The following is a 144,179-nucleotide window of genomic DNA, read 5'->3' on the forward strand; positions in this document are numbered from 1 at the left end:
ATCAATTCTAAAAGCAACAGGGAGCCCACGTAATAAAGCTGTAAGCAGCGTGAGCCAGACGCTCTCCTCTTTTTCAGGAACAGCAGTCTTAAATCACATGCAGGCCCGCTATGTGACGCTGGAGGAAGACCCAATGAAAAGATACTACAGTGGTCGATGAGCCACAGAAGCCTGGAGAAGCTTTTCTGCATCATACTGAGGGGGAAAATTGCTTAACACATCATAAAATGCATTTTTATTATATAAGGGTATAAACAACAGCAGCTTAGATTCCGGAGGAGTTGACCCCTGCTGGACGTTAGCACACGTTTAACGAACTTTGAAGAATTACAATCACATGAAATTAACATTTAAAGACATAAAAAGAATTTGCTGCTTAATCCTCTGAGGTCTGGTTCATCACGGGTGATAATCCCAATCTAACCCTTTTCAGAAAGGCTAAAACGAGTTTTTTTGAGAACATGTAAATAGTTTTTTTTTTTTGATGTGGATAATGTCTGTTTGTCCAAGACATGGAACAACATCCATCCATTTCCGTACATTTATCCGCATGGGGCTTTAACCTATCCCAGCTATCTTTTGGGCTAGAGCCACGGTACGCAGATAGACAACCATTCACTTCTACACCAAGTCTGGAATCACCAGTTCATTTAACATGCATGTCTTTAGACTGTGGGAGGAAGCCAGAGTACACGGAGGGCCAGAAAAACCCCAGCTGGTCAAAGGCTACAAACCCAGGACCTTACGGTGTGTTCACACCGAACGTGATAGACGCGACCAAAAAGCGCCACACGCCCCTAGCTGGTCACGTGCACATTTGCACCTCGATGCGAATTGGTCGGGCTTCAAAATATGCAATTTTCACGCACGTGAAGCGGAAATGTGGGAGGAAGTAGTGCCAGATGGTATGTTTGCAAGATGGCAGCTGTTGATCTAGCGTTTGAAGAGACAGTCTCCCTTCTCTATTTACTGTGGAGAGCAGAGCGGCGGCGTACTGTGCAGAGCAGCGCTACTTGCTTGCGTGACTGACGCGTTTTCACGACGCAAATCTGCTTCTGAATTTTCGCGGGACCCCCAGTCGCGCTTCATTGTGCTCCTCCATTGACTTTATATGTAAACCTAACACTCTAGTCCAGGGGTGGGCAATCTCAGTCCACGAGGGCCGGTGTCCGTGCAGGTTTTAGATCTCACCTTGGGTCAACACACCTGAATCACATGATTAGTTCGTTACCAGGCCTCTGGAGAACTTCAGGACATGTTGAGGAGCTAATTTAGCCATTTAAATCAGCTGTGTTGGTTCGAGGACACATCTAAAACCTGCAGGGACACCGGCCCTCGTGGACTGAGATTGCCCACCCCTGGACTAGTCGCATCTATCGCATTCGGTGTGAACGCACCGTTAGGATCATCTCCGAGCTGGTTGGATGGGTAGGTAGATATACTCTGACTTCTTAGAATTAGTTGGGAATACCACACAGTGGTAATTTTTACCAATATTCACCAAGAATTTTGTGCAAAAGGACGATAACACCTGAACATGTTACCTGGTTCATAGTTTAACAGTAATCAACAAGGAGTTAAATCATCCAGAGGCAGGAATCTTAGACTCCCAGACCTCTGCCTTCTCAGCCATGTCCTCCAGCTCTTCTCAGAGGGCACTGAGGTGTTCCCACCAAAGAGGGCGTCCTTCTAACTCAGAAGCACTGATTTCGCACCCAGACGCCCCTTGGAGCATGCTCATTTCTACTGCTCGTATCCATAATCATCATATTCAAATAATAAGAAGGATATGAGGGGGTAAGGCTTTAACGACGCAGCCGACACTTGTTAGTGGATCCATCCATTGTTGGTTTGCGTCTTTATTTGGGATTTGTTGACAGTCAGACAAATACAGAAAATCATCCGACTCATCCTGAGTGGATTAGAGGATTCGATGCCTGCTAGATCAAAGGTAAGAGGCAGCGCAGGTCCTCAGAAGTGCTGTTTTCATGTTTGCCTGGGAGGAAATAGCTCTTTTCTGTAGTGCAGCTCTGCACGGTCCCATGAGGAGTCCTGGAAGGATGCATGAAACGCTGGGAAAGCATTAAAGGAGTCTGATGCACTTTTATTTTCACAGAGCTCCTAGACAGCGAATGACAAAAACCAGATGTTTGTGGACAGCTGAGGTTCAGGTGAAACAATAGGGTGTGATGGAAGCATAAAGGTTTGTTTCCTGCACTGTTACAGAGGAAAATGGGGGGAAAACAAGGAGGAAGATGGGAGTTCAGGGACTGATCTACCTTATTCAATACGCACTGAGAGACGAACACATGTAAATTAGGTTAGGTTAGATTAAATTGGATTACATTTAACTGATCTGAAAGTTAAAATAACAAATGAGTGGCGCACAGGTTGAAACCCCTAATGCAGCCTTCAAGGACAAACAGACAAATACGAGCAGGAAACCTCTTCACGCTGCGGCGCTTCTCTGCAGGAGGGAAGTGTCTGTGTTTCCTCTGAATACCACCAGCGTGACAGGAGAGGATGCGTCTGTTATGACAACCCCAAACACACAGATAAAACCCAAAAACTTTAAAAACACAACCACACTGAACCCCCCTGCCCACAGAGGTCTGAGTAGCCGTGCTTTACGCGCTTGTCAGCATCTCAAAAATACGTAAAAAAACACTTCTTTGCTGAAAGATACAGCAAACTCCCATTAGCTCGCGGCCCCTGAGGCACACGAGGCTCACCGGCTTCCTTTCAGAGGATAAAAGATGAAGAACACGCAGGATCTGAGCTGAAATTGTGATGCAAACAGGCGAGAAATCTGGGTGCATGTCATGCTTTTCAAAGAGTAGAAAAAGAAAGTTTTGGGATCAGGCGGTCTGACCTCATTATGGAGTTATCGGTCCTCTCTATTACGTTTAGAGAAGTTTCATCATTCACGTAGTAATGATGCGAAGAGGAGCAGTGGATGTAGAGGTGAAGGTGGTGGTGACAGTCATAATCAGCTATTCTTTTTAGTGTAACAATGAGGAAAATGTTCTATCCTCCCATTTTTGAATCCTTCTCCTTGATTTCTTGGGTTTGTTTAATCTAAAAAACTGGAGAAAAACTGACACTGATGAAATGAGGGTCGTCTCAAAGTCACGGACCATTGGTTTGGAGCCAGGATCCGGATCCTGAATCAGATTATGATCTGAAGATTTTACCCTCCACAATTCCAAAATATTAATTTGATGAACTCTGAGCTGTTTGGTTATCATTGTTGTCTTGTGACCAAATGCACAGATAGTCTCCAAATTGCGCCTGGAGAAGGAAGCAACCTCTTGACTACTGCTCACAGTGTGTTTTTTGCCCTACTGCCCAAATTCAGAAGGTAATTTTTTGCATCTCCATCCTTTTTTCCCCTTCTTGGTTCATGAAAATCTGTCACAATGATGTAAAAATATGCATTACTGTGACATTTTTGCATCCAGTCCCATGATACTGTGAAAGCAACTGCAAATATGTCTCCCTCACGACTAGCGTATGCCAGAGGATCCTGTGTGACCATCGTCTTGTTCACTCGACCCTCCACTGTTACCATGACTGTCACATGACTGCAAACCCAGAGCTGTTTGTTGAAGAAGATTCTCAGCCTGTACGCCGTGTTTAGTGCTCAGATAGAAGACGCCGAGTACAATGTCTGAACTCGGACACCTTCCTTTCTGCTGCCATACAGAAACCAGGAAGTATTACAAAGCATTGGGAGGGTGAAGGCGGTGGCGATAGAGGGGCTGTCTCTCAAAGATATCCCACACCGGTTCCAACCCAGCGCTCGTGCCGTCCCGCTCTGCAGACGCCAGCCTTTCATCTCTTTTACTTCACCCCGAGACGTCAGCCCCGCTCTTCCTCCTTTCTCCTCCTCCTCTCCCGCTGTTCCCTTCTTTTTGACCAACACCCAAAGACCCAGACTCACCACCCACCCGCCTGTCTACACTTGTCGGACTCCTTCGGTGTGTTTTCAGGGGTCACTTTCTGAAGCTAGCCATAGTAATTTGAGACGACTGACTGTGTGAAGTTAGAGCTTCAGCCTCCTGAGTGCTTCGTGTTTGCACGTAAATTACCTTCAATCCTGAAGTAAAAATATGTTTTTGGAGATGGAGGCCTGGCTTGTGTCTGCTGTTTGGTGCTGAGTGGGTAGCAGTAGAAACACTCCTTCAGCCTTTAACGCGGTTATATCAGTCCTAAGGGGGTTAGAGCGGGAGGAGCTGATGGATTTGTCATTTTTATTTTAAGTCCTGTAGTTTGAGTAAAAACAGCCTGAACCCATCCCTCACCTCTTTTTAAAGAGCATAAGCACGTCTGAAGTGGCTTTTGTGGGTTTAAAGAGTTTCCAAAAACTGCGAGAGCGGCGTGAGCGAGCCGAGGCGAGGCGAGGCAGGCGGTTAAATAATGAGCCGAGTCGCTGCAGAGCTGCTGATCCAGGTGATAATTCTCTGCAGGTTAATTACAGTGAGCTCCCCTCTCACACTGTTTCCTCACTGCCATTAGATGTATTGTTATAAAAATCACCATTAGCGGCACTTTAAAGCTGCTGCAGCACAAATAAAAGGACAAATTGTGTGTCGAGGGTTAAATACGTCCAATTATGTGCAATTACCGGCATCATCTTTGACTGATTTCAACACTCGCACTTCTCTGTCTACATCTGCTGCCTCAAAGCTCAGAAATGGCTGTTCATCTCAATCTATACACACGTTTTCTTAAATAACTCACATTTGGCTGACAGCCCACACACACAAACACACACACACACGCACACACACAGGATGCCTGAAAGGCCTTTGAAAAGCTGTGAGATAACATCCGTCCGTCCTCCTGCTCCTCACCTTCGCCTTTGTCTCACTTTCTCTTTGTGTCTCTTTCACAGCGAAGTGGCTGTGCTGTGTTTAAAGCAAAGTTTAAAGCAGTATCGAGGCGGTGGGCGAACCCAAAGCACTACAACAGCTTCTCCACAGCCAGCACGCTCCATTTACCGTACACACACACACACACACACACACACACACACACACACTTTGAACTTGCCATCTCACATGGAATTGCATTGCTGTGTTTGCAGGCTTAAATAAAGGCTCAAACAGGTGATTCTGATTGGTTTGGAAGTTGTATAGATCAGATAGTCCAGAGGTCCAGTTCAGGAACTACAGTTAGCTGAGGTGAAAACTAGCAGACAGCTAGCAGCTTTTTTTTTTTCTTTTTTAATTTATTTTTGGGGCTTTTCAGCCTTTATTTTGATAGGACAATAGAGAGAAGACAGGAAACAGGGATAAAGATGCGCAGTAAATGGCCTCAGGGTGGATTCAGACTCAGCCCGCTGCATTAGCCTTACAGCTCTGACCTTTGACTGAAGAAACCTTATCAATTGGGTCAAAGTCATACAAAATATGAAAATCAGTAAAAACCTTATATTACGCACTATTTTTTATGGATTGTATTCAAATTTCACAACACTGTATTATAACCTTGTAGGACGTGCGTACCTGGTTTTGACCTTTGACCTTGACCTTCATCGTTAGGACCATACGTTAAAGCTGACTTTGATAAAAACCATACTGAGTAATATATCATATGAAAGAGCATGGAGACACATTTTTTTAAAACGAAGCCACTACGACGTCACTATGATGCCATAAAGTTTCACAAAATCACAAATTGCTTCAAATTGACAAATATTCAGTAACTAGTCATATTAACACTCTTTCATAAACCTGGCCCCACCCCATCATGCGATAAGGTGGGGCCAGGCTTCACAATGAACTCACCCGAAACTCCGGCCGACCGGGACCCACACCCAATCTCACACCCTGGCTCAGGCGACCAGAGGACCATCTGTGGGGGGACACTCCCACTAGGTCCATATCTGGGACTCCCCACCACCTGACCCCAGAACCGAAGAAGCCTCTCGGATGAGAGGTGAAACGTCTTCAAGTAACCCAAAGAAGTCCAGACGCTCTTCTCTGCAAGCTCCCTTGACTACGATGACCTGGATGACTGAGAACCTTCACAGACACTTTGGCATTAGTAGCTTCACCTTCTGCTTTATTTCAGCCTTTGTCTCCCGTACAGTTTGAGTTTGCTGTAAAACTTCTGTAACCTCACATTACGCTGCTGGTTTCCTTGGTAAAACTTCCAGAAATAGCTCAGCCTGTGGGCGATTTGTTCCACCTCGTTGACTGATGGTAACTGGGGCCTTTTTTCCTTTTTCGTTCCCTCCTCTTAACTTCTAAACTGTGATTAACACAAGCAATCCATCGCACATCTATAATTTGACCTGCAGGGCTCAGGATTACACATTAACCTTCCCTCGGTCGCCCCTGGCTGAGCTCGCTTCTGATTAACAAGTACAACTTTTTACTTCCAAGGCTTTCAAACCTGACCTGTGTTCAGATCAATGGTGCAGAGAAGATGGAAAATTATAGATGACCTGTGCTCCGAAACAGGTGAAAGAAAGTTCTAACAGAGAGAAACTCATCATGGAAGTACGAGTATAACACGCAGGCTATTAAAAATTCAACTTTACTCTTACAGGAGGACTAATTGTAGTCTTACGCCCACATTAAATCTGATTCACACCTCAGACCAGTGAATCTAAATGACCTTTAGCTCTTCAGAAAAGCCCCACTTTGCCTACAACCCCTCACTCACCCTCAACAATTGTATAAATTTAGCCTCATGCGGGCTTAAAAGTCTGACACATTAACTTTTACAAGGAGGAAAATTCCGTAGGGAAAGCTGAGCTGAACTTTAAATATGCAGAGATGCTCACATCACGCAAACATGTTCAGTTTGGCAGGAGAAAATGCTGGCATTTGCTAATTAGCGCTAAAGACACACCTGAAGCTAATTAAAGGAATAATTTCTCATATTTTCTGGACTAATCTGGATCTAATATGGATGGGATCAGCCAAATTATAATGCAGCATCTGGAAACCGTAAACATGCAGCAGAAGGTGAATAATAGCAGGGGCGGAGCTGCATCCAGCCGGGCCCTGGGCAGAAACTTCCTGTCGGGCCCCCCAGTAACCACCCCATTATACATGAAACCATAAATAGCCTTAGAGCAAAAAAAACCAAACAAAAAAACTACAACAAAATAGAACAGTTTATTTGTGTGAGAGGAAATTAAATATTTTGATGACCGAGTAGCCGAGTATTTTTCTTAAATTTAAAATCCAGATACTTTTACTTTTTCTCAAGTATTTGCTAGTTTTCCAAAATTCTTATGGATTGTTGAATAATATCAGTAACAGACCTGGCTGGATTTATTTCCTAGAGGGCTGTGCGGCAAAAATGTATTACCAAGTCCCAGATGATGCCAACCATAACAGCACTTAAAACTAAAATAATCAATCAGTGAGTTGTTTTGGAGAAAGGTATTTATTCTGATAATGAATAGTAGTTTGACTTGTTGTTTGTTAGGGAAAAATATGAAAAAAAAACATCACTGGTATCAGGTTTTTAAAGAGGAAAGTGTGCTAGTTGCCATTGCTTGGATGTTGCGCAGCAAAATGGGGCAATTTGTTGCATCAAAGCTTAACAACAAATTAATATAAAAATAACAAATGAAATTATAAAGGTCCAAAAAAACAGATTTCTGCATGACCACATCCAAAAGATGGAGGTGAAGATAAGGTCATCATAAGAGTACTATGTCACAGCTGCAAACAGAGCACGGTGGTTCACTATGGTAACCTGACTTCATGGTGTGATGATGGGAACTTTTCCAGATTTTTTTGATGTTTTGTGCACAGAACAATTGCTTACTGTGAAGAAAACCAGATGTTAACTGCTGACTGCTGCCCTGAAGGTTATTTGTGATGCCACCATCCAGCGTTTGCTGATGTTTTGGCAGAGGACAACCCTTTGTGGTTGGAAGCAGGGGAAACCTGAGGAGTTTGTCAACATTTCAGGAGAATGTGTGTTAATTCATCCAGCTTAGATCAGCCTTTAGATCAGTGGTTCCTCAACCTCTGTAAATCCAGCTGTGTGATTTCTGTGACAACCAAAAAGTTTTCTAAACCCTTAAAAACCTGCCAAACGGAGGTTGGTGCAGTTGCTGGGTGGTGGGATTTTTTACTAAGTAGGGAACGTGGGTCATGGTAGGAGGACCTCCCAGCCCAGGCGTGCCCCCCCACTCCCCGGTGTACAGATGTGGCTCCTGGCTCTCGTTAGCAGGTCTGGACCCACTTTGTTTCGCTCGGTTTGGGTCTCCTTGTGTTGCTGGTGGATGTATGTGGGGTGGAGATCATCTTGCAGTTGCTTGGAGTGATCCAGGCTAACAAAGGGCACCTTTGTCTTAGCGGACCCTTATCTGTCCACCAGCATCAACTCTCTCCTACTGCTCAGAGGCACTCAAGTAAACCCACACTTTACACTCCAAACACACACATTGAAACATGGGAAGCAGCATGGTGCACGAGCTCAGTGGTGCACATACGTGTATCATATAAATCCCTGCATGTTTGCAGATGTGTGGGCACACACTAGAACATTAGTTATTAGCAAAGATGTTTAAATGAGCTGCTGTGGAAGTACCAAAGCATATGGTCACGCCGAGCAAACAATAAATCCTGTGTGAGGTTCATCTGCCTGCACACATTTACATACACCCACACACTCTTACCTCTTCAGATCCATGCATATCATCCCCGAGCAATTAACATCTATACTGATGCCTCTGCATCTGCATTGTCTGCCGCCTTGTTTTTATTCCTTTGTTTGCTTTGCACCAACAGAAGTTCTTTATTTTCCTAACTTTATTTCTTATTGATAAGGCTGTGCAGTGAATCTGAATCTGCTCCTACCTTTGCAGGATGCAGTCAGTTCCTGTCCTCTCCGGGGAAAACCCGCACTGAAAACGAGGTGTTTTCTCGCTCTCTCACTGCGCCATAAACAAGCTTAAGGCTCATTATTTTCTTTTTCTCCAAGAACCTATAACACAGAAATCTTTGTAAAAGTTGTGTACTTATTGTTTTTTGCTCTCATTTTTGCAGCAAATCTTTTTTCGCTCTTGCTTTCAAAGATTTTCACGGTATTCCAGACCCTGTTTGGCAGCTGTTGGTTTGGTTATTGCCCGATCTTAAATATGCCAGACGTCCTCAGACTTCTCCTGAGTTGATGGAGAAACTCTGAGTGGAAACTATTTGCCGCCCCTGTCTGCCGTGTTTTGGTGCAAACAGATGGGAGGTCGATTCAGATGAGCTGCTGGTGTTCTGGTGGTAAATGTGTCTTAAATGAGGCACAGAGGATTCAGGTTAAACTGCAGGAACTGATGCAGCTTATACATAATGAATGCAATTAGTTACAGACGTATTAATTAATTGAATTTACTAGCAGTGACGTGTACAGGTGTGAATTCTTGGTGGCAGGTCTTTATTATTGACAGAAGGTGTCTGGGACGTATTCACTGGAGGTTTTAAGAACCTGCAAAACAAAAATATGAGATTTTTAGAAACGCTGGAGATTCTGGGGATTTGCAGAATTGATTTTTAGCTGAAAACAAACTAAAATTATGATTCAGTGGGGTATTGATTTGTCAGCGTTCTGCTTGACCTCCACGTAGCTGAGCAGAACTGTTCAGCCACACAATGATAATAAAACAGAAATCTTTATCTGTTTAAGTAAAAACCTTTGTTCTCACGCTGAGCTCGACTGCTGATGTTCCTCCTGCAGACACACCAACCGTTTTTGAAGCCAGCGCTAACGGTCTGTATCCTAATCGCTTCTCCTCGGCGTGAGTCACCGCGCGGATCCGTCCGACTATCTGAGCTCTGTCGTCTTTGACGCCGGCAGACAAAGAAATCTGTTTATCCGCGTCAAAATGTGAGCAGTCTGCAAAACCAATTAAACGCCCATTTGCTCAATTGCTCCCACAATGTGCGCCCTCACACATCGCATGCACAGACCGGACTATTTGCTGGAATTCTCCACGGCAGATGACGGCCATTTCCTCCCCACAGTCACACTGGGAGAGAATTTAATAATCTCTGCTTACAACGGGGAATCCCATCCCGTCTCATTTGCTCCCATTCACTCCCAGAGAGCCTGGACTCATTTATCCGCTGCCACTTTGACCAAAGTTTGAATGTAGCACCAATAAATGACCAACTGGTGGTTAAATGGATGTCAAAAGGAAATGATAATAACTAAAATTTACTAAATGATTATTAAATATTAACATTACTGCTTATTTATCCTCCTAAAAACCAGCCTGTTCATTTATGTCCTCTGTAATAGACATTTGTTTTTGGTTTATGTCTATTTAAGCTACCCTACTGAGTCCTGATGTACTAAATAGAGGACATCCTGGCCGTTCCATTGATATCTCATGTGTTTAGTCTTCAACCTAAACGTCTCTAAACGTCTGATTATTTAAAGAAAAGCTCAAACCTCAGGCACTCAGTCAGCCGTCTGCTTCTTTCTGCCTCAAGATATTACCCAGGATTCCTTTTGGCCCCGGCGCTGAGCCCCTGATATACGGTGTGTATTCGTACCTGGCTGCAGGGGGGCTCAGAGGGACAATAAAGAAGAGAATAATCCTTGTAATTAACTTTAAGCTCAGAGAAACTCCATCAGGTTTTTTTACACTCACATGTGCTAGCAGCGAGGCGTGGAGTCAGGGTCTGGTGCCAGTGTATGCAGTATGTTTGCCTTTAGTTTCTCGAGGTGTTTAATGGTCTAAATGCACTCAGTCTTTTGTAAGGAGCTGCATTTTTCTCTCCTTATTCAGAAAGAGATGAAGCTTATGTTAAAACAAACCCTGTCACAACAGTCTGTACATATCTGAACAAGTTTTAATAATCGTGGCGGGGGATTAGAGGAAAGCTCGTTTCTTCAGCCAGATTCTGTTGGAGGAAGTCATTTTCTTGGCCTTGTTATACACGCAGCAGAGTTTCCACTTGGCTCTTTACATGTACACAAGTCTAAAGACGGGAACCGGCTGGGAAGGCAGAGTGCGGTGACGAAAAAGCAAAAAGAAAGTTAAGTCTTTCTAGATCCAGACGAGCTGTTTGGCTACACGTGAAGGTTTGCTGCCTTTCAGCTATGATCTGTCAGTTATGACGTGATCAAGAAATATTTTGTGTGCCAGCACATTGCACAGTTTGCATCATTTGTTTTCTAAATGAATCACAGAAATGAGGTTTATACCCCCGCATTAGCCAGCAAAGATCACATTGTCGCGATCAGATACCCGGATCAGGGCGTCACTGAAGAGGCGGGGCTTCTGGGATATCTCTGTTCGCTTCAGCTGTCAAATCAGGACGAAGGTGGGAGTGTTCGCAGTGTGTGACTGTATGTAGGTGTTGCTGCTTGTTTGGATGCCGCACCTTTAATTCTTATTCTTCTTCTTTCAGCTGCGCCTTTCAGAGGCCTCCACAGAATATCTTCTACTTCCATCTCACCATCTTTCCTCTGCGTGTCCTCCTTCACTACATCCATGAACCTCCTCTGAGGTCTTCCTCTTTTCCTCCTCCTTCCACTATCTCCTCTATCCCTCAGGGTTTCAAAATTATTTTTTATTTTCTTTATTACAAGCTAACAAGAGGCAGCTCCAGTGTCCACAGCGCCGATGAAGATCTCGTGGACTCTAGAGCCAAACAGCTGAGCTCACATTCAAATAAAATGATAATTGATGAGGTCTGCATGTCATCACCATCATGTGGAAAGCGCTGAGAATCTGGACTCCCTCTGTCTCATCTCCCTCTGCTCTGAGCTCCTCTCTCTCTTTCTGCTTGGCTGTGCTTCTGAGAGTCGGGGGAGACAGACGGGGTCTTTGACTCGAGCTGCGATGCTATCGCCCCTTCAGCACAGGCCCGTCTTTGTCTGCTCCCCTCTGCTTTGGCTCGACAGGTTTCCCGTTGCTTGTGGAATTTCAGAAACACGGAATAATGAGAGGTGTAAATCAGGACAGAAAAAAATGTGAAATTCACCGGAGAAGTCAGAGGATGTGGAGATTTGCAAAGAGCCGAGCTTCCCTCGCCTCGTTACTCATGGAAAGTTATGGAGATGTCAAGGAAACATATCAGAGGCACAGCGGGGACCCTCACGTGGACTTTTGCGCCCTATTGTCACTTCAAACAAACTGTACCTCACAGGAGGTTTTCTATCAGATGTTTGAAGCCACTCAGGTTTAAATATTAGCATCTAACTGGCTAAACAAACTGAGCAGAAGCTCCAGAGAAATACCTCCACCCTGCAGCGATGGGAGATGATTCAGTCTCTCTGGACACACACATGAAAACATGAAGAATCATTACTGTTTAGTCATACAGAGAATACACTGCTGTCTTTCAAAAATGCTCATGTCTTCCTGAGTGGATACAGAAATGGTTCTCTAAGTGCTGCTGACACAGGCTGAGAGTTTAGACCCAGGAGCGAGCACGAGGCTTCAACAGTGCTCCTCTTTTAAACCACATGACATTAACTTGTCCACCATTTGAACAGCTCCATTCACACAGCTCTAGAGACCAATCACTGACTGCCTAATAACCAATGGTCAATGAGGAAAATGGTTAGGGAAAAAATTCCCTAACCAATTGGCAAAAGGTCGCAGCAGGTTGCCGACTGTCGTTGAGTGAACTTGGTCACAAAGCAGTATTGAGTGAAACCTCTTCCTGATTGCTTGCAGTTTTCCTAAAAGACAAACATGGCTCCCTTTTACAGAGACTGCTCACCTTCAAAGTACAAGTTGTACCTTTTTGAGGTTTCTTCCTGTTAAAAGGGAGTTTTTCCTTCCTACAGTCGCCAAGCGCTTGCTCTTCGGTGTCAGCTTAGTGTCTGGGTTTTTTCTGTATTGTTGTAGAGTCTCTGCCTTACAATTTCAAGGTGACTGTTGTGATTTGGTGCTATATAAATAAAACTGGACTGACTTCCCAATTGAAGTGAAACGTGTTGGTAGGCACAACTTAAACGTTGAAAGCAACTATTCTCTGTTAATTACCGCTCATTTGGTGGCAGATAGTTGGCTGTTTGCAGATAAGTCATCGTCTTCCACTGCAACAGTCGGATAGAAACCAAAGCAATCACAAGAAGGTTTGTGGTGCAGCGCCCTCTTTGCAAACTATTTCAGTGCTGCGAATCACACTGCATTTTCAACCTGCTGCAACCATTTGCAAATCTAGCGTCTAGCGACTGGAGGTCAGCATTGGGGTTCCAACCAGTGTGACTGAGGCTTTAGTGTGACCACACCTTTTAGAGCAGGGGTGCTCAATCCCAGTCCTCGAGAGCTACTGTCCTGCAGCTTTTAGATGCATCCTTGTTCCGACACAGCTGAATCAAATGAATGGCTTGTTATCAGGCCTTCTCCAAACTTGATGGCATGCTGAAGAGGTGATCAAACATTTGATTCAGCTGTGTTGGAGTAGGGATGCATCTAAAAGCTGCAGGACAGTAGCTCTCGAGGACTGGGATTGAGCACCCCTGTTTTAGAGATATACAGCATCATATCCTCATGCAGGGACATCTAATAGTTTTTTGATGCCTCGAACAGGATTCGAACCTGCGTCGTCACACTATTGTTGCTTGGAGTCAGCATTTATCCCCACTGCATCATCTTCAGCACTGAGAGTCATTTTGTTTGTGTTGGAGCAGGTGAGGAATCGCTGGTTCTCTTGAAACTTGTGATCCTGAGTCAGCTCCTGTTGACCTGCTGTGAGTCCAAACTCAGAAAGCAAAGCCGCAGTCGCAGGTCAAAGGTTCGACTCCCACTGCTGATTATGCAGTTTGGTTGGTTCAGTTCAGGGATTCTAGTTAACCGAGGTGAAGCCTAGCAGACAACTAGCAGCTATAGCCACCTGGGTCAATTCAATTCAGTTTTATTTATACAGCACCAAATCACAACAACAGTCACATCAAGGCGTTTTATATTGTAAGTTAGACGCTACAATAACACAACAGAGAAAACCTTAACAAGCACTTTGGCGACGGCGGCCTCTTTGACTCATCCACCTGTAAGTCAAAGAGGCCACGCCTCTAATAGTGTTAATTTTAAGCCTTAATACAATTTAAAGAGATGAATTACAAATAAATGATCCCCCTGTTCAGCCAGTATGAAGTTGGGGTGGGGAACTGCAGCTTTTGCTGTCACAGTCCAGCTCTTTGAGGTTGGTGCATGGTTAAAACAAACACAACCCTTCAGGCCTGTTTTCGCATTCGCTTACTCGTGACTATCTAATTGACTATGGCGTGTAAAATCAGCGGTGTGTCCCTTTAACAGCGGTGCTGCGAGTGAGCGCGACATAAATCAGTCGAGGGATTATTCTGCACGGTTCCCTTCACATCCTGCATGCATTAACATCAAGCAGAAGCTCTGGTCTATAAGTAGCTATTGTAATTTGAATTATGAGCCTCGAAACATTGAGACACCCCATGGCCCACCCGCCTCCTCTCTGATGCATATTATCTGTATGTATGAGTGTACACTCTCGGCTCATGCTGCACCTCCCAGAGAGACTCACTCATGTTTAAACTGAGCCGTACTCGGCTAATATCTGCGAAACCTGTCACCATGAGGAATGATCTTATTCGCATCTATTTAAAAAAAAAAAAAATATATAAAAAAAAACAGGAACACGTTTGTTTCTGGGATTTCTTCGTGTTCAGCGGCTTGTTATTCTCATGAGTGTGTGTATATGTTGAAATTAGCTCAGGAATGTTCTCATTGTGCAGATGTTAATCCTGGACTGCGTTACAGCCCGTGGGATGATCGATAGTGCCTTCGCTGGAACCAGATCTGAATGGGAATTAAAAAATCTGAGAGCTTTAAAGCCAAGATCAGCAAAAGGATCAGAGCAAGCTTTTAAACCGCCTTTTAAAACACGAGTTTCAGGCATAACCTGATGTAATATAAACTGTTTAACCTGCTTTCATCTCATTTCATGGCCTTGATTTATATATTCTGCTGCTCTGGCTTCAGTTCATCTCTTTAAGTGAAGACTCGTTGACTCAGCTGAGGGTAGGAGAAGAACAACAACAAATGTGAGAATTCAGGTGACGAATGTAAACACGAGATGTCGTGTGTTTAATCAGGAAAAGTTTGATCTTCGGCAGCAGAAACATGGCTGTCGAAGTATGTGTTCAGGTGTGTGTGTGTGTGTGTAGACTTCCCCACCTGCTGACGCACCGATCCATCCGTCGAGTGTCTGACAGTCGGCGGTCACAGCTGACTGAGCTCCTCCATTGATCCCCTCTCTGCTCCTGACCAGTCCTGGCACATCCTAATCTATCCTCCACACACACACACACACACGCACACACACACACACACACTCCTTCCAACTAAGGCCGCACACCGGGACGGGCAAATAATTGATGCGTGTGAGCCAACCTCTCGCCGTCTGTCTGGACTCTCTGACAGCCTCAGCACGATTACACGACCTCCTCACCTCTAATGACTTCGCTTTGAGTTCTCCCTCATGCAATTGGCTCAGACACCTGCCAATCATCCTGCAGAGGAGCCGCTCGTTCTGGCGTCAGCCTCGCCCTGAGAGGCCACCAGCAAGAGCAAAGGTCTGAAAGCACTGACTTTGCCTCTCACGGGCATCACTTGAAGGCAGCTCGGCTTGGTCCATGTCCACCATGATGCACCAAAAGATTTGTGTGTTTCTGTCTATTTCGACCTTCTGTGCCACTTTTTCAACTCAGGGCTCAGCAGTTAATGAAATTATAGGTCAAATATAAGCTTACCACACTATTAAAACAAGCTAATCAAAATGATAATCCTCCCTCTGATTGCTTTGGTTGCGAACATGTTGCTTCTGTCGTAGTTTCAAAGTGAAAGTTGTGTTGCACTTTGTAAAGTTTTACTACCACTCAGCTGGTACTTTGTGAGTGTTTGTAGACAAACATGAAAAACTACAGGCAACTGTGGCAATCTTCCGGCAATCAAAGCAATTTTAGCGGAGGAAATTCTTTGTAGCTGATTTCATCAAGCGAGATCCAGAAACCAACAGGTTTCCATAGCAACTGTTGGTTGTCTCACAACTAATATGATGGAGAAACTCCAAGAAATGTACTCATGACGCCACGTGGAACACTGAAATAAACCAAACTTTAGCCATGACAACATCTGAGATGATCCATCTACAGATTGAGGTTAGTCGATAAATGTTGCTGTGTGGTGTGGATTGCTCGCTGTGGAAAAGTCCTGATCCTGACCTGTGAGGTGGTGGACTGTAGCTACTCTGAGACATTTTAAAAACGTTACAATTTTAAAGATGTGCTGCACATGGACGGGGATAATAAAAAAGACTGAAGTGTTTTAGTGATTTCAAAGTCTCTGTGTTTGGGGAGTACAAAGCTATCATAAATGTTAGAAGTTACAGGATAAAGTCACCGTTTCTGACAGAATAAATCTTCAGACCTGTCTTCTCCGTCAATGAGAGGTTTGGTGGTTTCTGTGATATTTATTTTATGACAATCTGTTCAATCTTTAATCTAAAGGCATCTTAAGTTGAGCTGTACAACTTTATTTTTCTCTTTTCCATCCAAAGTGGAGGTGTGCCCAGATTTAAGAGCTAGAGCTTCCAAAGATGATTCAGATTCAGGCGCACGGGGTGACTTCTGGTAACCCGACCTCCCTCCATCATCACCCACTGGGTCTCAGTTTTCTGGCAGTGTTTCCCGCTCATTGGCCGGGATAAAACTCTGACAGTCTTCCTGGAAGTCAACTGAAACCCCACGTTAGCTGCCGTCTGGGCGCGGCTGTTTTGGAGGAGCTCTGGAGTTTGAACAAAGCCCAACATCTTTGGCGTAAACTCGCCCTAACTCTCCCGTCTGTCTCCTGACGACTCTCCGAGGAGCAGCTCCACTTTTCATCTGGCGGGTGACATCACAGATGAACTCCGGGTCCCATGGACTGCATCTTGAGTGAGCGAGAGAAGAAGAGTTGTTTATGCACTTAATAAACCAGAGTAATGTCTGCAGAGTAATGTCAGCAGAGTAATGTATGCGCGTTTTAGCCTGGATTATTCTCTCTTTAATGCAGCACAGTCAGGGCGAAGTGAATTTCCTTGCACAGGCTTTAAGACACATTAGGCATATTACAATAAAGGATTACGCTCACTGAGATTTATAGCCAACTACACACATATAAGAATATATAATTTCATGCCTGCATCTTTTATAACTCTTATTTAAGACAGTGCAGCCTTCAGCTATGTGGACTGAGCCTTGTGTAAACTAAGCTTAGAGGGGAAGGCATGAATGCCCTTCTTTGTCTTCTATTTTTCTTGTAATGTGTCCATTTGTTGTTACGCTTGTTGGCTCTCTCTATCCGGGCTGCATTAAAAATTCCCCAAAATAAAGTCACAGTTTCACTCAACAGAAACTGCTTATACGTAATTTGATTTATTGGAAATTTGTCACAGCTCAGCATCAACAGGGATGGGCCCCAGATTATCCAGTTGTTTTGTTTTATGGAAACTCATGAGTCATTCTTAAGTGTGTTTAAGCGGTTGCTCACTTCAGATGATACAATTCACGGGGTTGGTTGTTAGATTACACCCACTAGATGTGATGTAATGACTCGTCAAGAACGTCACTTCCTCTAATGTCCACTTGAGGCTATCTCCAAAAGTGAGTCACTCCCCACAGACTTCGTGGCACTGTAGCTCACCTGGTTGAGCAGACACTGACCACTTCCTGTGTGTTACACCCTTCAGTCCCAGCCAGAAGAATACTGTTTTGGTCTCTATAAATAATTGACCTTACTTGATCTAACTCACCTGTTTAAATTGTAATAAACCTCAAAGCCTGCATTATTAGGGGTGTGGCTTCTTTCACTGACAGGCAGATGGCTGTAGCTGCTAGCTTGCTGCTAGACTTCACCCCAGCTAATTGTGAGTCCCTGATCTGGACCTGTGGACCATGTTTGTCCTGTTGGATCACAAACACACAAGACAAGAAGTACAAAAAAGAACAAGATGCCGAAATCCACTCCAAACTATGTCCGGGACAGAAACATCTGGATGTTATATATTAGCAACGCAACATAAGCTCGAGTGATGTTAAAGCAGAGTGTATGCAGACCTCAGCTCAGCATCTTACCGTTTCTGCCTGTTTCTGCAGGAGACTCACTGTGGTGTTCATTTTGAAGTCTCTTTGTGTTCATCTATAAACACTAAAAGAAAAAAATACTGACAGCTGCCAGTGCTACTACCCCTCAGCCTCCTAGTAGATGCACCAGAGAGTTCTTTCTGCTCGTCTCCATATAAGGGTTGGTGGTTTGGGGTCATTATTAATTGTCAATCCCAGAGGGTTGTGTAAAGTGGCCTTCCATACATCCATTAATTATTCCATTTATATGTTTTGTGCCTTTATTCTTGCTTTAAATAGTTGCTGGAAATGTAGTGTCCTCTTTTTTTTATTATTGGCCTGCATGCTGGAAAACCATCTCCATAATGCTGAGATTTTCATCTAATATTCAGTTTTTAGGGTGACTTTGTACCATCTGTCCACATGAAAAATGGCCTGTGTGCTATCTTTGGAACATTTACAGCAATGTTTATTAATGTGGACGTTCCCTTTAAATAAACCAATAAATAAAATACAGAAAACCGTCCTCCATCTTCTCAGATCTACCTACTCCCCATTATTGCTTGTCCGCCGCGTGTCCTCTCATTATTCCACCATAATATCCGATCGTCTGTCACCCTGCTTGCGATTAGCGCCGCGTCCCAGCACCTCATCATCAGCCAATCATACGGATCAGTGCCGATGATCCTGCTGGAACGTGAGAAAAGAAAAGCAAGCTATTGTTTCTGGACTCGCTTCCTCCTTCCTCTGTCTCCACTGCAGAGGACAGACCTGTCAGTGAGGCTTTCCCTCTTTCAGCTAATTCATCCATTTATATGTATATATGCAAAACCTCCTCCACCTCACGATTAAAACAATGCAAATCAAACTGAGTTGCTCTGTTAACTTCTCAGTTTTCTGCTTTTCTTCACTAAAGCTATTAAGATAGATGCCGATCTGAATCTCTGTGCTGGTGTCACACGGTTGGAGATAACAACCGGTTTAAGGCAGATGAGGTGAACATCAGAGATCTGAAGATGAGGACTAAATGAGGAACGGGTGGCCTGAAAGACAAGGTCAGGGCGATCGTGGCTCAAGAGTTGGGAGTTCGCCTTGTAATCGGAAGGTTGTCGGTTCGAGTCCTGGCTTGGACAGTCTCGGTCGTTGTGTCCTTGGGCAAGACACTTCACCTGTTGCCTACTGGTAGTGGTCAGAGGGCCCGGTGGCGCCAGTGTCCGGCAGCCTCGCCTCTGTCAGTGCGCCCCAGGGTGGCTACAATGTAGCTTGCCATCACCAGTGTTTGAATGGGTAGATGACTGGATATGTAAAGTGCTTTGGGCTCCTTAGGGACTAGTAAAGCGCTATATAAATACAGGCCATTTTTACAAGGTGAGAGTGACCGCTAAAAGGATCCCGAACAACAGATCTCTGTTCTTTAATATGAGACTCAAAGAGGTCTGTTAAATTGTCATTCAGGTGCTTTTCGAATTGATACATAATTAATTAACCACCAAACAGCTATAACAGTAAATGAAAGCAGGTACACGATTCTGCACAAAGACGTAAACACAAAACACACCCAGCGCATCCGAATCAGTGAACTGTCGCTTTTCCCACCCGACGTCATATGCGGACACGGACACGCCGTCGGGGCTGAAAGCCGACAGCTCACTGATTTTGAAGCGTCGGCGGGCGCTTTGTGTTTACTTCCTTTTTGCGCTCGATTCTGAAGCTGCAGGTTGTATCTCTCTCCAAACAATATTGACTGAACCAGCAGACAAAGACGATCCAAACTATGCTTCACATTTCGCTTCACATAAACATCGTCACGAATTTCCTCTTACTTTTGCTGTTTTGCTTCCACCACGATAAAATCACACTTCATGTAGAGCTCTCTCTCTAAATCTATAATCAAAACCCACCCCTACTTATTACCCACCAGTCTACAGTGCCAGCCGCTATTTTTTGTTTTGTTTTGTTTTTTGTTTTTTTTACTTACTTCCGACAAGAAAGCCTCATTTCTGCTGTTCAATACTGAACAAATTTAAACTTTTTAAAATTATGCAAAATTGCAAAATGCTTAGCTGTGTCTCTAATCAAACCTCTGTAACTTTGCTCTGCTTCACTTCGTTTTTGATCTACTGCACAATATTTTTAAGGTCATCTGCTATAAAAACCCAGACCAGGAAAATCTCCGTCATGTTTTTCTGTGTTTTATCCTCAGTTACTTTGACACAAAGGGATCTGCTGTGATGCTTACACCTTTGATAAAGTCTCACAAGTGTCAGCTTTCTTCCAACTTAGGAAGGAGTTTAAACAACAATGAAAGTCAAACAATGTGAAGTGTTTGTTTGCTACATCTTCCACACTTTAAAATTCAGCTTCCTGAAAATGAAGAACATGATCATCCGACAGCATCACAGAGAGTTTCACAGGGAGTAAAAGCAATCTGCCACCCTCCACTGACGCTTTCAGAGGAAGCTGATGAGAAAAGGATTGGTAGTAGAAGAATGGAGGAGTGGGCAGGCGGGGGTCTCTATTGTCACCATCGCATTAGAGACCCAGGAAGAAGAAGATGTAGGAGAAGGGATGTGATTATGTGGGAAAAGGGTAACACGAGGTACTTTACAAAGAGATGGGGGAATGGGAGAAGGGGTGACTGGAGTAAGAAGGTCAATCTCCTTTTGGAAATGAGGCCGAGGGAAGCGGGGCAGCAAAAGCTAGAACGGCATCCGTTCCTTGTCCCCGCTGTGAGATGATCCCCTCCGAGGTGATGTAGATTAATTTAAGAATGGTGATTCAGTTACTTTACATTCAGCAGCCCGAGCGACGGCTCACAGAAAGTCTTAAACAACAACGTCACCCATGCACGGCCACCACGCTTCAGTCTTTTAGTACTGCAGAGGTTTTCCTACCGTTCGAGTTGGTGCTCTCAATTATTAATTTGTTAAAGTGTATTTTATTTTCCTCCATATTAGAGCAGCTTTGCATGATTCAAAGTTCAAAATAGTCTTCCATTTGCTCTTTTTAACTCTGTGTTAGGCTATTACGTAAGTCCTCGGCTATATTTTTAAGACATTATAGTGACTCTCTGCAATCTGTAGTGTTTCTATGTTAAAAAATGTTCTAATGTAAAAGTAATTAGGGTCTTCAGTCGGTTTTATCCAAAATGGAGAAACGAAAGACATTTATGTAGACAATCCTCTGTTGTTTCTCACAAAACAGTCGTTTTAAAAATGAAACAGACATGTATTTCCCCATTTTCCCCGTCCATCAGCCTTACAACACCCACAGATCGATTCATGTTACAAAAAAAAAAAACTGTAGGAGAAGCTGGCTGAGAAATTCATGGTTGGAAAAGACATTACACTTAAAAATATCTCAGAGAAATGGAGGCAAAGCTCTGCTGAATATTAATAAGAAGGTAGAAAATCAGTCTTTGGAAATTTTATCAGGTTACAAAAGTCGTTATGAAATGTTTATGTTGGTAAGGGATGACATTTAATTATTTGCTGCCTACTTTCTAACATTTTACATTTTCTTCTGTCATATTTGAGTATCTTCTGTTTCTAAAATGTCATTTAGAGGAAAGACTCTCTTTGTGCAGCAGAACAGGACAAAAACACGAGCATGACCTCGCCATTAAACCAGCAACCGCAGTGTGAGTGTGTTTCTGAGTGTTTGGGGACGCCAGCAGATCACGGTGAACTTCAAAACACTCCGCCACCTCCTCGGGGGTCTATTATGGCGAGAGCTCTAATGATGCTGGTGTGTAGGTAGCTGAGCGGTTCAAGGGAAGGGTTGTCCCGTGATGGCGGGATGACTGACAGCTCCCGGGCCGCCGAGGACAGCGGGAGGGACTGACGCCTGCACCGATGCACCCTGTGATCCGATGTCGGCGACTTTTGATTGACAGATGATGGTGACACAGCCTCAGCGCTGCTTGCTTTGAGGTCCAAGAATCAGTTGGGAGATCAAAAAAAGGTGTTTGTTATTGTCTGTTAAAGGCCAGTTTTACCAAAATTAGACACTTTATGTGGCGTAATTTGTTTGCTTTTTGTATTTCAGGCACTAAAATTGTTGCATAGAAAACGTAAACATGGGATTTTAAACATGCAGCACCATGGATGACTTATCTGGAATTTTATTCTAAGCCAGTGGTCTGAATGTCCTTACACTAAAAGAGAAAGAAAAGTTTTTCTCTCATTTTGTGGCAGTTTTACCAAGTAGAAACATCTGTGGATAAGAAATGAGGTGAATGAATGAGTTAATTTTTAATGCAATTATCTGACCAATAATATAGCTAATGTGCAGTTAATTGTACTGTCCAATAAGTCTCTGCTTGGAAATATTGATGGTTGCCTTGTAATACATTGAATTCTTTCCGCATTCAGTGACTGATTGCAGGTAGTTCCAGGAACCATTTCTGGCAGGCAACCTATCTCCAAACAGTTGCAGCCCAACTCAGATTCACTGCAATCACTCTCAGACTGAAAAATTAAGGTTTGAAAATAACTGCAAATCTATACGTTCAGAGATATTGTTAACACTGCAATCAATCTGACAAACTCTGCACTGATGAGCACATCTGCAGTGCGCCATTCTGCAACGGGAGCCTCGACTCAGCTGGTTGCCAACTTGTTGTATTCGACTCAGTTGAACCATTTTATAGTTAAATCTCTATCCTGTATCAACTATGTCGCTATCAAAGGAGGAACTTCTGATTTGTTTCACATCTCTCAGGTTCTGACTGTAAGCAGTAAATGTGAATTTCTGCGTAAGTAAGGATTTTCAATTTTTGCAGATTTTTCACAGTTAATTGTTGTTAATCACAAACAGATTGCATGCAATTGCTAACTTGACTCCATTCGATCATCGACTGACTCCATTTGTGGCGGGGGCGTGGTCTTTGGCCGGCTGAAGAGGAGGGGTGACGCAGTGAGCTCACAGGGCGGCACCATTGTATTCCCGTTTTCTCCTCTTCGTGATGCACCAAAGTTGCGTTGAAGATGGCAACTATGAGCAATCCCAGACCTGTTCCCCATCTTTGAAGCAACCATTTAAAAGACACCGACATTGTGAATTCACTACACATGATTGCAATAATTTAGGTAATGCTGTGACTGTAGCATAAGTTAGTGCACCACTGTCTCGTCCAAATACAGTCGTTTCAGGCTTCACAAAAACAACAAGACAACAATGAGTAGTCCAAACCAGTTTATATCCAGTCTTGGTTTAACTGCTGTGGCTCAGCCGGGATTGGATTCAGTTGGGTTTGGTTCGACTGTTCAAATCACCTTTGACAAGCTGCCACAGTCTTCTGTGGATTTTAAAGCTATTTCAGTATTTGACATCTATCTGACGTTAGTATCTGATGCCTCCCTGATGACGCTGCATGATGGATTACTATAATGTGAAGATCTGAGGTCTTGGTTTTGTGTTCGTGCGAGTTTATTTACACCAAGTGTGCGGTTACAGCACGTGTTTACACGAACCGCAACATCTTGATGTTTCCAGGCTTAAATAAGGGTTTTGAATGCATGATGGCACTTTCACTAAAAACAGGTTACTCTGATCCTGCTGTTTCAGGCTTTCAGACCTTATTGTCCAAACCCTAAAGTCCAGATTTGCATCTACTGGTTCTGAATTTACCTTTACCAACAAGCAATTTCTTTGTTTCATTCTGTTGATGACTTATGAAAAAGTGAATCTCAAAGCATTATACATCACAGGTTTGTAGGGGATACTCTAGACACATTCCTTAAGTCAAAGTTGAAAGGATTCTTGAACAGGTGTTCCAGGTTCTTGTGATCACCTGTTGATGATTTGGTGATGTCGATGAATCCATGGTTACCAAACAAAGAGTTTCAGTTTCTGTTTGAGCAGTCGGACAACAACAAACCGTGCAGGTATTACTCATGAACTTTTGGGTGTTCACGTTGTTGGTACAGCGACAGAAACACAGCCAACACCTACGGTTAATCGTCCTGACTGTACACACACACAGCTGATAAAAATGTGTGCCTGCTCCCTGCCAGCCGAGCCTCTCTCACCTGTTGCTCTGCTCAGGCATTGTAAGGACGTCCAGCTCCACCCCTCACCTTTGTGTGCATGAATGGAAGGTGTTAGTGTCTGCAGCTTCCATCGCAGAGAGGGGAACAAAAGCAGGAGCTTTAAAACCACTTAATCCCTTCACCGGGCCTCCTCTGGCTTTGACTCTTCCCAGCCTGCATTTTTTGGATTTTGTCAATTTAATAACACACCTTGGCCCCCAAATCCTCATCCCTGCTACATGCTTCTGCTTTTACTCATGACGACGTCACCGTAATACAGGACTTCATGGAGTGCTTCTTGCTGTAGTTTCACTCAGTGATTCACGTGATTATGATGAGAGCTTTCAGCTGGCTCGTTAAAGACTAAAATGACTTTCTAATGATGTCTCAACAGGTGTGATTAAGCAGTAAAACGTCATAACACCTCTGTAGTAAAGTCCAGGCTTTAATTGTGTTTTGTCACGTTTAATGTGTATTTCACTTTTCAGTTTCACATATTAAAGGTCAAATATTATTTCTACATCAGTTTTACCTCAGACTCTAAGAACACGTCAGTGAAAATACTCCAAATCTAACCTACAAATACAACAACATGTTCTCCTGACTGTTGGGCATTAACTTCTGTATTGTGTTTTAATAATCTCCAATAATTCTGATCTTATATACATAATTATCTGTTCCTGATATCAGACAAGAAAAGTAGCATGAAATTTTGACTTTAACAGCTGACAGTTTATGGAAAAATAACCCATATTATCTGTCAGATATTGAGTCTGGTGAGTTATAAAACATTCACCCCCTTTAGACTACTTTTAAAGGTGGAAAATTAGATACTGCAACCTTTTTCATATCAGGCTGTAAACATGTTTATTTCTGCTGTAAAGTTTAACAAACCACTGTAAAGTAAATAAAATGTTACTCTTTTTTTCTGCTTTTATAAAAGATCAAGCGTAGATCCCTGGCTCGGATTAAATTAACAAAGCCGGTCTTTCTGCAGGAGTAGGGATGGGTATCGTTTAGGTTTTATCCGATACCGGTGCCAAATCGGTACTTTTGAAACGGTGCCGGTGCTCAAACGGTGCTCAAACCGGTGCTTAAAGAATGGAGAACACAAACTTGGTCCAAAAACCTCTCATGTTCAGCTGGTTTTTTGTAAAAAAATAACAATGTTAGCCTTTTCTGCAGCTATGGGGCATATATGGCATCACTCTTGGCTGGAAGCAGTGCTTAATCAATGGAAAAAACACAAACTTTATCCAAAACCTCTCATGTTTAGCTGTTTTCCACTTTTTCTTTGGTCATTTTAGCCTTTTTGGCCAGGGTGAAGGGAGTATCTGCCATCAAACAAGAGGACAGCCGCATGTAGCTATGATGATGTTTGTTAGTTCACTTTACATGCATTAATGTAATAACGTGGTTAGCCTACTCAACGTAAATCACACACGAACAATATTAAGCTACTCACGCAGAGAAGAACAGCTGCTGCTGCATCATCATCCGTCATCATTTCTGCTACACTGGCAGGGCTAGGGGCCAGGACTCTCCTCTTCGGGGTTTTTGGGGGATATTGCTAACTCCGGGTCAGATAACAGGCAACCCACGCACAGTAGATGCGCTCGGTGTGAGGTCTCGCAGCAAGCTATCATACGGCGCATTTCTGGGCTTTTAAAAAAAACGCTATGCGTCGCCAGGTGTTTCATCGGATTTGAGGTGTTACCTCCTTTGACAGTATCACCTTAAAGCACTTGTTGCAGGCTGCTGAGTTTGCATATTTTGCTGTGAAGTACAGCCAGACTTTTGACCGCTTCGCCTTGGACATTTTAATCTGTAGCTCTGCTCTAAAAGAAAGCACGTACCTGGACCCGCCTACTATCCTCGGAAACGTAAAATTATTGGCTAGAAGTGCACAGCTCAGGAAAAAAAAAGCACCGAAATAAAGCACCGAAATGTGCGCTGCTTTTCGGTCTGGTTACTACCGTTTATGTCAGAACCGGTGCCATCATGGCACCGGACACCGGTACCCATCCCTATGCAGGAGTATTTTAACTTTTCAGAGGCTAGGCTAGGCTACAAATTCTTGCTTTTTCTATTGTAAATGCAACATCGTCTACAGTCTGAATCCCTTATAAATTTTGTCTTTTAGAGGTTAAAATCATGTGAGTTAAGACAGCATCACAGCAGGTTTGATATTCCAAATACAGCATGACAAAAAGCCAGTACATGGGGAAAAGAAAGTTGGACATTGTAACATCGGATCTGATTCACTGCTGGAGCCTCAAGTGGACATTAGAGGAACTGCAACTTTTGGACTGAGGCTGCTGATTGGTCTTCACCTTACCAGGAAGGATATAGTTCATTTCAAAGCTGCACTTAAATAAATAAATCTGTTAATCTAGGCTTATCTCGTGTGACCAACAGAGAACCGTTTACCCTGAGCTACACAGCAGAACAGTGGTTTAACTCGGCAGTGACCATTGTGTGTATGTTGAGGCAAAATGTCTACATGTGTTTGAAAAGCTCTTCTGCAAAGCTACAGCAGTGTGCAACAATGGATTGATTTTTGCGTAGGACCACAAACAGTCTGCTTCTTCGCATTCGGCGCTCGTTGACATGATGAATATCTCCCACGTGGGCTCACCCATGATTGGAATCCGTATTCCTGGATGAGTCACACGACAGGAATCAAGAGTTTCTGTGTGGATTATCTTCTTATTGTGCGACGGAGATGCACCCTGATGACTTACTTACTTGTTTACACACGACACAGCCGCATGCATGACTGAGCAATTATCTCACTCAGCTGCAGCCGAGTCCGGTTTGTATCTACCCACGAACGTTGCAAAGGAGAACGCTGAAAATCAAACGCATCTCGGATCATACAGGAGTTTCCCTCCGAGCGCAGCATTTTGAAGTTACTGTGTTTGGTATGCAAAGAGAGCGCTCGAAAAAGCAAGAAATGTACAGCAAGCCAACGCAAGCACAGGTCTGCGTTCTCAATGGCCTCCAGAGAGATTTCATCCCACTCAGGCTCAAACTTTCATTTCCCACCGAGCTCGTAATCAGCGCTGACACTGGAGCCTCCTGGGCTTTAAGACTGTGGCCCTCTGTTCTCAACAATGTTCAATTACAGACATGTGGAGGGAGGTTAGCGCCTAAAAATCTGACTACTCCCTGATGATAAACTCTTCAGACTCCTCAAAACGAAAAACCCATTAAACACCCGCAACGCCTCGTCGCCTCTCTGCAGCGCTCGGCGGTCCAAGCCATGAAGGCGAGGGAGATAAAAAGGAAAAGTTAAATAGGAAAAACATCAGAAAGCACCCCTCTTCCTCATCAAAGCACGAGATGCTAGGAGATGACAGACCGCCATGATTTGAGGCTCACAATTTGTTTTCTCTTTTTGTTTTCTCTTTTTTCTTCTCCTTCTTTTTCTCCCGATAAACAGGAGTTGAGCTCTGCGGCCGTCATGAAGGTATTTTCATTTTCAGCTGCCGCCTCATAAACAGAGGGCTGTGAAGACAATGTGGTTAGAAATGATGAATATGTAGCCTGTGGCTTTAATATCTTTAATGCTCGCCGCCGATGTGGCAGAGCATGGAGGGGTGTATTGGATAATGATGAAAAAGAAGAAAAAAGATGGCGAGTCCATCAGCTCAGAGCTTTGTGCTCCTCAGGGACTTTTCTTGTAGCCTGTAATGCTTCACCCCGAAATAACAAGGTGGCTTTTTACCGTTATCAGGCTTAATACAGGGTGAAGCCAAAATAACAGGAACACCTGGAATAAAGGTATTCAATAATTTTTCAGAAATTAAAAATTTCAAACTTTCAAATTAAGTGTGAATTATTCATTTTGTCTTAATAATCCTTCTTGTTGTTTTTAGTTAACCCCCTGCACCCCATAATGGCCGTGATGGGCCAAGATGCATGTACTACTGTTTGTGTACAAAAGTGTTTTTGTATATTTGTGGCATTTTTTATAACATTAACATTTAGCAGTAAATCATGACAAAAAGGGTGACAATTAAATATTTCTTGATATTTTATGTTAACTCAAACCTTGTGGTCACCATTATTATAGTGAGTGCAGGTCGTCAGATCAATGTTTACCTTTTGTTTTTCTTTTTTACCTATACTCAGTTGTTTAGATTGTTCAGATTTCCACTTTCTTCTGAGAATTCTCAGGAATCTGGACTCAGACAGCAACATGATATGATGAATTAATGATGATTTTTAATCCGAATCATCATTATGGTAAAGATTGAAATCTCAGTGCTAAAGAAATGTTGGATAAGTGTAAGTGTAAGAGTAATTACATTGGAATAACACCGATTTAACATACTTTGAGTTATTGTTTGCTATCTGGGAAACTAGTACGGGTCTAGAATGTTAAGCAGTTCCATTCAGGTTTACACGTGAGAATTCTACAAAATGAGGTGGATGTTAATCAAACTCAAGTCCCATAAGTCATTGCACAGAAATCATGAACTGGTCGTGACTTTTCATGCTTCCTTTCATCTGACTATCTACTTAACCCTTTAAGACCTACCATAGAACCAAGTTCGCCAGAGCTTATATTATATTTTTACATGCTGTGGAGCCATTTTTGGGAGCATTTCAAGTTGCTATACATCAATACAACCATTATAGCCCAAACTTTAATAATATGTCTGCATTAGGTGCATAGTAATTACATAAATTGCAAAAAAGTGCAATAAACTACAAAAAAATTGAAAATCGTTTTTGTTTTTTTAACATATATTTCTAGTTAGAGAAATTTAAGAGGCTTATCCCTCAAAACTGTAAATACAAAAAAGTTGCACAAACTAGTTTCCCACCACAGGAAATTTATTTTAAGTGTCTTCATAGTTTTATTTTTGAAATACACCAATTTTTATATACTGCAGGAAAAACGAAAATAAATATTATAGTGCAAATTTGCAAAATAACAGCATATGCATCAAAATAAACTATTTCCAGCAGTGCAATATGAGTCTTAAGCATCCCAGAAACGACACAGAAAGTCATAAAGTCAAACATAACTTTTTAAAACACATAACAAGTAAAACACAAGCTCATAAGGCCCCGATCGTAAAAAAACTACATTTCCGCAAAATGACGTCACTTCCGGTTTCGGGCAGGTCATGTGGTCATGTGATAGTTCGCGCTGATGGACGTAGGAAGTGTTACAAACAGCTGATGGATCGGCGAAGCGTGTTTCTGGAATATCATGTTTTTGTTGCTGCAAGTGATTTTTATGCAGTTTTTGCAAAGCTATATGTGGAAGGAAACTGTGACCTAGGACAAGCTGATGGCATAAGATGTAAGTACAACTCCTCCGGTTTCATATGCAAAAAAAATTATTGCGCTAGCTTACTTGGTTGCAGAGCTACCGGGATTTAAAAATAGTTACGCAAAACTGAGCGTGCCCGCTCCGATCGGCTGTAAAGGGTTAAATGTGTTCACGTATAAAGAAATTAATATCTTTCACTTTTAAATAGTGAAATCATGATATGTCTATGGCACTAGTCCATTGAACTCACTTTCAGACTTAAACTTTTGAAACTCCTTTATTAGTGACGATCAGAAAAATATTTTAGAAATCTATCACAAACTTGTCTAAAACCAAAACTTACTGAATTCATGTCCATCCATCCCATCCATCCATTTTCATCCGCTTTGTCCGGGGCCGGGTCGCGGGGGCAGCAGCCTAAGCAAAGAGGCCCAGACCTCCCTCTCCCCAGCCACCTCCTCCAGCTTATCCGGGGGAATACCAAGGCGTTCCCAGGCCAGCCGAGAGATATAATCTCTCCAGCGTGTCCTGGGTCTGCCCCGGGGCCTCCTCCCGGTGGGACATGCCTGGAACACCTCACCCAGGAGGCGCCCAGGGGGCATCCTTGTCAGATGCCCGAACCACCTCAGCTGGCTCCTTTCGATGTGGAGCAGCAGCTGCTCTACTCTGAGCCCCTCCCGGATGGCCGAACTTCTCACCCTATCTCTAAGGGAGAGGCCAGCCACCCTTCGGAGGAAGCTCATTTCTGCCGCTTGTATCCGCGATCTCGTTCTTTCAGTCACTACCCACAGCTCGTGGCCATAGGTGAGGGTAGGGACGTAGATCGACCAGTAAATTGAGAGCTTCGCTTTTACACTCAGCTCCCTCTTCACCACGACGGACCGGTGCAGCGTCCGCATTACTGCAGCTGCAGCCCCAATCCGTCTGTCGATCTCCGGCTCCCTTCTCCCATCACTCGCGAACAAGACCCCGAGATACTTGAACTCCTCCACTTGGGGCAGGAACTCATCCCCGACCCGGAGTGGGCACTCCACCCTTTTCCGGCTGAGAACCATGGCCCCTCCTTGAATCGCTACCTTATCGTGGTGGAGGGGTTTGTGTGTCACAGGGATCCCAGGGGCTATGTTGTCTGGGGGCTTTTGCCCCCTGGTAGGGTCTCCCATGGCAAATTGGCCCTGGGTGAGGGACCAGACAAAGAGCGATTCATAAGACCCTTATGAAAAGGACATCGAGGGAACAGTTTACCCTGCCCGGGATAGGGTTACCGGGGCCCCGCCCTGGAGCCAGGCCCGGGGAGGGTGCCCGAGGGCGAGCGTCTGGTGGCCGGGCCTTAGTCCATGGGGCCCGGCCGGGCACAGCCCGAAGAGGAGACATGGGCCCATCCTCCCGCAGGCCCACCACCCGCAGGAGGCGCCATAGGGGTCGGGTGCATTGTGTGCCGGGTGGCGGCCAGGAGCGGAGGCCCTGGCGGACTGACCCCCGGCTGCCAAGACTGCCAAGACTGAATTCATGTTTTGTACCCAAATTTAAGGCGGCACATTGGGCTCCTCTGAGAATTCAGAAATAATTCAAGCGTAACACCAACAACTAAAACATTTTTTTTTCTGTTTAGGAACAAAAGTAAGTGTAATTTGGCATCTTATTTAAATAATAATATGCTTTACTACATATTTCTGCTTTTTTGTAAAACAGTAAATTTGAAAATTAGCATTAAAAATATTGTTTTGATTAAAAAGCTTGGGAATACTGGTATATTGGTTAATTTTTTTAGGTAATTACTAACACTGTTAATTTAAGGAAGCTGTGACATAAACCTTGGGTGGAGTTGTAATAGTTGTTAAGCATTCTACTTCCAACTGAAACCACATTTTTTTAAAGTCCTCGGAAAATTTGTATCAAACAAATGACTTTTCCTGACTAGTGAACTTTCTACTATGAGACGAGGATGAACTTAAAACAGACCTCAGTGTTAGAAACTTGAACTGTGCTCTGGGTGGTGGTTCTGGTTCTGGTACAGCACTGGGCACGGTTGAACAGGCCGATACAGGAGTGACAGGATGTATTCATGACTTGCTGTGGAGCGTAACGTAGCAGAAACTTCCTGTGTAGTCACCATTTGCACTCTGGGGTTGTTTTGCACAGGTGTTATGTGTTGGAGGTCTATTGTGTGGTTTACATTACACAGTCGGATGTTTGTTATTTTGTTGGTTCCTGAAATCGTGGAAATTGTAATGGTCTTCTTATCCTAATCATCCAGTGGCTGATTACAGCCACATGAGCAGAGACCAGAGCAAAAGGTATGGCTTCAGGGCTGCATTTAGAACTTTATGCTTGATGCTTCCAACCCTGTAACAAGGTTTTAATCTGAAATTCTGTGCTTCATCATTTATCAGAAAGCAAACAGAGACTCTGTGACTTAGTGTTGATACAAGAGTAAAGCCAAGAATCTGACCGCCCTAATCTAGATTTGGCCATAAATGCTGGCCTGCTGGATGCCTGGCTGTCACAGCAGTAATCTTGCCTGTTGCTTGACACCCCTCCTTGCAAGCTTTGGCAGAACAGAGAGTTATGGTGGCGAGTTGACGGCTGATTTGGTGAGCGGTTTCTAGCCAGCTATAGTGGAAGTGATGCCTGGCTTTCTGCGGCTGTGTTCTGGCAGGTCCTTGTCCTGACTCACTGGCAGCGCGGCTGGTTATACGGGCTAGATGCCTGGATATCTTGGATGACAAAACAAGACTGACTCACCGGCTTAGCGACAATTTGGCCCTGTGCTGGTGCTGTTTCACAGAGTAACATCATCCCGCTGATAGAAAACAGGATTCCTTAATCACTGTGTCCACATTACATCAACAGTGGGCCAACCTACCCAGCCGACACACCCTCACCTTCATACAGACTGCGTTCGTCTGCTATGTTGTGCAGTATACTGTGAGTCTTAACAGTGCATTAACCTGCAACCAAAACCATTCCACCGTCATATCTCTTATGTTACAGAGCTGAAAGGAAATAAGATGGTGCATGAAATACAAGAGAAAGATATAGATCCTGTTTCAAGTCCATTGGTTGTCATATGTCTGAATAAATACAAGTTGCAGCTTGGTGAAACTCAGTATGGGGAAGCTGCCAGATTATGGGCGACTGATCTGGGGTTTGGGTTTGTTTAATGTCTTCCGGGGCATCTTTGTGCCTTAAGCTGAAAAGCTGGTTTCACTACAGCCTTGAACTTTTCAGATGGTGGTTTCGTGTGAGAATATAAATGTCATGTTCATTGGAATCAGATGTCTTCATGGTGGTCTTTAACTTCTCACAATTCACCAGGTCTTCATCAACTCATCTTGGATTAAGGGTAGGGTTGGGGTTTGTTTTCGCCACATGCTAAATGGGCAGGTTTTCAGAAAGTAGAAGTACTTTTCAGATTAAGCCTTTCACAGTGACCTTGGCATTTTTGCTAAAAACCTTTTCCATTTGGATTCACATTCGGACAGTGATCTTGAGAATCTACTACCTTCTTAGTACAGACTCCTCTGATGTCCAGTTGTGTCTATGTGAGAGTACAGCAGGTGATTATCTGGGACCTTCCTCCTGGACGTGGCATCACCAAAAGCAATGATAATCCCATTGTTGCAGACATCTCCTTGTTTGTCCATTGTTATATCCACTTGGTAAACAGAGAACCACTTGACCAGGTTTTATACTTTCCGTGTCTGTGTCTGCTTGGGTCCCAACGACATAAATTTCATCATCAAGGCTTTGCACAAATGTCCGTGTAGCTGCCTGTTTTTTGTGACCGCGCAGACTGTTCTACAGAGAATGTATATTACAATTGACTAGCTAGGGATGTGCCCAGGCAACAAATTTCAAACAAGTATAACAGCAATGATTACTCGGCCACCGGGTCCCCAGCTGTCAATGTTTGCAACAAGAGTATAATCCAAGATTTAGGCTTAAGGAGGCATTTCAGCCACATGCTAATGAAGTCTAGTTTCAGAAAATACAATATATTGCTTGACATATCAACTATACCAACATGAAATTTGTCTTTAACCTCCTAGGACCTGGCGTCCACATATGTGGACATCACATTTTGGGTTGTCTAGACCAAAATACAGCATTTTGCTCTACAAGGGCCTGATATCCACTCACGAGGACATTATACTGCCACTGTTCTATCGAAATTTAAAACAAATGTCCTCATATGTGGATCTCATTTTCTCAGAAACATAAATCAGGTAAAAAACAAAACAAAATCTGGTAATTCTCAAATGAAAACCCTGAAGTTTACACAACATGTCAAATCTTTGTGTTGCTTTGTTTTGTTTGTCAAACCATTAACTACACCTGCCAACTCTTTGAGCCAGTGAGGCAAACCAACAACCCACAGGTCTGACACAGAGACCAGCCACCATTCATGCTAGTAAAATCTTTGAAAAACATGCATCTTTCTGGAGATAAACCAAAGTCATGCAGTTCCAGTGTTGAAAAAAAGCCAGCAGGTCTCAATTTCACCATTTTATTCAGGCCATGTTAACAAATAAGCTCATGTTTTGGTGCAGTGGTCATGTTGAAACTTAGATTTGTTAGCTGTTTTCACACCGTTTCATATTCAGCATTGGAAGCATTCATGATGTTCACAGGTATTTCAGATGAGCCAGTCAGCCTTTTAGCTCCAGGTCTTTGGACTGTGGGAGGACAACTGATCACCTGGAGGAAACCCAGCTGGCAGGTTCCAACCCAGAAAGGCGACTAAGTACTGCACCACCCTTCTCTGTTTCATTTATAACAGATTAACCCTGCTCCATGTGTCGCAACAAAACAACCAAAACCCAACCTGGGCCCATTCACAGAGGAGACGTGTAAGAACTGCTTATACTCATATCACAAATGGCGCCAGGATGTAGTTACATAAATGAAACAGGATGCTGCTAGTCTGTCATGTGCTGATACATGGGTTTCTTTCCATTACTGACGTAGGACCATACAGCTGTACCCCCGTGAACATCACCTTTAGGTCAGGTAGTGGAATATAAATCCTACAACTGCAACATTAATTGTACTCTCGTTATAAAAACAAGATCAAGTCAACTTTGACCTTAATATTTCTTAGTTATAGCTTATAGCTGCTAACTTAAAATTTAAGCCCTTTACCCACTATTTTTAGTGACTGGCTCCAACTTTTCTGAAAAAAATTATTTGTCTTGAGCTACCCCTCGTTTCTTTGGATTTTGCTTCTAAAGAGCCAGACTTTCTTACAACTTTTTAAAGTAGTCTTAAGTAATGGTTCTCCAGGCTTTCTGAAGGTCTTTCTTTCAAAACTGACTACTTTTTCACTCATATTCAAGCCATATCTTGTATCTGATAAGTGTTAGAAGTACTTGCCCTAAAAAAAATAAGTTCCAAATTACACAAGAACTAACTGAAAATCAGTGACAACAGGTCTGATGGAGCGAGTCGTCATGTATGGAGCACGGTGGAGGCTCTGTCACGGTTTGGCACTGAGTTCCAGCCAGTGTTGAGGATCTTATAAAAACCGATGAAAAATTAAAAACTACTGTCATATTTTGATCCACCATGCAATACCAGCTTGCTAGAACAGAATAGCTTTCATATACTGTGTTTCCATGCACGTTTCAGTAAATCACCTCATGTATTTCCTATTTTTCTTGCAAAATATTAAAGGAATGAGGGGTGACTCAAGACTTTTGAACAGCACTGTAGATAATATTTTAATTTGACCTTGAGTAGCCTACACAATACTCCTAACTTCAAACCCATTCAGGACCGCTTTAATAAACTGGAACACACACTCTGAGTAAGACCTTATCTAAACACCCGGACATAAGTAATGCTCCTGTGGCAGAATGGGAGCATATCCCTGCAGGAATCCAACATCTTTTAAGCATTTATCTGCAGTCACTTCCCACCAATATTTGGCAGGAAGATATACTGTATAAATAAAAACGTAAACGACAGAACGAACAAAGAGCGATGAAGTTTGTCCTCTAGAGCAACTCCGCAGTGATAAACATCTAAAAGAAGCCAGTGAAACTGTAATAAAGTCGCCGCGTGAAACAGTCAAAAACAGACATTATTTATTCATGCAGTAAGAAACACAAAGCAGGCAGCAGCGCATCCATAGGAAAAACATTTTATTGAAAAACATTTTCAGTTTGTAACAGACTGGTGGAATGTGTGTCATTTATCCTCACGTTGAACTTGTTTTAAAGTTTTGAATGTTAAAACCATTTTTCACAGCCTGGCCATCTCATACTGCGAGGAAAAGGGGAGAACCATGACATGACTAAAGAAAACCAGGGGGGACGAACAAACAATGCAAATATAATACTGTGTTACTGACAAACCGGACTGAACTCAAATTATCAACAGAACAGAAGAAAAAGAAGAAAGAAACAAAAAGAAACTAATTCAATAAATATTTATGGTACACACTTATGGCACAAATATGCAGCAGTCAGTTTGGCAACTTTTCTCTCTTTTCTTATTTTTTTTAAACCAAATTACAATGGAAACAGTGCAAAAGGGGAGGGAGTGGGGAGGACACGGGCTTTCCATCGAGCGCTAGCTAAAATACATAGCAAAAAATTCAAATTTTATACAAAACATCTTACTTTAAGAGTTTATAAAAATGATTTTATTGGGTTCTGGTCAATATTTACATAAGCTATTTACCAAAAAAGTAGTATGCTCTGTTTTACTGAAGTGAATTCCATTTTTCTGTACTTTTCGCTTCCATTTACGTTCCTAAAAAGGTGAATAAGGCTATTGTAACAACCCAGGATCCATATACAATACAAACATTAATGTATTTACAGTTTCTTACCTACAGAAGTACGGTGCAAAATTACTGAGTCAAGTGACCAAGGGCTGACCATACGAGCAAGGCATTTTACAGTAGCCTGAGGTGCTTCTCTTAGCTTGCGTGCTGAGACTCTCACGGCGTCGCTACGATATTTCCAAGCAGGTCGGAGCACACCTGTCGACGCTGGGAAAGCGTTAGCAAAGCTAAGAAAAGGACGCCAGATTCAAAGAAACTAATAAGATTGTCATATTCTGCCGCAGACAGACAGCAACTAAACAGCCATTTCTCTTTTCTTAAATACCTGTTTGGGTGTGATACATATGCTTTTTAATTGTTTCATTTTTCACAGTTTACCTTTGTACTACGGCACACGGTCAGAACAGAAGAGGTTCAAATAATACTAGAAACGATGCAGGAACTCAAAGCTAACAGCAGGCTTGTGTTTTGTGGTGTTGGTTTGTTGTTACATCTTTCAGTGGTTAAGAACACTTTCCATAGGTGTTTTTTTTTTTTTTTTCCTCAGAATCGATTTAAAAAAATAAATAAGAATTGCATATTTGCAGATTTTGTAGCCTCTCAGAGGCACAAACCTCAGATCATACAAGGCTTGGCTTTTTCGGTGAAATTTGATCATGTACGAATGAGGATGATATATGCTCGGGGGCAGGCCTACGCCAAAGATATTCATGAATGTGAAGTCACTGAAATGCACACGCACACACTCGCACAATCACACGGAGAACATGAGGGGTGTGTATGAGGAGATTCGGGCGCACTGGGTGTTCATGGGAGTTATCCTTTGGGAGATGCTACACTGAGTGAGCGTGGGAGACACAGCTACTCTGCCCTTGTGTACACCAATGTGAGCTATTTAGGGTCAGGTTAACTCTCCTCCCCTGGTCCTCCTTCCCAGGACCGAGCCAGAAAGAATACGGGACTCAGATTAAAACCGTTTACTCTTGGTATTCCTTTAACTATCACCAAAAATATACGCATATAACGGCCGACAACCGTAAACTGAGCCGGAAAAATATGGGACTTAGCGGCTGATTCCTGTATTCTTTCCATTCTTTCCATCTTCGCAGTCAACTTGCTAATAATCTGTTAATTCGTAGCTGACTGAGTTGAAAAACTGTGGTGGTCTGTGGCTGACAACAGATTTTTTTTTATCAAGTGGGTAAAAATCTGAGACTTGGTAGCCAGTTCAAGGGCCAGTGGCCAGCTCCTGCTTTATTTTACTAAGTGGGGGAAAAAAATCCAGGATTTTTTTGGTAAAAATAAAATATGGGATCCGGTAGCCAACTCCTGGGAAAGAGACACCTCTATTCTGGAAAAAATACTATACTTTTAACCGGGTAAGAAAAAGAAAAATAACGGACTCAACAGCTAACTTGTGGAAAGAATACAGGACTTAGCGGCTGACTTGCGGGAAACAACACAGGACTCCCGTATTCTTTTCCGGACCTCAGCAGGATTCCGAGATATTAGATAATCAAAAACCTAGATTGCATATTGTGCACTTATACCATTAATATATTAACATTACTTCTTCTCCTTACCGCCTGACCACACCTGTGCTCTGTATGTGTTTATCATAAATAAATTCTGCTTTTTATTTTTTTGTAATTTTTCATCTTTTAATGTTATTTTTTTAAATGTACATCTATTTAATAAAAAAAGGAAATAAATCGAAAACTCACAATATGGAAATGCTAATGAAGGAACAGTAACGATGTAAGTAGATGTCCCTGTGCTTTTTTTTTTTTTTACATGTTTTTTTTTTTTTAAAGGAGAGCACCGTTCACACTGATTTGGGGCCATTTATTTTAAGGGGGCCCTTTTATTCATCACTGGACCCCTTGGGGTAAACGTTACAGTACCTAGAGCTGTTTCAGCCAGCTAACTTCTGCAAGATCTCGGGCCTCTTGGACTTTTAATTCCATCACTTCTCCGTGTCAAGGCCCAGATCAGAGGTGACTAAATCTGCCGGGATACAGCTGCTCTCCCATCTCCATCCGTCACTGCGAACCTCTCTGTGGACTGCGAAGAGTGGAGGGGCCAAAGAAATAAAAAATAGGGGGTTAAAAGTGCTGCACTATAATGTGAAAGTCCTCCACTCTTCCCAGAAGCCACCTGGGTTTATTTCTTTTTTGGACACTCTTGCCATTCCGAGTCACCTGAACTATACCAGGATATGAAAAACAGTAAACCGTAAAAGGAGTGTGGGCGGGGTCTATTTTTCTCTTAAAACCTTCAAGTAAGAGAAGTGACAAAATGTGGGAATGAGGCGATCCACACTAACACCCAAACAGTTCACATCGAGAGGTGAGACAGTGTGTCTGTGCCCGAGGGTGGATGTGTGTGCGTGATGGTGGGTGGCAGGATTAATGGGGTGATGTCCGTGAGTCACTCAGGAAAAAGTCCCAGAGAGGATTGATGGGTCCGAGAAGCTCCACAGAGTCTTTTTCCGGCCAGTGAGTGTCAAGGGGCGAGGAGGCCGCCGTTTGGTGAGTCCACGGTCAGACCATATCCTCTTTTAATTCTTCACCTCCTCATTTTATTCCATCTCTTCTCCTTCTCGCTTTCCAAGCAGAAGTCTCTCTTTACGCGAGGAGAAAATAATTCCTTATCTCATCCTCCTCAGAAAACCTTCACACCTGTCTGTCCATCTCCAAAAAGAAAAAAAACCTTCCCGATCCCACAAACACTCCCACAGGAATGCCGGCTGCCGCAGTGCACAACACAAGACAACACTAGGGAAAGAAGAGAACGTCTTCTCTGCTTCCCGGAGAGCAGCAGCAGTGGCGGCGGCAGCAACAGCAGCAGCAGCGGTGGGCTTCACTACAGGGCCGCCACGCGTTCCCGTCCATGCCAAATCAGAGCGACAAGGTGTCAGCAAAACTCCCAGAAAGAAAAATAAAGTAGTGACAAAACATCAGAGGAGAGGAGGAGTTGACAGAGTGAGAGAGAAAAAGAGTGTTCATTAGCAGGGTGTGCCGGCCGCGCCTGCCGAAGCCAAAAACCCGCTCTGCTTCGTGAATTGTTCCAGTTCCTGCTTCCGCCTCAGACTTTGTAGTAGATGTTAGCTGGACTCTGAGGCGGCATCTCCTGAACTATGTAGACCGGGTGTCCGTAGTCACCGCTGACCTTCTCGTAGTGCGGGCAGAAGACGCTGTCAGCAGTCCTGAGCGGGATGATGATGTCGCTGGGCTCCGAGCCGTTATTGTTCCCGCCGCCTCCGCTCCGCTTCGGAGTTGCCAGGGTGCTTAGAGACAGCGTCGCTGCGTGTTGTGGTGAGTGCTTGCGGTGCCGCCGCCGGTACTTTAGTAGCAGCAGGACCAGCACGACGATGATGATGATTAAGATGACGCTGCCAGAGGCAATGGCCACAAAGATGGCCACCTCGGAAGGCATGACGTTTGAGGACTTGCCGTCGCTCCCGTTGTTTTCGTTGCTTTCTCTGGATGCTGGACCTGAAAGAAGAGAGAGAGGAAGGAATGATTAAGATGATGTCAGATTATTTGTCGTGCACGCTTTTTTTTCTCAAAAACACAGAAGCGGTAAAACAGCATATTAAGATCATTTTCATTAGCCCTCCCAAAACCGTAACTATGACTACAAATTTTTTTAAACATATTATAGTCTGCCAGATCCCAGGAAAAGCAAAGAAATAGTCAAATAAAGCATTATTAGTAATACTTCTTATAACCTAATGACAAAAATCCAAAAGCTATTACAATGCATCCAACTCTAACATGACACATTTCTGATTGGCTGGCCCTTATAAACAGTAGGTTTCAACAGCAGGTGGGTGGGGCTTCCGTGCCTATGACATCATACAGATCCAAGAATAGAAAAAAAACTGCAGTCTCTAAACTGAGAGCTTTTTGGCCGTCAGTAATAAGAATTCCCATCACGCATATGAGGGAAAATAAGGAAAAGCAGAATAGCTCAATGTTAAAATTGAAGCTGATAAGGTGTTTCTCTTCACCATGCTGCTGCCATGAGCAGCTGAGAGTGAAGCCTATACACTGAAGGTGTTTCTGTAAAGGTCACATTCGATTGGTGGCCATTCAGATTCAGCAAGTGAAAGCAGCAACCTTGGAAGTAGGGCAAACGCAGCCCGATGGGACAAACAACGGTTGGGGAGACGCAGGCAAAAACGGCACTTAGACAAATAGCATTTAGAAAGAAAAAAACAACAACTTAATTTTCCAGACTAATTGCCCTCGAAGGAAGAAAATCATAAAGAAATATTTGAGGTTGTCATCATGGCACATCAGTTATGAAAGCCAAGCTGCTCTTACTCCTAGGGAATAGAACTCTAAGGTGAGCGTGCTCCCAAGAGATCCTGTTCTCGAGATGGGAGTTTGTTCGTGGGCAGGCCAGAATAATCGTGTCCCCTCGTCTGTGGCTACTTCCCATAGGGCCTCAAAGTGCTGTGGTAACAAGAGGGAGGTGGATATGGGATGGCAGGCAGCCCAAAGCAAGGACCCTTCGGTTGTTTTACAAGAGGATTATGCTGCCTCAGCCTGTAGCACCCTGACGCCCATATGCTCCGATAGGATGGAAGGATTTGATATTAAAAAAAGAAAATGAGAAACGAGAGCGAGATGCTGACGTCCACAGAGAGCAGAAGCTGAGCAAGGCCACGCCCTCACTGAACCACGACTGCTTATGTAGGTCAGCTTGTTTTTATTCTTAACTCCTTCCTGGTTTTTTTGTTACTTCACTGCAGGAATTGCCTGATTGCCCAGTCCTGATTTTTTAATGTATCATTTTTTTATTTTTTACATGGGGAGATTGTGCTGTAATAGAGATAAGAGCTGTAGAAACTTGCAAGAACCGAGTCAGAATGGGTCATTAAGACACGGCAAACAGCAATCAGATCATTTTCTCGAAAAATGTCTCTTAATGTCCCGGGTTGGTGCTGGAGCGGGGCCAGTCTGGAGATACTGTGCAAGTCCTTGAAGGGGCCGGAGATGCCTATCAGTTTTATGGGCAACATTCAATTACTAGCTGACCTTTCATTCCTTCACACAAACACACACTAACTCAGCACTATCTGCTCTGAGATGGGCGAACAATCATGCGCCCCAAATGCCAAATTGTTTCGATAAATCCTCCCCTCGATTACCTCCCTGTCTCTGTATTTAGAGTAATTCTTACTTGATTTCTCCAGCACGTCGTTGGGGTTGTAGGGCTCCTTGTTATCTGGGTGCTTGGGGGAGGAGGGTACTCTGGTAGGGTCTTTGGGTGAGACGGGGTCAGAAGGATCTGAAAAATGCAGATAAGAAGCACAAGGATTAAACCAGGGCTGTTATAATCCAAATCTCATGAGGAAACATGAATTTTAACTCAAATCCTAATATTTTTCTAAATCTAACAGGATAGTTTTTACTGTCTAAACGTATTAATACTTAAACCTAACCAAAAAATTTTTATTACCAGTATTAAACAGTATGTATATTTTTTACCGTACCGCGTGGTTTTTATTACCTAAATAGTGCCATTTATAATACTTTTCGTAATACTTTTAATGGAGAAATGCAAGATTCATTGCACTGGTCTCTGGTGTGAGAAGCAAGATGTTCCTTAAAAGTAAAAATGTAAAAGTGCATTCATATAAATTAGCAGATTTGAGACTGGAACACAAAAGACATCAAAAAGTTCAACTTTTGAAAGCTGAGATTATTTCACGAACATTCGTGAGACTGTGTTGGTTTAAACAAGGTGGTAAAACTAACAGAAGGAGTAATGCTAGGCTATAAAGAGTTTTTTATTTCTCATGGTGGTACAGCCAAATCTTTTCCACTGATTCCACATAAAGGCAAGCTGTTTTCCCTTCATGACTCTGATATGACTGTAATCAACCATAAAGAGCTGCTAATGGTTGAGTTTTAGCTTCCACAATGAACCCATATGGTTTTAAATGCTGATAAAGTGTCTGTCAGCGTACGTGTTTTCTGGTTTAAACGCCGAACACACACTAAATGACGGAGTCATTCGCCGAGCATCTGCTGTTATAATCTCCGGGCTGAACTCTGTGCCGGAACCGCTCTCTGTCGAACATCGCTTTCAATAAATGCAGTGATTTATGCGGAGCTCGCATCAACATTTATAAGAAAACCATTTTCACCGTCTGTTCTGTCTTTCCTTCGATTAATTCCTCCTGACCCTCAATAGAGAGGGTCGACCCCGGGAAATTACCTCTCTGGTGACAGACTGGTGAATAATTATTGGTCCAATATGTCTGAGGTGTTGCATGCAGAGGCTCACAGATCAGAAAACTGGAAAGCCTTCGACCAGAGCGTATAGGAGCAGATGCTACCAGTGCATGGAAGCATACGGGATTACGTGTGTCTGTTTGGTTGAATTAACTTCTGCTAGATTACATTTCCTGGCCCATCACAGCCCCAGGTGTCATGGAGACGATGCTTTAACACACGAGCCTGCAATCCAACTATGAAATACTCACTTTGTCCCACTTTCATGACAATCTTCATGGACTTGGTCTTGCACACGCCACCCTCCTGGTTGTCAATGCCCTCCATGGTGCCGTTAGATGTTGCTGCAGAAAGAGAAAAAGAGAAAGGTCTGAATTAGCCACCAGCGCCAGGGAAAAATCTGTAGCCACGAACGCCTTAAAGCTATCTCACAAAAACAGCCAAAGACAACAGCAGCAGCTCGGCGGCAAGACACGACTCACACCCCCGTTAATAAAAATCACAATTTGCCGTTCATCACCTCCTACAAACTGTATTAGCTCAAGTAAATGCGACAGTAATGTCTCTAACTGTGCTGACACGGAGGCAGTTAGAAGAGGACTGGGATGAGAGGGCCCATGCTGAAAATTCGGAGGCAGGAATATTGTAAGCCGTAAGCCCTTTATTAAAGACGAACACAGTTTTTAGATAGTGAAAGACATTGAATGCTTCAATGTATGATAAAATACTGAACTAAATTAAAAACAATTAAATGATTTGTTCACAAGTACAATTAAATATTTATATTTTAAAAAACAAAAACTGAAATTAGAAACCAAAGTCCCAGTCCCAGAAGTAAAGCTCGGCTTTTCCTACATATAAAAATATTTCGGCACCCACCAAATAGGTTCTGACCTTCTTCCAAAGGAACATCACCAGGACTGTGGGGTGGGTTTTAATTTACTCCAGGTTGAAATACAATGCTGTTTATTAAATACCAAGAAATAAGAAGAACAGGCTTCTATCTAGCTAACAGGCGTAACTATACGTGGACCGGTCGTCCGTGAGAGCAACACCTGGTGAGGGTGGGGATTCAGAACTCCCTTTTAACCATAAAAGGGAGTTCGGGTAACCTCCAGAAAAATTATATTAATTAAGGCATGAAGTAGTTTTTTAGTGCAACTCCAAGTGGCTACACCCCTAAGGCAAGCCTACCTACAGATTTGCTAAAAGGTATATTCTGGCCAAAAATGACTTCTGGCTCCCTCACAGTAAGACTGACCTTCAGAGCGAGTACCTCCTGATTTTTATATAGCTAATGGCAGTAAATATTTGGATGGCTCTCAAATGAAATGAATTACGAGATCTTAAAAAAATGTTTAGATACGAGGAAACAGGAACTCTGGAAAGGTGGACATGCACAAATATGGCCCACTGCTTCACCTCTCCGCTGCCTCTGGAGGACGCTGGCAGAGTTGCCGCTGAATCACAACAGAGAACAGGCAAACACAGAGAGGAGGATGAAGAGGAGGGGTTAGTGGAGCTTGTGGTCTATCAGGTCAGTAACACAGAGAGCTAACGAGCTGCCGGGGCTTAGTAGCTTGGCTTTCGGCCAGCGCTCAGTGGCCCGCATTCAGCGCCACTTACTCCCTGAAAAACATCATCACATCCCGATCGAAACAGGTCTGAAATTTTAACTGTGCCTCCTCCTCGTCCTTCCTCTCTTTTCTTTTCCTCCCTTGCCCAGGCACCAATCATTTTGATCCAAATCCACTGGATTCAATAAGACGGTGATGAGAGCGGACACAAAGAGCATGTTAACAAGGACTCCCTCCTCCTCCTCCTCTCTGGCTGACCTATGGCTTTCCAGGAGAGTCCAAAAAGCACATTACAGACAAAGCTCCTTATAGGCTCCTCGTGAGAGTGTGAGCGCTGATTTTATAAACCTGTTAGTTCAACACGCTTGAGTTTTAGTATCTTCAACCACCGTGAGGCATTAACTACTGTCACCTCCTCTTCTTCTTCTCCCCTTTTTGCCCCATATCACCATTTAACCCATCGGTAGCTGAAACACCTCTCTTTTTTAAAATAAACCCCTTTGTAATCTAATCCCTCTCAAACACGGCTGCACCAAATAAAAACACACTTCAATCTGGAGTCATTTTAAACTTTTAAATTCTTCTTCTTCCCCTTTAAATGTGAAAACACACACTCTCCGTGTGCCAAGGCTGCAGTCCAGGCGAGCCTGACTTGGATTTAAACAGAATGTGATTGTTGAATCGGCTCAGGCTGGCTGAATGACCAGGCCCTCCTCGGCCAGCCCGGCAATTGGCCACTTTTTCCCACTATCTGGCTAGCATTAACCAGCTAATCCATCCTGCTGGGGGTTTGCTTGGTGGAAAGAAGGAAGGGGGGGGTGAATGGGACAGACCCCTCAGAAAATGAATTTAGTCACCAACTACCACTAGAAAGAGGAGGTGCGTGACCTTCGGGAAGCACGGGGAGAGAGAAAAAGAGCGGAAAAGGTCAGATTTTCCTTCAGAATTGGCAAAAGAAAGGTCAGACTGTGACAGCTCGTAAAGTCACACACCTTCACAACAAATGGGAGTCGAAAAGAGTCCTCACTCAGTGAAATCAGCCTCAAGCAAATCCCCCATCCTCACCCTCCTAACTTCATTTTCTCCTGTTTATCAAATCAAGAGGGTGGAAAATCACCCCGTGTTTAACGAGACAGTCAATTGTGAGCTGAGCTGCAATCCAGATAAAGACTGTGAGAGCAGCTCTCAGCTGGTTTTAATTTCTTTTCTCCTAAACAGCGAACAGCAGGAACAAAAATAAGGAAACCTTGAGGGCTCCAGATTTCTCAGCTGACTCTATGATAAGCATGTGATGCTTTAGAGAGACCACGAAGAACAAACTACAGCAGAGGAGGGACAGAAGATAACTACCTGGATTCTGCTGGTTCAGAGCCGCTGTGGTTTGACTAATATGAACACATTAGCACAGGGAAGGATGGCGAAAGAGGGTAAAATAGTTCATGTTCACCTCTCCCCAGTGGGTTGAGACAAACGTGTGACATGGCAGGAAGAAGATGCTGAAAACAGACCTAACTTCAGAAAAGAGAACGTCTAAGATGATCCATCTACAACATGATCATAATCTCAGTCTGCCCGAGTGAGATTCTTCTCTGAAACGACACCGCGAGTTTCTAAAGATGTGCTGCACAATGAATGGCCTCATTTAAAAAAAAATTAAAATAAATAAATAAAAAAAGCTGTCTGAGAATGACTCCTGGAAAAACGATGAAGAGACCCTCAGATCCGGAAACACGGTCGATATGTCATCACTCAAAATGCAGACTGGGATAATGTGGCACTATGAGGTCTTGAAGATCATTCAAAACAAAAATGTTCCTCTAATTCCGGATTTACCACTCTTTTGACATTTCCGAGTCCCGATTTGAGCCTTTCCCCTGATCTGGTTTTACGTAACTCTCAGCAAAAAGATTAATTATTTGTATTTCAGCTTTGTAAAACTGTCCCGCTCATGCTGCCAGATTCCCTGAGTATAATTAATACACAATGCACTGCCGAAAGACAAAGCTGGGCCGCCCATAAATAGTAGAACAGAGACATGGCGGCAGACGGAGAGGAAAGTAAGGAAAAAAACGATGGATGGATGGATGGATAGAAGATGTGATTACCAGCCGTCGTGCAGGTCACGGGCTGGTTGGCGCCCGTCACAGCAGCGTGTCCTAATGGATCGTGACAGGAAGGGTCGGCAGTGACCCTCGGAAAGAGGTCGCGGCAGAGCCGGGTCATCGTGAATATCAACGCTCGCTCACAAATACGATTTTAAAAGCAGAGTGACACGAAAAAGAAAAGAATCCACATTTTGACGCATGCATTCAAATTCTTTCGATCAGACATTTAACGAGGAAAGTCTTTCTCACGAGAAAGAGGAGGAGAAGGGTGACGGTGGAGTTTTGGCTCCTCCTGCTCCTCCTGCCCTCTTTAGCTCATCTTTCCCTTACTCTGTCTGCTGCTATCCTCCCTTTCTCCCTCGTTAGCTCCCTTTCTGCCCCCTTTCCCTCCACATTCATCTCTCTCTCCCTTTCTTCTTCCTCTTCGGCTCATGTAATCATCTCGCTCGCAAGCTTCTCGGCTGCAGGCCACGCTGCCGCAAACAATCACATCAAACTCATCTGCTCCCAACTGCAGCAGCATTGTGTGCGGCTGCTTCAAAGAGGCACGCAGGCCGATACAGGACACACAGCTGCATCTTTAAACGTATCCGACCAGAAAGCCCCGAACGTAAAGAGCGGCGAGCAGGGAGGTCGAACGTGCCTGTCTAATTTCGGCCGAGCTTTGGCACAATACTCAACGCGAGGCAGCGCTAGCTAATCCAATTGGTTGAGACTCCAAATCTGTGGCATTGGTGCGGGGGCCTCGGCAATTGTGAGAAGAAATGGAGGATTAAACAGCGCTTAATTAATTACGTATCAAGCGCTGCTTTCCAAAACACTAATGAAATGCTCGGCGTGAACTTTCCCGAAGCTGTGTCACACTTCGATGGAAGTCTGTATATCAGTTGACAAACACACACACAGGAGCTTTCAGTTTAAACAAGCCAGACTGCAGGGCTACTTTAGGCCCAGCTATGGCACTTGTCAGGCATGACTCCAAGAAAACTGCAAGTATGGGCCACATTTGGCCCTAACATTCAGTCCATTTGGACCAATTCCAAGTCCAAAGTTGGTCCAGAGGTGGACTAAACGACCTATAGCGTTCCTAAAAGTAGAAGAAGGATGTTTGGAAGTATTATCCTAGATTCACCCCAAACGTGGACCTACACAGGCTAAATGTGGACCTGAATCGGTTTTATCAAGATTACCCAGATGCAGACCTACTCAGCCAAATCCGGGCAACCTTCAGTTCAAGCGGGGGTTAAGGTTTACAGGAAGTGTTTTGTGGGCCACACCACACCTGACATTTGATCCACGTAAGGTGGATCTGGGCCAAACATTAATTTGTATCTGGAATGGTGTTGATTAGGGTTAAGTGTCAACCCCACATGGTGGCTAATGTGCGCTAAAATGCTCCCAAAAGTCAAGGCTGACATGTGGGCCAAATGTGGAACCACACATATTGTGGACCTACATGGGCTAAATCATGCTACATATCAAATAACGAACACAGATGTCACACCACACCTGACATCTGGCTCATATGAGGCGGATCTGTGGCTCAGGTGCGGCTGCCAAACGTGCCCCGAGTCAGCGCCGTCATTTAAGGCCAAATGCGGGAAAAGCACTTAGCACTGTCTCAGGTGCTGGCTCGCTTTAGCGCTGCAAGGTAATGGCAACTGCACGCATCTTTTTTCTTTTCTTTTTTTGTTGTTGTTGATGTTTACTCGTGCAAAGCACCACCATGCAGCTGTTAAAGCTGCAGAAGTGGGACCAGAGCTAACAGAGGAGAAAAGTGAGGCAATTAAAAGTAAAACTCTCCCTCTCTCCCCTCTTCGGGCTATGTATTAGCATTTTGAGGGGAGCTGTGAAGGGAGGAGCGAGGATGAATCTGCAAGAACTGCAAAATTGGATTTTCCGACCATCTTTTTTAAGAATTGAACTTTCCCACCGCCCCTTTCTCTTCCAACTTGTCGACTCGGCAGGACGCTGAGTTTCTTTAGCGTGAAACTGAAGGATTTAGAGAGCGAGAAGGACGCACAGCGGACGCAACCTCGGGCTCCGCGCTGTGTAAACACCAGCTCATCAATAATTAACATCAGCTTTTGAGGTGGAGGGAGCCGAGGAGGAGACATTGCGTCAGTCAGAAGCCTTTGTAGTCCATGTGCACCTCCTCTAACACCAAAGTGAGCATACAGAAGCTAAAAGAAACATCTAACCTGCTATATTTACCTGAATACAAACCTCACCTGCAACACAGTTCAAGTACCTGTCAGGCATGCCCCACCATGCAAATAACCTGCAGCTATGACCTGTTAGAGCAGCTACTCTTACATGTTTGCTTGAAGTTAAGAGGAGGGTGTTGTACCTGCAAACCTGTTACCTACACGTTTGTTTTGCAGACATTCGGCCTCCTGGATAAAAAGCAGTATTTCCTGCTCTCCTTTCATCCCCTCTTCTCCCTGCTTTCTTCCCCTTCCTTCACTCAGAAATATGGCCTTCCCCTTCTGTGACAGCTCACAGATGGCAGTGGCAGAGACTCACAGATGGTCCCCCCACCCTCCACCCTCCGTCAGCACCACACAGATGGTTCAGTCCACCTCCCGTGTTTCAAACCAGGGGGCCCTCGCTAAGCCCCATACCAGCTTCCTCCCAGGATGGTGTTAATGCTGCACATCGCCAGCAGTCAGCAGCCACACCTGCACCCACAGGACTACAACCATCAAGATAATCAAAGATGATTTTACAGTCACGGGAAACAACACCCAACTTTAAATTTAAACGGATCCAATATGTTTATTTAATAGTTGGATTTTTCTTGGAACTTTGGATTTTCCCTAACTTCTCCTGGAAGCATTTCTGTTTCGATGGCCATCTTGGCAACACCTCAGGGCAGTTATTTTAAAACGATGAATGAATGAGGATAAAGCCACAGGTTTAACTCTATGGTAACCCAGACTTAAAAAGTTTGCTGACTTTGTATAAAAACGAACAACATCATCACTGACTGGATTCAAGCTTAAACATTAACATTTTGGCAACTAGCATGTTGTTGATTTTGAGCCAGAAGTGATTATCTAACAAGTAACATGGAAATAAAAAACTGCCACACCTTTAATGTTGCAAACTTTAAACCTTGATACAATTTCATGAACCTGTACTGTGCAACAACACGATTGGCTATTTGGGACCAATCAGCCACAGTCTTCTTCACCGTCTTTGCGCTGAATTTGAAGAATCTACAGAGATCAAACTAGACTCTGAAATTTAAGGTATATATCTGTTTAAGGTTAACTCCCCCTTTAATTTATGTAAGCTATAATCTACCCCTCTGTGGATACTTACAGATGATGTAGTAGTCCCTTCCCCTGAAGAACTCCAGTCCCCACAGGTTGGGGCTGAACTCCTGAAACTTCAGGGTAAACTTGACGTCCTGGTCGGGCTTGACGCAGTTGAGCAGCGGCGTGTCGGCCTTGGTGATGGTGCAGCTCTCCAGCTGCTCCCTGGGCACCATGTACACCTTGTAGTACTCCACACCCTCGCCAACCCCGCCGTCCACACGTGGGCACACAATGTCCAACTTATCCCCAATCTGGGGGTATAATACCACGCCTTGGCCTGGCACGAATCTGAAAGGAGAGAGGGATGTTAGTGAGGCACCGAAGAACTGATGAGAAGTCATTCATTGTGCACTGTGGATTGGAGTGTTTGCCATTGAGCCTCTCCATACTCACAAAAAAAAAAGAAAAGTCGGTTTAATAATTGATGTGGTAATTACTGATTGTGTCCATTAATTTTGGATGATGAAGGATAATGGAGGAATGGGAGCTGTGTGTGAGTGTGTGTGTGTGTGTGGTACAAAGTGACCCCAGTATCTGCAGATAAAAATCACTGAGCTTTTCTGGAAAGAGCGAATAATTAACTGGATAAATGAGGAGAAGGCGGCACGGTTGAGAAAATGGTGGAACATCGCTAGAATACAAAACAGGAAATTTAAAAAAAAAAAAAAAAACTGTAAAAGCTCATCTCGGAGTTTCAGCAAATCCACAACAATACTGTCACAGAGAGGCAGAGAGCCTGGAGGGTTGCAGCTGAATTTCCCTAAATTTCTTCCCAAAGTAAAATAATGTTGTCATTTAGTTTCCGAGTGATGAGAGCCCCTGCAGCATTCCAGTGACTACACACACACACACACACACACACAGACACACACTCAGAGGTGAAGCCTCGTATTTATCTGCTAAACAAATTTTCCCCCATGCTCGAACACAATTTGGAGCGCTAACCACGGACACCCTGGAGGCTTTTTACGGTGTGCTGCGAATACCGGTGCACGTAAACACACACGAAGGCAAAGCAAATAATGAAATGTACTCTGGGTTTACGACCAGGAAAATGGGTCTTTACCCCAAAGAAATGGAGCTGAACAGAGAGTCTTACTTGACATGACTCATTACATGTATTCTCTGCTTGTCATGTATATAATGTGTCTCTCTAATGTATTTTGTATAATTTGCCTAAGGGTGTAAGTGCAGCAAGTTTCCTTCTTAAATTATTTTATTTTTGACCATTAATATGCACAGTTCCTATCAAAAAAATAAACAAATGATACAAAAGCTACTTGATCATTTACTGCATCTTTCTTTTGCTTTTGTTGAAGATGGAATAAAATAATTTAAGGCACACATGGTATAAAATAGCAATAAAGAAAATGTGGAATGAATTATTGATATAGAAAAAGTTGCATGAACCAGCAAAACGGTAGAGTTGGGATGGTGATAATGGTATATAGCAATAAAGTAAAGGTAGGATAAAAAAAAATGATTGGGTTTGGATAAAGTACCAATACTGTAACGGACACGGTAATATTTTAATAATTCTTAACCCTAAACTATCAACAAATTATTAACAAAAAGATTTTAAAAACAATATTATTTGAGAAATTGCTTTGTTAACGTTCATTCTCATCATGTTTTTCCCCTCACAAACCTGCATCCCTTCATACATATTTACAGTAAACATAGCATCTCTGAGTGAACTCTGACCTCTGCCTGAAGGGTCGGCTCATTTCTGAAGCACTGAGATGGAAAACAGTCCTCTGAGCTCCAGGATTTCAGTTTTTTGTTTTTTTTTTCTTTAAAGCTGACTACAAAGACAGGCACCGCGGGGCAGCTGCAGAACCTTTACACAGGAGACCTGATTCATAATTAACATATTTTACACAGGAATACGTGTTTTAATGGCTCTGTTTCTTTTCTCATAAGTATACTGGTTCCTTTCTCTATTGCAAATATTATTACATTTTCTAATGCGCATAAATATGACTTTCAAAAAGGAGCATCATCAAAACGAATCGTTATAGTCGAGCTGTTTTTCCCATCCTCCACGACTTCTACGCTTTATTATACGCTTTAATCCTGCAACTTTGGTCTGTTAGCCATCACGTTTAAGTGGGAAAAAAAAAACAATGTTAAAAAACAAAAATGTACTTCCATACAACTTTCCATGATCTTTGCCACAGCAATGATCAGTTCTCGTAAAGTCCTGTAGTCACGAAAACATAATCGATTTTCCCTGTTTTTCATGCTAAAACAACATCCAGGACTAAAAACATGGTCTCAGGTGTGAGCCACGTCCTCTCTATCTCTGAATGTGGACTTCTTTGACCTTTTAAACAGGGAACATATTCATTTAATGTACACAAACACCAATCAGGAACATTTTAGACTAGAAAGAACAATAACTGCAGCAACATGAAAAACCCGTAATATCTGTGTCCAGAAACGTTATTCAGTAGTTTAGAGTTTATGACTATTTCACGAATTTCCATGAGACTGCTGGTAATAAAACATCTTCAGTATGGAGAATGACATCTTTTCTCTTAGGCTTAAAAAAATATAGAAATTTGCAAATCTGTCAAGGCTTGAAAGATATCTGCTGTTACTGTACAGTATGTCATATCATATACAGTGGCTGCTTCTCTTCTTCTGCCTGTCTCTATCGCTCTCTCTTTGTCTTTGAAACGTCCACATGCACACACACATACATTATTCCTCTGCATCATCTTCCCCGCTTCCAGTACAAGCACACACACATGCAGTGGATAACTAGGCCGAGCGAATATTTTCTATGCCCCCCTCCCCCCTCCAGAGACACACTCTGTGAAGATACAGTACGACCAGTGGTGGACAGACAGTGAAGAAGAGGAGAGGGAGAGAGGAAGGGTATGCAGCACCATCTGGCATCATCATCTCGTGTGTGGATGTGAGGGAGGATGTGGAGGGAGGGAAGGTCCTCTGAAGAGCCTCGGGGCTTCACTCGAACACAAATACTGTAGAGCTGTGCGCTTTAAAAACATGGACGTGTATATGTGTGTGTGACTGGAAGTGTTCATTCATGCGTGCAAGTGGGCATGTGTGTTTGTACAGGGGTAAAAGCAGGCAGGCATGCATGTGCTCATTTTAAACGTCTATAGGGCAGATTTACTAACAGGCCTGCACCCGTGGAAAACCGACTTTGGGATTTATTAAAGAGCTGCAGTGACGTTAGCAGCTGAAAGGCACGGACACGGTTGTTTTGTGTATGTATCTGAGAGCACAAAAGCTCCCCGTTAACAGGGCATTATTTAAGGCAGATAATGATGGCCAGAAGATCAAAATCAAGGCTTCAAAAACAACAATTAAACCTCCTTTATGCTAGATCAGACTAAACCCACCCTGATTCTAGCTACAAACCTGAAACACGACTTTAAATTCACATAAAATATTTTAAAAACGTGTGTTTTGCCACACACAGGCACACGCCTCCTGAACACACATACACAGATGAAGCGAGTTAATAATTTCCGATGTTTTTCCGATAGCAAATTTGATCAAAACCTCTGTAACAATATTATCAAGCAGGGTGTAGGAACTCCTGCTCTGCTGCCATCAGTGCTATCTCTACAGGAAGCTAGCTACTAGCAAGAAATCAAGCATGACTCAGATATTTAAGAGCCACATGAATACACTGCAACGGCAACATTAAGCAGTTATTAGACCTCGCCGGCTCCTCCTTTTATGCCTCAAACACCCACTTTAGTATGACTTCAGTCCCATAATTTAAACAAATAGCAACACCCAGGGCTACTGTACAGTTTTAAAAATCACAAGCAATCCTGTTTAAGACAACAAAATAAAAACAGAACCCAGCAATTGTCAAAAGAGCATATTACAGTCCATGTAACAGACATTATCTGATGCTTTTATTTGCCACAGTAAAGTGACAGTAAAGTGAATCTTTTTAGGAGATTTTGGACTGTAGATCTAAAATGACCTTTGACATCAGGAAGGTTTTATATTTTTAGTGTTTTACAAAAGCCTAGTTTGAATTTTGGAGGTGGCATTGCTGTTACATTGCTTTTATTTCCCTTAATCTGTAAAAAAAAAACAAAAAAAACTAGTTACATGCATGTACTCACAGAAAAACAACTATATCTCAAAATAAAATAATAATTAAGGGATAAAAAACTCAAATAATTAATCTTACTTTCTCTTAAACACACCATCAACAAATGCAATGCCTACAGTGAGTTAACGAGAAACTTGAGTCATTTTCAGTCCAGCGGGATCCTTGTCACCACTTTATGCGTTAGCCGGAGGTAAAAACACAATCATCCATCATATTTCAGATAAAGTGCTCATAAAGAGAGAGTTCAGCAAAAAAGAAAACCAGTAGCTGCTTAAAAGGGGCTGAAAAAGAAACACAAAAGGACAACAACACGGTGTTACCGGATACCTGGCCCCCCGGTGGGCAGGTAAGGCCGAATACAGAGAGGCTGATGACAATGCCAAATGGGGACACACAAAAACAAGCCTGCCCCTCCACCTCATGATTGTAAATGCATTTGACCCCCACCGTGCTATAAGGCCCCTCACCCCGTCTATAGTGCCCCCCCCCCCCCCCCCCCCCCCGGCCATCATAAATATTCCTGAACCAAAAGAGCCCCAAGTATTCTGGCACGCATTCTTCAGAATAAAAGAAAAGAACTTCCACAACATGTTTACCAGCTTATAGGGTGCTGATTTCCTCATTAAAAAGATGACCTTTGACCTTTAATGGACTGCTGTTGTTTCTGCAGTAAAAAGTCACATGATGCTAAACAAGTCTGTTTCTTTTTGACCACGGTGGTTAAACAGGACCTTTACTTCACATTATTTTAGTTTATGTCATTTGATCAACTGGAAATTTGTTATGTAAAGTGTGTTTTAATCTACTGCCTCCATTTTAGTCACTGACATGGAATAAAAACAGAAATGCCTTTTCTATGACGGGAGGGAGAAGCTAAGTACTGTTAACGCAGAGTGAAAGCCCTGAATTCAACATGTTACGTAAGTAAAAGCAGTTAACTATTATCCAGAATAACACATTAAAGTATTAAAAGATACATGAAGCTATGACTAGATTATTATCTCACATTAACCCATAAAAAACTGGATTTTATGGTTCATTAAAGGGTTGAAAACTCTGACATCAAAAGCACATTAAAATAATCAATTTACTGTAAAATCACTAATCCAAATGTTGTTTTCGCCCTTCAGTCTGTGTGCAAAAATCTTATTTTTCAAATATATCTAACTAGCATTTTGAGTTTGAAACTGTAATAAACTTGCCTCAAAACACCCCGCATTCAACATGTTACGGCAGTAAAAACATGTAGGTATAATCTCAAAAACATCAGTTAAAGTACTAAAAGACAGATGATGACATGACTGCATTTTTCCCACTTGCGTATTCATTTTAAAAACAGGATTTGAAACTGCAACTAATGACGACTTCGATTATGATTTATCGAATCAACGAATTTTAGTTACGATTCATTAAAATGTTTGAAACTGTGAAAAACACTGTGGTAAGAGCCCTTAACGTGCCAATTTTCTGTCAGATCACTAATCCCCTCCTTTGTTATATGCTATACTCAATGATCTTCACATGTTTGTGTGTGAAAATCGCTCAGAAAAACGTACTGTAGTAAAAATTCAGTATTTTCCTGTGTTGGTGATGTACTGGAGCACAACAAACTACAGCACTTCAGTCATGAAGCGGTGGAGAAAACATGTTAAAGTATCAGGCAACAGCCAAAATTAAAAGATGAAGTAAAAGAACCTGAAAATCCTTACACGTACCTGCTGAACCCACGAACAGGAACTGAACAATAACCGTGCCTTCTCAGGAATCACTCTAAACGCACTTTACACGAGTTTGACAAGAAAAACTGAAACTGATCAAAAGAAAAATGTCCCTGTGACTCAAATGACTAATTTTTCATATCGGATTCATAATAAAACAGGAGTTCCCAGTTTTGCACCACTGGAGCACATTTTGAATTTTACATAGATTTTATTGTTAACAAATGAGCTGATTAGATCCTCTATTAACCGACTTGTCTGTAAACAAGTGAATGCTGTTCATAGTGAAATTATTTAAGAGAACAACGTCTTCATGTTTTCTTTGTGGAAATCTGAATTTTCATTGTAAGCTGAAGCTGTCAGAGGAGTTACGTGAATTTAAAAGTGCAAAGAACAAAAGTAAAGGTGTGAAAAGAAAAGTTCTTAAAGGGCATGTAATGGAGTTCATAACACTACTAACTTGGCCCCGTCTCTGTCTGTTAATCTTACTGCGACTTCCTGGTAAAATGAAAATAAAAATCTAAAAATAAACATCCCAACACTGCCTGCGCCACTGAAACACAACATCTCAGCCTTTAACCCTCCAGAAAACTGTGGAAAATCTTCTATATTTACGTTTATTTGTTTGATTATTCAGCAAAAAGCAGCTAGATTTCTGTCAGTAATTTCAAAGTTTACAGAAAAGCTTTGTGTCACCCTCACACCAACAATTTAAACCTGTTAAAGTCAAATACTTGCTGTGTGTAAAAGGACCGAGGGTGTTAGGAAGCCGTTAAACGACAGTAAAAGTTTCCTACGGGGCAACAAAACCTGACCAGAGAAACCGGTTTAAATAAAATAATCAAAAATTCTAATCCATACAGCAATAATCATTACTATCACACATACAGCTTTACAAATTCATATTCAGAAGGTAAAAAAAGATCAAAGTCAAAGAGCCAACTTTTCTTTTGTTCCTGTTATAACTGGATACACAGTCAGATTGGAGTAAAGCGCAGGTAAAAACAAATAACACAAAACAATAAACCACAAACACGTAGGTGGACAAGGTGGGTTTTTAAAACAGCGGGAAGAAAAATAACACTTGCATATTTTATATTTAGTTCAACAAAATCACACTGAAGACATTGAAAGCTACAGCTGAAAAGGATTTCTTTCATTTATGTGTCAGAGTTTTTGCAGTTTCTATTGTTTGAGGCACTTAAATGTTAAAATTCATTAAATCTATGTAAATAAATATAAAATCAGAATGGAGTTAGTTTAAAAATATGCACATAAGGCATAAATTAATGATTTTCACTCCTCCCCGACACACTTAGTTTACTTTACACTTCTGTTGTGACAAACTGCCAACTTTTTTACTACTTCACATACTTATCTGTTAAAATACTTAACTATTAAAAGTTTTTCCCCAACAACTGTTAGTGAACAGGCAGAAAATCACAGGGAGAGGAGCTGGATGGAGACCCCGGGCCTCACGGGGCCTCTGTGACGGCGCAGAGAGGAGGCGAGGACAGACGGGGTTCATCTCTACAGCAGCAAAAAGGAGTTCAAGATTTTTAAAGGTTTAACTTTGCTGTGATGAAAGTGACATAAATCAGGCTCACAGGTAGGCGACACTTGAGTGAGTCTTCAAAGGCTTACATCTGTTTTCTCGTTTATCTTCTAAGTGTTTTTAGTGTTTGTGGAGGGCAGGGTAACAAAAGGAGCTCAATGGTAAAAGAAGAAAAACAAACAGAAAGAGGAGCATCCTGTTTGTCCCTCCACTCCCTCTATTTTCAGACTTTCTGGTGGATTTGTGTGACCAAATGGAGCCGCTGACCTCTTCCTGCGGCCCTTAAGTCATGAGCAAACGGCGAGGGGAGCTGGATGTTTAGCTGCAGCGAGGGTTAATCGCCCTCTGTCGGACGAGACGTAGTGGCCTCGTATCTTTCATCTGACCCTAGGCAGCTAAACATAACCATCGTAATCACCCAGAGAGATTTTCGTCTTCTTCTTCTCTCCCTGTTCTTTCATTATATAGAGGCAATCACGAACTGCTTCTCCAACTTTTCATCTGAATCATCTTTATGCCTGAGACTGAAATGCTAAATAAACATTGGGTTGGCGTTAAAACGCAGAGGAATCCAGCCAGTATGCTGACACTGACGCTGGAATAACATTGATTTATAGCTGCTGTAATTGTGATTGGTTGAGCATCTGTTTCTCTGACAAACAACGTTGAGGCAACACATAAACCTCCTCTGTAAATATGTCAGGCCAGTATTTATTTATTTTCTAATGTCTTAAAAACTGAATATTCATCAAACACATGCATTTTATTTTTACTTACACTGTATATGTAATCATTCGTGGTTTTATTAAACACCTCTAACACTTAACCAACTAACATAACTAATGACAAATAAAACATGAATTATTTTACACCACTGCCCTCAAGGAAGTAACACTAACTTTAGTCATCTCAATTAGCTTACCAGTCAGACAGTATCAGTTAGCCTGGACTGGTTAAGTTACCTAGGATCAGCTAGGTTTGGCTCACTCAGTTAAGTTTGCTACTATTTCAGTTATCTAGGATCTGTTAAGTTAGCCAAGATCACTTAATTAAAACTGGCTATCTTAGCTAACTGATTAAGTTAGCTAGGATAAGCTAGGTTTAGGATAATGAAAGTTAGCTAAAATTACTTAAGTTAGCTAAAATAGGTTAAGTTAGCTAGAAGAGGTTAAGTTGACTGGTATCAGCTGGCTTGGACCAGCTAAGTTAGCCAGGATCAGTTAACTAGGATCAGCAAGGTTTGCTAATCTTTGAATTATCATGGTTCAGTTTACCAAAAAGCAGTTGTGTTATTTAGGATCAGTTAAGGATAAAATAAGTTAGCAAAAATACTACTACTAACAATTTTTTAAAATTATTTTCTACTGTAGTATAGTTATATTTCAGTTGCTCTAACAAAACAGACACAAAAACACTAGAATCGGACTCCTCGTCACTCATTCAGGAGGTTTCTGCATCTCTGCGCCCCCTCCCTCCGTCCCTCCCTGCATCCCTCCACATTCACAAAAGGACCCTGAGAGGTGCCCCTGTCGCTGCCCGGTCACAAAGGGCCTTCGGGGGCTGCTGTGTAATCTCTTAATGAAGTGCAGAGGAGGAGAGGGAGCGCTTCTTTTACATAAAACCATGTAAAGCAGGCCTCGCTTTTGTTTCTCCCTCCCAACTACAAAATGGATTACCACACGAAGGAGGAGGAGGTGGTGAGGAGGAGGGGGTCATTCTCTTGTTTTTTGGGGGGGGGTTTTGGTGTTGTTTTTTGAGGGCAGTAAAGTAGTAAAGCTACAACAATGAGGCTTAATCCTTCAGATTTCCAACATCCATCCTCAGTTGAATAGTCAAAGAGGAGGAAGAGGAGGCAGGGGGAGCTCGACCTGTTGATGAAGACACTAAGGACTTTCAGGGTGTTATTTAACCCAAGCAAAAGACGGAGAGTTTAAAAACTACCAAAAAAAAGAAAGAAAAAGAAAAATCAGCCAATGAGATCATTGTGTGACCTCTGACCTCTCCACTCAGACACAGGAATACTTTTGCTTTCTCCCCCCCTCCTGTTTGTCTGCTTATCAGAAGGATTATTCTTAAAGGTCTGCATAAAAATCTGAAGAACTGAGTTTAACTTAGACGTGATGATCTTCCAGAGCTAATCTAGATCCAAATCAGGGAGTTTTTAGAAGGAAACGTTTGACATTTTCAGTCAAATGTCATAAAAACTGACTTTTTAAAAATAATAAGAAAAAATAAATAAATAAAACAAACTAATCCAGTTCCTGCAGGTGAGGGTGCTCCTACGTCTTTTTAAAATAACTACATAAATAAAACTGAACTGAAAGTATTTTTACTAAACACTGTCTCAGGTGTGCAAACTTCAAATACTTAAAGATTTAATTTAAAGATTAATCACAGCAATCTCTGAAATAACCCGAAGATAAATAAAAATAAATTAAATTATTTAAAGTGCGCACACACATAAAATAATATTTTTGATCAAGATTAGCCTCTAAAGGTCCAGACTGAACCAGCATCTAAACTGCGCCCTGCACCAACACTCGCCTTAATGAATTTTTAAAAAGCGCATTTTTTGCGCGTCTTTTCTGAAATTGCGCTGATTTTCTGCGTCACAAAGGAACACAGCGCCAGTCAGGTTAAAGGCGCACATTTCCATGACTTACACCTGTTCTAGTGCGACCACCAACCAGAAAACGTTCCCGCTCTGGAGCCTTTTAGCTGCAGGAGTTCGCCCGTGACCAAACGGCCACAAAGACGGGCGCCCCCCGCCGGGCTGCACGCAGGAGTACCACCTCCTCTCTCTCCTCTTTTATTTTTATTTTTTAATTTCCATTAGAAGAGTTTAACCGCCTCTCTGAATATTCACCAGAGCAGAGTTCAACCCCTCTGAGGCCTTTTCTGTCCGTCTGGCAGCAGCGAGGAGCGGCTGGAAGCGTTTGGGGAGCCGCCGGTTCACTCCAACTTCCAGAAAAACTTTTCACGTCCTAAACACATTTACCCCACAAACTAAAAATCCACCTCATTGCTCAGGGGGTTGAATTCACTGTTTTATATTTACCCCCCACACGCACTCTCCTACACACACACAACCCGCAGCAGAGCATCTGAGGCCCGGCGGAGCGTCCCGGCTGCCCCCGCGGAGACTCCCCGCTTCTCGGTAAAACGAAACATTAACATTTCAGCCACTGAAACAGCTCCTGTCCTCTCCCCTGTCACCACAAACACGCGTGGCAGCAGATTATTATCACAACAAAGCGTGAAAATTTAACTTCATCCGCAGAAATCTGCCCCAAACACGCCGCCGTGACGCACGGCCGAGCGGGCCCGAGCCGAACGCTGCGCGTAAAGACGCCCCGACGAGCCGCAAATCTGACACGGATCAGAGTTTAACCTCTGAGAAACTGCGCCGGAGGAGTGCGAGAGCACACAAGCGGGCTATTTTCTAACCAACCATTAACGTGAAGCTCGAAGGCGAGCTGACACGAAGGGTTAACTCCGAAAAAAACCCCAGCTTTTCTCGCTCGACACGAGACAGAAACCCAGTCAAATAGACCCTGAGAATACCAGCCCAGGATTAAAATCCGAGGCTCTTTGTTCCGCTCCTCTGCGCGCTCATGGGATGGATTTCAGTCTAGTTATTACTATTATAATTTTTATTTAATTATTATCATTATAATTATTATTATTATTACTACTACTACTGCGTCTGGGGGGGTTTCTGAGCGGCACTTACTTGGTGTTTGTTGTGTTCCAGTAGATGGACTCCAGGATGAGCGCCCGGCACAGGTCCACTTTCAAGGCAATAAACAAAACTCCAAAATAATATCTCCACATCGAGTCCCCCATGGTGAGCCTGTGCGCCTTCAAACCAGCCAAACGTCCACACTGGGAGGAGAATGGGAAAAATAAACAACAACAACAAAAAAAGGCTCCAGAGAGACAGAGAGGGCTGAGGAAAGTGTTTTCAGCTTATATCCCGATCCAGGGGGGATGCGCACGGACCACAAACCCCGATCAGAGCATCTCCAGATGCACCAAAAACCAAACGGCAGCAGTTCATTCGGCGCACAGTGCGTTTGTATTCTCCCCGCTCAGCGCGTAAAGGCTGGAATACATCCCATCAGAGAGCAAATCAATACCAATATAAATCCCTCTGCGTTATAGTCCAGCAAAATCCAGCAGCAGCACAGAAAAGGAGAGATGGCTGGTGGTGGTGGTTGGTGGTGGCTGTTGTTGGTGGTGGTGGTGGTGAGATATTCCCTCTTTCTTTCAGCTGGTGAGCAACAAACTGTGGGTGACAGCAGCAGAGAAATGAGGAGGGCGAAACAATGAGGTCGGGTGGTCAAAATGAAGAAAATGATCACATGTGAGAATGAAAGAAATAAAAGGAGCTGGGATGGAACTTCTCATACTATACACCCCTCCAAAAAACGCACACATTCACGGATATAAACACACACATACACACACACCAAAGTGTTTCTGCTGCTGCGGCGCAATCCTGCAGATCCGTCCTCCCGCAAAATAAACCAAAGCGCGCAGGGAGGATGAAGCCTCAGCGGCTGCTCCGAAACCTGGATGGAAAGTAACTGCAAGGGACGGCTACTGGGAATATTTGCTGAGCATAGGCCCCGCCCCCAGCGGCCGCTGATTGGTCCTCGTTTGGTTGGGGAAGTCAATTGGAGCCGGGCTGTCACTCAAAGAGGGCAACTGGTTCAGTTCAGAGGGGCGACTGTGCGCAGAAATGGGAGCCGAAAACCCACCGACTCACAGTCCAGCCGGAGTCCGTGCAAATTCACCCACATTTTAGCATCAGGTATAAACCGAAAAACGAGGGAGTGCGAGCGTAAAGCTCCTCATCTCACCTTTTTAAAGGTTTACGCAGCGCACCGGAGTCCATGTAAATAAAGTGCGTTTTTGCTCCGCAGCGCGTTCATTGCAAAAGAAACATCATGAAAACATTTGCTCCCATCAGGCTCGTACACGGGACTGTATGTGTGTTTGCTGCAGGAGCTCACACACGTACACACTCACACACACTCGAACTCAGCAGGTCGAGTTTTTCCGCAAGCCAAGAGCGCCCACTAGCGGAAAATCTGCATCAGAGACAGCCGAAGAAAAAGATTTAGGTTTATCTTACTTCTAAATTAAAGTTTAAAAAGGAAAAAAAAAGGATAAAATATATAGTTTTAATTAAGAAGGAGTGACTCGGGACAGAGTTTAATGGATTTAAAGGAGGAATTTAAACACTCTTAAAGGTTAAAAGGGAGTTTTTCTATGTGCAGTTTTTTTTGCCCTTTAATAAACGTTTTCCACTTTTCTAGAAACTCAGACTGATTAACATGAGTCATGACCTGCATGTTCACTCTTAGCTGTCATTAAACACGTTCACACCTTTAAAACGCTTTTTAAAGGCTCGGAATGACGTTTCAGGACTCGGTCCCTCCAATGGAGACATTTTAGAGACTGTTAACATGCCCACACTTTGTCTAATTCACTTTTTATATTTTATCTCATACCTGTATATTGACATGAAACACATTCGCACTTTTATGAAAAAAAAGGGTTTTACAGGATTAAAGTTTTTCCCCTTTAATAAATAAAAATTCCAGCCTTCTGACATTCTCACAGTTGGTTTAAATAATAAAAACGAGACTTTTTACCCGTTTATTCCCCTTTTATTGAGATTACAAACATTTAACCATTTTGAAACGTCTTTAGAGGCCCCAAACCAGTTTATTTCTCTGTTTCAGGACTTCCCCCTTTAATAAAAATATTTAATATGCTCAGACTTTGCATAATTACTTCTAAAAACATTATTTCCCGCCTGTGTGTTGCCCAGTAAATTAAATTTACACACATTCACACCTTTAAATAAACATTTTCAGGGGATAAAAATTAGTTCTGCTGTGTCCTAGGACTCCTTTCCTGTAATAAATAATATTTTCCAGCCGTCAAACATGCTCAGCCTTCGTTCAATTAACTCTACAAACATTATTATTACTGTTTTATCTGTTTATTGAAATGAAACAGTCACACCTGCTGACTTTTGGTAAACAGCTTCTAATTTAATGAGCACTCCGCTCTGTGAAGTTTTCACACTCTCTCACACTTCACGCTATCTGCGGTTTTAAAGTGGATTGCGGGTGTTTGTTTTGCGGATCTTCACCCGGGAGATAATTGAGGAGTCCCCCCGTCCTCCCCTCTCCTCTGCCGGCCCGGAATCAACACACAGAGCTGCATTCGAAGCTGGATGTTTATTGTCAGAGCTTCACTTTAATTGAATTTAGATGCCGGATGGGCACAGCTCTAAATATGCTTTACTGTATTATTGCTGCTGCACCTCTAGTCTGTGACAAACCTACAGGAAAAAAAAATATCCTTTTCTCACCTGAAAGTCCTCATGAGCAGCCTTTAATCCCCACTATTTGTTTTTATTGATGATTCTAATTGTTTCTGTTTGAATCAGGACAGAGGAAGCTTCTGCCAGTCTTAAAAGCTCTTCCTGAAGCCGTCGGGCCACGAAAGCGTCTGTGCGCAAAGATCAGCCAAAACAAGCGTAAAACACACGCACGCACTTACCAGTGACTGTCTGACACTTAGAAACAGGAGGTCAGTCTGCACAGGATTTAAACTCACCTCTGTTTTTTTCAGCAGTTAAAAGATGTAGGGAGTTGCGTGGAAACTTAATTTCATTCAAGTTTGTGGAAATAAAAGTGGTTTTAAGTTTCGTGTAAGTTCGGTTCAAGAGAAATTCAAGTTTAAAAACACCTTTTTTTTCTTGCACACCTTTACTTTCTTGCAGACAGGTGAGGAGGAAGAGGAAATAAGTTCATTCCAGGTAAAAGGAAACAGTGCGGGATGTGTCTCTTATCCAAAAACTATGAAAACACACTGTCGTTTAAAAACTCCCTCGTTTCACTGTGTTTTAAGGAACTCTACTAAGGCTCAGTTGTGTTTTTACACCCTAAACTTGCTCCAGCAGGTCCGGGCTCCGGTCAGCTGCAGCGGGACACGCAGCAGCGCTCAGCCCGCAGAGGAGCGCACCGCCGCGGGCTGTGGGTCCGCCGGGCACCCGGGTCGGGCGGTGGATGTTTTCGCAGCTTCTGTGACAGTCTCACCGACGTGTGGCTCCAGACTCAGAGGGACCGCCTGACTCCGGCAGGAAGTCACAGTATGAATAAATGAACCAATATTTTATTTAGCTCCGGTTCTGTGCACCGCTTGGAGAGCATTAACAAAAATAACAAAGTAAGTTGTAACCTGCACCTGCAGGCTTGGTTTCGGTTTGAATCATATGAGCTATTCTCACCGCTCTGTAAATATTATTACATTTAAACTGAAGGCTTAAATTAAGCTTTCATCCATTCATGTTTTAATAATTTTATTTAGTGCCTCTATAAAAGCCGTGGAGCCCTAATGGCGCTGCTTTGTTCTGCCTGCAGACACTTGGGTGAGGTCTGAAGGTGGTTTACATGTTTAAACACAGTAGTTATTTACCTCTGACATTTACACTCACAGCACCTTTTCTAGTTCCCGATTTACTTTGAGAAATGAACGCTTATTGTCAAAATATATGTAATGTGCATTGACCATGCTAAAATAATTCAAACTGCATAACATGTGTAAATAAACAGCAAGTCAATGTAACTGTCCATAACCTCAACATTTAAATTTTTTTTTTACTAATTTAAAACTAAACCTACATATTTAATTCTCAGACTGACTTGTGATTTGAGCTTTATTAGTTTGAAAGGAGGTAAACTGAAACAAATGAACTCCCAATTTAAAGTTTAAATGATAATTTAGCTAATCTAGGCCATCTTAAGCTACTGGTGCTAATTTCTTTAAAACATTTATTTTTATTCTTTTTGAAAAAAAAAAAAAGAAAAGCACAGAAGCAGCACTTTTAAAGTGCGGGAAAAAAATCAACAAGGCTATAGCTACAGCTATTACTAGCTAACCTAGCCAAGTTATTTAGAAAATAGCAACCAATGCGACATTTGTTTCCAAAGAGTATCCTCGGCCATATAAACCAAATTAAAATGAACATAAATATAACAGCCCATGTACTCATTAAAAAAAACAAAAAAAAAACCCCACAAACACAAGGACAGGCACAAAGGAAATAATAAATAAATTATTTATGTAAAATCAGGTAAAACTCCTAATAGAGGCAATTAAGGTCGGCTAGGTTACTGTTCACTAAGCTAATTTAGCAATATTTCGTTCTTTGTTTAGTACCATTTATGCGATATAGAACTGAATCACAAAATTGTTTCAGCAATAAAATGAATCTTTTTTTTAAAGAGGGAAAATGGTCATTTTAGCTAAGCTACAGTGAACGCTATCAAAAGCTAACTTATTTCACTTGAAAAAAAAAAAAAAATCAAACCACCATCTTTTTCTTAGTAATTAGCTTTAGTGCCCAAACCCAACCAGACATTCAAAACTAATTAAATAATATAAAAATAATTTACTAACAAACATTTTTTCCAGATTGTGTTAGCTAGCAAGACTAAGCTTAAACACGGAAAAAGTTTATTATATCCTGTGAAATCTCAGTGCTTCTTGTTAAAAATATTAAACATTCAAGTAGGTTCACCAGGATAAGCAGTTTGAATCTGCTCTGGGTTATTTGCCGTCTACTCCATTGCTTTCGGTCTCCCAGCTTTCCTGTGCCATAATAATTAAAGATAAATAAATAAAACCTATTTTAGTATTATATTAAAGCTTTAAACTGACATTCATCATAAAAAAAAAGTAGTTTTATTAATTTATTTTTAATTTTTTTTATTTGCATGTTATATTGTTCAGGTGTTTTTCTGGTTTTATGGTACTATGTGAAATCCAAACATTTCCAAATATATTAAACATTTCTAGAGTAAAATAAAGAAAAAATGTGGTCTTCTTGTATATACTGTCAAGTTTTGGGTTACATTTTTCCTTCAGCTGTTTTTTTTTTTTTTTTTTTTAAATTTATTTTAAGTAAAGCTTTGCTCTTTGGTTTTATGCTTATATTGCTGGTCCATCTCCATTCAGCAGAAAGCACTTTGGGTTTGCCCGTTTTAAAATGGACCGCAGCATTTTGGGTTGTTCCTCCGATTAGCAGAGCTCAGCCTGGTGACCCGAGTTTAGTAACTCGCCACATTAATATCACCATCCGTCACCGCTTCACTTACACCCTCAAACGCAGGTTGACAGTTTCGATTGGATTCATTAGAGTTGGGTTTGAGCTGCATTGAAATGCGGGTTTGCCGAGGTCATTTGTCATCCTCTGTAATCTAGCGAACGGTCGGCTTGCAGCGACCTCACTTGCCGTTACGAGCTGGAAACAAACCAGCAGCTGCAGAAAAATCTCAAATTGCAGCTGCCAACTAATTAGGCAATGTTGTTACAGGGATTTGGTTAACCTGACAGTGATGTATTGACTCGAGAGGAGAAAATGGACCGCTGAGAAAAAAATAAATAAATTTCCAAAGTGGTGCCAACGGCGCCATTAAAATTTGTCACTGATCGGGCTACCTGATTAAAGATGAAACTGTGAAGGGCTGAATTAAATAAGATAGAAGCTCAGGAAAGCATCACACGGGTCAGTGTAGGCATTCAATGGATTTATTGATCTGTTCAGTCCCTTGACAATTGGGGGGAAATTACATGACAAATTCAAAATGCCACAACATAACAAAAAGTCTTTATATACCCACCTGAGGTCAGCCACACGCACACACACTCACATTCACACACACTTAAAACACATCCACGCTCGCGCTGACCTCAATCCTCGTCTTACCTGAACTTGTGCGAATCAGTCCTCTACGAATCAACACTTACCTCGCCCGTTAATTTACTAGCACATGACTGAGGGACAGAACACAGACTGTGGCTTTTTGTCTCCTACACATTTTTATCTTTAACTCGGAGTGAGGAGGGAGATGCAGCACATGATATTACATCAGACAGGAAAATGCCATCTCTCCTCAGTTTCCTGCAGGAGGTTCCGGCAGTTCGATCATGGGCAGTCTGGGAGTCGAGCGGCGGGTTCACCTCATTTCTATTTCTTTTTTTTAAATTGTTCCTCTTAGGACAACATTTAAAAGCCAAAATGCATACGGCAGGCGGAGCTGAAGCAGAGCCACAGAAGAAGAGGAGCAGGATTTTTAAAATGGAGGGCGAGCTGGACGGGAAGTTTGCTGTGCTTTTTAAAGTCTGTGATTTGGTAACCACAGAGTCTGCAAACAGGAAACCCACAGGCCGACTCCCATGCTGCACATGAGCCGAGCCGAGCTAGACAGTCAGATGCCTATCAGGTCTGCCTTTCAGGCCGTAAGAAGAGCACGAGAGTTAAGACTTAACCGGGTGGCAGGGCGAGGGACACGTTAGAGCATCTACATCAAAAAAAGTTCAAGTTTTCTAAAAAAAAAAAAAAAAAAAAAAAAAAAAAAAAAACCAAAACAAACAAACAAAAACAACCCAGAAGCACAAGAGTCATCTGTGCAGCAGGGTGAGGATGAGGAGGAGGGGGCGATGGTCCTAGGGTGAAGAGCTGCCTCCTCTTCAAAGCTGGGAGGGAGCGAGTTAACACGCTGGTTGCGCCCCCCCTTCTTTCAGCACTTCCAAAACGAAGCGAGCGTTCCACAGAGGAGGAGGAGTGGGGCTGAATGATGAGGAGGAGGAGGAGAAAGGAGCTGGATGGGGGAGGGGGATGACCTGCGGACGAAGGGGGAGCAGTCTTATTCTGTGGCCTTCAGGGTGAAGGAGAGCTTGGGCCTGGACTTGCCCTTGCCGAGGATGATTTTCTGCTCCTCCTTCTGCTGCTTCTGCCGGTCCTGCTCCAGCTTCATGCGCTCCTCGTGGATCTTTCTCTGCTCTTCCACAATACGCAACTGATCCTCAGCCTGCGGGACAGACACAAAAAAAGGAATCAGGGGCGGGGTCACGTAAGGCCATGATTACACTTACCGCCAGGTCAAGTAAATCCAAGTAAATGAAGCTCCTTAAATGTGCCGTGTTTCCCAGAATATTGCTGCTGAAGGAACTACAACAGGTGTTTGTATTTTTTCCCCCCATACTAACAAATAGTAGTAGTAAGTAGCAGTAAAATTACTTCATTAAATTTAGGCAATAAAAGTTATTCTGTTAGATTTAGCTGATTATTTATTTATTCTGCTATAATATAATAATAAATTATTTATTTATTTTTCTATTACACTTAAACAATGAAATTAATTAATTAATTAATTCCGTATCAATTTTATTAAACAATAAACACGTACTCGTTAGATTGAGTTGTTAAAATCGATTCCATTCAATTTAAATAGTAAATACGACTGAGATTTAGACAACACGTGATTTTACTTTTAGATTATGTAATTAGATTTATTTCTCGTCACCATCATAGAAGCATTATTGTACTGTGTAACTTGTTCTACGGCTCCCTTGTAAAAGCAAAATAAAAAACAAAAACAAAAAACCACAATACACAATTTTGATTGGTCCTAATTTTTTTCTTCTTCTTAAACATTCATTTTGGTTTTTGAAGTATTACAGGAATGCTGGTTTTCTATAGTTTGACCCTGATTCAAATAAACAAAACTGCAGAATTTATTTTTTCCCTGTCCCACTTATTTGCAGATCCGTTTCCATGGCTGATAACCATCAACTCAAAGCCACTGCGTAGACACTGTTTCCTGCCAGTGGAGTGTTGCCATACCCAGTAATGTCACAGCAAAAAGCCTTAAGGTCTCAATCCGTCCTGATTTTTGGATTAAAGATGTAGTCACGACATTAAAAGCTGATGAATGTCAGTTTCTCAAATCAATCCAATTTTTCAATCCAACTTCAGTCTTTGAATTAACCACTAGACCTCTTTCTGACCCGGGGTCCCTTCATCAAAACCAAATAACGTTTAACCTATGTTCTTGCATGTAAATATGCAACGACTCAACAGTGCAAGGATTTCTAGAACATACACTTCTCTGGGGGGGTTTTGAACATTACTTTGATTTGAAATTTCACAATTTATTTTATCGATACCTGTTTATACAGCCCAGTATCGTGGCCAAAGAAAGCCATTTTCTTGTTAGCATAATTAGAACGTTAAACGTTTTTCCAAATTGCAGAATTTTGCATGTTGATGACAAATTGGAAATTTTTGTATTTTAACTCAAAGAGATCTCTCTCTGAATAAGAGAAGATTCATCACGATAATCAAACAGTTTTCAGTGTCTAGTGCGAGCTGAATATTTTATTCACAAACCCTAAATGAGTAATCTAAATAGTAAGCTAAATAGTTTTGCCTTATTTTTAAGTTGCGTTAACTTTTATGTGTTGATAATGTAAAATTATTGCTGATGGTGAGAACACACTGCTCAGTGGATGCTAACGACAGATAGTTGTGTGTCCATTTTGGCGTACCAGTTTGGCCTGAGCCTCTGCGATCTTGCGGTTATTCTCCTCCAGGATTTTTTCCAGCTCCTCCCGCTTCGATTTTTCTTCTTCCTAAACAAGCAACACGATGATATGTTAGCGCACGAACAGGCCACAAAAGGCACGCACGCACGCACGCGCTCACTCACACACTCACGACAAGTTTGTTCAGCCTCTCACACATTTTTAAAAATCCCTCTAATGCTGCCTAGAGAAAAATTAAAGACTAACACACACCTAGTGCTGCATGATTACACTCATCAATAGAAGACATATATAAAAAAGACAGACAATCAAAGCTGCTGCTGCTTTTTAACATGTTTATAAGCAAGAGAAAAATAAAGGAGGGAATAGTTTTGGCTCACCAATGCACGTATACCATTTTCCTGTGTACCTACACAACTGGTGAAAGCGTTAAACGGTTGAATATTTACTGTCTCGTCCGGACTGTGTGGCCCCTGCAGAGACAGGAGCGCTCCTGGTGTGGGTAGGTAGATATGGGGGTTTCTGCCATACGGCGCCATTCCTCTTTATTACTGATCAGTTTACGGCTTAGCCTGCAGCCGCGGTGAAGGAGTGCAGTACAAAGATGTTTGTCTGTGTTTGTGTGCAGGTGTGTGTTTGTGCAAGTATGTAAGTGTGTGTGTGTGTGTGTGAGAGAGAGAGAGTGTGTGTGTGTTCGAAGTGGACCCGCCCACGGTACACTTACAGTACAGGACGCGGGTCACGGCTGAGCTGAAAGGTTGCAGGTCAATGCTAGTTAGGAAGGTGGTGTTTCCAAAAAATTAACAAAAAAAACAGCACAAACACATTTCCAAACTGAGCCTACAGGAGAAGCAAGTTGTCAGCACAAAAATAAATCAACACATTTTGTTCCAAAAGCTCCACAAAAATCATCAACAGGTGACACAGGTGAGAGGGGATTAACCTGTCAGGACAGGAAACAGGAAATGAAGCGTCCCTGTAATGTTCCCCTTCCCCAAAGAGTTAAAGAGCAGGTGAGGTGGATTAAAACAGACGTGATGAACATTTCTACACATCGCTGACCTTTCTTCCTAGTCCTGAGGGTAAACAAAGAGTTGGGGGGTACATTTCTTAGCCTATTAGTCCCGAGTCAATGGCCGCTGCGCTTTAGCTGGACCGCTCATTCACAATACTGTGATGTAAACAAACGCCATTTTTCTTAATAGTGCCCAGGGAGGGGAGCCAGGGTTGTTTGTTCTTAGTTTAAAAAGGAACCTTTAGGGCGACTAAGCATCTGAAAAGAAATCAGTTTGAATAAAGTTAAAGGCAAGACCCCAGAAGACCTTACTTAGCAGATGTCCTAGCATCTTTCCTGTGCAAACTCTCACTTTTTGCTGGAAAACAAATTAAATTACAATGTTTTTGTCCATCTGACCTTCATCAGGTATACAGGCTATTACCAACTGAAGACTAACGACATTAATCTGCTTATTACCTTCCAAAATTCAACAAATTCACAGCACAAATCAGGTTTTAAAGCAAAACATTTTGATAGTTAAAACATGAGCAGGAATACCAAATGAACCAAACAATGTCACACAAGTACCAAACTAAAACAACCAAAACAATTGGTATGTGTATATAGTAACAACCATGTAGTGGTTCAGATACCTGAAATGATTAGTTTAGCCTAAATCAAGATAAGCTCCAACTAATAAGCTGAAACTATCTAAACTCATCTTATGCTAAGTTAAGAATTAAAGCCAATTTAACTAATCTGAACTTAAGTTCAAGTAGTTTCACACAAATTATTATCAAGTATAATGAGTAAAAGTAAGTTACTGTGCAGTAAGTTGCAATAAGTTCAGCTCAGCTGTGTTCTAGAAGTTAAGCTTTGGATAAGTTAACTTGAGGTAAGTTCAGATAAGTTAAGACAAGTTAAGTTCAGGTAATTTAAAATAAGTCTGTATGTATTAAAATAATACACTTAATCCCAAGAGTTGGAAAAATCCAGCTTTATCAGCTAAATGAAGTTAAACACAGCCTAGCCTAATAGCCTAAAGTGCAATACAATGACAAACATCTCAACAAGGTAAAATTTGGAATAAAAATACTCACACTTAAATTAACAAAAACATCTGTAGAGCTAAAGATTACATAATATAAATAAATAAAAACTGCACTGTGAAATACTGAATTCAAAAGACTAATTACCTGTATTCAAACAAATTAGCTATTCATTATTCAATTAGAAACCTGTGGGCTTTTTTTAAAATGAATAACTAAATCAGTTCAGATCCCTGGCTGATTAAGTGAATAATCCAGAAGTCTCTCTTCCACTTATTAAAAAGTCATGGTCTATACCTTGACTATGCACAGAAACAAGTTAAATAACACGTTTCACACCACTGAAGATTTCCCTGATAATAATTGAACGTAAGATTCGCAGATAGAACGTCTGTAAATCTTACGTTCACTTATTCTGATAAAAGTCGGAAGAAAAAAAACTTTCAGTTTAATAAATATTCCAGCAGTGAGACAGGACTTATATAAGTTTTGTTTTCGCCTTGAATATTTTATATCACGGTTTCGATTGTTAGATTCAGAAAAATTTGTTTTGGGGCCCGGGAAAGAAAAAAAAAAAATCCACCCTAATAATGGCAGTTACAATGTCAGACTTGTAATAATTGCAAAGTATATTTTTTATGTTTTTAAAAAGCCTTAAAAAACAAAAGAAACCCTAAAATAACCACTGACAGGCAGCAATCTAGTTGGTAAAGTTTAATCTTTAAATTTAAAAGAAAAAAAAAATATATATATATATATACCTTAAATACAAAACTAAGAAATTTGAGTAAACCAGAAAAGAAATGAATATTGTTTTGAAACCCGCCATGGCAAAACTCTCACCAGCAAGTTAGAAATGCACTGCTATCCTCTAATCTCTTTTAAATTATAATTTTTTTTAAACAGAAATAAAATGTCAACTTTTAACCTTTTAACTGTAGCACGTTACATCCTACCAAACTCAGGGTAGACACAAGATAAACACATAAACAATATAATTTTTCAAATACACGAATGTGTAAAAACATATCACCTTACCCATGATTTCAGGAATAAGTGAAATTTTTTGGATAAACAGCTGGAGAGTTGAGGTAACATGGTAGTTTGTTTCGATTTAAAACCCATTGGATGGTTTTTCACTATGAGAGGTCCACTCACTGACTAATGAAAAGAGAAACTAAGCTAACAGCCTGAAAGACTCCCACACTGAGCTGAAATGCAACTACTGCAAAAAAAAAAAAAGAAAAAAAAAAGTGAATGACAGGAATTTCGTTATTATTCTCGTCACTGCTGTTATTATTACTTCAGTAATTTACACCAATGAAGAACATTCATTATACCCTTGGATATATTGATTTGCTTTAGTATCTGAAGCCAAGGTACTCCCTTTTCCTTTTATTCTGAAAGCTGCCACTTTCCTTGAGCACAGCTGCATCCAACTGTGTGAAACTTGTGCCATGGCTGGGTTACACTTTAAATAGTTAAAATAAAAGACCAAAGACCCAGTCAGAGTGGGAAACTGAGAGGTGAAGGGAGCTGAAGGGGTTTGGGTACGGGGTGGTGTAGGGGTAAGGGAGGGGCTGCGTTCCAAACGACCGAGCGTTACCTCTCTGGCCTTCTGTGCCGCCAGCTCGGCTTGCCGCTGCCGCTCCAGCTCTTCCAGCAGCTGCCGCTCCATGATGCGCTTCGCCTCCTCGACGCGTCGCAGCACTTCCCGCTCAATCTCGTCTTTCCGCTTCTCGAGCTCCTCCTCCACACGTTTGGCCACGAGCTCCTCAACTCGCCGCGCCGTCTCCTCCTCGATCAGCTTCTCCTCAATCTCCTGCTGCCGGCTAAAGGAAAGAACAAAAGGTTAGCATGTCGCTAATTCGTGTTTCGGTTTTAAAACGGAGAACTATTTAATTGCTAATCAAATAAACCACACCGAACCGCTTTGAAATATCTCAAAATAAAAGCTTAGTCTGTATTTACCCAAAGCTAACCAACCAGTTTTTAATTCATCATACCTGAGAGTGGTTTTTACGAGCCATACCAAACCCAATATTACAACACAGCTGATCAGGTAAAAAAAAAAATTAACAGAAAGGCTATTGTTCAAATGGATATTTAAGAATTTACTAAACTGCTTTAAACAGCTCTTAAATATACATAATTCAACAATGAGGACATTTTTAATTTCAAATGTGAGATTGGGTGCAATTTAGACTGTTTTTCTGAGTGCTTTGTGGAATTTAGATGGAGGTCACCTGCCCTCCTGTTTATCTTTTCTTTAAACTGTTCTTTTTGTGTGAACAGGAACTTATTAGTAGCGATGTAAACACACACTCTCCACCCTCTCAGGGATCTGGTTTCACTCTGTCAGGCTGTGGAAACCAGAAACTGGACCCAGCCCTGCCCAGCATCCTTTATATTTACATTTGTATGCCCGGTTAATGGGCCCTGTGGCTGTTAGGCAGCAGGAGAAAGGAGACGGGACAGACAGACAGGAAGCCAGGTGTGGGCTGTGTGTTATATTACCTGGAGGCTCTCACACACACAGACACGCACCTGAAAAGCTGCAGTCAACATGGATGTATTTACGGTCACAGCTGTTTCATTAAAATCTGAAATAGGATTATTTCAGTAACGAGGATTGAGTTAACACAGTTACTCAATTTTTTTTTTAAGCTGTGTGTTTAAGTCAGTTTGTGATGTTTAGCTGTTGCAGCAGGTTTTGTGGTTGTTCAATGCGTCCTGATTCTCTCTGCATCCTGTTTAAACCAAATAAGTTTTAAATATCAATAGAATTTGACTTTAAAATAGGCCTTCCTGTTAAAGCCAAGTATCCACTTTTCACTCACATTTGTGTTTCTTAAATTCTACAAGTTGTATTACTTACTTTTGTGGGAGTACTGCATTAATCGAGCAGACTAATGACATGAAGAATAGCTGTTTTTTTCACTAATGAAAACTTTGATTTTTCCTCTCAGTGGACCATTGTGTTCACATGTGGACTACAGGGTGAGACATTTACTGAGTTTGGTTTCAGTTGATGTTTTTTAGCTTTTTATTTCGCTTCGACTGCAACTGTGAACTACTGATTATAGCAGTATTTGTACTGAGTGTTTGACCAAAGAAAAGATGGCCAGCTGCTTCAATGGAGATGTAGCAGCTGAGTTTGAAGAACAGCAGGAATCAGCACCTGCATACCTGCTAACACCATGAGCCAAACTGTAAATCGAAGGTTTCTGGTTTGAGTCCCTGTGCAGATGCCTGTATATAATCCCTCACAAAAAAATAAAAATAAAAATCAGCACAACAGAAACCCGCCTTAACTAATAATAAACAATCCAGATGGTTTTAACTGCAGGCATCAACATCTGTGCATTTATTCTCTATAAGAGAAACACATTCTCTCCAAATGCTCAGAGCTACAGCTGTCCAGCTGTTTGTGTCTACAAAAACACTCATTACTAGTACAGCCACAGCTGAAGTGAGATAAAATAATCAATGAGTAAAGTTAATATTCAATAAATCAAGAGGTTTTCACTGAATGTCTCACTCTCCAGTTTATATGTTAATACAATTATCTCTCCAGAGGAGAAATCAAAGTGCTTATTGGAGGAAAAACACTCATTCAACATAGAAATCATGCAAGAGCATCATCAAGAACAATTCAACCCCAAAATACACCTGTGAGGGGAAAGTTAAAAGCCCCACTGCTGGAACTTTATTATTGTATGAACAGTACTTTTAAATTTGCCTTTAAACTTTTTTCTGAGCATCTTTGCTTTAAAATAAAATAAAGCGACTCATCTATACAAGTAGGGCTGCTCAATTAATCGAATTTTAATCTCGATTACGCTCTGGGCTTTCAACGATCATTAAAAATGATTGAGCCGATTATTAGCCTCTCCCTCGTGCTTTACTCTCGTGCTGCTCTGTGTGGCAAATCGAGCGCACCTCTCTGCATTTCAAACCCGTCACAACAATTAAGAGGGCCCGAGGGAAGCTCGGAAAGCTAAGCAGAAGTTATTTGGAGAGGAGAGTGACTGCCGTTGGTTGAAAAGAGAGATAAAAAAAAACCAAAAAACTTCAGTGGTGTTGAAACATTATGGGTTCGCGGAGTCAGACTGGATCAAGTAGACATAGTGTGTAAACTTTGCTACGGTGTCGTAGCTCCACCACAGAGCAACACTGCAAAGTTCACTAAACATAGATGTTTACATTTTTCATTTATTTCTTATATTGCAAACATTTGCACCTACATATCAGTATTTGCACACTATTTTATATTATTTTTTAAAGTCATTTTTCAATACATTGTTATTGTTAACCCTTTAAATCCCTGTAGAACCAGAACCGCGTAAGCTAGCGCAATAATTTGTTTTGCATATGAAACCGGAGGAGATGTACTTACATCTTATGCCATCAGCTTGTCCTAGGTCACAGTTTCCTTCCACATGAAGCTTTGCAAAAATTGCATAAAAAGCGCTTGCAGGAACAAAAACATAATATTCCAGAAACATGCTTTGCCGATCCGATCAGCTGTTCGTAACACTTCCCACATTGAAAAAGACGTCAACGCGAACTATCGCATGTCCGCCATTTCCTGTCCGAAACCGGAGGTGACGTCATTTTCGCGGAAAATGTAGTTTTTTTTACTTGTAGGCCTTAAAAGCCTATACTGGTGTTTTTATAAGTCATGATTGACTCTATCCGGTTGTTCAGTCTGACGTCACTAGCCGTGTCTGGGTCTAAACTCCGCTGCAGGTCCATATATCAAACGATCACTATGGCATTACTGAGACTTGAAAAACTGTCTAAAGTCTTTCATATTTAATAAAATGATCAGCGTTCTGCTCTACCAGGTGTAACAATTGAGTTTAACATCCAGGCATCCATGAAAATGGAATTTATGAAATTTAACGGAGTTAGAAGTTAGCAGGAAGTTAGCTCGCTAGCTTCTATCTAAATACAATATAGCATGTCCTGACTGCGGGGTTTTGGAAACAAATTAAAACGTACAGCTCTGTTATCACTTCCAGCATAAATGAAGACAGAAAACCAAACAGCAGTGACGTTTGTAGGGTTACTGAAGTTGGGCTAGCTGGTATATAACGATGTGCTACGTGACCGCTAGCGACACAGCTATGTTAGCATAATATAAACAAGCTAACTTTTTTTCCACTCGATAAAAGTTATCGTGAGTGTTCTCGGTGGTCAGGAACAAATGTAATCGCATGCCAGGATGCTGTAAAAGGACCAAACTTCAGCCAGGAGAACAACTGAGATAATCCATCCACAATACGAGGTTAGTCATTCATATACTGCTGCATGGGCTGGGCTGTAGTTACATCCTAAGGTTTTAAAAACTGAGCTTAAATAAATGATTAGCGGTAATAAAAGCTGAGGGAGGTCAACAGTGATCACTGACTGTTTTAGGAGCTTTTTGAGATTCCATCCATCCATCCATTCGCTTCCGATTATCCTTTTCAGGGTCGCGGGGGGCGCTGGAGCCCATCACAGCTGTCATAGGGCGAGAGGCGGGGTACGCTCTGGACAGGTCGCCAGTCTGTCACAGAGCCAACACACAGGGACAGACAACCATTCGCACTCACATTCATTCACACCTAGTGGCAATTTGGATTATCCAATTAACCTATCCCCACAAGCTGCATGTCTTTAGACGGTGGGAGGAAGCCGGAGTACCCGGAGGGAACCCACGCAAACACGGGGAGAACATCCAAACTCCACACAGAAAGACCCCGGCCTGATGGTGGAATTGAACTCAGGACCCTCTTGCTGTGCGGCAACGGTGCTAACCACCGTGCCACTTTTTGAGATTAAATAGAAGAAAATACAAAACATTAACATTGGGGCAGGGATAGCTCAGTAGGTAAAGTGGTCGCCCCATGATCGGAAGGTCAGCGGTTCGAATCCACTTAACGGCTACCCTGAGGTACCCCTGAGCAAGGTACCGTCCCTACACACTGCTCCCCGGGCGCCTGCTTAGTGGGCTGCCCACTGCTTCACTGAGTGAATGGGTCAAATGCAGAGAAAAACAAGTAATTTCCCCATGGGGATCAATAAAGTATCCATTATTATTATTATTAAACATGTTAACAATACAAAAGCCATATTAAACGCAGACTACTTTCGGCCCGGAAGTAGGATTCGTCACGTCATCACTTAACAATCGGATACTTTTCTGAATAGTTTCTGGGATGCTTAGAACTTGAATTGCACTGCTGGAAATAGTTTATTTTGATGCACCTGCTGTTTTCTTTGCAAATTTGCATCATAGGATTGTTTTTTGGTTTTCCTGCAGTATATAAAAATTGCTGTATCTCCAAAATAAAACTGTGAAGAAACTCAAAATAAATTCCCTGTTGGTGTAAACTATTTTTTGCAACTTTTTTGTATTTAAAGTTTTGAGGGATAAGCCTCTTAAATTTCTCCAAGTAGAAATATATGTAAAAAAAAACAAAAACGATTTTCAATTTTTTTTTGTAGTTTATTACACTTTTTTGCAATTAATGTAGTTACTATGGACTTAATGCATACATATTATTAAAATATGGGCTATAACAGTTGTATTGATGTATAGCAACTTGAAATGCTCCCAAAAATGGCACTACAGCATGTAAAAATATAATATAAGCTCTGGCGAACTTGGTTCTATGGTAGGTCTTAAAGGGTTAAATAAATATCGTCAAATAATCGAGATCTCAATTTCAGTGAAAATAATGGTGATTATCATTTTTGCCATAATCGAGCAGCCCTATATACAAGTTAGAGCAGATTGTGGGGATTTTGTTTTATTTACACGAGGCTGTGATGCTCCTCGCTCTTCTGGATTTACATCAACTCCACTGCTGTTTGTCCTTTCAGTGTCCTTGTTTTTTATTTATTTATTTGCATTTGTATGTATGCATGCATTCATTAGTGAGCACTCCAGGTGTTGTCAGTACACCCTCAGCTCTGGTTTAATATTGGGCTCAATGTTATTAGATCACTAACTGTGCCAGATTTATCCTCATTCTAAATGCAGGATTTTCAAGAATCTATGCACTGAAATTGATGCCCTGATGTCTGTGGAGAACCTGGAGCTAAACCCACACAGATCGCTTTCTCTTCACTCAGCATGGAAACATTAGGCATGTCGGTAACTGAGCATCAGCATCTCCTGAAGCATCAACATCACTACTGATCTGACCTTCAGTGCAGGTCAGAGAGTCAAATCTCTGCCTGCTGCAGGAAGTTTATGACTGCAGGATTAACTGACAGACCTGCACACCAATAGCCACTCATTTGACATATTTAAACGTTAAAAGAGAATCCAACATGCATTACTTCGTTAGTTCAACTTTACCAGCACGATTCCGGGTTTTTTTTTAGGGTTTTTTTTTCCAAAGTGAAAACTGCAGGTCAGTGAGAACAACCTCACAATTCTATCATGATGCTTAAAATACGAGTTTATAGTTATGTTTATCTGAATTAATGACGGTAGAACTAGAGGTGTGATCCACCTGAACAGGTAAAGCTTTCCTCTGACAGGCGCTGCGGCCTTTGCAGCCTGTTAGCGTTAGCCAACTAGCTCAGAGAGCTAACGATCGCCATGCAAATGACCGCAGCTAGCCTAGCATTTAGCTTAGCTTGTAGCCGAACACGGGCTGGGGTTCAGTATCGTTATGTAACAGTTTACGTGCCGGTTTCTGTATTAAATATACCCACATCTTCCTCTGTCGCTCCATCTCCGCCTTCCTCTCCTCCTCCTCCTTCCTTTGCTTCTCATCAAGCGCGTTCCTCTTGCTCAGTGTCCGGCCGAAGATGTCGATGCGCTCCGGCGGTGAGGCTGCTCTCTCTCTGCGGGACGACGCTGTGTTGGACCGGGATCGGGACCGGGATTCTCTGCGCCGGTTCCTCTTCGACTCTCGGGACTTGGAGCGTTTCTTGGAGCGCTCCCTGTCTCGAGATCGCGACCGGCTCCGTTTCTTACTGTGCTTGCTGCTTTTGGAGTGCTTGGACCGGGACGAGCTGCGGCTCCGAGAGCGGCCCATGGTGCCCTGCGGACTGCTGGATTCTACGGCTGATATGTGTACCGAATCAGGCCCTCCACTCCGCCCGCTCCTCTTTAAGCTTCTTATTCACACGAACAGCTGATGTTGCGCTGCTCCAGCGGGTTAATTTTGGAGAAATAACCCTTCAAACTAGCTGTTGTTTTGCCCTACTAACTCGCTTTAAGGAAAGATGGCGGTTTGATGAGTTTTCCCAGCAGGCACCGCGGGCTTCGGGATTTTCCGTCGCTCTTCGGCATTTCCCGCTCAAAGCAAACTAATAGACTGAAAAGACCAGAAACCAGCCAAAACATTTCAACAAATTTAAGTCCTTTATGAATGGGAATATATGATTTGTATATAATTTATACATTTTAAAAAAGTGTAAAATGCATTTTATATAAAATATATAACTGGGATACATAAACTTATCTTTCCACAAGTGAAGTAATCACATATTGAAGGCTTAAGAAAAGTTCTGGCATTCCATTTTGAACTTTGGATTTTAGAAGACTCAATAAAAAGTTTTCTAAACTAACGCATGATTTTATTTTTTTCTCTTAATGAAAACATGTATACTTGTATTTGTTTGTTATTCACTAATGACATTTGACATGTGGTCAATTCTGGGAGTCTAGAACCAAGTGGGTGACGTTAAGGCAGTTAAATCTATATTTGTATTTAGCCTGTGGTTTTAACATCACACCAACGATAAAGATGACATTTCAACACACAGCTGTATTTGTATTTTTAAAAAACAGCCTGAGTACCATCTGGTATGTCTCCAGTTGTTCTGGTTGTATTGTCAGATGCATACACATTTTTATGTCGCTTATCAGTCGCTTTCTTCCTGCCCCTGTTTCAGCTCCAGTGATCTCTTGATTAGGGCAGGTGTATCGATAGGTTGCTAGACACCAAGTTAGCTTTAGTTTGCTCCTCCTAACAAATAAGTTGTGAAAAGTAAAAAGTGGTGTAATTTCTGACATGTTACTGGACATTGACTGGATTGCATCCATATTACTCTGTGAAGGAATTTGTTATTTCTGTTGATTGAATCCAGTCTGAATCAACATGCTGCTTGGTTTCTTCAGCCTGACAGAGAGGTAATCCAAAATACTGAGACTATAATGAATAGATAAAAATCTATGGCTCTCTTCCACAGCATGTCTCTTGTTTTGCCTACCTCCCCTCAAACCCAACCGTTCACAGCAGATGGCCGCTCCTCCCTGATCCTGGTTCTGCTGCAGGTTTCTTCCTGTTAACAGGGAGTTTTTCCTTCCCACTGTCGCTCATGTGCTTGCTAATAGGGGTCATCTGATTGTTTTGGTCTCTCTGTATTTTAGGGGGTTTACCTTACAATATTGAGTGCCCTGAGCTGACTGTTGTTGTGATTTGGCTCTATGTAAATACAACTGAACTGAAGCAATGGAACCAGACCATCTTCTGCATCATTTACTGGACATGCAGCCGAACTCTTTCTCACTTAGCTCAAAACATATTTTCAAATTTTCATCACCTCATACACAATACTTAGATTCATTTGAAACTCATTGTCATGTCATATTTGCCTCTAATTTTCTGAGTTCTTCACTTTTTTGTAATTTCTGTTTACTTGAGCTCCTTTAGCTTTTTGAACTATTTAGTTCTGTGATATTATGTTTATTTTAATAAGCTAGGTTGTTATTTCCAAGTGTTGATTTTCAGTCATTTTAAATTTTTGAGATAAACTAGTTTTCATTCTTTTTTATAATTAACTGAATTATAAAGGCCTTTAAAGACCCAGTCCAGCTGAACTCCCAACCCAGGCACTGTGAGGTTTTTTCCATAAATGTTACCACCTCACTGTCATTCAGGGCCTTTAATCTCTATTAGGTTAGTAAATTTAAATGTCATTCAATACCTTTTGTGAAGCTACTGTTATAATATGGGGTTGACACAAAATCCCAAACCACATCATATGTGACCAACTTGGCAGGTGATCTCATTTTTGACAAAAATTAAGTTTAAACAGTAAAAGTTATAAAGAGTTGACTGGACGTGTTGCTCTGCTGCAGGAGCTCGACAGCGATTTGAAGTTTTGTCCCTGTTTGACCTATCTCTAACGTCGCCGTGTCCATTTTTAAAAGCTGTTTTCATGCACTATCAGAGCTGAAAATGACGCTTTTATCCAAGCTTGTAAATATAGAGACACGAACATCAGATAACAGACAGAACGAGGGAGGAAAAAGGAATACCCAACTTGACAATGACACAATCCTGCACGCAACGTTTGCCATCACGCTCTGGCAAAATGAGGCCATTGTGATAACTCTCCCCGGAGTGCTGCGCTCAAAATAAACTGCCATTACTATATTTAAAAACACATAACTCACCAGCCCAGCTTCAAAAAGGTCACACCGCTCAAGCTCAAAATGAAAGTGTTCTTACTTCAGAGGGTTTTCTCTGTTTTTGTTTTTTCTAATTACCTGCAGCGGCATCTAATTTTAGTAGAAAGAAATAATTTGTTCACAGGGAGTCACACTGCGTGCTGCCTCGATTGCACATCAAAAGCACTTTTACTTGTTGTGAACTGAGTTGTCAGATGACTCACTTATATACCCACACAGATGGAAAAGGGCCTTTGTGTTGAGCTGCTGTGCATTCATCCGTGAGCCTGTGGTGTCACATTGAGTATGAGCACTTCCTCAGAAATACAAATTTCCTCTGAATTAAAGCAAAGTCAGAAATGAGGTGATTTTACTGCCACAAATTGAGGGCAAGTCGCAGTTGATCCGTCCAGGAACAGCATCTCCTCCCTCCCTCTCTGCTCCTCGTGCCTCTGCTTGAAGCCAAATAATCGATTTTCTTTAACTTTTATTTTAATGATCCGCGGCGTTCTGTCCCACAGATGAGAGGAATTGGCATTAAAGCACCAGAGATGTCTTGTTTTTCACTTGGAAAAGGCAGAAGTGCTTAAAGCCCCCTTTTGATGAATAATAGAAAATGCTTCATGGAGGTGGAGAGGAAAGGAGTTCCAGTGTGACTCCGGTCGGGGGGAGAGGAGGAGTCAGATTGGAGAAGCAGAGGATGTGTAAATGAAAGACTTTGCCTCAGTTTGTCTGCTTTGCTTCTGGGTGGTTTGAGGTGAAAGTAGAAGAAGAAGCAATAGAGTTGGTTTAATGTTTCTCTAATCCTCTTTTGAAAGAGTTCAGAGGTAATCTCAGGAGAAGCAGTTTGGATAAGTCACAGATAATAACGTCAGTCAAGGCTTAAAGGTGTATGTGATACAGGAATGTCACCAACTCCTTTGAAGAGCAAAATATCCACTGAAGTGGGCAACTAAAATCTCAACAATGGGCTTCAGTGTCCATCACACCACGATGGGAATAAAATGATACGTAAAAAAATGGGTTTCACACCTGAAAGCACCATTGACTCACCTGCTTTCTTGTCCTGTGGCGTCCCTCAGGGCTCTATTCTTAATCCTCTTTTTTTGTGCCTGCTTCCATTATAATATGTATTTAGATAGATCCATCTTCATTTATATAGATGATGTCCAGTTTTAATAACCCAAACTCAAACTACCAGCAACAGACAACAATACAGCAGGAAATAACATGACAGGCCAGTTAATCTTGTTAGATTTTGGACTACTGATCAGACAAAACTAAGGATGTGAAGATGTCACCGGTTACTTCATACTGAGAAAAGTCTTTGATAAATTAAAAGCTGATAATTGAATGTTATTCAAAGATTATGTGAGAATTAAACTGGGTGGTTTGTAATAGGTAAATGGTACCATGTACAAGCTGTGTTGTTATCATCACCATCATCATCATCATCATTATTATATAAGGTCAACTGTCATCACTTTGAATTTTAACCAGTGATGCTCTTTCCACATTTATAGAGGTTAGAAAGCAGCTGTGATGAATCACATGACATCTGCTTGTACTGTATACTTTCAATGTAGTTGGATGAATCCACAGAGAACAACAGCACAGGTAAGCTGATCACAGCCCGTCCACAAAGAAAACAACTGAAATTATCTGACTTATTTCTAAGTTTATTCATTTCCCCCACGCTGTACTGCAAATCCCACGTTAACCCCTGATTACAACCCTTCCTGTTTACATGCATGAGTGGAAACAGTGCTTTCAAAGATGGCGCATGCTGTTGCTTCAGGGGGGAAACCTCTGCTGATCCCATTGATATTCATGTGTTGAGATGAACCTCAGCAACACTGATGCTCAAAGCTGAGTATAGAAAAAAAATTATATTGTGACTCTTGGAGTGGATATAAAACTGTTTTGGTTTCAGTTTTAGCAGAGTTTAAACGTGTTTTTTAGCCCAGAAAGTTTAATGTGGATGTCTCCTGAATTCATAGGGCTGTGAGTCATGACATCTTCATATATGTTGGCAAAGTTACTTTAAAAAATATGAGCTCATTTAGACCGTGTCTCTGAAATGGTGGGATGATTCCTCTAATTTGGCGGATTTAACATGAAATGTCCTTCAAATAATTTCCAGTGTGAGCCGTTCTGTGTCAGACCTGTTTAATGTACAGATTGAAGAGTTTCTTTAAAATAAATTCAGCATTGATCCGGGAAATCAGAAAACCTCCCCGGCCTGCTCGGCTCAAGTTAATCAAAAAGTCCGTCCTTTCACATCAAAGTTCACCCTCTGCTTTCACAGCTCCCCTCTCCTGCCCTGTGGTGGCTCTTCAGGGGCAGAAACACTTAACAAACACAGGATCTCTTTTAAAAAGCCCCGCCACATTGTCACATTGTCATGTTGATGGCCCAGGGGTCCCAGCATAAAGAGCTATTGAGGATGAGGAGGAGGAGGAGGGGAGCCTGAAAGGCCTGAATGAGAGCAGCTCTTTCTCCTCGGGCTGGGTATGGGAGAGGTGAGGAGCAGAAGGAGACAAAAGGGGAGGATGGTGGAGGTGGAGGTTGTAGGAAAGGGAAGGAACTGAGGAGGGAGGACTGAGCAGTGATACCAGGAAACAATCGTTACTCACTCATTAGAGCCGTTTTCTTTTGGGTTAAATGTTGGCGGTGTTGTATTGTAAGTCCTCTCTGGTCCACCTGATTCCCACTGACTGGATTTTTCTTTTTATACGCCCACCTTTGACTGGCTTTAGGCAACAAACACGCTACAAAAATTTACCTTCAGCTTAATTTCCTGCCATTCTAACACAGTCTCACAGCAGTGAGTAAAACCATCATTTCCCAGACTTACTTTTAGATTTTTCATTCTCAGACTGTGAAAATGTCCACGTTAGGAGGCGTGACTCACACCAGATTAAACTATAACGAGAAGCCTGAAAGAGGAAGACAGCAAATAAACAACAGCACCGACGTGATGATCACTTAATAAAGAACAGCAGGAAGTTTTTTTCTATCTGAACCGTGCAGTTTGTGATTTGCTTCACAGTTTTAGTCATTACTTTTTCATTTTCTCTTGGAAAAAAAATGTTTTTTTTAGGATTTAAGTTGGATGGAACGATCAGATTATTAATAGTTTTTCATGTTATTTGTGCAAAAATACGATATCCGAGAAAACACCTGCTTTTGTAACAACAAAATACAACAGTGGAAAATGTCATGTGGGCAGGATGTGGCCTAAATATCACAGCACACCGGACATTTAACTCATATAAGGTGAACACTGTCAATCCAGGTCAAATGTGACCAAAATTAATCTGCAAAATCTACACCAAACATTCAAGCAATCCACAATGAAGTACATTAAAGGTGAACCAATGCAAGCCAAAGCAGACTCTTTCTGGCTGAGTATTGATCCCTCTTTGTGTCATCTCACTGTGGCGGATAGGTGCTAAAACGTGGAAGCCGTTGATCTTAATAAGGTGAACCTACATGTGCCAGGCTGATTGTGGGTCTACACAGACCAGATGCACTAAATGGACCAAAAACAAGCTAAATAAAGTGAGTCCACTGAGCTAAAACAGGATTTCCAGAGAGCAGCCACATTAGACCAGATCGGGGCTACTTTGGCACTTATGGCTCAGTTACAATACTAACAGATGTTGTGTGGGCCAGGTGTAAAGGGAACCCTGTAAGCCAAGGCCCAATGGAGACCAAGAAAATATCAGATGTGGGCTATTTTGGGGCCAAAGGTGAAAATTAGAAATCTTCTCTTATGATATTCATGAAACTACCAACTTATAAGAGCTTCAGGTTTCCAGTATTACAGATTTGTTTGGTTAAACTTAACCTTTTAGGCCTATTTTTTCTATAATTTTTGCCTATTTAAACAAGCTTGAAACAGCTTTTACTGATAATCCACCCATCCATACATCCAAAAGTTTCATACAAAGAGAATCAGGCCCAACTCTGACCCTAGATGGGTCTCCGGTGACCTGCTGGACGGTGTAGAGGTGAAGACTCTGCAGATAAATGTTGCAAAAAGTACTTTATAACGTCCAAGTCGCCCTGAAAGCCTCCATATAGCCACTGACCAGATGTCCGTGGTCTGACTGACCATTTCTCACAAACGTTCGGCTCCATTCAGACTCAGAAGCCCTGAAAAGAGCTCTCCATTCCCTTCGACTGCCATATGCCCGATGTCCTCCCTCTGACGGTTTGCTTGTCTCCTTCCTCTGAGGAGATATAATTAAGTGTTAGAGGAGCTTCAGAGATGACCCCTCCTGTCACCGCCGCGTATAGATGGCAGCGGCGGCTGTACTGGCGGTGGACAGCGCCTGGGATCATCTTTCTTAAGGAGGGACAGGTGACTGTGACTCTGAGGTCAGGGGTCGGGTTCTTCATCTGAGACGAGTGTCTGCTTCACTTCCTGAAGGTTGGGGGCAATTATCAGGTGAAATTAAAAACTGCGAGCGAATGCAGAGAGGTAGGGCCGTGTTTGCTCAACTGACGAGGGCGAGAAGATTGACAGGAACATGAGCTGCAGCGTGCGAGGGAAAAAGGACTGGACTTAAAAGACTTCCCAGGCCTCCCGAGTATGTGTTTGGTGTCCGAGGGGATGAGATTTACTCCTGCGCCTCTTTCATCTCCCTCCTCTCTTTCAGAAAGCACGGCTGCAGAGTGTGTGCTCGCAGCATGGGAAGAAAGTGCGCTCCTGAGAAACTACAAACAGGAAGAGACACACATCCATCACAGCCAAACGCACACTCACGCTCGCCGCTGTAACAATGGCCGCTTCCTGCAGGCTCGGGTCACAGTTACGTTGCGAGTCGCCGGTTTTTGAGCGCTCGAGAAGGAGCCAAGGTCTTACTCAACACCCAATCGTCACTCAGAGGACTTTTTCCTGAGAACTGCTTTCATATTTCTGCACCCGTTTCCTCCTCGTCATCTTTCAGGAGCGGCTGTAGCTCGCCGCTTTGCTGCTTCTCAATGCAAAACGTCTCGGTTCAATCAGATCTCAGATCTCTATCTGCTCGCAGAGCCGGAACAGCTTAAAACTCTCAAAAGTGGATTTTCTGGCTGCTGTTCAGGAATCACCTCATCGGGACTGACTCACAGGAGCCCGTTTTGATTAGTCTGATGCCTTTAATGCAGCCTTCTTGGCGTCTTTGTCGAGTTTGCTTTGAGTGAAAAGGCGCTGCTCTGTCACCCTCACAAAGCTCACAATGGCTCAGATGAATAGATGAGTTTAACCCCTCGTTCCATACGCTCCATACAGGTCATCCCCTCTGACAACAGCTCCCTCGACCTTCTCAGAACAGTAACTTTATTTATGCAAAATTTTACCTTCACGCTATCATTTTTGAGCCCGCAGAGCTTCTTGAGCACACCAGAGAGAAACGTTAGAGCTAAACTGTAACCTTTTGAGCAATTCTACTGCACTTATCTGACAAATACCCTAGGTTGCTGTGCAGTACAGCTCATGCATGGCTTCTTGTTCTGCAGAGAGCATCAGATTTTATAGGAAGCTTCACAAAAACAGCGACATGCCTGATCATCTACTTTAGTGCTCCCCAAAAGGCGACTGAAGAAATGTTCAGTTCGCTCTTGTTGGCTCTGCAGCTGCTGTGACGGGCTGATGACTCTACATGAAAACATGGACCCCGAGCTGCGGCCCACGATGCTGTGAAACACGCCGCAGAGGCAGCGAGTCATTGTCAGCTGAAAAGCCAGCTGTTGATCTCAGCTAATGAGCAGTTTCCTCCTTTCCGGTGTGGAGATGATGATGGCCACACATCAGATGACCTCCACAGGAAAGCAGAGGAGCTGTCAGGTCGATCATCAAACAGCTGCGTTTGCTGCGTATTTATTTATTTATTCATTCATTCGTTTATTTGAACATCAGCATGTTCTGCTGTTGAATTTTGAGTTTACTTCTTATTAAATATTGAAGTGGCTCAGTGATGGTTTGTGAAGGGAGGATTTAATCCTTCAGTCCTTTGTGTTGTTTCTGCAAAGGTCACACTGACAGCAGCAATAAATAATAAACCTAATTTCAATTAATTATAGTTTTTAAATTATTATTTTAGCTTTTCGTCAAGTACAAACTGTTTGATTTGTTTGTTTTTTCATTTAAAAAAAATATGCATTTATCGATGAACCTGTCCTTTTAACATATTTCAGGGTAATCCACCACAGGTTACACAAACATGTCATTTTAGAATTAATTTTTTTTTTCATATTTCTTATTTGATTGAATTTATTTTATTTTAATATATTTTATGTTTTTATTATGTGTAGCACATTTTGTAGTATTTTACTTGATTGACTGATATACAACATTTTATTTCCTTCAACTTTTAATTTGTTAAAATACATTTTTACTATTTTATGTATATTTTCACTTTTATTGAGTTTTATTTAAATTCTAAATTAATGAGCTCCTTACTCCATACAGCTTTTTAAACGATGTATTTAGATTCTGAATTGCTTTAGTTCACTTGCTTTTTACGTACTTGTTTACATGTACGTAAAGTCATTCGGTATCTTATCTGTGAGAGAAAGCAGGAGGTCAACAAGCTCAAAACTGATAACACAAAACATAGTCAGAGTTTGAAAACTATCAATCTGAGTGCAGAGATGACAGCAGGGATACTTTAAATCTGACTTTCTAAGAACAGTCTGGATCAGGAAATCACAGATCGAAGGACTGAATGCTGCCACACGGGGATTTCTTTTTTTATTAACACAAATTCAGAGTCGTCGTCTGAAACAGCAACAATCCATCTTAGATAAGATGAGATAACTTTATTTATTTCAGTTATCTTCTTAAGTATAATGGCTTTAGGTATATATTATTCTATTTAATCAGCCATCTGTGATTTCCTGATCCAGACTGTTCTTAGAAAGTCAGATTTAAAGTATCCCTGCTGTCATCTCTGCACTCAGATTGATAGTTTTCAAACTCTGACTATGTTTTGTGTTATCAGTTTTGAGCTTGTTGACCTCCTGCTTTCTCTCTTTGTCGCCTCTTCCTGGGATTTAACAGGACTTCTCTCTGCTTGTTTAGATTTACGGCCTCCTCGTTCGGGGGTTAAATGTGGTTATAAAGAGCCTGCAGCTCCCCTCCTCCCCTCCTGCCTTCGAGTTGGGTGACTGATGTCCTGATTAAACAGCGAGGGTGATTGATCCATCATATCCATCATTCGCCTGCCTCTGGCTCAGTATGGAGTCGTCCTTTTGCTCCTTTGTGCAGAATTCAAACCTTTGTACCGCACACGTGTGCGCTCCCCGGCGAGGGGGTGACACACCTAATTCAATCATCATCATCAGCTCAAATCTGATTCCTTCTGCATGTGTGTTTTAAATGTTGGGGGCAGCATATGTTCACTGTGTGTGTGTGTGTGTGTGTGTGTGTGTGTGTGTGTGTGTGTGTGTGTGTGTGTGTGATGTGTTCAGGTGTCAAAAGCAGGCTAAGATGTCACAGCCTCTCCCTCTTCCTGTGTTTCCCCCCTCATCCATCTCACTGACAGTGGCAGAAACAGTAGCCTCCCCGAGCTCTCCTGCCGGGCCCTCTGCGAGCAGCAGGAGGCCCCGCCTGCATGTATGGACGCCTTGTCTGGAGGAGAAAGCCTCTTCACAGCCGGGTTAACTTGTTGAGGACGCCCCACCATCTCCGGGTCGACCTCAGTGTGGATCTGAGTCCCAAACCCATTTGTCTGGTGGATAGTTTAACACCTATCTGCGGCCCCTTCACATTTTCCAGAGGTGTAAGAGATACTCAGACAAATGATCCGACAAATCCAAGCGGAGCGCTGCCAAAGGAGCAATTTCACCTCCACTTGTTTTATTTTTTAAAAAGTTTGGATTTGGCATAAACCAAAACAGTGTCTTTTAAACGAACAGGAGGAAAAACTAGCTGCTGGTAGACATGGCAGGGATCTGTGGACCTGCTGGAGCCAACTGAGGCTAATTAAACCAACCTCGGCCTGTTTTACATGTCCACCTGTAATGCACACTGGCAGAGGCTGTGGCCTCTGATGTCCTCCATTGTTCCAGTTTCAGAGACCTAACAGTCTGCATTAGGAGGCTGGAGGGGTGGCAGCTGCCTGTAATCACATTACTTTTGCAGTAATTTAACGAGTAACAAATTACTTTCTCCTGGGAGTCAAAACCTGATGTAATGCATTCAAAAAGTAGAAAGTGCAAAAATTCTGTGTAAGGTTGTTGAGACGGAGACTCACATCCTGTCGGGACTTAATTCATTTTATTTTTTGTGATGTAATTTTATTTATTTTTATTTTAGTCACTGGTTTTCAGAATCACAGTTAATAACTCTGTGTGTTAGTTTACTTTATATCTTTGTTTTGTTGTTTTTATTGAATTAATACATTATAGAGCCACAAAGTTTTTATGTTTTCAGCTTTTTTAGTAAGTACACTGAGTTTACATGCAATGACATTTGCTACATGAATAAAATTAGCATTAACATCGACACTGATTCATCCTTCGACCCCTGTGCGTTACAGCAATAATCAGACTCATCCGTTGTGTTTTGTTTTTAATCCATGATCTTTTGGCTCTAAACCAAACCAGTGAGTACAAACTTGAATCTGGACACAAAGCTGCTTCTTCTGGGTTCAAACCCGGCAGATTGTAGCTACGCAGAACCTTTAGGTGATGTCGTCATCTCTCCGTGTCTGGATTGTTGCAGTCAGTGGATAAAATCACACTTCATCATCAGCTGCTTCAGGTCACTTCACCACTGCGGAAGTTTGTGTTTGGGGAAAAGACACATCACCTTGATAACAAGACAGCCATGTTTAGGGGTATATTTTTACATCTTGCAGATGATGAACCTTAATGAGACTTATTGACTGAGATTTGAAAGCAGACTTTGGTATTAACTGCTGCCAATAGAAGATGATTAATCTTCTCATGTTAGTCATGCCTGTCTCTCATCGATTGATTGATTGTTCTTCTGGTTTTTAAAGCGATCGCTTTGGGTTTCCATCCATGAATTTTTAATTTTCTCTTTTGTGTGCTGGTGTATTTGTAAGTTATTGGGAGATATTCCATGGAATAAGGTTTTATTTTTATATACGCTCCGATATTTGGAGCGAAATTCTTCAAAAAGGTTGAAACAGTCGACATGACCTCTAATAAAACAGAGACATCAGCCTTAAATGCCAGTTTGTAGGAGGAAAGAACAAATAAAAAGACCTGAGAGCAGATTTCTCTGTTTGTTTTAACCTGTCTAAAGTGCCAGATGGGTGGAGATAGTGGAAAAACAATACAATACAAGTGCCCTGCATTGAGACAATCACAGGAAAACAATTGAAAATCACTGACCACACACACACACACACACATTTTTCTACCCCCACTTACATGGGAATCTCAGCAGGTCACAAAAACAGTAAGGACTAATTTGATAAAAGGTTTGGGACCCTGCTGTGTGGAGAGGGAAAGTGGGTAATGAGTTCCAGGCTCAGGAGGACAGGGACAAACGGAGAAAAAGGGATGAGTTAAAAGTTCATCCTGATTTACCTTCAACGTCACCGACGCCATAGAGACAAACCAGGAAGTCTAACCTGAATTAAATCTGACTAAGGCTCGTGGGGGAAGGATATTTTAAACTACAGGGAATTAAGTTGTTTAAACTAAGCAATAAAATCATGGGAAGGACAAAAACATGGCTAAATAGTCCAACAGACACTAGAACACAATAAAAAGCAAATCCGGGAAACAATCAGAGCACGGCACAGTCCGGTCCAAATGGTAGCTTCCGAAAGCTTCCACAGCCAGCGAGCAGTCCCGTCACCGCTCCATGGTGGCTCTAATCAAACCCAGCCGGAGCGTCCGGGTCACTTTTCCCACCGTCAGCGGTGTCCAGCACGCTGCGAACAACAATGGCAGCGTTTTCCTTCATTCTTTTTTTGTCTCTCCTCTAATGTTTTTATGCACACCTGTGAAAGAGCTGATCACACCTGCACCTCTAAATAATTATGCATTCTAAAAACAGCTAAAGGCAAGTAAAATAAAGCAAAAGAAATCGAGTAAAAAGTTTAAAGCCGTAAATAAACGTGCAGATAGGCGTCTTCATGTACCTGTAAGCATAAAGCTGCACATCAGAGATGCAGCAGGAAGCCTTTGCTCGCACAGATCTGTAATTATCATATCAGTGACAGGTAGAAAAAAGCATTTTCATTTTCTGAGATCAGCAGGCTGATAGCAGCAGAACCAGAGGGCTGCAGACTTTAGGACATGAAAGACAATCTATTCACTTATCCACACAATGGGGCTGCACGCCCCCCGCCCTGATTCATATTCAATATGGAGCTCGCTGCTCCTGCATGAGAAGGCCTCTGCTGTCAGACTCTCTGCTGAAACACTCGCTCCCTCTCCAGGGCGCAACTAAACTCGGGCGGCCCCCTCACCTCCGAAGACAAACCTCTGAGCCCTGCAGGCTTACCTGCTCCTGTGGAAAAGGGCAGGAAAGTGAAGCTCTGTAAAAGCCGTGCTCTGGAGAGCTGTTAGCCAAAGACGCTGATGTTCAGGACAGTAAATTAATTCAGGTGTTTGCCAAGCTTCAAAGATGTGCATGTGCACTCTCGTATAAAAGCCTTGAGGGACAGGTGCGTTGGAAAACTCACTCCCAGGGCCAATGAAAACGCTCCCAATGTTTAACTTGATGTTTTTCCCCCAGAGTTTGAAAAGTTCTCCTTCAGCAGATATCAGCTGAACTTAAACATCCTGAATAGCAGATCTATTCTGTTCATTTTCTAGCTCTGTGTTTTATTTTTGGACTCTACTTCAGCAGCTTTGCATGATTCACAGTTCAAAATAATCCTTCTTTAGTTTAGTTCTCAGTCTTCAGTTCAACCTCTATCTGAAACAAGGAAGTTTATCAGCCTTCTTCCACCTTTAAACCAACTTTCTCGTGATTAGCTACTTCTCACAAAGAGAAGGTATAGGCATAATCCTTCTCTATGACATCACACAGATCAAAGAGTAGAAAAAACTTTGTGAAACTAAGTGTTCAGAGCAGTCTGAAGCCCAAGCTTTGAGCTTATACAAATACTGACCACATTATTGGAAACAGCTTTAGTAATGTTTAATGTGAACATCCACCTTTAGAACAAGAGTTATGCCACCCTCAGCAGGATACTTGAGGGTGTGTTTGCCTGTGCTTGAAGACTTGAAGTCATTTAGGTGCACCTCTCAGGATGCCCTGTAGGGGGAGCATGGATATATCTGGCCTGTTGTGGGAAGTTCCAGTTGCACAAAAAGTGGGTATCATGTTTGCTAGTTTACTCTTTGCTTTTCATGGATGTTCCAGTCTTGTTGGCTTCATTCATTCAGCACCTCCAAATCTGAAGCTGTGGGTTTCATCCAGAACAGGGAGGAGTTTCTGCATCAGTGAAGGAGTTTAAGTTTGAGAGTGAAACAGGAGATTATGTTAAAGATGATCTGTGTTCCCACCCTCACCTGTGTCCTCGAGCTTTGGGTGGTGACCAAAACGAAGGAGGTCACAGATTTCCTGAAAAAGATAAAATAAAAGATGTCTGGGCCCAGCCTTAGAGAGGAGAGCTGCTACTCCTCCACAATGAAAGGAACTAGGTGGGATGCTTCAGTATCCAACCAGGTGCTTCAGGAATGTCCAGTCTGGAAAGGTGATGTCTCAGGTGGTTTGGGAATATCTAAGTGTCTCATCAGAGGAGTTGGAGGAGGTGAGGGAGGACACTCTTTCCTACATGGCTGCCTCTTGATCAGATAAGTGGTAGAGGATGGATGGATGCATGGATAACATCTGTTTCTGCTCTGTTACAAAAAGGCTCTGATAAAGTCTGTAACACTGACAGTCTGAGGAGGTTTTTGAGGCGTGTGAGTCAGTGAAAGCTCAATCCTGACACACTTCCTGCAGAAAGGAGTTTGAGTCCCCAGAGATCTGAAGGCAGTGACTAATCAATTCTTGTGCATTTCACAGCCCTTTTCTCTTTCACTCCCACTTGGCACTCATCATTTCTTTCCCTCGCCTCCCTCAGACGTCCCCTGACTCATTTAGTATCCTCTTGGTGTTGGAATTTGATTAGTCAGCATTCCCCGAAGACCTCACAGCCACGTCGGGTCGCTCCTTTGGGCCTTTTCTTTCTGCTGTGACTGACGGCTGTATGGAGCGGGATGAGCGCCGTGACTCCGGCTTTTTAAGCTGCTGATTGGGGCGTGCCCAGTGGCCTCATGACACCTGATGAAATGTGGGCGAGGCAGAGGTTTTTAGCACTGTCATGCCAAATAAATGATGCCAAGTAGTCCATTTAAAAGCACAACAGCAAATACAAGAGGTTATTTTTGGGGGGGAGGTCACAGTGGCTCATCTGAGGACAGCATGGTCTAATGATTTTGACCTGCAGTGTTAAACTGTATATACCTTTATACACATATGTAGAGGATTAAATACCATTGAATGCAGCAGAAGTGACCCATACGCCATGCACAGATAGAGGTGCACAAGCTCACTGACAGCCCTTCAATTATCCTTCCTCTGCACCGGCATAATGTTGAAAAATACCAGCGTTCCCTGCAGCAAATATGGCCATTTATCACTTTAAAACTTAATCAAATATACACTAACTACATGCCCTTGATCAAAAATGCACATTTGGCTCCTTTCGTTGAACACTCTTGGCAAACACAAACTGTAAGTTATCTAATTAGCTGGCTGAGAGTCTCCAGGCGCTCTGGATGCCAGGCAGTGCTACTGTAAATACACTTTCACCATCTGGACTGTGTGACTGTCGTCTCTCTGTTTCCTCCGTGACCCGAGGTAGCCTCCTGATAGGTGGGAACAGCATGCCAGGCATTGGACAGCTGTCTCTGTCTTTCATTTCCCTGCAGTGCCATCCTTTACAATCAGGAAGTCCTCACAAAGTTCTACAACACAGAACAAAACTTCAGCTGCTGGGTTTGTGCGTTCAGACCTGTTATGCCTTTTTAAACTCGGCTTGTCAGTATCCGTGTTGCATGGCAGGGTATGCGACCTATCGCTGACCCTTCGGCCACTTTCCTGTCCCAGGTTAGCTGCTCGGCCTCTGGGGAATGCGTGCCACCCACAGCCTCCAGGAGACAGAACATATCTGCCCCGACCTGGGGTAAATCAAGAGTTAACAAGCTCTCTCTCATTAACACTTTAAAGGTGCTGCCTGGTAATAAAACCTGTTCACGACGCCCCTGCAGGCTTCTTCTCGAACCCTGTACTCCCTGTATTTTCTGCAGTGCGTTCACATTTACTGCTATTATAACATTAGTCTAAAATGAACCTCGAAAACACCAGATGACAGGAAAATCAGTCAGTGAGGAGGAGGAGTTGTAAGACCTCTGCTTTCATTTGAGCTTAAGAGACAAAAGCAGCCATCACAGCTTGTGTTAAAAAAAAAAAAACCTGCACGCGGAAAAACCACGCTAAAAGGTATTACCACGCAGCACAAGTTTATCACAAAAACCACTGACCCAGCTGATGAAAGTTTGGTGAGAAAATGGACTTGACTTGTTTAGCACATAAATATAATAAATGAACTCCTCTTTAATAATTTGAAATGATGTCTATGAACAGGTATGAGATATACAGATAAATTAAGACACAGAAACTACAAACAATAGAGGACACAATATATTTGGTTAACTGTTTGTATATTAATCACTTTGATCCAAATGATAGCCTTCATGATGCTATAAAAATGTTATGCTAGACATTTGTTTTACAGGGGGGCTACCTGTTAGCAGATGGAGGAAAATATGGATGTTATAACTTATGTTTCAAGTGTTGGCTAAATTAGCAAAAGGCTAATTGTAACTAAAGTCATATTTACACTGATGTTAGTTAGCAGAAAGCTGGTTTAACCTACACTGACTAAAATTTAAGCTAAAGTTAATCAAGTATAACCTGAATAATGAAAACAAAGGGGCGGTTCAGTTAGCTATGGTCTATTAATCCACTATTAGCATGCTAGTAACACTGCATTAGATATGATAAAACAACATTTTTAGCTAGATAAGAACCTTTTCTCTTTTACGATTTCCTGATAAGCTAACTTAAATGTTGTGTAACAACTTTGAGTGACCTAACTAAACATATAACTCAAGCTATTACTTAACCGGTTGTAGTTACCACCACTAAAATTTACCTTAAATATGCTAAAGCTTATTACCATCAGTCATATCTAATTACCAAATTTTAATTTACTGTGAAAAATATTAGACTAGCTTTTATGGCTAACATACAAGTTGATCTGAAAACAGCATTACATTAGTCCCAGTAAACTATAAGATTATGAGCAAAGTTAAAACTTATTTGAGCTGATATGTCATGAATGAATGGTGCTGATTTTTTTTTTATTATTATATCTGCAGCTCATTTAGAGCCCTGGCAAAGAAAAGCGTATTTAAAAAGATGACTAAGCACAATAACTGATGTCATGTTCACACAGGCCAGTACTGCGAAATGCTAAAACATTTTAGCAAAGCCTAATTAGCAATGCAGTGGAGATGTCACACATCTTCCACATCATTTTATTAGCATTATACATCATGAGGAACATGCACTGTCGTCACACCCCACAGCTCTGAAGCCCCTGCAGTTGGATAGAGCCATCTGGCCACGGGATCATACATATTCAGAGAGGACAACCTGACATAACGCCCACAGCCTTACCACCCCTCACTGAACCATAACGTGTCACCTGATATATCTAGATCACCTTTAACTAATCCACTGGCGAATCAGGTGTGTCTGCAGAGCTTCAGTGTTTATGATGTTTCTTTTTCAGGTAGCTAACTGTGTTCAGTAGTGATTTCTGACCACCAAGGGTGGTCACTGGAGGGGTGACCACCATCTCTGTAGGGGTCATACTACCATCTGCTACTGTCATACTTACAGTGGATGGAAGTCTCTCAGCTGAGTTTCACTCTTCCTCATGACGAAGAGAAGCTAAATATACCATGTTCTGCCACAACAGGAGGCGGCAGTGATTTAGGCTGTGAGGTGTTATAGATCCAGCACCCCAGTGAACATGAATAATCCCTCAACCAGCTGGCACTGCCCACCATGCCTGTTTCCTTCATGACCAGCCTTTTAGCTGTACACACAGGAAAATAAAGGCCCCAATAGGAACCTTTTACACATGGATGCTGTGGAAGAACTCTTTTCTTCCACAGCCTGTTCAGGAAAGTCCTGTATGAACCAAACTAGTTCAATAAAGACTCCTGTAAAAACAGTCTGTTCTCACTCTCGACGGTTAACATACCGACGATTTGTCATGTCCCGAGGTGTTCCATGGGAACACGAAAGGTGACCTTCCACGTTCCTATGCTACACACCAGATTGTGGATGAAATCGAATAGACGCTCCTGCAGTAACACACGTTCCAGCCGTATATTCCAGCCCTAACCATAGCCTTATCCCTACTCTTAACCACCACGTTAATCGGGTTAGATAGTGTTTTCCAAAACAATTTCAGTAAAATAAACGTACATGTGTAGATTCATTCCAAACTCGTAATATAGGGACGTGTTGGGTGGCCGAAAGCGTTATTTTATATTTGTCACCTAGCGTAAAATGTTACGCTTTCGGAATGAGAACGTGTTGGTAAAAATGTTTCTTTAGGACTTTTAGAATAAATAGTTCTATATCTATCAAATAAGGTCATCAGGGGTATCTTGAGGTTCTATCCAGAACCAAATGTGGTTCTTTTAACTGTTTCAATAACAAAACCATTTTTCCCACATAAAACCTTGTTTGCACAGCTCTTTTAAAGAACCAATTTAAAGAACTGTTTCCTTAAAGAAGCTCCTAAGGTAGCCTAAACTATTTTTTTTTAGAATAAACTATTGTTCAAGTATTTCAAATAACATTAAAATCACTAAAAAGGCATATTTAAAGAACAAATATCTAGACAGGTTCTATGTGAAACTGACTGGTTCTGTAAAAAAATATTTAAATAGGTTCTTTAGGAATTTTTCCTTCAAATGTTTTTACAGAAAACCTTTAGACCAATGCCATAAAAGAAAGAAACACAATGTTTACAGCCCGAGTTTGCAAACCAATGGCAAGTTCTTTGTCCATCATTTATATACAGTGTATGCATCACCTTCCACTCGTACTAATGTGACCATAATAGACTAAGAAAAACACAGAAAGTCCAAAAAATAACGTGACTGTTATTAATTTATTATTATTTATTATTATGCACAACTTCAGAGTTGTACATTTGAACAGACAGCATCTCTGTTTCCCCACAAATCTCCACCTAATAATCAATAACAACACAAACAAACTGTGTTTACTGCTATGATGGATTGTCATCTTTAGGAAAGGCAGTGACAGGCGAACAGCTGTATTTATCCTGCAGAGATTTAATGAAGGAATCCCCACATTTGAAGCAGCGTTGTCCACAGAGCTGCCTCTACATTAAGTCTCTTTATTGATTTCCTCTGTGGAATTTTTTTCCTGCAAGATCATCAACACTGTGACTTTGGGCTGCTCTAAGGGATGGAGGGGAAGTGAGAAAAGAGACGAAGAAAAAGGGGACGAGGAAGCAGAAACTGAAGGTAAAAGATTAAGAGACAAAGGAGAAATGGCGAGGAAGAGTCACGGGATGACAGATGATGCAAGCGGGAGGGATTTGTGGGTAATGAGGGCGAGGAGCAGAGGAGGAGCTGATCGATAGACAGAGGGATCAATCTGTTGCCCAGAGAGGAAGACCGATCAGGATAAAGGGCGCGTTCATCATCAGTACAGGTACAAACACACGCGTGAGTTCAGAGGCTTGTTTTAACACAACCCTCAAGCTTCATCAGCAGCTGCAGGTTTCCTCCTGTAAACTCCTGTTTTCACGACCTGGCCGTGACCTCACAAACAATTAACCTGCCAAATATACGAGATAAACCCCTAATCACAACAGGCCTGCTTGTGTGACCTGACTGAACACACACACACACACAGAGTGATATGGTGTCGCGTCGCTGTGCTCTGTCACAACACTGGATGCTCCTGAGATAACAGGGCAGCTCCTCCTTCTCCTCAGCAGCTGTTCTTCACCCAGCTGGGTGGTCACTCACGCAGGCTCGTGGACTTTTAATCTTTTGAGTCGATGTTTGTTTTTAAAATTAGACGATGAATCTTTTATTTTCTGCAGTTCCTGTAAGGTCCACTAGAGGCTCCAGCAGTGAGTCAGTCCCCATAGACTCCAATGTTAAACTAGCCATCCCTGCCTTAACAGCTGCGTGGGGGAGAACGTTTGAATAACTCACCTTTTTGAATTGTGTTAAAGCTTACAGTTTGCATTATTAGGGGCGTGGCCTCTTTGAGTGACTACAGGAAGAAGCTTGTTTACTGAAAAATTCCCAATCATTATTTATTTGAGTTTCATATCATAAAAGTGTGATTTTAATTTGTCTTCGTGGGTCTTATTTTTATTCTTGAAATTTGCTTTAGCTGTTTTTCACTTTTTTTCTATATTTTTCCTGTAAATATGAGGCTTTTTTGTCTATAAATTGTATTCGGCTTTCTTTCTTGTAAATTTTTAAATTAAAAACACATTTAAAATGGACTCTAAGGATATTTCACTAAGGAGTCCACTCTTTCTGCCAGCTTTCCTCTCTAAAGCATTTTTATTTCACTGTAGGTTAAAATGAGCCTCTGCAAATTCCTGACAGTGATTCCAGAGGACGACGCCTCTGGCTGTGCTTGGCAGCTTCTCCGTATTCATGTTTATTACCGTCTGACATCATTTCCTCCCAGTGGTCCCAGCCGACGGCTAATTATAGCAGCAGTATCCGATCTCACCTTTGATTATGAACACTTAAAAAAGCTCTGCAGCCTCTGCAGCTTTTTTTTTTGTTTGTCTAGAGTTCATTATTTGAATTTCAACAACTTTATCCAGATGTTGCTACTGCGCTGTGAAATGAAGCCGTTAAAAAATATTTTCTGCTGATTCTTTCTTTTAAATATCGGATGTGAAACATAAAGCATTGACACTGAGAGTATTTAAAGATGTTGTTTGAAGAGTAAAAGCCTGTTTAAGGACCAGTTTTAAATGCTTGACATTAGTGGTGCAATGGATCAAAAACCCAGTAGCTTTTGTAATAGCTTTAGCCCGGTCGGACTGGGCAGCAAAGGGCTGCTTAAATACCGCAAACTCCTCTGCTCCTCATTTGGACCGCTAGCGCTGGCCATAACTATCACTTGACAGACCCACCACGCGCACCACACACATAATTTTTTTTCTTCTTTTTCGAATCTTCGGATCACGTGCATGCCGAAGCGAGGAGTGGGATCGGTTCGGATTACGGCTCAACCGTGATCCATTGCACCACTACTTGATATTGTATAAAAATAAATATATTCTGCAGCAGATTTAGCTGATACCTCTAGTTGCATTTTACTAACACTTCTTTAATATTTTTTAATTTTCTCAAGTCATTAACATAAAGAAACTCCGGGTAAATTGAATGTGATGTCTTAATATAGTAGCAGATGTTTTGGGGGTTCTTTTGTGCAATTTTTCCTAAAATATATAATAAAAACTATCAAGTAAAGATCAAACATGTCGAAATTTTATAATACAAATAATTCATGAATCATCTTGTTGCACTGAAGTTAACTTATTTTAAAGGTGGTGGCTCAGGGGGGCCCCAACAACAACTCTTTGCCCCTGGGGCCTCTCAGAAATTGAATCCTGCCCTGTCTGGAAGAGCAGTTAATCAGCACATTACTGTAAACTCAGTAGGGAGGCACAGTGACTCACATTGAGCTGTGCTGAGCACCTGAAACTTTCTCAAGGTGTAAAGGTGGGGAAAAGTCTGAGCCCTGCTGACACTGGAGGTCACGATGCTGCTGAACAGTTGGCACATTTTTTCGCCTTTATCTTCATGTTGTCACTCCAGCTCCGCAGGGTTCCTCACCTTTGGAAGGAGTCCATCATTATACCTCTGCCAAGAAAACCAAACTCCAAAGGCACTTAAAGACTACAGGCCTGTGTGAGTCAGTTGTTAGGGATGGGAACTTTGGGTGTGGACCCACTGTTACAACAGAAGTGTGCAAAGATTTTAGTATGACTAGTTTGTGTTGGGTTCTTCCCATTTACATGAGCCTCTCAACTTTCACAACACTGCTGGTGACTTACTGACTTATCTGCACTGAGGTAACCAGTGTTACCTACACACTCACCTTCACGCTTTAAACCCAGACAAAAACTGCAGTTCCTCTAATGTCCACTTGAGGAGTGTAGGAAAATAAAAGCGCTTACTGGAACTTTCTTCAAAAGGATTTCATGCAAATTTTAGTTCCACAAAGAAATGTTCTCCTTCAAATAACCTTAAGGAAACACCTCAAATAGGTTCTTTGAGACACCGTAAATAGTGTGAAACTCACACCGAGCACTTTCACTTTGGAACACTGGACGCTGATACTTTGAAATGAAATGCCGGCTTTTGTGTGGCCTCTCATTTAAGAATGGCAGCATGTACTGACGTCTTCATAAAAGCACGCACGTGCAGCCTCCTGCATGCATCTTTCCCAGCCATTGTTGTGTTTATGGCTGTATTCAGATGCTCCTGCGGTGGGAATCTCACAGTCAAGAAAACAAAAGACACAGAAAGAAAGTCGCCGCTGTCATCCTTCGAGCTCTGTGGTCACCCTCTGGTCAACGTGTTATTTTCATTACTGGACGGTGGCCAGCTGGCCGCCAACAGACAATAACACGCACAGACAGTGGACACACGAGGAGAGACAAGTTGGAGCTCCGTCTCCAAAACAATAGACATAAATATAGCAGCCTCTGGGAAAAAGAATACAAACGCTGTGTCCATCCCTGCATCAAGGAGCGACGCCCAGTCCTGCGTTTCCTGTTCCCCAGCCCCCCATGCAGAGAGGTGAATGCTGGGAGAGCCTTCCTCCTCCAGCACCAGCCCCTCCAAACCTGAGAAAACTACTTCAGATTCACAGGCCACACTCTCTTTACTTAGATCACTTCAACTTATTGTTTTGTTGCAAAGATATTCCCAGGCACAGAGAGCCAGTGGACGACCCTAATTAGTGTTTCCTTAGTTATTTTTTTGGGTCCACAACCAATAAGAAGTCCTTCCAACCTCCAAAGAGGCTCCACATCTTCCTGCAATAGCTGCACTGTGAGTCAGTACAACAGTGATTACTGTGGCTGAACTTCGTTACTTCAAAACTGTTGTTTATGACTTCAAAGACTTTGTTAGGGTGCCAAGTTAAAGGCTGTGATTGGGGATGAAAGTTTTCCTGTGATGTCAAAGTTACCACCTTTGTGGAAAACTGAAATTTTAATGTATCAGGTTCAATTTTACTAAATGACACGTTAAATGGTGTTCTTTACCATATTCAAGATGCCCAAATTAGCATCTTTGTTTTTTTTGGGATATGCTAAAAAACAACCAACTATGTGCGTTTAAAATGCTTCCTGCACCCCCTGAAAAAACTCAAAATACAAAACAAAACCCCAATTTCTTGAGGTCTGTTCGGACCCATTCATGAGGAGGTGATGAGTCGCTCTGTGATGTAGTGGTTAACACATTCACGGATCCTCAGTTGGTGTTCCAAGTTTAGGTAAATGGGAACGTTGCATGAGTAATGGCGTCTGGCGTTAAATCAGTCTGCTGCGGTGACCTCTGAACAGCTGAAAAGGCCATTTAGAACATATTTGATTAAAAAAGGATGGATAATTTCATTAAAAAAGAAAAAATCTAAATGAGCAGGTAGCAAAAACAATGACAGATGTTTAATCAGTTATCTAAGCGTTGGGTAAAACCAACCAGCTTAAAAAAAAATAAACAGCTAACATAACAAATAGCTAAAACTAGGCTAGCTAAGGGATTTAGTCACATCTTCACGATAAAAGTGAACTAGCTAAAATTTTACCCTAAACATTTAATAATTCAGTTTTAATTCGGATACTTGTGTTAAACACTTTTACCAACTTGTGTAGTATGTGATATTTGATAGCTTATTTTTCGCTCAGATAAAATGTGATGTGTTGCTCACACATCATGTGAAAAATAAAGTTTTGAGTCAGGTGACTAAAGACTAAAACACCACATGATTCAGGAGCAGGTAGAACCTCTTTTAGCAGTAATGACTTGCAGTAGTGGTTTTCTGTATGAGTCACTCACATAACAGTGGAGGAATTTTTTCCCACATTTCTTTAAAATGTTCCTTAAGTTTTTTGAAGGTTGCAAGAACTTGTCTATGCAAAGCTCCCTAAAGGTCCCCCTGCAGCATTTCAGTCATGGGGAGCACTGGAATCTACCCATGAGAAACTCAGAGGATGATGGGAAAGCTGGTTAACTCATCTTCTGGTGGCGGGGTAACATCAGCTGTGCTTCATGAAGGATAAACTTGCTGTTTTACATCAGAATAGTCACAATGTTACACACCAAGTCCCATTAACCTGAAATGTTCCACCCGGCACTGTGTCATGCACTAAAACCTTCCAAGATCCATCTTTTTGAGCACTCAGCAAGTGGGCGAGAGGGTCTGGTTTGCCCGGGACGGGTCGCATCCAATTAAAACATCATCAGTGAACCAGTTAACCACCATTTGGACTGAGAGAGCCGTAATGGCTTGCAGTAGTGGTTTTCTGTATTAGTCTCTCACATAACAGTGGAGAAATTTTGTCCCGCACTTCTTTAAAACGTTCCTTAAGTTCTTTGAAGTTTGAAGGAATTTGTCTGTGCAAAGTTCCCTAAAGGTCCCCCTGCAGCGTTTCAGTAATGTGGATCTCTGGAATTTGAACGGGCCGTTTCAACACGTTGATTATTTTCTGTTTCAGTCATTCTGTTGTAGATTTGCTGCTGTGCTTGGCATCACACAACATCACACTGGAACGTCCACTCCGGGGAAGATTGTAGCACTGTGATAATACATATGAATGCTCCAGACTGGCAAACTGTCAGAACTTCTGCTTTTATAGATAATCAGTGAGTGTATTTGACTGATTGACCTGAAAACTACTTACCATTAATCCTCTGCAAGCAGAAACAGCCGACTTTCTTCCAGTGAAGAACTTTTTTTCACACGACTCAATTTGTTATATGTTCATTGCATTTATTTTTAGCTACTGCAGTAAAATAATCTCTGAGCTTTGGGACACATAAAGACCATCTTATGTTGGGTAATGGATTTGGTCATGCGGCTAGCTAAATTAAAACTGGTAAAGCAATCGATGTCGTTGCACCTGGCAGTGAGTACAAGCATGGAAAAATGTGATTTGAGACATAAAGCATTTGACTTGAATAAAAAATATTATGACAACACTGAATTTTATGTAACTATTGGTGCTGGTTTGCAGTTTCAAATCCAATCAGATGAGCACATAATAATAAGCATGTGTGAATAAAAAAGGCTGCGAAATACGACCAGGGAAACATTGGGAACGGTCGATTCCAAAGATTTTATTACCGGTATGTAAACAGAGACTTAAAGTGTCAGCTTTCTGGAAAAGTTCGTTTTGGTTTGAATCCCTGCGAAGTCGAGCTCGGGACTGAACCCTAGCGCTGATGTTTTTCTCATTGTGCAGCACTCAGAGGCTATTTTGCTGTTTTTCCAGAAGCTGTTTGATCGCCAGCGTGGTGAGGTCAGGAGCTGGCGAAGCTGTTTTAATTCCCATGGTTAGATCATTGGATCACAGCAGTGACTCTGTGGGCCGCTGCTTTCCCCAAACACACTCACACACAATGCAATAACACACCCCGAGCTGTGTGCACATCACTGCAAGGGGAAACACAGTCAACACGGCCTCTGGAAATCAGAAGAAACTGAAAGTCCGGCAGCAGGAGGAGGAGGGGGTGGGTGACGGCGGATCTCCAGAGGCCGTTTGCTGTGGCCTTTGCATCTCTGGGTCACAGGTTCAAGGCCCAGGTGAGGCTAAAAGAAGCAAAAAGCCACAAGACGGACACATCCGACATCCAGAGTACCATCAGCAGACGGCTCAGATTTGTTTGGAAGTCGTTCTGTTTATGGTACAAACTGAGGCACATCCCCAAACAACAATCTTGGCTTCCTGTCACATTGTTGTGTCTCATTTTAAACCGCTCGGCCAAACTCATCTGACTGCAGAGGCATGTTCTGAGCTTTGACACATCGACAAATGGCTTTAATACATCGATATGTGCCTCATCTGAACTGCATTATCCCTTTATTCACTATGAAACAGGATTACCACCAGATCTAGCACTTGTTTACATCCTTTCACACACACTTTTGCATATTGTTATTTATCTTTAAATTAGGATCACATAAAAACAGCACCTTTCAGCAGGTAACAAAAGTATGAAGCTACTTTAATCACTCATCGATCGCTCACGTAGTAGAGGTGGGCAGATCAATACTTTTTTCCTCCATCTCCAAGTTTAGTATGAAGATCACTATTTTTTTTATTTATTTAATGAAACAGTATAACTCAAACTATGAGAAACATCTGAACCTTTTTTTGTTTGACTGTCACGCATTTTATTTCCAGTCTATTAAACATTTAAACAATAGAAGTTGACCCAAAGTGTTTACGAGACAGGCACATCAAAACACACTGATCTCCCCTATACAAGCTGCCTTTATAGGTTAAAAGTAGGGGTGGGTTTCGATAATGGATTTTCCGATTAAAATCGAATTTAGCTTGAATAAAGCGATATCAATTCATTAAATCCTGAATTGATTTTTAAATATAAATGTATTTTGCCAGAAACGCAAGAATCTCACGTTAAACCTCTTAAAACTATTTCAACAACCACCAAACAGCTAAAACAGTAAATGAGAGCAGGTAAACTTCCACACAAAGACATAAACACAAAGCACAGACCCGCCGAGGTATCAGAATCAGTGAGTTGTTGGCTTTCTCACCAGACGGCACGGACACGATCACGCCGTTGGGACTGAAAGCAGAACCTCACAGATTCTGAAGCCGCAGGTTTTGTCTCTCTCCAACCAAAATTGACTGAACCAGCAGCAAAAGAAGATCAAAACTACGGTTTGATGAACTTCATCATGAATTCCCTCTTAGCTGTGCTGTTTTGCTGCAACCACAATAAAATCACACTTCCTGCACAGCTCTCTCTTTCTCTCAGTGTACTTCAATAACAGTTTCCCATCTCAAATCTCTGTTTTCTGCATTATTCGCTTGCTTATTGCTACCATTGTTTACAGCGCTGTCAGATGCTATTTTTTTAAATGACTTAGCCTAATTTCTGCTGCTCAATATCGAAGAAATATCAACCTTTTAAAATTATGCATAATTGCAAAACGCTGTGTCTCTAATCAAACCTCTGCAACTTTGCTCTGCTTCACTGCAGCAGCATCAGGTAATGTTTATATGTTGTTTCATGGTTTTCTTCTGTTTTTGTTCTACTGCAGAATATTTTTAAGGTTACTTTGACACAAAGGCATCTGTTGTGATGCTTACACCTCTGATGAAGTCTCACAAGTGTCATTACTGATAAATGATCAGAATTACAATATTTCTGACTGTCTGTGTCAAAATTGAATTGAATCAATTCGAATCGTGGATCGAATCAAATCGATTCTAGAAATCAATGACGATGCCCCGCCCTAGTTAAAAGTATCGGTAATACCTAAATTTGCAGTATTGCACAGCCTATCGTGGAGTCTCTGCATAGCATCAGGCTCTATGATGACTTCTCCACATTAGTTTCTAACATCTTTGGTAAATGAGGGATTTCAGTTTGCTGCTTTGATCAGCTGAGTGTAAAAATACAGATGTGAACCTTTTAAAATTAAACCTGCAGCAGGGTGAAGTCTGCATGATGTGAATGGCTCTGACTACTTCCTGAATCTGTGTATTTACACAGTGTGTGCTCTGCTGATTTGCTGTTTTTAGTGACGGATAAAGCTGCTGCTGATATTGGTGCAGCGCTTCCTGCATGTGTTTCATAATTAATGTGATTTAATGTGAAGGCAGTGTCTCAGTGGTGGCCTTCACCGGGTAAACAGCTCCAGGATATGATGACAACACTTTCTCTCAAAAATCAATTCAGAGGCTTTTTTTTTTTTTAATTTGTCAGGAAAACTGAAAAATCTCTGGGATAAAAATGTTTTTTTTATCTCCTCTCAGAGGTCACAAAACAACTTTTTTAGTTTTTGTTATTCTAGTCACCAAAGCAGAAAAAACAACTGAGATTTAAAGCCAACCTCAAAGTGTTTCAGTACCTTTATGATTTTCCGCTATCAACCAATCAACTCATAAAAAAAATCGGTTTCCAGCTCTATTTTGGATCTTGTTTACTTATTGTCCGATCATGTTTACGTGGATGGGAACCTGAGGAGACTCCTCTCTCTGCTCGAATCTCTCGGTCGCTCTCCGTCTCTGTCAGAGGAAGATCATTGTGGTCCAAAATAGTCCTTTTGTTGCCCGTGGAGGAAGTGATGTGGTGGTGGAAGTGGAGGGGGGAGTGCTGAGAAAGGAGTGAGGTCATGAGAAGGAGAAGTGACCTTGGAGGCCATCGCACACTCAGGTTCCCACAAACACACAGAAACACACAATCCAGGTCACATCAGAGAGAGAATAAAACTTTTTTATTCTTCGAATAAAACAGGAAATTCGGCGAAGGAAACTTTAGATTCAAGACTTTTAATGCAGACGGTTCAAACAGCGACATTAGTAAATAAAGAATGATTCTTTGCTTTTGTAAAACATCATCTGACTGGTTGCATTGTGTCTAATGTAGGCACCCACAATCTTAAACACTATTATTTACTATGTATATATCGTTGTGTATTCAGCGTGTTTTGAGCTACAGTGCACTGATTGCAAGATTTCCTTCCTTCATACCGACTCTTGGAGTCATTTGTGTTATATTTAGCGCTAATGATTATGCCTTGAAATGTGGAATACAATCCTTTGCCATCAGACTCTGGTCTTTGGCATCAGTGAGTAAAAGCTCATCTCAGATTGGATATCAAGTTCACGATTTCAGTGAGTTCAGCGTGCCACGTTACTCTGAAAGTCGAATAATCACAAAACTTCCCCCAGAAGTGCTGCCGGATCCCCTCAGGTGTGAGCTGAGGGTGTATCTGTCTCCTGCACGGACGGCCCTGTCACCGCTCCCTCTCATTGACGCCGCCTCCCTCGTCACATCACCGGCTTTGTAGAGCCGCCACCTGCTGTGATGTCACCATCTGCGGCTCATTTACCTGTCAGGACGCTCCCTCACAGAGATAAACGGATACCAGCGCATTAATTACAGACGGGGAGCGGCTTGACTTAAAATGACTTTACTGCTTCTTATCGGTGGAACAACAAAAGAACTGGAAAGATGACAACCTCAATCTCACACACACACAGGCACACACACACACACACCTTGTAATTAGTGACATAGAGGTGATGATGAGGGGAGGAAGGATTCACATGGAGATGGTCTGACAGCTTCATCAGTTCCACCACAGTGAGGACAGATGGCTCGACAACCACCACACACACACACACACACACACACGCTGGGCTTGGCGAGGCTGACAGCACACACACACCCCTTTCGGAGGAAACTGTTTATTCTGCCCATGAGAAGCTCAGAGGATGATGGGAAAGCTGGTTAACTCATCTTCTGGTGGCGGTGTAACGTCAGCTGCGCTTCATGAAGGATAAACTTGCTGTTTTACATCAGATTAGTTACAATGTTACACACCAAGTCCCATTAACCTGACATGTTCCACCCGGCACTGTGTCATGCACTAAAAGCTTCCATGATCCATCTTTTTGACCTCTCATCGAGTGGGCGAGAGACTCTGGTTTGCCTTATTTTTATTGGAAATGAAAAAATACACCTGAAACATGCTGTAACATTTGATTTTTTACTGTGTTAACTCCTTATTGCGTAAAGTAAAAATATCAGCCTGGTACCTAAATGGAGGTAAAAAAGAGCTGTCATTGGCCACCTGCTGATATGAGCCTTGAAAGTTTCCCAGAATGCACTTTTTTAGGTTTTCTCCAGCACATTATCAGTAAACATTGAGTCTACTAAATCTTGCCTCTGCTCAAAATCATAGACATTAAACTGCTGGAGTAAACTAAGATATATTCCTGATACTGATGCTCAGAGCTGGTTGGAGGAAGAAAAAGAAAAGTCATGTGGAACAAAAGCCAGATTGTGTCTACATGGTTATAAATATCTTTGCGATCGTGGTTGAACTGTTTCCAACGGTCCTTATCGCAGTGAGAATTTAATCTCACCAGAAACGTGATCTTGGCCCGCAGAGGAGAGCGCGCCGGTAATCGCTGCTTCTCCTGAGCATGCAGAGCGACGTGGGCCGGGCGGCCCTTTCCCTGACTCTGCCGTGTGGACATCAGAAAATAAATCACCATCAAAGGCCGCTCGGCACAATCAGCCCCAGATGGTCTGTGAGCCTCTCAGCTGTTTGAGAAATGTTGAAGTAATTAACAATTAGCAGTTCAAAGAGAGGCCGATGGGCCGAAGCAGACCAACCAGAACGAGTGTGCTCGGAGAGGGTGACGGGGTGAGCTGGTGTGTGTTTTCACACCCTCTGAATGATGAGCGTCGGTCCACATGCCGCTCTGCGGATTTTATTAGGACAACGAAGAAAAAGACACATTAGTGTAACAAACATTAGGGCATGTTAAACTTAACTTCATGTGCCTGTTACACTGAGGCACTTTAAAGCCACCTCACATCTGCTGTGTTTGTTTTTTTACTTTTTAATGAGCCATTTTTAATCCTTTATTGTTTTTCACTGAGTTTATTCAGCTGTTATTATATAGAGACGTTACGTTCAGCTGCAATATGTGCATTTTATTGCTTTTTATTGACATTTTTAGTATTCTTTACTTTGTTTTAATAAAGGGGCTGGTGCTTGTGTTCTAGTTATAGAGGGCTCATGCTTCTCAGCACCCCCTTTCCCGGGAAGGTCATTGTAAAGTTGCAGGAGAGTCCCTCTATTCGTCAAACCTCAGGTCCTACAGGACTGATGGAAACAAGAAAAAAACTAAATAAAAATGATGAACTATTGACAACCTCTCATCAACAAAAAAAAAACGAGATGATGTTCCAAAGAGAGGAGCTCCAATCAGAACTAATTAAGTTGTGTAGAAAGGCTGGACAAGTTTGGAAATTATCCAATCAGAAGTAATTAAATGGTACGAGGAAGCGGTACAAGTAGCTCCTCTCCTCCCTCGAGGAAGACAAGAGTAGACATGTGGACACATTTAATGTCAAGAAAAATAAGACGCTTTGTAAACAGATACAGATTTTACCGCTACCTGGCAGTGAAAGAGGCCACACCCCTAATAATCCAGACCCCACCCTTCGTTACTGCACAGTTGTTGTGAAGGAAGGAAGTTAGTCGTAGAGACCAGAAGAGGCTGTAACCATGTTTATTTCTTGGACATTTTAACATCGGGGCCTGACTCACTGCTGGAGCCTCTGGTAGGCTGCAGGTTTTGGTGCTTTGGTTCATTGTTTTAGCTCCATAGGTTGGTGTTTGGTTTAATTTTATTCATGCTTGCAGAGGTTAAGCTTCATCCCTCCCTGTGCATACCTAAAGCTCCTAAATGAGATGATCTGCACGCCACAGCGACCCTTACAATTCCCCTCCTGTTCTTGCAGACGTTCACATCAACAATTGGAGACATTTGACTTTTAATTTGATATCTTAGAAACTCCTATTGTTTCTGCTTTAATCCCATTTCCTCCTTTTAACTTATTACTGGCAATTTCCCTTTCCTCCTCCCCTCCTCCCGATGCTGATGACTTAATTGTTTTCTCGCTGCCCAACACGAACTGCCCCTGGGAACCCGCCACGTCCTCCGTTACATCCTGAGGCCACGGGATCCGGTGACACAGCGTGTGCGAGTGTGTGAAAGTCGGCCAGTAAATGTGTGTTTTCATGTGCGGCGGTACAAATGTGTGTACGCGCCTTTCCCAACATGAGCGGCAGGCGTGTTTAAGCCCACTCTGCAGCGAGACGTGTGGGAAGCCAGATGAGAGGGCTTCCTCGCCGTTTTCCCAACACCAGTGATTACCAGTCGCGGAAATGCTAATGGCTGTTTTGATAGCCACGGGCCGAGGCTTAAGCATTTGTTTTACTACGTAAATCCATGTCTGGCCCACACTGCCCCCACGCCTGTTGATTTTAAATTATGAGGATATTGCTGCTGATCATGTTCACTCTTCAAATTTCACAGTTGCAGCTCACTTCCAGTTCAATCCAGGCAGTGAGCCAGAATCCCATCCTCAATATTTAAGTATGCCAGAAAGATGTTTCTACAAAAAAACCACAAAAAACTGCTGTATCCAGTCTATGCCATTGAAGTCAAGATATTTCACCACAAAGTTTGGGCTGTGGCCTTTTATCTTTATGGGAATATTTGACCCCTTTACCAAAGAATCTGTTTGTGCTCTAGAAATAACCTCAAACATAAAAAACTATTGTGTGGCTAGAGATTCCAGTGTGACCCTTAACTGTGAGTTTGTCCTTGAATCTGAGAACCTGGCATATACGGAGATAGAGTGGCACATTGTGCCTTCAGATAAACAGCAGGGCGACGAGATAATTATCTGGTATACTGGAGGTGTGATATATAACAATCTCTATGAGCCATTAAAGAACAGGGTCCACTTTGAATCTTGTCTGATGCAAAAGCACTGAGTCTGTTGACTCAGTGCTTTTGTTTTGCTTAGAGTGTCTTATGTTTCAGTTTAATTCTTGTTAGGATTTGCTAGTTCTTAGGTTTTGGTTTCTGTGTCTCTGTGCCTGCCCCGGTCCCATGTCTCCTGTCTAAGTCCTGTCCTATGTTCTCTCTGTACTGTGTCAGAATCGGGTCTCTGAGTCTGTGTCTGTAAATTCAGTCGGTGTGCTTCCCGTTTTACCTTGAAGGTCCATGTCTTATGTCAATCTATCCTGTTGCTTCCCTTGTCTCGTCCAGCCCAATTATTCCCAGCTGTGTTTCCCTTCTGCCTCCCATTTCCTGATAACCCTGCTGTGTATTTTAGTCTGTAGTGTATTTTTATCCCGTTTGTTGTCGCGTCGTGCCCTCACCGTGCTGTCGTTTCCGCCGTCTTCCTGGTTTAAAGTATAATTAGTAGTGCTGTCAGCGTTAATCTCGTTAAAATGATGTTAACGCCATAACCACATTAACATGGCAAATCTCTGTTAGCGAGTTAGCGCGGCTGGATGGCGTCAACTCGTTAGCTTGGTTAGCTCATTAATGCGTTAGCGCTGTGCAGCCCCATGCAGGGGGCGATCCGCGCTAACTCGCTAACGGAGATTTGCTGCTTTAATGCAGTTATGCCGTTAACGTCATTTTAATGAGATTAATGCTGACAGCACTAATAATTGGTGAAACTCTTCATCTATTGCCCCTTAGTTCTCTGTATCCAAGTTTATCCAAAGCAAGGTGAAAAATTTACTGGAGTTTTGAAAAACTTTAACTTGTTCGTAACGGAGAGGCTAAGTATGCCAGTGTGCTACGTAGATGGTGAAGCTGTGGAAGGAAACAATCTGAGGATGAGATGTAGTTCCTCACAAGGTACTCCTGCTCTGGATTACAGCTGGTCAAAGGCAAGCGGAAACCAGATGTTGCCTCTAAGTGCCTTTGTTGACACTACAGCTGGTGACTTGTATTTACGCAAGATCACAGAGAGTGATACTGAATCTACAGGTGCATGCTCGTAAGTCTTGTTGGTATGGAAGAGTGGGAGGTTATACTCTGTTCCCCCTTACAGCTTACATCACCACAGACTATGAACAATGAATCTGGAACTACAGCAGCAATTGAAACCAATATGATTGTGATGATCATCCTTGTCCTCAAGTCATTATCTGCTACTGTAGAAAAAAGAATGACGAAGTATTTGGAAATTAAATACTGACGGAAGAACTCCCTCCTCATAAATGGCAATCAATTAAGAGTCATAACCTTGGGCCTGGATCTTTGGAAAGCATCCAGGATCTTACGGGAGCGTATGAAAACATGAATGGAGAGTTCATGTGTCAGTTCACGTTCACCAAGGCGAATGATTTTCCAAAAAAGATGGATGACTCAGTCACAGTGAATGGCCAAGACATCCAACTTCCACAACCTTGAGGACAAGCAAATTGTTCATGCTGCTTTTGAGGAAGAAATATGTTTCTTTTTCTACTCTTTTTCACTTTTTGGGTGACCAGGACATCCCACATCCTCTGCAGCTGCTGACTGAAACATACCGAAGAGCACCTGATATATGTTGGAGGCGATACTGTTTCAGAGCACTTTATGAGAACTTAAGCGAGCTTGTCTGCTTTTGCCATTGATAATAAACGATCCCCGTTATGGTCAGGACTTTAAATGGAAACACGCCAGGGTCATGCACTGCTTCACATCCTGAGCACGCTCACATACGCTGGGACTCGTTCTCTTCAGTGTAATTTGTGTCCTTTTTTAAATTGTTTTTGTGCCTTTGTTGTTGTTATTTTAAATATTTGGTAATATTTTCTGCCTCTCTGTCATTATTTTGAGTTTCTTTAACACTTTAAAAGTCTTTTGATTCATTTTGTGTTTCTTTTGGGCTCTTGGGTGTATTTTTATGTCTTTGTTTTATGTCTCTCTGACATCATTTTTAATCTCTTGGGTATTGTTATTTTCTCTTTGGTGAGATTATATTGACTCATTGGTGTATTTTATGTCTCTTTTGATTTCTTTTGACTCTTCAGTGTGATTTTTGTCTCTTTGGTGCCAGTTTGTGCCTCTGAAGTGAGCCACGCTAAGTTCAGAACTTTAAATGGAAAACATGCCAGCTTCACACCCCGAGCATGCTCACTTACGCCGGGGCACTTTTTTTTTGAGTCTTTGTTGTATTTTTATTATCTCTTTGGTTACGCTTTCTCTCTCCATTTTTTGGCACCATTTTTTATCTCTTGGGTATTGTTTTTGTGTCAGTTCAGTGTTATTTTAAGTTTCTTTGTTACTATTTTCTATCTTTTGCTTATGCTTTGAGTCTCTCTGGCATCGTTCTGCGTTTCTTGGGTATATTTTTTTTATCTCTATGGAGATATCGTTTTGACTCTTTGGTGTATTTTGTGTCTCCTTGGCACCGATTTGTTTCTCTCTGTTTACATTTTGCGTCTTCTTTTGATTCATTTTGCGTGTCTTTGGTGCAGTTTTGTGCCTCCTAAGTGAGCTCATCTGTTTATTCCATCGGTTATAAATGAGCCACGTTATGTTCAGGACTTTAAGTGGAACACATGCTTGCTTCATGGACTGTTTCACACCCTCAGCGTGCTGATATAAATTCCTTTTTTAGGGGCCAGAAGTCAAGTTCAGCGACGAAAAGCTAAATGTGGGGACTTTCTGTGAAGAAAGCATCCTGTCTGTTTTTTAATTAGACTTCCAGACTGGTTACTGTTTGACCAGCAGCCAGTGTTTGGAAGGCTGCACAGCCCACCGTTACAAAGATGCTTGTTTTGGACCATCATATTGTTTGCATTATTTGAACAGCGTGGTAGTGTGAATGCTGCAGTGACATCGCGGTAGTTCTGGTAGTTGCCAGCAGCAACATACAATGTAGGTTTAATTGCAAAAATGAGAGCAGCGTGTGAATGCTAATACACCAGCCTCTTTGAATCCACTGCCAGGCCTACCATCAAATTTGGTCTCATTTTGATCTTCGTTGGCCTGGTTTGTGTGTGTGAGCACGTGCACTGTCCGTAACTAGGCTCAACCTTTTCTGGACTCCAAGAGTCGATCTGGTCTTTTACCTTTCAAAGGGCTAAAAAATGTTGCCCGTATGTTTGTACTTGCTGGTCCAGCTGTTGCGGTTAACAGCCAATAATGAAGCACCTTGAACCTGCATTCCTTCTAATGACCAATAGGGGGCCTTCAATTGCAAACAAGTCTGATCTTACACATCTGTGACCTTAGATTACATTTTCCTGATGAGATTATGGTTTCAATCTGCAGTTTCAGCTCTAACTGAGCAACATGACAGGGCTCTAGACTAACTTTTTTTAACGGAACTTCTTCTTTTGCAATATTGTAGGCGATGTTAAACTTAATGATCATCTCAGCCTCCTCCAATGACCTGTTTACTCCTGCCTGCCGCTGAAAGGCAGTGGGGAGCAGGGACATTTTGGCAGAGCATTTATCGCGGCATATAATGTGTCTTCTCGATGCTGTATGCTTTTTCAGCGTTTCAATTCGAAATGTATTAGCACCAGTGACAAATGCAGTGTTGCCGGCCATGGTCTTTCCACATTCGCGACAATAAATGCAGTGCATCATATTGTCAGCTTGGCTGTATCTTAGCCAGAGAAACTGGTCAAGCCACTCGATTCGAAATTTATACATTTTCTCACTTTTACTTTCAGTGGACTCCGGCTGGGAGTCGATCGTATGTGGCTCATTTTCTGATGCCGTCTCTGGACCAGTGTTTGACAAAAACAGAGAGGTTGATGGCTCCGTGTCAGAGCGCTGGCTCAGAATTTTGGACTGATCAGGCCTTAACTTAACGAAAAAGTTATCAATTGTTCTTTTCATATTTTCTCAATACCAACTTCATACACTTCTGACCTGGGCTACTCACCCTTCTCTATCTGCCCGCACTTTCAAACATAAACATAAGTAGGTCTGCAGGAATATCTGGACCACGGCCAATCACAGAGGTCCCCACCTCTGAGTATCTCTGATTGGTTTAGAACACGACATGGGCATAATGTGTGTCTGTTGTTGAACACACGGAGACTTTCAGGGTTGCTGAAACTTTTTTTTCCGCGAAAATACTTGGTTGCACCGGTGCGACCAAGTATTTTTTTTTACTTGGTCGCACCGGTGCAACCAAGTATTTTTTATTAGTCGCACCATGGAGAAATTTGGTCGCATTTGCGACCAAATTAGTCGCACTCTAGAGCCCTGCATGATACTAACTTTGGATACAAGTGATAAAACACACCTGTATCAACACACACTACGGCTCCTCCACCTCTGGTTTTAGGGAAGGCTATAAGTTGTGGTGGCATCTTTCCAAAATAAAAAACAGCTTTTCCACCTTAAATCCCAAGCCATTCCCAGAATCTATTAGATCCCACAGCATAAGCTCTGTCCCTCCTTTGACTGTTTAAGTGCTGGTTTTAAGAACTAAATCTTCAGATTTTTTTCTGTGTTTCTGTAGGTGGAAACTGTGCAAGCTGCTTCAGCTCTATATGTTAAAACAAAAAAGTTAGATAAGCCAGATCCAGGTTTGACCTTTTCCAGATCACATTTCTTAAATATTTTGTCTGTACGAAGCCTAGACTGTAGAAACCTAATTGAATCCACTCTTAGTGGACAAAATGCTAAATTAACAGTGCAAACAAACCTGTTGATTAAGTCAACAGTTTATAAGCTGCAGCTTGTTCACACTGCATTCTTACAACGCTGCGTCACCTGATTAGAAGTCAGATAAAGCAGAGATTTCCTGGACTTTATGCAAGTAAATCGGCTCTATTTATTACACCGTAAGGGAGTGATTCGGTCGTTACAAGCAGGCCTTCAGATGGCTTTCTAATGGGCTGTAGTTGGGGTATCGGTAATGATACGTCAGTCTGCCTGCTGAAAGGTCACAGCGCTAACACTACTCTGTGATGAGTGACAAAATGGAGTTAATGTGGCGTTCGGGGTACACGGCTCGAGCTAAGTAAACATACGACGGAGCACATGTGAGTGTGGAGGGAGATGACGTGGGGCAGGGAAAGGGAGTGAACCAAAGCTGGGAGATTAAAAGAAAACAACTTTCAGCTGAGCTCCACAGTTAGTCACTGTAGATCAGTGTGGAGGACTTTTTAGGTCATGATGGTTAAGTAAGCATCCACAAACATCTCTGATTTTACAGAGGTGGGACCAAGTCATTGTTTTGCAAGTCTCAAGTAAGTCTCAAGTCTTTATCCTCAAGTCAAGTCTCAAGTAATGTCAGGCAAGTCAGAGTCGAGTCTCAAGTCACTGGTGTAAAAGTCCGAGTCAAGTCTCAAGTCTGAAACTTTGAATTTCAAGTCCTTTCGAGTCTTTAAAAAAAAAAAAAAATGAAAAAAGCATGTTGCAGTTATGCTAAATGTAAATATTAGACCATGTAATTTTTAAATCTGTGTTTTTCTCAACACATGACAAAATAGTGAACTTAGAAAATATACACAAATTGTGAAATTGCACCTCTATAAAATGCAGCTCAATTAAACCTAGCTCCAAGAATAATTTTCACCGACAGTTCTGAGATAAGATGCATGTTATTCTTGGATGCGGTTGTAGGACCGGCTTTAAAATCGCATGACAAAAATATCATACATATTAAAAAAAACTGCATCACCAACGTAGCCTGGACAACATTTGCTAGTTAGATGAAGTCAGCTATCTCATTGTAGCATATTTATATGCATATTTATAATCATACGGTTCTTGGAGTGAGTGCATACACTCATGAAGTTTAGTAACTTCAGGTCACTGCAACAAGCCCAGGTACAGTTTACCGACGGATGGGTGCAGGACCTTGAAATGCACCGTGTAGAACGAAAGACCATCGTACGTATCATAAGTTTACCAGTCTCACAAATTGTCTTCATAAATACACATTCCTTAACCGTTTATTAATAGACCTTTGAGCTCAACGGTAATTAATTAGTAGTGGAAATAATTTCTGGTATGCGTTACAGAAATGTAGCAGTGACAATAATACTGTATGCTGTAATCGTACTGGGCAATTAGTGATACAAAAAACCTGTTTTATCCTGTGAATAAAAGTATATGTTTTTGTCAGTGTACCATAATAACAGAGGCGAAACGCAATATCGTGTCAGGACAATTCACTATTTATGCACAATAAATAAAGGAGCATAGCGCGACAATTTCTGTTCAGCGCCAGACGTGCTTGTAACCTATATCACCAATTATGTTAAGAAAAATGACGCATTAACTACTAAAAGACACTGACCTTCGTGTAAATGCTTGGAGCAGACTAACCTGTGAGCTGGAGTGTTCTGGGACGTTATATTTGATCTTTGAATGGCTGCAATCCAGGCCATCCGTCGCGTCTTTGTTACTTCGGAAACATGGCTCGAACAATTTCTCTTCAACGAGGTAATCCGATAACAACCGATCTCTTTACCCGTCGGCTTCCCGTGGCTGTCATGCGACCGGCTATTGCAGTTAATAATACAACAGCTTCTTGCCATTTTTGTGTTTCTTTTTATCGCTGTGTGACTGATTTCAAGCCTGCGTGCGCTAGTACCTCTTGCCACGAGTTCCCAGAATCCTTTGCAGTTCTACCCGTGAATGACGTCACATTTTCAATCTCTATATAATATGTATGTTAAATTTTATATTTGGGGTAAAATATCAAGTCTTTTCAAGTAAACCGGTTCAAGTCCAATTCAAGTCCCAGGTCATTGGTGTAAAAGTCCAAGTCAAGTCACAAGTCTTAGAACATTTTTTCAAGTCAAGTCTAAAGTCATAAAATTAATGACTCGAGTCTGACTCGAGTCCAAGTCATGTGACTCGAGTCCACACCTCTGTGATTTTAACAAAAAAATGAACCACATGTCCAACATGTCCGGTTAGAGGGTCTAACAAAGGGAGGTTTTTCCTGAATGGCAATTCAGACACATGCCACAAACACCACTATTGCGTCTTTGCAGACATGTGCAGACTAACCGTGCGACTCAATTTATTCGCCATTTTGGACTTTGGAAAAACACGTCTTCAAAGCTCTTTGTGATTGCTGCGGATGGACAACGAGGATGCGATGCCAAACATCTGTTTCCCTAGCAACTCTCGAGATGTGTCCACCATGATGTAAGGTTGGAAAACCTACATAAACAGGAACAGTTGATGCCCAACACAACTAAGGCAGTGACCTTACACTAGGCTCTAACGTAGACGTATTCTGCTTGTAAAAGTGAAAAATATTCAATTTGGTAGATCAGAGGTTGTGACAGTTTCAGGTGAGGTCGTGTTGACCTGTCAAGCTGCTGGAGACATCCCATGATGCACTGCTCCTCCATTCCGCATGTGTTTAAAAGTCACTACTGCATGTCACTGTCTTTCCTGTCCTTCTTTTTTGCCCTATTATCCTGGTTATGCTGGTGAACTTTTCCGTTGAAAAGAGTTCTTCCTCCTCACTGTCACCAATCGTTGCTCACATGGGAACATCAGATTGCTGGGTTTTCCTCTCATATAAAGAGCCTTGAGGCAACTGCTGTGTGAATTGTTGCTATATAAATAAAATTACAGTCAGCATTTTTTCTAGCTTGTTTTCTTCTCTGTTTTCCATCTACAGTTTCGTGAAGCAGACTTTCCACTGAGCAGCTGACCGTTATCATTACGTCAGTGTAACGAATCTGCTCACACACCCCGTTAGCTCACTGATTGTTTTTCATTAACATTAACATTTATTAACATTTAAAAACAGTTTCTGTCACGCTGTCCTGTTGAAAAAGTAAGACGGGGGAGGTCGCAGGCTGTTCTACTAACTGAGCATGTGCTGCTTTTAATGTGTTTTCTGTGTGGTAGACTTTAACAATCACCCTCCTCCTCCTCCTCCACTTGAGCCTGACCACCATTCAGGTGCAAATAGCGGCCGAGGCATGCGTCAAATTTACAGCCTGGCTTTACAGCGTATGGTTGTCTGGACACTCTTTCTCCTTTCTCCTGTGGCTGCAGCTCTTTGGGTGGCTCGGGGAAACATCTGGAGGGGACAATGAATCCCGGGGTCGCTCAGCGGTGCTCTTTCAGCGACACATGCCGGCGACGAATGCAAATCAAACACGCCCACACACATAATACCGCTCGGGCTCTCTATCAAATTGCCGTCAGACATTCCCATATGGAAAAGAAATAGTAAAAACTTATATGTGATTACTCATGAAAGTGGCCACTTTCATGAGTAAATCATATAAGGCTTACATGATTTACTCATGAAAGTGGCCACTTTCTCATTACTTTCATACATTGTTTTAGTAAGTATCCAAAACATACAAGTTTCATTATATAATTTTTCAAGGGATCTTATATCTGTTTTCACTCTTATATGCTTTTCATACAAGTTTCACACAAGACAGATACAAACTTTATAAGATTTATATATATCTTTTCCATATGGGTTTTTATGGTCAAGTCACACACAACAACACAGATTCAACTTGTGGAATCATCACACTTCTAATACGATTAAGAATCTGCCAAAATACAGGGTGGGACGGTGACATCAACACTTATTTCTGCATGCATAGACAGTACGTCAGGGAAGGAAGTCAAAGGAGGTCTTTGAGATGTTTTAACCATTTGAAAGTTGAGTGGTTTAAGAGAAAGTGATGCTAGCAACACCGTTCAGAAGTCAAAGCTGTGACGCCACCTCCAGAGGTCCCATATCCATTGGTCAGAGCAATTTTGGTTTCACAACAGGGTCCAAATGTTGAAGGTGATCAACATTTCTGTCTCAACCAGATCACTGAGATAATTCTATTCCAACAATTCACAATTAGAAATGTGAAAATCTTTTGAGGTCCATCCAAAAACTTTCACCACAGCTCTGATCACACATATGGATGTATTTTCTTTTGAGTTTTCATTTTGATCCATCTGACCATTTAATGGCTGAACTAGATTTCCCACCAACATTTTTACTTTCAAAAATTACGTTCCAACTAACAATAAGATATCAAACAAAGTACACAGTATGGTGTCAAAAATGGTGCACATCTTTGACAGTGTTTTTCAGTGGTCTGAAACACCATTTATCTGCAGATGAAAGGCCAAAACATGTAGGGAAAGCTACGCTTATCAAAATACCCGTGTACGTGTGGTCGTAGCCTTCATTTTTAACAAACTTAAAAATGTAAATAGAGCTGATAAAAATCTGCAGAGGGTTGGGGATGATGACTAACCAAAGAATTGCAGCATATTAGAAAGACGAGATCGTCATCCAGAAATATTGACAAGAAACATCTTGACGGGCTGAACGGTTTTCCTGACGTGACTCACGAGCACGTGTTGCATCTATCAAAGTAAAGACAGGACCTATTTAATTCATTTATACTCTTACAAGCGGGCACAACACGGTCATCAGTCATTTTGCTGACACAGTGAGCGTACATGTTGCACCAGGACGATAACCCCACATCAGGCGCTCCATACCATATTGATGGTGGTTCTCCTCCAACACATTAACTCTCATTACTGCTCCACTGAACCGCCTGGCATTTACAATGACAAATTCCTCCTGGCATGGGCCCACCAGGACCTGATTTACAGACCTCTGCAGCCCCCTCAGCACCCTGCACATATTGCAGGAGTTTAACACGGTAGATCCAATTTTAGACAGGAAAAAAAAATAAATTTCTCAAATGTCACTAATCTGCAAACTGGGGAATAAACCTGCTGTTTCTCCAATCTGTGGAAGGCATTTTCCAATCCAGCAATTAGATTATTAGCCTGGGAGTCAGATTTTTCATACGTTTAACGTCTTTTAATGGAACGCTTCTGTAACGTTAACATGTTTTTTATTGCCCCAGCCATGCAGCAAGACATTGCGGCTTGACTCACGTTAACATGTAATGAAAGAAAGTTTTTCCTCGTCATGACTCTCTTTGTGTTTCGAGTCCCTCTTCAGCCGCAGAGCGTGGACAAATCAAATTGTCCTCCCAGAGAAAAAAGCTCCAGAAACTACTTCACGTTGATTGATGCTCCTCGAGTTGGTGAAGGAGGAAGAGCTCAATTAGTATGTGTGAGAGGGGGGTTGGGTGTAATTGAGTTAAAGGCTCCCCAGGCCTGAACTGAATTAAGAGCAGATTAAAGGTAAAGTGCTGAGTGTGTGAGAGTGTGTTTTATCCTGTTTCTTAAGCATTATAAAAATAAAAATATAAATCATATTAAACGTGCTTTGAGTTTTAGCTGTGGTCAACCTTTAGTATCAAATCACACATTTTTCATCTCCCCCCCATAAAAAAAAAAAGAAATCTGTGTATATGAGCCTCATAGTGAAGATGATGCAGCCTGCTAGGTAAAATTAGCCTGTTAATGTCATGGCTACTTTCAAAAAAACAAATAAGATAAGATAAGATAACTTTTATTAGTCCCACACGTGGGAAATTTGTTTTGTCACAGCAGGAAGTGGACAGTGCAAAAGTTATGAGGCAAAAATTAGAATACAATAAGAATAAATACAGTACACAACTGTACAGAATAGAATAAAATACTATATACAGTAGAATAAAATAAAATAAATATACAATAAGATAAAAATAGAATACAAATACTATATACAACTGAGTAAAAATACAACGATGACAGAAAGGATTATTGCACTTAGTATTATTGCATATGTATGGATGTGTGTGCTTGATCAGTTAAAGTCTTTATTATGGAGTCTGACAGCAGTGGGGAGGAAAGACCTGCGAAATCTCTCCGTCCCACACCGTGGGTGCCGCAGTCTCCCACTGAAGGAGCTGCTCAGTGCTGTCACAGTCTGCTGCATGGGGTGGGAGATGTTGTCCAACAGGGATGACAGCTTAGCCGCCGTTCTCCTGTCACTCACCAAATGCAAAGCTATTTATGATTATTTGGTACTTCAATTTGTTTACTTTTTTTTAATTATATAATTCAAATAATGAAAGTTACTATACTTACAAAAGGGACTGTGCGATATGACGAAAACCTCATAACCTGATATAAAACATCTATCGTCCGATAGAGATATAAATCACAAAAATGTAACATTTTCTGTAAATTCTGTGAATCTCGGCTAGCTGAAGTGTTTCCAGCTGGGCGTTGTGTACCTGGAGTTGAGTGTTTTACTGATGCATGAAAGGATACATTTTTAGACATAGGTTGTAACGGCCGCCGTTTTCTTTGCGGCATGCTGCAGGGAAAAGCCTGTTCTAACGTTCGAGTCTAAGGTTTATTTTTTAGTACCTACGGCTCTTTTTTGCTTCTCATCGGTAAATACTCTGCATACTATTTCACGTAATTCAGTTTATTTTGAAAAGTCTCAACAGGATCTTGAGCTTTATTGTGAAAGGTTTATGTGGAAAATAAACAAGCGGACACGTGATGGTTTTACCATTGTTGTTGCTAACGACAATGCATAAAAGCAGGCGCTTGTCCGTCCATACTGTGGTTATATTAAATATAAGAGAAAGAGAGAACTTTAAGAAATTAATATAGCCACAACAGTGACCATCAAAACGATGAAAAAATATTGCCGTAAACAGTTTATTTTGCGACACCACGAAACAAACGATAGCTTAAAATGAAACGATAGACGTTTTTAATATCGTCATCCAATATATATCATTATATCAAACAGCCCTACTTACAAGGCAGAACAATTATGAAATGAAGGAAATAATAATGTATTAACATGTAACAAGCAGTTTCTTGCTTTGTCAAACGCCAACAAAAAAATAACTTAAAATTTTGACTTACCTCTGCCCGATGCATAAACAAGCTTCTATAATGGAGAACTTAAAGATGGCAATAATGGCCGCACCTTTTTACACATTAAAAAATAATTACTTAAGCTCTGAAAGGCATCAATGGCACAAACATTGTCAACTTTGCTAACTAAGCTAGCTAGCTGATAATTTAGCACTCCCGCTCATCCAAAAATGGTCATTTTGCGTCCAAATAACAACATGGCGGCAGGCAAAATGTCTATCAGATTTTACTGTTATTGAATATGATACGGTATTTCTAACTGCCGTGATGCTGAGATCACGAACTGGCACATTTTGCTAAAATTTGGTAGAAATATCGCAGCTACTAGATATTTCCATTCTGTGCAGCTAAAAAGTGTTTACAGTTTGGATTTTTAATAAACTTATTACTAAGTTCTCCTTCTGTTCGCTATATTGTTGTTTCTCTACCACAGATCTTCAGTTACATTCCAGTGCTACTTAGCTCTGCTGTTAGAAAGGCCTGTGTCTGCTTTGAAGTACGACCCAGCTGCCCCATTCATGCCTTAAGTGCACACCAGGTGCCTCGGACCACAAAAAGCTGGAGAAGAAAAGCTCTTTGCTCCTCAAAAAAGCCCAACGTCACAAATCTCCCAGCTACCCCCCACGTCTGCAGCCGCCATGGAGGTCAAGTGGAGCTTTTTGTGAGCAAACGGTGGATTAAAGTCTAAATAAAAGAGGAGATTTATAGAGTAACGCGCTGTTGTTTTAGTACAAGTTTATGATAACGTAACTCAGACAGCCCCTCTCTAGGCAGTGCCTACACTAATAGCTGGGGATAAAACTCACGTCAGCTACATAAACATCTGAGCTGCAGGTTAAAGAAGCAGCAGGTTTCACACACACAGCAATAAACTGGAGATTTTAATAGTTAATGAATGCCACATACCACCTGCCTTATTCCAGCCTGAAGCCCTAAAAGGAAAACAAAACAACCCCAAAAACCATTAGAGGCAGCCCTCAGCGAGTCTGAGCTGATTTAAGTGACGTCCACCCAAATATGTTCAATTCTCGGACATGATCACGGCACATTTAATCTATTCATTTATTTTTCAGATTTTTTTTAATTACTGGACTAATTTTATATTATAGTAAAATACCTTCATGTGAGTATTAGGGACATCACAGCACTGTTTCTATAACATCATGTTCTTATGGAAACAGGTGCCGTCGAGGGAAGACGCTGAACAGTTATGATGCTCCATTTTTGAAAACTAACGTTAATGTTTCAACCTTTTTTTTCCTAGAGCGCTCTCTAGTGCAGGCAATATTTGTACAATTCCATTAACAGGAAGTGAAACAACTAGAATGTGCATCTTTTATATACAGTGCATGACGGACACGTGACTATTCTCTGATATGTAATTGTAAACCCTTTGTGATGCTGAGGGGAAGTCCTTCCTTAGAACATCTTCCTTCATTCTTCCTGCTGTAAATAAATCTGTGCTCAGATTCTTCTTTGTGTTAATAATCTCGGAGTAAACTCGAGCAAAGCTGCAGGGCATAGCTGAAGATTTATCCTCTAAATAAAACATTTATTTATCTTTATTTATTTACTTACCTGTACTCAGCGAGATTTGCTCCGAGGCTCTCGTGCTTTAGCATCGGTGCTAAGGAAGACAGACGGGAGTAATTAGCCTCACCTGGAACTAGCAGTGAATTATCCTTGCCACGGGCAGACATGAACAACCCACTCCACTATCTCCCACTTTCTCCCTCCAAAACTTTGTTTCCACAACATTATTCTCCCTTAGGTCTTGAGTTGTAGGATCTCTGGTAAGCTTTCTTTATCACCTCCTGGTTTTTGTCCTTTTTCAGGGGTTTTCCTGCCTCGTAACCGATTTCTTTTATTTCTCTTACTACCTTTATGTTAATTTCTATCTCAGGCTCTTTTAGTGCACATCCTCTCTATCAAACTAAACCTTCCTCCTGTCCATGTTTGCACATGTGTTTAATCTAATCTGTTTTTATTTCCTGAAGCGTTTTCAGTGGTTTGTCTGTTTGATCATTATTCATTTTTTAATATATGTTTTTGTTCTGGATCATTTGTCTTTTATTTTTTGTCTTTTTCTTTCCTTTTAGGATGATTTGCCAAAACAAAATGCTGCAGTTTCTTTTTTTAGTAAGTATATAAAACAGTTATTCTCTCATTAATTCACATTACCGTCGCACAAATGCCTTTGTCTTTTATGATACTCTCCGTTCCCCTAAATTTGGGCTTGCAGGTCATTATGCTTTTCAGTGAATCTGATGATGGCGAACTTCAATTATGTAGATGTTACTGTACCGGCTTCCACAAACCATTTCCCTATATTCGTTTTTGCATTTTAGTATCGTAGTAAAAAAAAAAAGAACAACTGTTATTATCGTAGCATTTTTAACACAATATTTATGTCTCTGTAGTTAAAACAATAGTTTTAATCGGTCTGTGGATAACTTATCAGCTTCATTTTGTTAATGTAAGTTGCATTGTTTCCTTTTCTTGCACACAGCAGTCAGAAGTCTTAGTAGATGATTTTGGATCTCATATTCTTCTTTAACAGCCTACTCATTGCTTGAGATGCCCGTCAAAGAACAGAAGTCTTTAGAATAACCGTTAAAGGCTGAACCACTGCCCTACAAACATTTTGATGATGCATAACTCCTGAATCTTTTTGTTAATGCCTTGTCACGGACATCGAGGTAACTTTCTTTCATAGACTTTCTGACAAGATAATTTTTGTGTTTATGAACTTTTTTCTACTCTATTTATCATTTAGAATAAAGCTAAATAAAAATTCTTCATATAAAGAATGAGGAGAAACCAGAAACAGTGGTGAACTGATCTAAACAGTCCTGTCCCAGGTTTACGATGCTGACTTTGGGAGAGTGGGGCTCTAAAGTGTTTTTTTCATTTCCCAAACAAGCAGGCTGTCCGCTCACAAACAGGTAGGAACCAGGCGGGCGGCTATGGCCGAACTACTCCAGTCTGGGTGCTCTCGTACACTGTTAGAAAACACATCTTAAAAAAACAGTAATATTCCGGCAGCTGGGGCCCCATAAAAATACCGTAAAATTTAAAATACAATTTGTACAATTTTTAAAATACAATTTGTTGCTCCTAATTTTACATGGAATTTTGCCTTTTTCAAGTGTTTTTAAACATTAAATTAGGAACAATTTAATGTGATTAAACAATGAAATTACCTATAAACAAGGTCAATGAATGCTGCAATATGAATAATAATACTTAAATGTACAGAAATATACAGTTAACAGTTGGTTTAAATAATATTGGATTGCATTCATATCATGCTTTTTGAGACCCTCAAAGCGCTTTACAATTCCTTCTGGCCATCACCAGTAAGGTGGTAGGTAAAGTGTCTTGCCCAAGTACACAACGACCAAGAGTGTCCGAGTCGGGGCTCGAACCGGCAACCTTCTGATTACAAGGCGAACTGCCAACTCTTGAGCCACGATTGCCCTAAATAACAATAATAATAATAATAAAAAAGTGAAAAAAATAGTAAAAAAGTTTATAAGAATCATTTTATATATTTTTCCTTAGCATTACATTTGAATTTAACAGTTCAATCTTTCAAATAACGGACAAATATTTGTGAAATCATGATACATTTGTGAATGTATTTTAACAATCTAAATATGCATATGTACAGACAGATACATTTAAAAAACAATTACATTACAGTGATTTTACGTTAATTTACATTTGAAATGTGAAATCACAGTCTATTGATGTAAATTTAATGATATTCTAGAAGAACAGTACAAAACTGTAAAATACACAGTAAAATACTTTTTTATTAGGATTTTTTTTTATAGTGTATCCTTGGGCAAGATACTAAACCCTGAGTCTGTGAGTGTGTGAATGTTTGACAAGGTGCTAAGGTGTAGAAACAAGAACATGGGATAGTGAAGCTGGTACCTCCGAGTGCTCAGAGTAGTCAAGTTTATTCACTTATATAGTAACAGCCCATTTCTTTGTCTTTAAAAGAAAAAAAGATTTTACTGATAATTACTGATCAATATTTCTCACTTATTGTGCTCGTACCCAACCTGTATTCTACATAGAAACAACGTAAACATCTGTTCCTACGTGGTTTGGTTTTTGTAGCCGTACTGTGACCAGTTTCTATCCGCCAATTTTCCACCATGTTTGCGGAGTATATATTTCAGTGTTGAATAATTCTCTTGATCGTCTTCTCAATTCAATTAATTTTTAATTATAAATCACAACAACCGTGCTTTTTCCTCATTAAAGATTAGACAGCTTAGCCAACAAACACAACTGAAGCACTTTAGAGTGTCTCTCCGGTCACCTTGTGGATTTTGAAATATGTTACTTACAAATTTGTGATGAAGAAATGTGAAATTTGCCTGTAAACACAAACAAATTTAATGTTTTTCCTAATATTTCACATTTTGCTGTGAGCCTGGCCATATTTCTATGGGCATATTGCTTTTAATAATAAAATACTGTTGAATTTCTACAAAAAAAAATATTTTTTCAAAAAGTTTATGACTAATTATTCTATGAAAAAAAGGAATATCTCGTTTGAGGTGAAAAGAGGTCAAAGGTCAAGATGGAATACAAGTAAGTATCAATTTACACGAACCTTTAAAAGTAAGTGTCCAAAATATCTTTTAATTTAATCTTTACAACATAACAGAAAAGATAAGACAAAAGTGCTGAATTCATTGTGCCAGTTTTAAGGATGCAACGTTTAAGATGGACGGTTTCCTTGCAGGATCATTGTAATATAACCACAGCAGACTCGACGACATGAATGTGCTTTCCAGCTTACTTTTTTCAACACTTACTTTACGGTTGTTGTACATGCACAGTCAGCTGCAGCTCCGCGGCTCACAGCCTGACACATACCAACAACAACGACCATTCGGGAGCTGGCTAGCGAGGCGTGATTGCAGATCCCGCCCAGGTGCGTCCGCCTCCTCTGCAGCTCTTTAATTGTTCAGTTGATCTTTATTGGTTCCCTTGCATAAAAAACACGTTAATGATGTTTGAATTTCAGCAAAAAAAATTTTTTTTTAAACTTAATAAAACAAAAAAATTATTTCCTCATCTTGACAATAAAGTAGCTGAGCATCCCTCAGGTGTGCTCAAGCACATGAAACCCTTTAATACCTCTCTCCACTAAAAGTCAGTTCAGTATAAAGTTAAGGGCACTGCTTGCATGATCAGTGCTCCGTCGGTCTTTAACCACGGTTTATGTTGCCAGTTAAGAAGCAGGAGACGGCCTCGCCAGTCTAGCAATCACAGGGTGACACAGAGATTATCTGATTTCCAGGAAAGGAGGCAGAGAAAGGAGAGAGAGAAGCAGCACAGACATGTCTTTTCCATCCTCTTGTTTGCTTTCCGTTTGCACTCTCAGCTTCTAATCGTCTCTGTGGCTGCGGCTCAGTCAGAAGACGGGGTGTTAGGAGGACCGAGAAGGTTTGGACTGACAGGAGTGCCAGTTAGAGGCCGACCTCACAGCCTCACGTCCAAAAACCACTGTTTTCACCAGCAGAGAAAGCACTTAACATAAATGCAGGATCGCAGTTACATCTGTGAGCGTCCAGGCAACAAGAGACGAGCGAGATCCAGCAACCTCAAATCGTTTCCCTACTGCCATTAAAACCTTCAAATTAGATTAAAGGAGAGAGGAAGAAAAGAGGAGGAGGAGGAGGAAGCGTTTTCCCGATTCGGGGCAGAAAATCCTATTTCATGGTGGTGTGGAAGTCCTTTTCCAAAAAACTTTTTATCGACTCCCTCATCTGACTTTCTGAGGGCTTTTTCCCCCCTGATCTGTCTCTCTGCTTCCTCTCTCTGTGCTGGAGACAGCGCTAGATTCCCAGGCATTTGTTTCTGATTTGCAGGCCCTGAAGGCTTGCCATCGTGCCTTTGCGGCCTGATTGTATTACCAGGAGATACAGAGTAATTGGAGAGATTAAAACCTCCCTCTCCTCTCATTTGATATTCTTGCAGAAACCGAGGAATGTCCATTAGGCCTCTGAATGTTGATTAGAGACAAATCTGATGTCCAGATAGCTGATGATAGGCGAAGTGGATTTTCTTGGTTAAGTGTTTCACGATGTCACGCAGGATTCATTTAAAAAAAATGGGGGAAAAGGCAGGGATTTGATTTGGATGTCGTGATTATAACGTCATGTGGAGCCATCAGACTTCTGGAAGAGCATCACAGGAAGGACGGTCACGGCTGTAAGTTGGAGTGGAAGTAACAGTTTTGTTTGATGCGTGGCTCGGTCGGGTGGGGTGGGCGGGCATGTCAAATGCATGTCAGAGATGTTGTGGAGGACACGTTGTCTTCACATCCCAACAGAGTCTTCAAAATAGTTTGATTAGGTGAATTCAAGGCCTCAAAACTTGTTGGACACACCTGTCATAGAGGGCTTCCAGCTGTTTGTCAACCAGAAGAAGAAACATCTGTGGGTAAATGTGAATGGACCATTTCCCCTTTCATAACAACTTTAAATATATGTGTGTGTGTGTGTGTGTGTGTGTGTGTATAAGTCACCTGTTCATCAAGACTAAAAGTTTGCATTATTAGGGCGTGGCTTCTTTGACTGACAGGTGGACGGCGACATAGGTGGCTATAGCTGCTAGCTGTCTGTTAGGATTCGTCTCAGCTCGTCGGAGTCTCTGAACTGGACCTCTGGGATTGTAACCAGATGGGGAACTTAGGGAAGGGAGCCAAAGGGGACAGGAGCAGAGGTGAGTGGGCAGGTTAGAGAATTTCCTTCCAGGTGGAGAGTGGGCAGGCAGTTGGGATTCTTTCGGTGAGTTCCTTATCCAGAGGAATTTTCCAGCATACTGCCTCTTTTCCCTGCGAGAAGCTGCAACGCAAGGAGTAGATGATTGAACTTCCTGAAATATGCATGTGGGTGATGACCTGATGGGAAGCAGGTGTATGGAAGGCCACATGATTGAAAAACTTGACGACCAAAGCAAGACGCTTCTCATCCAGCCGGACTTGGCACATGAAGAACTGTGCATACTTTACTGTTCAGTCATATCGTACAATCCAGCGCGAGAGCACACAGCTATCCAAATGAGAAATAGCTGGTTTTTTATTTTGAAGGACACTGCATTTCCCCTTGGCAGCAACTCTACCTGATTTATCTGTTAGTGAAATGAGTGAGACCTGATCAGATATTTTAAGTTCATCTTATTCTTTACATGTTGGTAAATTACAGAAGAGAGACATCAGATAATATAAAATATAGATGACCCAGTCCTGTAGTACTGCCAACACTGCTACACATCGATGTTTAATGGACACCGAAGCAAAATCATGGAAGATAGCACCGTCTTCTGAGGATAGTATCTGATATTTCAACCTCTTATTTGACTTTAACTTTAAACCTGTGTTAGTTGAAAATTTGCAGGGCAATAATCTTAAGCATATACATCATCACTGAGCTAATGAATGCTGTGCAGTAAACATAAATGCAAAATAATAGCCACCCCAGTCCCACTGAAATTTTATATGAATAAAAGAGTGAGTAAGAATTCTCAAACTAAGTCTTTGAGATTTATTCCACATTACCATCTACAGCAGCGGTCCCCAACCTTTTTTGCGTCACGGACCGGTTTATGCCCGACAATATTTTCATGGACCGGTCTTTAAGGTGTCGCGGATAAATACAACAAAACAAAACTAGTACCGGTACCGAAAAAAAGAACATTTATTCATAACACACGTGAAAAGACCAAGGAAAACCGAGTAAATGATAAAAACGATAACAAATAACGCTGAAAACCGATAAAAACCCTGAAAACTTTTCACACCTGAGCCTCAACTCTCGTGGCCCGGTACCAAACGACTCACGGACCGGTACAGGTCCGAGGCCCAGGGGTTGGGGACCGCTGATCTACAGCATGTGTAAAGCTGCATCCACACTGTAAGTGATTCGCTCATCACTTGGAAGCTGACGGCTGGATTCTTGTGGACATTCCAGGCTTTGGTTGCCTAGGTAACCCTCTAAAGTATTTACTACCAGGTCATATGTCAATCAGTGCTATCATTTGCTCTCATTGGTAGTTACTTCAGTTGCTCACCTTGAATTCAAGGAGTTTGTCTCTGGTCCTGCCCACTTCCTATGTCCAGTCGCTCAAAGTCGCAGATTGCCATTCACTTCCTGTGATCTCTGGTTGCCACATTGCTTTTAAACGGCTTCCAGTGTGTATGCAGCTCCACTCATGCAGCAGCCTGAGTCACCATGCTGTTAACACCTGGACACCTAGCGTGTCTTCTGGCCAGGTGGTGTCTTGTTTTGGTCAAGCACTTGAAATGTTGGTACCATCACACATTTCCTTCCCACTGTTGCTAAGTTCTTGCTCATAGGGGATTATTTGATTGTTGGGAATTTCTCTGTATTATTGTAGATTCTTGAATTGATTTGAATTGTTATAAGTTTTCCATTTTGTTATGCCAAACAGGGGACAGTTACATGTTAAAGTATGAATGTGAACCTCATCATTCCCCAACGCTGAGCAACCTCCTGGCAACATGACTGTTACAAGGTTAAGTCACTGCACTGGTTGGCGTCTCCTCAGCTGTCAGATCTCTAATATTTGGAGCACAGGATCACTGAGGTCTGCTGAGCAGATGCTCCTGGTTGTCCCTTGATCCAGATTAAAACATAGAGGAGGTTGGGTCTTTGTAGTTTCTGCTGTTTGTCATTTCAGAACCTCGCCAACATTTTATAAACCTGTTTTTATTTTATTTTATTATTTTTTTAAATCAGGGGAGCTTTGTTGTTTTTAAAAGTGCTTCTGAACAAACTGAATTGGCTTCATAAACCTAACTGAGCGACGTTTGTGTAACCAGTGTTGGGGAGTAACGGAATACATGTACCACCGTTTCGTATTTAACATACAAAATATGAGTAACTGTATTCCGTTACAGTTACCGTTTAAAAAGGTGGTATTTAGAATACAGTTACTTTGTTGAAATAAATGGATTACACAGTGGTACTTTCCTGTTTCATGTTGTTGTGGGTCAGGACTGTTTGGGTTTTGTTTGACAGCTATGTACTGTTGTTCCAGGCGGCAGCGTTACGGTTGCCATGGTTACAGGGTGATGCGATCTCTCTGCGACTGTGTGTTTCCTGGGTGAGAGAGCACTTTTTTGCTGTTGTTGTTGTTGTGCTAAGCTAACAGGCAGAATGCTACAGGCATAGCCCTAAAGAATGTAGCCTCATGGGCAGTGTAGTCCGTGCTGCAGGGAGAATGGACTGCCGTACCCGTTATGTGTCTGTGAGTGTGAGGAGGGAGAAAAAAAGAGAGTGGAAAACTACGAGTTGTCATCGAGCAGAAACGGGAGCTGGAAGCATGCAAATATAATAATAACCACTGCAGCCAAGAAGAGTGTCTGACGAGCCCAGTTGTAAGTACGTTATTAAGACTCGACTGTACACCGTGTTCGTGTTTTCCGAAACATTAAGTTCTGTTGGAGCAGCCTTTCAACGCCTCTCTCTGTCTCTCGCTAGCAAACTTGACCCACACAACAAAGTAAAGCTATTTTTCGGCTACGAGCACGACACGGAACCCGACATATTAGCCAGAGGTCCCTTTACTATGGTTCGGAGCCGCGGACCTTCAGTAATAGTAATAAATCACATTCATATAGTTGTAAACAGCATGATAATATATTAAGTAATCCAAAATATTCCGAATACGTTATTCTCATTGAGTCACGTAACGGAATACGTTACAAAATACATTTTGGGACATGTATTCTGTAATCTGTAGTGGAATACATTTTAAAAGTAACCTTCCCAACACTGTGTGTAACTGGTCCTTAAACACAAATTTTCTGTGATGCAAACAAAAAGCTGGTAAATTGGACGACTCTGTCTTTTAGGCAGATACTTAAAGCAGTGTTTGTACATCCTGATACCATCAAGCTGAATAAAGACAGATGAGTATAAAGCACCATCATCCTCCGCCCTTCAGCTGTCCTGCCACTGCTGCATGACCTTTGACCCTGACTTTCGAGGCCCATGTTGACCAGTAATCCTCTCAGTCTCGCTCTGAGCTCGTTCTCTCATGCCTGGTCATGCACAGAAACACAAGCCAACTGACACTCTTGCCAATATGCAGCCCCCAGTGCTCCGTCCTTATTACCTCGATACACAAAGAGCAGGGACACTGTGGGCGCCGTCGTGCTCAGGAACCATCAAAACAATTTTAAAAATGTTTTATTTGTGAAACAAGAAAGAAGATATGATTTCACGCTGCATAACATTTCTGTTCTGATAAAAATTAATCGATGCCTTCAAAATGAAGCTTTAAAACATTCAGGTGTATAACACCTCATATTTTCACGCTTCCTTTGATTTCAGATCCACTCAGACCCCCCGCCTGATCGTCTTTTATTCTCTAAAACTAAAAGTGTTGCATCAGAGCCTCGGTTCCTACATCTCTGTCTCCGTTTACACTTCACTCTCTACCTCGCTTGATTTTTCCTCCCTCGGGGTTAATCATTGCTCTCTTTTCTGGTTGATGTTCATTGAACTGAAACAGAAAAGAGAGGCGCACCAGAGGATAAAGGCAGAAGAGAGAGGAGCTGCAAAATATGAAGATAGTACTGGAGATCAATACGTGTATTTTCATAGGAGTTGAGATAGAGGGAGGTCGATCAATGAGGGCAGATTTCTGAAAACACGTGTCCTCCATGACCGCAGCAGCGACCGCTGTGACCTCGCACATCATGGTTTCTATCATAATGAGATCAAAAATCCTGCCACTGACTTTCCAGATTTTAGGAACATCAGCCTGACAAATATGGCCTCATCAGCTCACAACAACACATCCTCAATGTGCTGCTATATGAAAAACTTGAACGCCACTTGGTGACAGTGAGGAGGAAGAACTCTCTCTTAGAACGAAGAGACCCCCAACAGAACCAGGCTCAAGGAGCTCCTGCTTTTTCATTCAATTCAATTCCAATTCAGTTTTATTTACATAGAAAAAAAAATCACAACAACAGTTGCCTTAAGGTTCTTTATACTGATAGGGTAAACACTCTACAACAATACAGAGAAAATCCCACAAATCAGATGACCCCCTATGAGCAAGTACTGGACAACAGTGGCAAGGAAAACAAGGAGAAATCCCTTTTAGGAGGAAGAAACCTACGGCAGAACCAGGCTCAGGGAGGGTCCGCCATCTGCTGTGACTAGCTCAGGGTGAGGGTAGGGAGACAGGACAGGACTGCCCATGCAAAAAACTACCTCAAAGACCACTTTCTTCCAACGATCCAGGAGCAGTTTGGTGACAATCTGTGCATTTTACAATATCATGAAGCTCTTTGACACACGGTAAAAGGGGCAGCTTAGTAGTTCAGATCATCAAGTTAACATTTTGGATCCATGGCCACAGAACTACCCAGATGTCTGGTCAGCAGTCCTTAAAAAGCATTTGGATAAGAAATACCTATCTACATTCTACCAAGAATTGCTGGTGAATATTTCTGAAGATGTATGGTTGGATATATGGAGAACATCTACTGGTTCTGTCCAGGTATTGTTTAGGTGGGCTGCAGAAGTTATGAAGATCTAGTCCCAGTTAACACTAAACACTGACTAATAAATCTGAAAGATCAAAGTCCCTAAAGGCATCACCATGACACATAAATGATCGCTTTCCGTTTTATTGCACTTTGACTGCACATGTTTGTAATCTTAATGATTTTGATCTTAAAAAGTAGAGACAGTTAATAAAACCACAAAATTATCATTCTCTCCACCAGTGAAAGGTCTTAACAAGCAGATAATTTTGGCTGTATCAAGTAAATGGGAGTTGGGTTTGCAAAACATAATTGGTTATTTTCTCAGATTTATCTGAAATTATCAAAGCTAATAAAGAGCTATCCATTAAGAATAAACATGGTGTATTTTTTAAGGTGCTGACTGTTGGATTTGGTACCAAATTTGTGTCTTCGCTACTTGTAGAGAATGCCATCTTTTAAAGAATTTTTTTAAGAGCTTTTCCATTTGTATGGTCCTAACTGAAATCACTGGAGACCAAGGTTAGATGGAAAAACTGGTTTTGGTTAAGATGCCAGTTTTAGTTGATTCAGCTCTCTCCTTGATCGAGGTGTTGTCAAACATGTCGTTTGATATACCCACCTGTATGTGGGAGCAGTAAGTGTCCTTTTCCCTTTATAGCAACAGAAAGTGTGAGCGCAGAGGAAGAAGCTGAGCTGGATTAGCTCTGCTGTAAACACAAACTCACCGGTATCAGATGGATGAGAGGAGAAAGAGAATACAGGAAGATAAGAGTCGATTCATGGGGCAGAGGTAATCCTCTTATCTCATTCAAGATTCCCATCATGCTCTGCTTTATGCTGTTTGCAACAAGTGAATCTTAATGAGTTAAAGGGGCAGAGTCAGCCGCATGATATTTTAGCACAGGATGCCAGAAACTATGTGAGCAGCGAGCTTTATCTCCAGAACAAATGCACCAACAAACATGTAACTTCCACTGCCAACTAACCTTAAAGGAGAACGGTGAACGTCGTCTTTAAGGCCAAACTAAATAAACTGGTGCAACTCAGGCTGCAAAGAAAAGAGAGAGAAAAGTGATGGAGCACACAAACAACAGCCAGAGAGAGAGAGAACAATGGGGCAAAGGTTCCAGTCACGGAAGGCTTGAAGGGGAGGAAGAGGCCGGCTGGTCAGGTCAGGTCGGCTCTGTTATCATAACAGCAGCTAAAGCAGTGCTAATGTGGGAAACAAAACAGAGATGTGAGTGGAAACACGGAGGATCCCAGCAGCTCCAAACGAAGAAAAAAACCCAGAATTTAACACAAGAAACTGCTTCAAAACGAGCAGCCTCCAGCTCTGGTACTTCTAGAAGCATGTTTTAGTCATAAGCATGGTGCCTATGCAATAATGCAAACAACACAAATGAATGCAGGGTGATGTGAATAGAGGCAAATCTGCACTGGTGCGAATTCACTTATGCTTTGTTGCAAGAGACCGCGAGGGTCTCCCGACACCATCTGAGGGCAGCTGGAGCTTAAAGTGAACTTAGCTTTAATATACAGAGGTAGGAAAAAAGGAGAGGTGGGAGGAAAGTGAGCAAAGGTGTAGGACTTTGATTCAATGAAGATTAATTTTTGTAACACCTGCACACGAGAACAGTTGTCTGAAGGTGTTTCATATCGTAAATGGAAGCTCCTACAGTATGAGCAGTACTTGGAGAAACTGGTAAGGAAGAACTGCCTTAACCCCATGTGCCATTTACCTCGTAGAAAGCCCGATCACACACATAAAATTTTATAACTTCATTCCAGCCACTGTTGAACTCCTCATTCGAAGTCAAAACTTTGCCTCGTGTTACCCTTGAGCCCTGCCCACCCATCAAAAAATCCATGCAAAGTTAAAGGACCAACCTTCAAATATCCTCCATGTCACTGGTAAACCACTTCGGGTTAGGGTGCACTAAACAAACAGTTTCCGAAACTGTTTTACTACCTCGTAAAACTTCCATCTGGGAATGACAGATGGTTTAAAAATCCTAAATAAAGTGTTAACCCTCACCAAACCTTCCCATGTCATTGAACAGACAGTCTACTCAAAGACGTTCCTTTATGAGATTATTTGGCTGACACTTGACAGGACATCGTCCGAGCTCCTGAAACAGCCCACACATTTTATTAGGGGCACATAATACAGCACCTGCTGCATTGGTTGCTTTGTGCACTTCCAATGACATCATCACACAGCCACAACCATTTATGTTGTTGTGGCACAGGTAGCTGCTGCAGTATTCTGCTAAGTGATGGGTGTCGCCACAAATCAGCGATGGTATAGGAGTTATAAAGAATTCAAATGGTTTTTCTTAATAATCTCTGAATATCTGTGCTTCTGTACTGATATATCATTAAAATAAAAACCAACATGATTGTGCTCTCATGTCTTCAACCTGGCTGTGGCAGCAGTGGCAGATTAAGAGAAATCAAGAGGTGCACGATAGGCAGGAATGGCAGCTTGTGAAAGTGGATGTCAATTTGATGTCAGCTTTGTCATATGGTGCCATTTCCCAGGCACTGGGTGGCAGGTATAATGGGCCCAAACCCGTCTTACTTTGAGGAACAATACGTTTTGACTTTCAGAACCAAGTTCACCAAAAAACACATAAAGAGAATGAAAGTTTACCTGGACATAGATGAAATGCATGTTTTTATATTAAAAAAGAAAAAGACTGATTGACCTTCCATTTAACTGAAACGTTTACAATCAAAGACACATTTGTATCATCAAAACAATACGCAGTGTGATAGACCCTTGGTAAAAGCTATTACTAGCTCAACCAGCAACAGAGTATTTAGAAAGTATAGATTTCAAGGTTATGAGGTCACTTCCTTCCCCTCCTCTCCCTGGGTCTTTACTTTCCGCTTGATGGGAACCTTCATGAGCTGAAAGAAGGGTGTAAAAGAAATTTCATAAGGATTGCACGGGAGAATCGACTTCACTTACAGACTACTGAACTAGCACAACCACAGACTGGCTGGTTTTGATTTAACGCGCTGTATCCTCTTTCTTTTTAACAACAAAATCCTAAAACGAATGACTGAAGAACAAAAATTCAGGTCAGACCAACAACATATTTGGCATTTGTGCAGAGAACTAGATGAGAAGTGGACCAAACCAACATGGACTCTCCGTCCAAGTTTATGCAATGCAGTGAAAAACAACAAAGACCACTTGACAACAGGCGTTATTAGCTGTTATTGATCATCGCAGCAGCGAATGTTAATCCCCATAACCGATGCTGCTACATGCACTCAAGCTATCCTTCACAGTATATCAATAAGTCTACCTGTTGCCTGATCATGAGCTTGTAGGGAATAATTCATGATCTAAAGCTGCTTAAATTGATGCACAGCAAGGGTTTAAAGCAGATCAGAGCCAGCAGTAAAGGAGGTGCATCCACCTTCAGAAGCTGCCTGATAACTTTATTCTGCAATATTTCTACACAGCAGTGAAAATCAGCTGTAGTCACTGAGTTAAACACAACTGTGAGAAATGTGAGGCTCTATAACAACCAAAGACCTGCAGCAGGATCTCTGCAGAGGTTTTTATATATTAGTAGAACAAAAAGACATTTTTGCAGGATCGGGTTAGCAGAACACAAATGCACCATATGAACAGGCAGCAGCAATTACCCAAATCCTAGACACTCGTCTTCTTTCTGTAGGCTAGTGTTTCTTAAATTAATGATAAGTTTCCCCAAAAGGTCAGTTCACCAGCAAATCCACTTGCTGCAGCTGTAGACTGTTTTAGTTGCTTTCGTAGAAATCCGTTTGGTTTATCTGCCCAGTGTAGCTGACAGATTCATGCTTTACTGGAATCAGACGCCCAAAGTTCTTTTTTCTCCAGCCTCAGTGGTCGAGGCCCTGATCTGGTTTGGATTCAGAGTCCACCCCACACATCCCACATCTTCAGCACCCTTCTGATTTCTGTCTTTACAGCGGTTAAAATGGATTCTTTTCTCTTCTATTGCTGTACTTTTCCTTCCATTGGGAGCAATCCGTTCGTCATTTTACATTCCGACCATGAGTATATAGTGCAGATGCAACCTTTTAGTCATGCTTTATAACTACAGAGCTGTAGTCTGCCCATGTCTCACTGATTGAAAGCCTGCATTTGACATGTCTTCTTTATTTCACCAGAGTCTGTCTTTCAAAATCCATGGATATATTTACACCTACAATTATTTTTCCATTTCATTCTGTTCCAGTGTAACTTATACTTACCATACATCAATCCCTCTAATGTCTATTGTAAGAGTAAGTAGCTGTGAGTCTTATAAGCCCACCTAGAAATAACCGGGGAGAAAGACAAACCTGCCAAGAACCATCAGAGTTTAAGTAATCCTTTGATTGAGCTCCTTTTGTTCAAAGGCTCAGCACTAACAGGAGCTGGTAGCGGATAATTCAGGATACTTTTACTGGTGCTAATTTGCCATATGTAAACAAATAAAGGCCTACACTCAATTTGTAGCAAATTCAGTCACAGCACTTTGAAACTCCTACATGAACGTCTGGTCCAAAGTGAGAGCAGAATTATCTCCAAGCAGAACACTGTTGGGTTTAATTAAAGGAGATTAACTAATGCTAATTACCACTAACAAACAGCTGTTGAAGACCGCATTATTGAACATGTGCAATGAACTTCAAAAATAACCACTTACAGTCAGTTACTATCTTTAAAGCAGCTTTGGTGCATCAAAACATCAATATGACAGAATCAGTCTGCTGTCAGTTTGTGACTGATTGGGGTCAGGTTGGCAAGTATAGTGCAGGCGCTCAGCAACTTTGCTTTAATGCAGGAATATAACCAGAATGCAACCAGTTAATATAAATCGACAGGTGCATAGATATGTATTTAGACAAGTTGTGCTGATTGCTGCAGATTGAGTCAAACTGACTGCAACTTGTTGACTTTACAGATTATTAGTTATTTGCAAATGTTTGCTAATCTGTCTGAGAGTGATTGCAGTTAATCTGAGTTGGTCTGCAATTGTTTGGAGACAGGTTGCCTCCCGCCAGGTGACCTGTGTAATCATCTTGCAATCGAATATAGTTTCCCAGGTGTTGAGGGCAACCAGCTGGTTTCTGCAACTACTTGCAATTCAGCAACAAATGTGAAAAAATTCAGTGCAATTGTCAGCCAATCAGCAATTTTTTCTAGGTTATTTTTAAAATTGATTTATATTTTAGCTATTTTATTGTTATTTGTTGTTTACACAGTTTTTTTTAAGTAGGTAAAATAATAAAAAAAATGTTCATAATCACATTTTTATCATACACCTTGGACAACAATAAAGTGACCACAGTGATGAAGTAATAACAGCAGCTGTATTCAGATGCATTTCAGAATCATAAACAGGTTAAAGCACAAATGTTACTAGACTGTCACATCCTATCTCAGCGATGGGTGTAAGGACTGATCCACCAAAGTGCCCCCAAAGAACTTGCACTTTGTGGTCCAGAACGAGTTGGTCCCTGTGGAGCTACAGCTCTGGTCCCGGGAAGATGTCCTCTCCTACATCCTTAACCAGCCAAATCAGCATGTATTGGAATAATTTGCTGTTGTGAAACTAAAATAAAATGCCTTCTTTAACTCTACCTACAAAGCGTAACTATAGAAAGTCTGTACTCTTCTGCTTTGCATTATATTTTAAAAGGCTTGGATGTGCTAAACAATGATAAGGTGAATACGTTTATGTGGTTTATGAGGCACGAGGCACTGTCGGCATGGAAAAATACCCCCGGCATTAACAAATGACTGACGATTGTTCTCTTTAAATACAGGGTGACTCTACCAAGCTGACCATAAGCGTCCACAGTCCACATCACTCTAAATGTACGGCTAATTAGTATTTAATGAGCTCATGTTGTTTTGAAGCAACTTCCATTTGTTATTTTCTCCTTTTCACCAAAATGTCGTAACCATGCGCCTCATCAGGGATTCTTTATTAAAACTCAGTGAATCATGGCAGATTGATCCATTTTATCACCATAATCAGCTCAGTGAGCCTGGATCCAATCAATTCAATCCAACCCCACCAATAACTAACAACACACACTCCCCTTTAATAAAGACTAAGTTAAAACAGAGCTATCCCCAAATGTAAATTCACCACGGTGGAATATAAACATGTTCTGCTGGTTTTGGAGGGAGGGGAGGAATTGAAACGCTAGTGGAAGTGTTTGCTTCTGCTCACGTTGCGGGGGCATAAAGGCTCCGTCTGAAAACAAGCTCCTTTATTTAAATCATTAAACTTCTGTATGGAGACCACTGTGAGAATTTTGGATTGCCCTGATAGCATGAAACAGGATGCGTTTTTTTTTTTTAAGGTTCTTAGATGCTTGAAAAGCTATGAACCCTTCGTGTTAGTCCGGGTAATAACTTTCATATTGTATCTTGCATGTGTGGCAAAATAGCTCTGGGGCGCAATTTACACATTTTCAAATATGCAGCCTCTGTGTTAAGACATCCAGGCGTGCAGCGCTCCTCGTTATGCACATTAAACTTAAATAATTACATTTCTGGGTAATCACTAGTAAGTGAAAATATGTGAATATTATGTTCTCTTTAGTGAGGGAAACATAACTGCATGTGTTTCTGTTTGTAATAAAAAAATAAGGATTATTATTTGATAGAGGATCTCAGATTTAGCATTTGCAGAGTCTCTGCAAACCTTTTACATATGTGCACACTGATAAATATCTACTAAACAGCACAGACTGAATAAATCAGCATGTTTGCTTTGTTTGTACACACACAGCCTTAATGTCCCCTCACATATTTGGACCTGCTTTTTTTTTTTTACTCAGTGGAGCGTTTCAAGGGGATACATGCTCATAAATCTACGTCTGTAACCTGCAGCTGGCACTAATCTGTCTAAAGGAGGGTATATAGTGTTTAAAGGAGGTGATGGAAGTGTGCTTCAACACTCTTTTTGCATGTTTGTGTGTACAAAGGAACTTGTGTATACTGTGTGTGTGTCCACGCACCGTGTGGTTTACTCCATGATTGTGTTTTATGCTTTCCATAGGGTTGTTTAAAATGAGGTCAGCCAGCAGTGCATTATTTCCATTCATCCATCATCTATGCCCATGTATCGTTAGCAGAGTGTAGCAGACTCAATCAGATTTTATTCATCAGCTTTCTTGAGATCAAGCAGTTTGGTGTGCAACTGACAGAAAGAGAATAATCACATTTTAAGCTTTATAGTGATGGCAGTTGCTGCGCCATTGACACATTGTAAACAGGAAGAACTAATGGTTAATTTTGTGGAGAAAAGAAGTAAAACAGACTGAAATATAACAGTCACATACCAAAGCAGCGCCAGCGCCCTGAAATCGAAAACCAGAGTTTGGTAGCATTTATGCATGAGCAGCTAACAACAACAACTAAAAAATGATATGTTAGGTTCAGGCCAGGAGTGGCAAACATAAGGCCCCGAGGGATCTTTAACTGTATTTTTACAAGTTTTACAACTTTTCCTGCTGATAAAACCTTCCTCCTCACCATCCATAGTACAATAAACTAAATTAGTAATATATAAACAATTCTATAATAAAATGTGCCTGTTTTGATCTAATTTTATCTAAAAAAAGTTGTGATTTTTACAGAAGATTCACAGTAAAAAAAAAAAAAGACATTCTATTAATTAATGAACATTTTCCACGAGAGTGCAGGATGAGCTAAAACTTTTTTCTTTACTTTTAAGCATTTATCTCTTACATTTTAGCCCAAAGCAGCACTTCTTCGTCATGTGGAAAAACTGATATGTTTTCTTAAATTGCTCGTCTTTTTCTTATATTAAAATATCTTTTAAATGTGTAGTTAAACCTTTTTACAGTGACAGAAACAGTTGTCTCACTGGTCCTTCCTACTTAAGATCAAAGTGGGTTGTACATGGCCCACAGTTTAAAAATGAGTGTGACATCACCGGTTTATGCACTAACCCAGCGATGCCCAACCCCCGGGCCACGGACAGGTACTGGTCCGCAAGTCGTTTGGTACCGGGCTGCGAGAGTTGAGGTTGGGGTGTGAAATTTATGGTTTTCAGGGTTTTTATCAGTTTTATTTTTTAGCACCTGACGACTCTTTTTTGCTTCTCATTGGTAAACACTCTGCATACTGTTTCACGTGATTCATTTTATTTTCAACAATCTCAACAGGATCTTCAGCTTTATTGTGAAAGGTTTATGTGGAAAATAAGCAGAAGGCAGAGCCACACAATCGTTGCTGCTAACAACAGCGCATAAAAGCAGTTGCTTGTCTGTCTGTAGTGTGGTTATATTAAATATAAGAGAAAGAGAGAACTTTAAGAAATTAAATCTACAGTGACCATCAAAACGATGAAAAAATATTGCCATAAACAGTTTCTTTTGCAACACCACAAAACAAACGATAGACATTTTATATCGTCATCCGATATATATCGTTACATCGACCCTACTTAAGTGTATAATGAAGTACCAGAATCGCGTGCATATTTGTATGTTGGGGTTTCTGTGCATTTCTGCGGACGCACCAGCAGCAAACATTAAGGTAACGTGCACACAGGTACACGCATGCTAGATCTGCACACCTTTATTTGAACGTCTCTCCACACACCTTCCTCTTCATAGTGTTTGTTCAGAGATGAAGCTCACAAAGCGTCTGAAGAGCAGGATTAAGGACCTTCACACCTTCACTACACACAGCCAGCTATGAGCTAAAAGGAAAGCAAACATATGGACTGCAGGCTGAGCACATGAACACACAGAATGAGCGAGGACACAAACACAGAGGCTGTCAGATCACCATATCACTAATGAAGTCCACCTTTAATCTGGCCTTTTGGCTTCGGAGGTGACCTGGAGAGAAGTTTGCTCTTTGAATTAGGAAATCACTCAGAGGGGTTCCTTCTTTTCCCAACTTTGTTTTGAACTTTGAAGTAGCACATTGTTACTGGCAGATACATCCTCACAGCCTGACCTGAAAGTCCTCTCATGTCTCCTCGCTGTTGGAAACTTGATGCAGGCCTTTCAGAAGAGTATGGTGTTGTTTTTCCCTCTTTCTGCCACTTATTGAGTGGTTTCTCTTTCTTGTGTTCTTGGCTTTTTTGTATTTTGCTGCTGCAGCAGTTTGTGTGTTTGTGCATTCATCTCTTTTCCATTTAAAAATGTACTCTGCTAGGTTTAGGCATTTGAATAAAACTACTCTATTCATTTTAGCCTGAATCTGCAAAGGTTTCTTCCTGTTAAAAGGGAGTTTTTCCTTCCCTCGTGCAGTTTTTGGCACTTGGCTTAATTAAGATCCTGAAGTTGATGCCCATATGATTCTTTGTTGTTCCTATAATTAACAAACTCCTCTTCATACTTTAGACTACTGGTGTTAAAATGAACTCTTCCCATTATTCAACCCTGTGATCCCTACTTTTATTCCACTTTTCACGTTGT

General features: G+C 41.7%; 2 protein-coding genes, 1 long non-coding RNA gene and 1 pseudogene across 4 annotated transcripts; 1 reads left to right on the forward strand and 3 right to left on the reverse strand.

Moving 5' to 3' along the window:
* Positions 1-16,850: 16,850 nt before the first annotated feature.
* Positions 16,851-18,138, reverse strand: LOC113008455 (uncharacterized). The gene is made up of 3 exons (XR_003270020.1): positions 18,076-18,138; positions 17,754-17,904; positions 16,851-16,891 (listed from the first exon to the last, which is right to left on the reverse strand). It is a non-coding gene; the product is annotated as an uncharacterized LOC113008455 (long non-coding RNA).
* A 17,376-nt stretch (positions 18,139-35,514) lies between these two features.
* On the reverse strand, positions 35,515-61,043 carry efnb2a (ephrin-B2a). The gene is made up of 5 exons (XM_026144525.1): positions 60,549-61,043; positions 49,439-49,722; positions 42,681-42,773; positions 41,372-41,479; positions 35,515-39,675 (listed from the first exon to the last, which is right to left on the reverse strand). Exons 1-5 carry the CDS (start codon positions 60,659-60,661, stop codon positions 39,266-39,268), a joined length of 1,008 nt encoding a protein of 335 aa, XP_026000310.1. The 5' UTR covers positions 60,662-61,043; the 3' UTR covers positions 35,515-39,265.
* A 6,225-nt stretch (positions 61,044-67,268) lies between these two features.
* On the reverse strand, positions 67,269-79,555 carry LOC113007855 (arginine and glutamate-rich protein 1-B). 2 transcript variants are annotated; one of them, XM_026144859.1, is made up of 4 exons: positions 78,992-79,547; positions 72,882-73,107; positions 69,233-69,316; positions 67,269-67,713 (listed from the first exon to the last, which is right to left on the reverse strand). In XM_026144859.1, exons 1-4 carry the CDS (start codon positions 79,315-79,317, stop codon positions 67,549-67,551), a joined length of 801 nt encoding a protein of 266 aa, XP_026000644.1. In that variant the 5' UTR covers positions 79,318-79,547; the 3' UTR covers positions 67,269-67,548. The 2 variants fall into 2 exon arrangements, with proteins under 2 accessions (XP_026000644.1, XP_026000642.1); XM_026144857.1 differs by lacking the exon at positions 67,269-67,713 and having other exon boundaries at positions 69,248-73,107; positions 78,992-79,555.
* A 31,225-nt stretch (positions 79,556-110,780) lies between these two features.
* LOC113007356 (coxsackievirus and adenovirus receptor homolog) lies at positions 110,781-112,816 on the forward strand (annotated as a pseudogene).
* The last annotated feature ends 31,363 nt before the right edge of the window (positions 112,817-144,179 follow it).

Source organism: Astatotilapia calliptera, chromosome 16 (genome assembly GCF_900246225.1).
Source record: "Astatotilapia calliptera chromosome 16, fAstCal1.2, whole genome shotgun sequence".
Taxonomy (NCBI): Eukaryota; Metazoa; Chordata; class Actinopteri; order Cichliformes; family Cichlidae; genus Astatotilapia; species Astatotilapia calliptera.

Excerpts from the sequence above, each read along its gene's own strand:
- efnb2a (XM_026144525.1), bottom strand. The coding sequence starts at position 60,661 with ATGGGGGACTCGATGTGGAGATATTATTTTGGAGTTTTGTTTATTGCC. Across the intron at positions 41,480-42,680 it reads TGTCATGAAAGTGGGACAAA|ATCCTTCTGACCCCGTCTCA; the intron begins GTGAGTATTTCA and ends TGCATTTTTCAG. Across the intron at positions 39,676-41,371 it reads CGACGTGCTGGAGAAATCAA|GTCCAGCATCCAGAGAAAGC; the intron begins GTAAGAATTACT and ends CTCTTCTTTCAG.
- LOC113007855 (XM_026144857.1), bottom strand. The coding sequence starts at position 79,317 with ATGGGCCGCTCTCGGAGCCGCAGCTCGTCCCGGTCCAAGCACTCCAAA. Across the intron at positions 73,108-78,991 it reads ATGGAGCGACAGAGGAAGAT|CCGGCAGCAGGAGATTGAGG; the intron begins GTGGGTATATTT and ends TCTTTCCTTTAG.